Here is a 106410-nt window from a genome sequence, read left to right as displayed (position 1 = left end):
TTCAGATATAGATAATGTAACAAACATGCGTCGTCTATTAGGATACATATTTAGAATATACCCAAAGTGGTGTAGGGTATTATATAGTCGGCCCAGTCCGACTTTACTACTTTCCTTACTGGTTATAAAATATTTTTATTTTTTTCATGAACAGAAATATAATGTCAAGAAAAAATTAAAGTGTAGATTTTTAAGAATACTTTTTTCCAAGGACAGCTTAACGAATGGGGCGTGAAAAAATCATCGAGATCCCAAACGTTCTCGATCAGAATAAAATTATGTGTCAATAAAATATATCTTTGAAATTTTGTACCCACATTGCTTTAACTCCTGGTATATTTATTATTGGTTTTTAGCCACCATTAACACAGAATACCAGATTATAGGTACTTTAGTGAGGACATACAGCCAAAAACCTAGGGTATATGTCCTCACTAAAGTATCTATAATCTGGTATTCTGTGTTAATGGTGGGTAAAAACTTGTTCCAAGTAAATGTTTTATTGTTGCATTTTCCCGCCAACGCCACTGTAATATTCAGAATTATTGGAAGGTGAAAACCATTTGCACCGATAATATTCTATATGTTTACATATAAATGTTCCACTCCATTTTCAATTCTTTGGCATTTCGGCTTTATGGTTTATAAAAAAAACTCCTTCCCACAAAATGTTCAAATGGGTTCATATTTTTACAGTTTGCCCGCACAAAGGCTCCATTGAGAGTATAAGCTCATTATGATAATGACATAGATCCCAGTAGATGACATAAATCCCAGTGGCCGAAATTTTCGTACACTCCATTATAATGTACTCATTTAAAATCGGTTGGGGCCTTCTATTGGGATCTATGTCATTCTTATTAGTATCCTAGTAATATGCTTTTACTTTCAATGGAACCTTTGTTCGGGGCAGTGTAAAAACATGCACCTATTTCAACATTTTGTGGGAAGGAGTTTTTTATAAACCATGACTCAGGAATGCCAAAGAATTGAAAATGGGGTGGAAAATGTATACACGTATTCTCGTTTTTCTCCTTAGTCAGTAATTTTTGATGATTAGTTCTTACTTACGCTCTCACACTCTTACTCTCGATTTACACTGCCATAAATATGATAAGCCAATTAGTAGTACAATAGGCGTATACTTCATTAACGTTCGAATTATATCAATTATACTCACCGTGGTCTAGAATGTAAAATTTCGTTATTTATTTGTTTTTTTATCATTTGCTCAACCGAACATAAGAGAAAACAAACAATAGAATAATTTTAATTAGTTTTAAGTGAATTAATATACAGTTGAATAATTTTGTTTTATTATAATTAGAATTAGTTGTGCGTTCAACAGCAAAAAAGGAAAAATAATCTAAATTAAATTCAATTTATTTGTCCTCTTCTCTACTTAGGCTGCAATCGAACCTATTATGGTGATACTGGACAAACCTATTCATTGGAATTGCATCGTCCCAAACAGGATCGTTTGCCGTACATTTGTCAATTGACATTTACAGCAGCTGGAGGACAGCATGGTGATGTTGTACAGGTAACTATTGAATGGAAAATAAATGTTTGTATAAAAGCATAGAGATGTTTGTGTAAAAAAAAAAATTAATTGATTTTGTTTAACTGCTGGCTATTTTAATTTATGTTTTTTTATTGAAATAGGTTTTATACAAAATAATCACAGAGAAGAAATGAAAATTTCAAAAAATTATCGATCATTAATGCGCAATTTGACATACCGAAATATTGATTTGATAAAATCAATTTAAATTGAAACAAATCGTAATTAAGTTAATTTTAAAATGAGTTCATAATCCACAAAATATCGAAAGTCGGAAAGTGCCGATATATGAGAGATACACTTACGAATACTAATTACCCCCTTGAAACTTAAAAACATCTAAAATTTCTGTCAAAAATGTGACTAAATGCCTAAAATTGGTAGGTAACTTATATAAAGCGCGGTAATTAATCTGCCATACCAAAAAATTTTGGTTACTTTTGTAGACTTTATATTGTCGCATATTATTATTCTGAAGAGTTACAAATGAGGCCACAAACATAATTTATTCCCCATACTATGAGGGTGGAGGGTATAAATGAAATCAAATTATTATACCTTCTATCACAAGGTGAAGTGTATATTAAATTTGTCAATCAGGTCACCCGAGACCCCTGATATATATATATATATATATATATATTAGATTGGGGAAAAATTAAACAATTATTTTTTCGGCAGGTGGCTGTATTGATAGATCTCTTGTAAAGTATCAATCAAACAATTTCAGATTTATGGAAGGGTGACATTTCGCAGTAAAACACTTTTTGTGAGTTAGAAATTCGGCAAATTTTACAGTTCTTCTTTGACAAAGGCGACAATGTAAGCCAAGTGGTTAAAATTGTGAATCCAATACTGTAACAGTCAATTATGTGCAATTTTGGTTTCGTAGATTCCGATCAGGAATTTTATGTTAAAGAAACACCTCGCACAGGTAGGCTGGTCGTAGAAAATTTCGATAAAATCGGAGAAATGATTGATGTTGACCGGTATGTTAGCCATCGTAACATCGCCCAGGAGCTAAAAATCGACCATAAAACTGTTTTACCATTCACAATTGAAATGGCCAGAATTGACCAAAAGGAGAGGTGTCGTGTTCCACCCGAACAACGCTAGGCCAGTGACTCGCCAGAAACTTCGGGTTGCCAATTTTTAATGCATCTGCCATATAGTCCGGACTTGGCACCAAGCGATTGCCATCTTTTTCTTCCATTGCAACATTTCTTTAATGATAAAAATTGGTATCTAGGGAGGATTGTGAAAATCGATTACTAGAGTTATTTGCAAATAGAGAGCGAGACTTCTATGAGAGAAGCATTATGAAGTTACTCTTAAAATGGCAACAAATCATACAACAAAATGGTGCATATTTGGCCCAAATCGGACATTCGAAGTATGTTAAATAAAGTTCTATAGCTCAATAATGGATTTCTTTTTCACCAACCTAATATATTCTCCATCAGAATAAAATTCTTTGTCGATTCATCCATTTCCATCATTGTACACATCAGTTTGTTGAAATCAAGATAGAGCTCGCAATATTTGGCGATAGAGCTTTGAAATATTGTGCGACATTGATAACAAAATTATTCCTAGGATATATGGGGATATATTATATCCCTATTTTATTATTTTATATTTATATTTACATATAAAATACACAAATTCATTTAATTATGTATCGAAGCTATTTAAGGGAACCCCACCCATTCTCGATTTTAATTTTTCAGGATTTTCAATGTACTGGTAAATCAATACCAATGCTTGTTAAGGTTTGTAACTTTGCACATATATATTTGAAGATTTAAAAGAGAAGAAAAATAATTTACAAAAAAATTTTGTTATTGTTTTGTTGTTGTTTTTTGTAATTAAAGAAAAGTCCTTATTTTTGATGGCGGGCATGATAACTCCTCACTGGAACATCGGAATCCGAAAATTCCAACGGTGTTAGAAAGAGTACATGTCTGGCTCTGTATCAAATTTCAGGATTATTGTATTCGCTCTAAAATTAACAAAATGGTGGACCTTTGAAAAAATATTTTTGGAAAATTGCCGATTTTTTACCAAAAACCTAGTTAAAAAATAAGGAAGATCTTCACCGATTGGCTTTATCCTAGTTCATACAAGAGCTATACACTCCCAGAGAAACGTGTAAAAATTTGAAGTCGATTGGATTATTATTTTTTGAGTTATCGTGCCCGCCATTCGCAAAAAAATGTTTAGAGAAAAACGCGTTTAAAGTTTGAGAAGCCCTTCAGCCGTCACTTGATGCTGACACAATAAATCGGCTATATCTTCAAGAGTTCTTGAGATTTTCACTTGAAATTTTGTAGAGACATTCTTTAATCAGTGTAGATTCCAATTATATCAACAAAAATTTTGACCCCGAGAATGGGGGGGGTCTCCTTAATTTATGACTCAATTCTATACACTATGTTAAATTTCGTTTCGATCGATGATATCTTCAAATAAATGACCTGCAACAAATATCATCCAATCCTGTCATCGGTATGCGATCTCTACTTAGGTCACAAAAATACATAGACTGACGAGTCTCGGTACGATTTTCTCTAATCAGATTTTTGGTTCGCATGGTATGTCAAACCTTCCTACCAAAAATTATGCATAACGGCAAGTTTAATACTGCTCCATGTTTTGACATAGCCCTATATACAGATTCTGATCCATTTTATACCCTCCACCATAAGGTGGAGTGTAATAAAATGTTGCCGTAGTTACCAACCGGTATGGCTGTAATCTGTTATAAGGGGTTCTTAAAGGCTCACATACTAATATATATAAAATTCTATGTCGATTATTCGTCTGTCTATCCTTCTTTTGAAATCACATAGAGATTCAGATAGAGCTCTGAAATTTAGCACAGACATTGGTAGTACACTTAGGATAATTGCGGTGTGATATATCGGTCCACGTTTTGGTGTAGCCCCCAATATTCAGCATATTGGGGATTTTGGACACGTTTTCCAAAGAATTGGCTGTTAATTGACATTTTGTGTTCCCATGTTTCCTATATAACTGTGTACCCCCAGTATTTGGAATTTTGGGGATTTTGGACAGATTTTCCAAACGAATTGACTGTAATTTTATATTTTTGGTTCTCACATTCCAGTACTAAAAATTGTTAATATTAGCCCACGTTGAAGAGTAGACCCCACAATTTTTGACACGTTTTTCAATCAAATTGGCTGTAATTAATATTGATCCATGTCGGTATTTTGAGAATTTTCGACAGGTTTTTAAACCGAGTTTTATGTTCAAAGCCCCCATTAATTTAGATCTTTTGATTGTCATCCTCATGGTGGAGGGTATAAAAAGTTCGGCCGGGCCGAACTTATCATCATTATTACTTGTAGGTATTTTGAAGGTTTTTGTAGCATTTTCCGTTTGTAGTGGCTATATTTGGGGAATTCAAGGATATTGAAGGTTAAAATGTGTTTTGTTTCACAAAAAATTCTCGCTCGATTTTCACGATAATAAAGTTTAGACTGAATTTTCTCATTGATGTGCCTTAAATTTAGCCTATCGGTTTCCTGGGAACTTATTTACAGAAATTATTCAATATTCTTCAATATTTTAAAATAACCCCCATACAAATGTCTGTTTTTGTAGAATATTACCTAGCTTGCGCCTTCGTGCTGATAACAATGTACTTCATTGTGATGTTTCAATTTTTGAAACTGTCATTTTCAAAACAACTCTTTTTATATCAAATACATAATGACATTATGTCGTGCTATGATAACATTTCATGATATTGCACGTCCAATTCCTCCATTCTCTTTCTTTCTCTAATTTTTTGTTTTGAAAAAAAAAAAATCAACAACAACAAAATTAAAAGACGTCATTAATTTTTATCAGCTCTGTGGTTAAGACGGTAATTTACTCCGACACTTTTATCCACTTGAACTCATGAGCTCTATTATGTCGCTGACGAGAGGGAGGTAACATCCCGGTTTTCGGAAAGTCTGTTGCACACATACCCTCCCACAATAACATCTTCCATAGACTTCAGTCATCGTCTATATAAGAATGGATAGCAAATTACGTTAAAACAACGATACACAACAAGGGCAACAAAGGCAATTGTATGCTACGAAAAAGAGAAAGAAAATCCCCCTCAACTTGTGGATCCTTATTACAGGAACATTAACTGTTTCTGTGAAAGACGTTTTTCTTACTCTTCTACTTCCTTGTTCTGTCTTTAACTGTTAAAAAAGGTGCAAACAACACATTTCAAAAGTCCATACATATTTCATAAGACAAATACCACACCGCCCCTAATAGAGACAATAGCATTGAAAATTGTTATCGATTTACAATCAGCAAAATTTTGTCTAGAACCGTTTTGTCCGAAAATCTCCAAATTTTAGAATTTATTTTTCCCATTTCTGAGAAATGTCACGGATATCTAACTATACCATTTCAGTTCAAAAATCATCGTAGAAACCCTTTATCCGCGCTTATACGTTTTTATTCGAAAAGTGCTGGAACAAGTCTAAAAATCACTGCAAATGATAAACTAAGTCAATATTAGGTATTCTAGAACGTTTAGAAAATTAAAATAAATCAATACCACCTAGCCGAAAAGCTCCAAAATATAGAAATTCGTTTTAGACTTCAAAAAATGTAAGGATATCTACCAACATTACTTTTGTCATAAAATCTGCAAAAATCCGCTTTGAATTACTTATCTGTTTTTATCCGAAAAATATTGAAGTGATAGAAGTGATAGTTCGAAATAAGTTCCTAAGGATAATTAAAGTTAAAATAATGAATTTTGGTGTAGAAAATCTCCTAACATCTGCATAGAACGCCTTTATCCGCGCTTATCCGTTTCTATGCGTATATTCTCCAAGTGGTGAAATAGGTCAAAAATCGCTGGAAGTGATAAACTAAGTCATGATTAGCTATTCTAAGCCGAAACCCATTTATCCACGCTTATCCCCACACTTATCCGAATGTGTCCAAATTTTTATACCCTACACAACTATGTTATCAGGGTATTATAGCTTTGTGCAGCCCCAAACCCAAAGACCCACCATTACGTATACCGATCGTCATATCTCGACTAGCTGAGTCGATCTAGACATGTGTGTCCGTCCGTCTGTCCATTATAATTTGTAAACACGATACACAGTTATGGACCAATCTTCACGAAATTTTGCATGTAGGATGGGTTCTGGCCAATGAAGACCCCTATTGTTTTTGGGAAAGATCGGCTAATATTTAGGGGATGAAATGGACCAAATACTAATTTTTTTCGGTTTTTTTGGTCGCTCCAGAGGCCGCAATAATGGCCCGAACATCGTGAAATTTTCCATGGAGAAGGGGATCAGGCCAAAGAATAAGCATGCCTGTTTTGAAAAAGATCGGTCAATATTTAGCGGTACAAAAGGACCCTGACTTTTGTGTGAAAAACTACAAAATTTGTATTCTATAGCGTATATATTTACCCCTGAAGGGCATAGACTTGAGAAGTTTATATTATATCCAAGAGGAGTAGTTGACCTTTAAATTAATACCAATTATATTGTTGTATGTGCTCGGATGTGGGAGTTACACCTAAATATTTACAGGTTTCTCTGTATTCGTATATTATTTAGTAACCCATTATCACTCTAGAGAGCGGAACTATAGCGCTGATCGCTTTGAAATCTTCCATGAGGTTCCAGTTATGGTCAACGCCTATAATTTTCGGAGATGATCAGATAATCATTTTGGAATGAAGTGGACCGAAAACTTAATTTTTGTGTTATTTTCCAGTCGATCTATGGACCACAAATTAAAACCGAACATCACAACTCAACCCACGGTGAAGGGAATCTGGACAATAGCTGTACTGAATACTCGTAATATTCGGAAAATATGACAGTGTGAGGAAGAGGTGCTATTTACCTCTAATCGGGCAAGAGGGTGCAAATATCACCAAATATTGTCCAGGCTCGGAATATACATCCGCAGAAAATTAGAGTTCCTTCGTAGTTGTGTAGGGTATCGTATGGTCGGCCCCGTCCGACTATACTGCTCCGCTCACTGGTTTAAATTCATTTTGGACTTAAAAAAAATTATTCAAAAATGTCATTATTTCTGTCATAAAGTCCGTTTATCCAATTTCCGTTAGTTTGTATTACCTATTATTTGATCATTTAGACAGTCTGTGCAAATTTTATAACCAAATTGCTCATAATTAAGTATTTTGAATTCTCATTAAATAACAAACCTCCCTAGCAAAAATTACCTATATCGGTTCACTTTTGAGAACAGTCCCCATATACCAGTTCACCCCTTTATCCGGTATATTGGGTATTTTTGGGCAAGTTTTTCAATAAATTGAATTCTCTTTACCAAAAATTATCGATATCGATTAACTTCTGAGGATTGCCCCCGTTATTCGAATTGGCTTTAATTTGGTTCTCATTGGGTGTAAAATCATCCTAACAAAAATCCCGAACCATTGCAGGTATTTCAAATGTCCACCTCATGCTGAAGTTTATAAAGAGTTGTAAAGGTACACCCATTATTCGGTATTTTATGAACATTTTTAACCGAAGTTGTTCTAATTTGATATTTTGAAATCTCTTTGGGCTGTAACTTTTTCTTTGCCAAAATTAGAAATATCGTCGAATTTGGATAAAGCACCACCTCCATTGGTATTTGAATAGTCGTAGGCTAAAAGGGTGTATATTTTATCTGTACGAAGTGACTGTAATTAGAACGTGTGGGGTCCCTTAAATAGAATATTTCAGTTATATATGTCGGTTATTTTAAGGATAAAAGCCATGTATGGGAACCTTTTTAGTATTGGTCGGTATTTACACGTCTCGAAGGACTTATCCGCATATTAGGGTTTCTTCTTCTAAGATGAAAAAACTACACCATGTTAGTATAGGTTCATGTTTTGGTATAGTTCAGCCGTTTAAATGTCCCATACTTTTACGATATTTTGAAAATCTCATCAGCCGTTTCTGTTCCTAATTTCAGATTCCCAGGGGGAAAATATCTTCTGACAACATAGTTTCACATTTCCATCCCTACATAAATATTGAGATCCATTTTAAATATTTTTTTTTAAGTTCCTGACACAACATTGCAAGTCTTTTAATATACATGTAAATACTATAAAGATTCTTGTTGCATTTTCAATTGAAGTGTTTTTCGGGTACTCTCGGGTTCTCAGAAAATAATAAAAACCAGTAAGGAAAGTAGTAAAGTCGGACTGGGCCGACCCCTTCACCACTTTGAGTATATTGTACATATGTTTTGACATGAAATTGAACAAACTTAAATATGCGATCTTTATCTATTAGTAAACCGACTAACACAACATTATTCAGTAAATAGATTTAAAGCAAACTTTACACACGTTATTTGGATGCTTCACTGTTTCAAATCAGGCACCCATTGATTATTTGGTGTACAATCAACATGAATAGGTCGAAATTATATATGGAAGCTATACTATATCTAAATCTGAACCGTTTTCAAGGAAACTTGCTAGATATTAATTTTTTATAATTTCAGTACGTATTGTCAATCGGCCTATGTATGGGCCTTTAATGCACCATTTACTTAAAATCGGACGAAACTATATATGGGAGCTATATCTATATCTGAACCGATTTTCTCGAAACTTGGCACACGCCATTCTAGACTCAATTCAGTACACTGTGCAAAATTTCGTGCAAATCGAAGGATATATAGGGCTTTGGTGCACCATTTACCTTAAATCGGACAAAACTATATATGGGAGCTATATCTAAATCTGAACCAATTTTCTCGAAACTTGGCACATATCGTTCTAGTCTTAATTATGTACGCTGTGCCAAATTTCGTGCAAATCTATTATGTCTTTGTGCATATGTTATATGCATAGAATCACTTTCTGAGTCGATTTATGCATGTCCGGCTGTCCGTCCGTCCGTCTGTCCATGTATTTTTGTTAACAGGTCGCATTTATGATCCGATTTGGATGAAATTTGGCACAGGTCACTTAATTGGCCCAAGGACGAACCCTATTGAAATTGGAGAAAACCACGTTTAGGTATAGCCCCCATATAAGGGTACACCCAAATTTTCGGTATTTTGAGGTTCTTGAGCGCGTTTTTTAATTGAATTCGCTGAAATTTGGTACTTTCAGTTCTTATTGGGTAGCAAATCTCCCTACCAAAAATTATAAATAAAGGTCAATTTTTTCGGATAGTATATAAAGAAGCTATATGTAAATCTGAACCAATTTCAAGAAAACTTGACACACTAAAGGTTATAGTAACTTCAGTAGATTGTACAAAATTGTGTGCCGATCGATCAATCTTTGGGTATTCAGTGCACAATTTAAATTAAATCGGTAGAAAATATATACTGAAGCTATATCTATATCTGAACCGATTTTTCCGAAACTTAGTACACATCATTCTGGACCTAATTCAGTACCATATGCCAAATTCCGTGCAAATCGAAAGATATATTGGGACTTTTGAGCCCCATTTACCTTAGATCGGGCAAAAATATATATGGGAGGTATACATAAATCTGACCCGATCTTCTCGAAACTTGGCACACGTCATTCTAGACTCAATTTAGTACACTATGGAAAATTTCGTGCAAATCTAAAGAAATATAGGGACTTTGGTGCACCATTTACATAAAATCGGACAAAACTATATGTGGGAGCTATATCTAAATTTGAACCGTTTTTCACGGAACTTAGCACACATCATTCTGGACCTAATTCAGTACTCTATGTCAAATTTCATTCAAATCAGAAGATGTATAGGGACTTTATAGCACCATCGGACGAAACTATATATGGGAGCTATATCTATATCTGAACCGATTTTCTCGAAACTTGACACACGCCATTCTAGACTCCATTCAGTACACTGTGCAAAATTTCGTGCAAATCGACAGATACATAAGGACTTCGGTGGACCATTCACATAAAATCGGACAAAACTATATATGGGAGCTATATCTAAATCTGAATCGATTTTCACGAAACTTAGCACACATCATTCTGAACCTAATGTAGTACTCTATGTCAAATTTCAATTAAATCAGAAGATGTATAGGGACTTTGGAGCACCATTTACTTTAAATCGGACGAAACTATATATGGGAGCTATATCTATATCTGAACCGATTTTCTCGAAACTTGGCACACGCCATTCTAGACTCAATTCAGTACACTGTGCAAAATTTCGTGCAAATCGAAGGATAAATAGGGCTTTGGTGCACCATTTACCTTAAATCGGACAAAACTATATATGGGAGCTATATCTAAATCTGAACCAATTTTCTCGAAACTTGGCACATATCGTTCTAGACTTAATTCTGTACGCTGCGCCAAATTTCGTGCAAATCTATTATGTCTTTGTGCATATGTTTGTAACAGGCAAAAATAATCGAGATAGACCCATGGTTCCTTTTGAGAATATGCATACAATCACTTTCTGAGTCGATTTATGCATGTCCGGCTGTCCGTCCGTCCGTCTGTCCATGTATTTTTGTTAACAGGTCGCATTTATGATCCGATTTGGATGAAATTTGGCACAGGTCACTTAATTGGCCCAAGGACGAACCCTATTGAAATTGGAGAAAATCGGTCCACGTTTAGGTATAGCCCCCATATAAGGGTACACCCAAATTTTCGGTATTTTGAGGTTCTTGAGCGCGTTTTTTAATTGAATTCGCTGAAATTTGGTACTTTCAGTTCTTATTGGGTAGCAAATCTCCCTACCAAAAATTATAAATAAAGGTCAATTTTTTCGGATAGCCCCCATATAAGATTACCCCCAATTTTCGGTATTTTGGGGGTTTTGATCGCATTTTTCGACCGAATTCGCTGAAATTTGGTATTTTGTGTTCTTATTGGGTAGTAAATCTCCCTACCAAACATTATAAATAAAGGTCCATTTTTTCGGAAAGCCCCCATATAAGTGTACCCCCAATTTTCGGTATTTTCGGGTTCTTGGACTCGTTTTATAACTGAATTCTTTGAAATGTTGTACATTGGGTTCTTATATAGGTCTACCAAACATTATAAATAAAGTTTTTCTGGTACATATAACGGTACCCCACTAAAAATTATTGGTATTTTGGGGGTTCTGAGTTTTTCTTGACTGTAATTTAGTACGTCCTTATTAGGTAGTACATCTCTTCACTATAAATTATAAATATTGGTCAATTTTTTCTGTAGCCCCCAGGTTTTGAGGTTCTTGAACCAAATTCTTTTTTCTGGTACAGGGTATTATGTCTTTGTGCATATGTTTGTAAGAGGCAAAAGGAAACGAGACAGACACATGGTTCCGTTTGAGAATATGCATAGAATCACTTTTTGAGTCGATTTAAGCACGAAATTTGGCACAGCGTAACAAATTAGGTCTTGAATGATGTGTGTTAAGTTTCCTGAATCCTGAAGATCTGACCAAATGAACAATTTAGTATCGGTTGCAGAATGACCTGTTTATGGTTCCAATTTCATTTTACTGGTCCTTTAAAAATGCGACGTCTGTTAGGATTCATCTGTTGAATATACTCAAAGTGGTGAAGGGTATCATATGGTCGGCCCCGTCCGACTTTACTACTTTCCTCACTGGTCTATAGCATTTACAACCTTTTACTAAAAGCATTTACACCCTTTACTTTAATGACATAGTTCTCATATAAAAGTTTCTTCCAATTTAATTTAATTTGAAGGCACTTGTTTGTTTGATTATAAATACACCCATCATTATTATGCCAAAAATATATGTCTAGTTACCCTCGTAACTACTCACATATAAGCTAACAACAATGTAATAACTAACAATATCCTTATATAAACTAATCCCATAATAACTGACTGTCAGTTACTTTTTGGTCTAAACCCAACTGATCAGGAAAAAAAGAATACAATTCGGAAACTAAGCACCATTTCACTGTAACAAACAATTTGAAATTGCCTTGGAAATGCAAAGCCCAAATGTTCACAGCAAACGAAGGCAAAATCAAAAAAATCAAAACAATTCCAAAAAACTCTTTATGTTTCTGAAAATCGTGTGGGAGATGAGAATGACATAAAGCTATTTGTGTAACAGGAAACGTGTGGACAGGATATCCGCTGGACAACAATGGAGTTGGTTTTTGCAGTTTGTATCCCTACCTCTTTATTTGTTGATGGCACATTGACTATTTCGGGTATGGTTAGGTGTGTGCGTGTGTGAGCTGTTTTTCGTCATTGTGTTTCCTCGTCAGCATTTTTTATTTGAAACGCTGGTCCACTGAAAATCTCTGTCGATTTGTGCACTGCTATCTTTATGTTTTGTTTTTTTAGAAACCATTTCCCCCACATCTAAATTGCCCCTAAGCAGTTCCCAATAGAATGTCGGGGGTAGAACAAAAACACAAAAAACAACTGAAAATAATATTTAGTTTTTCATTGATGATTTTTCGTTTAATTTTTGTGTTATCTATTGCCAGCATACCAGTTTTCACATTTTTTTTCTATTTTCATTTTTGCTTTTCCTATTAAACTTATATCCCTATATAAATATGTGTGTGTGATTTGTTTGTGTGCCTTTTCAGGTTACTTTGGATAGCTTTACAATTGGACGCTTCACTTCATATACCCAGGATGGCTGTCCGGATGGCTATATGCAAATCGCTGAATCAGCCCGCACACCCATTGGTGGCATGTGGTGTGGCACCTCATGGGGACCAGTTCTGTTCTATAGTGAATCTCGTTCGTTGATTTTTACAATCAAACTAAATAAGTGAGTATTTAACATTATTATTTTTTGTGCTTGTTTCTTTTGTTATTGACATTCTCTCGATTAACAAAAACTATTTCTGAGAGTTTAAAAAAAATTTTTCATTTGTTCAAAGTTATTTTAGATTTTGTACTAGGAAGCCCAGCAAACATTTTTCGCTGTTATTAAGCCCTTATTATTTCAAATACAAAATAGGTTATTGTAAACCATAGGTTCATATTGAACTATGGGACCCAGCCAAAGCACTGATTAAATATTTTGTGCCAATAGATTTTTTTTTATTTTCTGAGAACCCGCCGAAATAATTACAGACACTTCAATTGAAAATGCAACAAAAACATTCAAAGTACTTCAATTTAGGATGAGTCCTTTATATCGAAACACTGACAATTTTCTGTCAGGATGTCTGCCAGGAACATTTTGTTTACAACTTAAAAATATACCTAAAATAGATTTCAATATTTATATGGAGGTGTAAATATTAAGCTATGTGGTCAGGATGAGTGTTTTCCCCCAAAGAAACCAAAATTCCGAACAGAGTGGAGAGGGCTTTAACATTGTTGTAGTTGTAAGAACGGCCCATTTAAACGGCGGCTATGTCAATACATGAACCTATACCAAATTTCTGGCATGTTGCCTTTTTTCTCTAAGAACAAGAAACCCTGCATAACGAATGAGACAATCGAGACTCGTAAATGCAGACCAACACTAAAAAAGTTCCGCCTACATGACTAGTATCCTCTCAAATGTAAAACAAAATACTGATAATGGGGTTCCAACCTAATATTGATCAACACATGAACCTATGTCAACACATGAACCTATACCAAATTCCTGGCAAGTTGTCTTTTTTCTCTAAGAACAAGAAACCCTGCTTAACGAATGAGACCATCGAGACTCGTAAATGCAGACCAACAATAAAAAAGTTCCGCCTACATGACTAGTATCCTCTAAAATGTAAAACAAAATACTGATAATGGGGTTCCAACCTAATATTGATCATTTTCCAGGCTTCAAAAACCCTTTATACTAAATTACAACCACATAGGCGGGAGAAAAATTCTAAAATACTGAAAATTGGTCGGTATGAACCTGAGAAACTTAGAGCAAATCTGAAAAATGTGCCCAAGCTCCGCAAATACAGAATATTGGGCCAATATTGAAAATTTTTGGTATAACGATTTTCTGTTCGATAAAAGGTCAGACTTATTATGCACGTTTTGTTCCTAATAGACATATTTTGGGTCCTACTTAAAATCGGACGAAACCATATGGGGGCTATATCTAAATCTGGACGGATTCCAACAAAACTTGACACACGTTTGGCTAAACTATCTTAAGTACGTTGTGCAAAATTTTGTGTAAATCTGAACCGATTTTCACGAAACTTCACACACATCATTCTAGATTTAATTCAGTACGCTATGCCAAATTTTGTACAAATCGAAAGAAATGTAGGGACTTTGGTACACGATTAACATTTAATCGGGCGAAAATATATATATGAGAGCTATATCTAAATCTGAACCAATTTTCAAGAAATTTTACACACATCATTCTAGACCTCATTTAGTACGTTATGCCAAATTTCGTGTAAATCGAACGAATTTTAGGGACGTTGGTGAACCATTTACATAAAATCGGGCGATACTATATATGGGAGGTATATCTATATTTGAACCGATTTTTACGAAACTTAGCACACATCATTCCAGACTAAATTTAGTACGCTATGCCAAATTTCGTGTAAATCGAAAGATATGTAAGGACACATGCACAAAGACATAATACCCTGTACCACAGTGTGGTGAAGGGTATAAAAACCAGTGAGCAGAGCTACACAACTACCACCGAAGTATTACTTTGTGTAGATCTATATTCCGAGTCTGCGCCATATTTGGCAATATTTGCATTCTCTCAATCGAATAGAGATCAAGAGCTCCTCTTTCTTACCCTGGCGTATTATCCAAATTATTTTTTTCCAGTATAAACATTTAAGCCATACAATTTAAATTTAGTTTTGGTACAGTTGACCCTACCATTTTCAAAACAGTCATTCTAAATAGCTGGCCAGATCCCTTATCCGTTTAAAACACAAAGCTAAAATACCCTGACAACATAGTTGTGTGAGGTATAATTACAGCTAGTCTGGACGAACCACCTGACCAAAGTCCCAAAAAATACCGATTTATTGTAATATGGGGGCTACCTAAAAAAGTGGTTCAATTTTGATCATTTTTAGTACAAAGATTTTCTACCCAGAAAAAACCAAAAATACCAAATTGCATTTGTCTAAAAGTTCCAAAATACCAAATATTGGGGACTTCCCTAAAACATTATGGAGATTTTGTATTTAACGAGAATCCTGAAAATTATATAAGAACGGATCTCTTGACAAACGTGCCCAAAAGATTTCAAATATCGAATAAAGAGAAGTTCTGCTCCATGAGAACCACTTGAAAAAGTAGAAAATGTTAATATGTTTTTGTAGGGAGATTTTCTAGCCAGCACTAACCCTAAAACACTGCAACTGAAGAGTTTGAAAAACAATACCACAAAACCATTACCATTAAAAGTGGACTGATATATCCCATTTTCAATATCAAACATCCTAAAAGTAATATCAGCCCATGTTTAAAATTGTAAAAGTCTATCATCAACATTGCGTTCTCTATCGTGCTGTACTCATCTCGGTAACACCCCACCATTGCATAAAGGTCTATTCCGTGGAAAGAAGGCAACTTCGTCATGAAAAATCTGTACAGAATTCATTTGCATGTGGCTGTGAAAATGATCAGATTTCGATATAGCTTCCATATATAAATGCATCCGATTTGAAGTATAATGGCCTATCAACACGAACTTTTTATCAGGAAACTGAATTTTTAAACTTTAATGACGGGTAGTTGTATTCGAATTCAGTTATATGAGTTGTTAAATTTGGAAGTGGTATAAGTATATATATAAGTTATAATAGGTTCATTAAATCACTTGGTGGCCTTACCCAAATTGGAATAGCATATCGTATAGTCGGTCCCGTTTGGCGTATGTGCTTTCCATGCTCCTACTACTATAACCTGCCAACTTCAACTTTCCCAAAAGCGTACAATACCTACAAATATTGAAGTGCAGAGAATAAATACACACTCCAACACCCACACATCCCAATGGCAAATATTGTTTTCGTTTTTTGTGTTTTTGTTCTTTTTTTTTGTGTTCTCCTTTTTGTTTTCCACAACTGAACTTTTAATGAAAAAACATTTTTTTGTAATATTGTCTCATAACTTTTCCGTTTTTTTTTTCGAACAATTTTCAGATTAGCACGTGATCAAAGTGGTTATAATTTCGACTTTCGTATACGTTACAAAATGCTATCCCGTGACAGTTCCGTTACACGTTATGGTGGAATAAAAGTTGAAGGTATGTGCCAAGAACAAATTATTGTATTGTATGTATATAGCTAGCTAGTCAACTGAATATTGAAACTGTTGTGTTTGAGATTTGGCAACAGGAACAACTGCACGTACAATAGTGGAAGTTAATGGAATTAAGTCTAAAGTGAACTGAAAAAAAAAATAATTTAAGAGATTTGGAGTGGTTTTCTACAGTTATAAGGACTTCTATAGATGGCATTAATATATACCGAATGGGGCAACGATATAAAAGTGGATATGATATAGCAATGTTTTGAAAAAAATCGGCTCATCATAATGAACTCGCTTGAAAATATGTCAAAATCTACAAATACTTCACAAGTAAAGAGTTTACCCAAATCAAGAATGTACACTCTACAATAATTATTTTGACGTCTGTAGGTGGGACGATGTGTTTACCACTTTGAACCTAGGACAGGTTCAAAGGGGACCAGGGTCTTCAGAAGATTTTTTTCGTTATGGGGTTTTTAAGAGGGAGAGGGAGAGAGAAAACACACTTTAAATAAAGTATCAACTAAAAGTTAGGGTTGTTCATTGCATGTGGGTCTGTGGGTCAGACTAATCACGGTGATTAATCTGACTCCAAGGAACGTTGACGACAGCAAGGCACAGTGTGCCCGTCTTGAAGCCAAGGGCTAGTTTTCTAACACCACCTTACTCGTACGACGATGACTAACATCTGTCTGTTTCTGCCAAGGACTAGGTATGTAACCCCACTTGACTCAACAATCATCTACAGACGACTGCCCCGATCATCATTTCATTTCAAAATAGCCATTTATTTAGAAAATAATTTCATCGTACAATATACTTAATGGATACTATGGATTACAATGAAGGAGACTACGAGCTATTTCATATCTAGCGCCACATTTGGAATACTAGGCGAATCATTAAATTAGCTTGTACTTATATAGAAGTTAAAAAATAGGCCAAACTTAAATTGACTTAACACTACCTTAAATCTAAACTTACAATTAAATTATATACAATTTCTAGTATATTGAGCTGTGCTATATACAGGTTCAATATCGGCGCAGACGCTCATCTTTATTGTAAAGAATTCATCCGTCTGTAGAATGGGAGGTGTTATCTTCTAAGCATGAAGTGAAGTTCCTCGTTACACTCCATGTATCGCTCCATTAATCTATTTTCCACAAGCGTACTCCTTTCCAGGAAGTTGAGAGCATATTTCACGTCCTCACGCAGACATCGATTCGGTTGAAGACGATTGCATTATAGATGTTCCTATTGGCCGGACGTCTATAAATTCCATTGTTATCCAGTGTTGGTCTAATTCCTATGCATGATCCCAATATATTATTTCTCTCCAACATTCTAATCCGTTCCATTCGGGCTGACGATATGTCTGCCGATGCAGCAAAGGAGTAGGTGAGGATGGGACGAATCACTTGTTTGTATATTAGCATCATTACCTCCGAAGAAAGTCCTCTTCGCATTCGCAAGAGTCTCTGATAGGCAAAGATCATCTTTTTGGCCTCTGAAAACACATAATTCATATGGCGACAGAAGTCGAATCTTTCGTGCAGGATGATTCCAAGGTATTTCATCCTAGCTGACAGTCCAATAAATTCCTTTCCAACCTTTATAATTGGAATGTACTTTCGGATGCTCTTCACAGTGGACATGGGTTTGCCCTTGATAACCACAGTTACACACTTTCCAACATTGAGTTTAAGTCCCCATTTGTTGAAGTAGTTGTGAAGTGTTTCCATGTACACATTCAATCTTCTTTCCACAGTGCTTCCAAAAAGGCCTCGTAGAGCAAATAATACATCATTAGCGTACGTTAATAGCAGTCCTCTTTCAGGCCGCTCCGGTATGTCGGAAACGAACAGGTTGTATAGATCCGGTCCCAGTAGTGATCCCTGTGGCACCCCTGCGTTGATCGTTCGCTGTCCAGACATCTTATCTTCTACTCGATCCTTGAGAAAACTTGCCACCATGCGACAAGTTTGTGGATCGTGTCCGAATGATTGCACCTTATAAAGAATGCCGTTCTGCCATACTGTATCAAAAGTTTTGGCAAAGTCCAGAACAATAGCAATGGTTCCTTGCTTCAGTTTGAAGCCTTCGTTCACTTATTTAGAGAATGCTACAAGTGCGTGGGTTGTCGAATGTTTTGCTCGAAATCCAAACTGGCAATCTCTAAGGATTTTTCCTTTCCACAGCAACACTGTTGATGCGTCGCAGAATAAAATGCTCCAGTAATTTTCCAAAGGGCGATAGTTGGGAAATTGGTCTGTAGTTTCCGCGCTGACGCATCTGTACCAGGCATTGGGATTAGTTAGTGCCTCCTCTCATGCTATTAGTAAATAGCCAATGTTGAGGCAGTGGTTAAAAAGTACCGTCAGGAAAATTATTATGGCTTCTCCTGCTTTCTTCACGGCAATGCCTGGAACTTTGTCAATGCCATACGACTTCTTCAGAGTACGGTGTGCTATTACAGACCCGACTATATCTGGGTCTATCAGGCATTTGTCCTGCGATCTAGGTCCATCGTTGTATTTACATCCGCATTGAAGTCACTGCAGAAATTAACGAGTTTCGCAGCGTTGTGTAAATCTTCCAATGCAGTGCTACCAACACTGCGGAAAGATTTATCCACTGCAACATCGGATTGGTGGATACCTTCCATATGATCGGCTAAGATCTCGGCCTTCAAGGAGTTGTCTGTATAGAATGCCTTCGATGGGCTGCCTAAAATAAAGTCCAACAGCTATTTTTACCTTCCCATTCGAATGATTGCACTTTATAAAGAATGCCATTCTGCCATACTGTATCAAAAGTTTTGGCAAAGTCCAGAACAATAGCAATGGTTCCTTCCATCAGTTTGAAGCCTTCGGTCACTTATTTAGAGAATGCCAAAAGTGCGTGGGTTGTCAAATGTTTTGTTCGAGATCCAAACTGGCAATCTCTAAGGATTTTCCTTTCCACAACAACACGGTTGATGCGTCGCAGAATAAAATGCTCCAGTAATTTTCCAAAGGGAGATAGTAGGGAAATTAGTCTGTAGCTTCCGCGCAGATGCATCTGTACCAGGCTTTGGGATTAGTACGGCAAGTGCCTCCTCTCATGCTATTGGTAAATAGCCAATGTTGAGACAGTGATTAAAAAGTACCATCAGGAAAATTATTATGGCTTCTCCTGCTTTCTTCACGGCAATGTCTGGAACAGACCCGACTATGTCTGGGTCTATCAGGCCTTTGTTTCCCGATCTAGGTTCATCGTTGTATTTGTATCCGCCTTGAAGTCACTGCAGAAATTAACGAGTTATGCATCGTTGTGTAAATCTTCCACTGCAGTGCTGACAACACTGCGGAAAGATTTATCCACTGCAACATCGGATGGGTGGATACCATCCATATGACGGGTAAGATCTCGGCCTTCAAGGAGTTGTCTGTATAGAATGCCTTCGATGGGCTACCTAAAATAAAGTCCAACAGCTATTTTTACCTTCCCATAAGTCTTAGAGTTGTCTTTGATGATTTCCAGATCGCCAGTAAAACGACTTTTCTCATGAATATTAATAACTTGTCTTATTATCACACTGAGATTCCTCATGGTGATGGACGGTGGAAGCTTGAGTGAAACATGCCGGGTATAATCGGAGCTTTATGAGGGGTTATGTCAAAACAAGAACCTGTACCAAACATATTCTCCAAAGATGTTTCTCGCCCTACAAGATGTTTTTCACTCTTCAAAAAACGGAATGACAAAATAACAGACACTTCGTTAGGAAAATGAGGATAGAACCCAATATTAATAAATAAATATGACGGAACTTATATTTCTTTACTAGACCCGTTTCCAAAAGGAATGACTAAATTTATATTATACACTCCACTTCATAATCAAGGGTATACAAAGAGGACTTTTTGTATATAAAATACCGGTCATGGATTCTAATAAGTTCACATGGAATATTTTACTACTATATCACACTCACACACAGATATATATTGTATTGTATTATATATTTTGACTCCCGTTTCGTTTATTTGTCCCTTAGACCTTCAACAATGGCACAATCGCAGCAGTTTCCTACACCAACAAAACAGTGTCGAGGACTTTACAAATTCAAGTGGCGCCCGCTCGGATCGTTATGGTCAGGATTTCAGTTTGTTCAGCGCTTATGCAAATAATAAAACATTTATGGATTCGCTGAATAATCAAATGGCGAGAGACGAACAGAATTATACCGAACCCAAATATTATTTAGGTAAGCCAAATAAACAGTGTTGAATGGAAGGGTATAAAGAGAGTGAGAGAGAGAGAGGGAGGCAATGTCAAAAGCATTCAACGGTATATGAGTGCTGAACGAAAAAAATAAAAATAAAATTCGAAACACACAAAATGTGAAATTTATTCATGCAAAACCAAACGAATATTAATATTTACCCAACAATTGCTTGTTGCTGTTGTTTTTATTTTATTTGCTTTCATATTCATGCTTGCACTTGAAGGTGATTTAATACCCGGCACTTATTGTTCCCGTATCTTCAGCGATTGCGATAAAAAGGCCTGCCGTCTACAATCGCCCAACTATCCGGGAATATATCCACGAAATTTAACGTGTTATTTTGCTGTTAGACAGGTAAGGGCTGGTTGATGTTTACTATGTTTTTCAAAAAAAAGTGTAGAAAATATGATTCCGTGTTATGGATGCAATTTTTACTCCCGAACTTTAATGAGACTTCTAAGTACGGGTAACGAGTAAGACGAATTGTTGGCCTGTTCTCGTACTACAATTTTAACTATTTTTTCGATATCACAAGGGAAAATTTGTTATCATAGTAAAACCAGTAAGTAAAGTAGTATAGTCGAAATGGGCCGACTCTATGATACCCTTCACCACTTTGGGTATATTCTACATATGTATCCTAACAGACAACGCCTTTTTTGGGAGGAACATTGACATAATATTGAACGAATCTATATAATACGTAATGCCATTCTGCAACCTAAGCTAAATTTTGTAAATTTAAAATTTAATCTCAATCAGACACCCATTGAATATTTGCTATGGTATATGTAAATCTGAACAGATTTCAAGGAATATTGCCAGCGATTAATTTATATTAACATCAGTAAGTTTTGTCAATCGGCCTAGCTATGGACTGAAAATATATATAGGAGATATATGTATATATATATATGAGATATATGCAATTTACATTAAATCTTACGAGAATATATATGGGAGCTGTATCTAAATCTAAACCAATTTCAACGAAATTTAACACACATCATTATAGAATTAAAGGTATATAGGAACTTTGGTGCTACATTTACATTAAATCGGACTAAAATATATATGGGAGCTATATCTGAACCGATTTCCACGAAACTTAACCCACATCATTATAGATACCAAATCGAAAGGTATTTAGGGACTTTGGTGCTCCATTTTCATTAAATAGGACAAAAATATATATAGGAGCTGTATCTAAATCTGGAGCGATTTCCACGAAACTTAACACACAATATTATAGACTCAATTTAGTACGCTATGCTAATTTTCGTTCAAATCGAAAGATATATAGGGATTATGTTGAACCATTTGCATTAAGGGGTCCCCCCCCCCCATTCTCGGGGTCAAAAATTTGTTTGATTTAATTCGAATCTACACTAATTCAAGAGTGTCCCTACAAAATTTCATGTGAAAATCTAAAGATAGAGCCGATTTATTGTGTCAGCATCAAATGACGTGTAAAGGGCTTCTCAAACTTTAAACGCGTTTTTCTCTTTTGCGAATGGCGGGCACGATAACTCAAAGACTAATAACCCAATCGATTCCAAATTGTTACACGTTTCTCTGTGAATGTATATCTATCGTATGGACTAGGATAATGGTAATCGGTGAAGATCTTCCTTATTTTTATACCCTTCACCACACTGTGGTACAGGGTATTATGTCTTTGTGGATATGTTTGTAACAGGCAAAAATAATCGAGATAGACCCATGGTTCCTTTTGATAATATGCATAGAATCACTTTCTGAGTCGATTTATGCATGTCCGTCTGTCCGTCCGTCCATGTATTTTTGTTAACAAAGTACAAGTCGCATTTATGATCCGATTTGTATGAAATTTGGCACAGGTCACTTAATTGGCCCAAGGACGAAACCTATTGAAATTGGAGAAAATCGGTCCACGTTTAGGCATAGCTACCATATAAGGGTACCCAAAATTTTTCGGTATTTTGAGGTTCTTGAGCGCGTTTTTTAACTGAATTCGCTGAAATTTGGTACTTTGAGTTCTTATTGGGTAGCAAATCTCTCTACCAAAAATTATAAATAAAGGTCAATTTTTTCGGATAGCCCCCATATAAGGGTACCCCCAAATTTTCGGTATTTTGAGGTTCTTGAGCGCGTTTTTTAACTGAATTCGCTGAAATTTGGTACTTTCAGTTCTTATTGGGTAGCAAATCTCCCTACCAAAAATTATAAATAAAGGTCCATTTTTTCGGATAGCCCCCATATATGATTACCCCCAATTTTCGGTATTTTGGGGGTTTTGATAGCATTTTTCGACCGAATTTGCTGAAATTTGGTACTTTGTGTTCTCATTGGGTAGCAAATCTCCCTACCAAAAATTAAAAAAAAATGTCCATTTTTTCGGATAGCCCCCATATAAGGGTACCCCCAATTTTCGGTATTTTCGGGTTCTTGGGCTTGTTTTATAACTGAATTCTCTGAAATTTTGTACATTGGGTTCTTATTGGGTACCAAATTACTCCACTAAAAATTATAAATATAGGTCTAGTTTTTCTGGTAGTCCCCATATAACGGTACCCCAAATTTTTGGAATTTTGGGGGTTCTGATCGTATTTTTCAACTAAATTGACTGTAATTTAGTACGTCGAGTTCTTATTAGGTAGCACATCTCTACACTATAAATATTGGTCAATTTTTTCTGGTAGCCCCCAGGTTTTGAGGTTCTTGAACCAATTTTTTTTTTTCTGGCACAGGATATTATGTTTTTGTGCATATGTTTGTAACAGGCAGAAGAAAACGAGACTGACACATACGACTTCTGTTAGGATTCATTTGTTGAATATACTCAAAGTGGTGAAGGGTATCATATAGTCGGCCCCGTCCGACTTTACTACTTTCCTTACTGGTTTAACTTGGTTTTTGGTCAAAAATCTGCGATTTTCGAAAAATATTTTTTCAATAATCCTAGTTCATACGAGAGCCAGACATGTACTCTTTCTAACACCATTTCGGATTCCAATATTCCAGTGAGGAGTTATCATACCCGCCATCAAAAATAAGGACTTCTCTTTAATTAAAAAAAACAACAACAAAACAATTACAAACATTTTTTGTAAATTATTTTTCTTCTTATTTAAATCTTCAAATATATATGTGCAAAGTTACAAACCTTAACATGCATTGGTATTGATTTACCAGCCCATTGAAAATCTTGAAAAAATAAAATCGTGAATGGGGGGGTGTTCCCTTAAATCGGACGAAAATATCTATGGGAGCTATATCTAAACCTGAACCCATTTTCAATAGGGTTCACCTTGTGCCAAATATTCGGATCATAAATGCGACATGTACTTTGTTTACAATTTCACATCAACAGACGATCAGTGATTCTGCATATTCTCAAATCTCGATTCCTTTTACCTGTTACAAACGTATGCATAAAGACGTAATAGGAAAAAAATCCCTCTTATCGGACAATATAATTGCCCCAAAATAAGGAAGCCGATATATTTCAGCTATTTTGACTCATATTGCGACATATAAACCCCAACAACTTCCTACAACAAATTGTCCCCGCAAAGAGACAAAATTACCTAAGCGTTCCACCATCACAAACAAACTATCTGAGTAAATAATTTACAATAGTACACCACCACACTTGAAACCATATTATTTAAATGAATTTATTTTGTAAATGAAAAATGAAGAAGGAAAGAAAAAACACAAAATGCCTACCCTGAGCTTAACTCAACACCACATCTCCAAAGGCAATCCTCTTAACGAACTTAAGTATCGTTTGTTGAGATTTAAAAGGGGGGCTTCTTTTCAATGAATGCCATTATCCCACAAGGAAGAAAACAAAAAATAAGGGCTAAAAAGGAATGTAAACGAAAAAAAAAACAAATATAAATACAAAAACAATGCCTGGGAGTTGGTTAAGAATAGTTTACATAGGTCATAGCAAAGTGCAAATCTCCGTGGTAAGGAAGATTAAAGGGCTGGGTCGATGTGTTTGTGTGCGTAATGTTTATGTACACGAAAAAAACCACAGGAGTATGTTAAATACCATCCGAAAAAGTTGTCCATGCCAGGCCCCACACTCCAGTCAGCCAACACCAAACAAACATTCCCACCCACCTGCCAATGAACAATGCCCCGGTAACAAGAGATGATGCCTGGCTGTAGGAATTATGTAACCTGGCCTACTAGGATCCAGGAAACGCAAACAAGGAAACATTTTAAACTGTAAACCACAAATGGCAAAATATTTGCAAAACTATGCCTGGCTATACAGAAGGCCAACATTTACCAGCTTGCTACACGAGCGGATATCTTGCCATCGTTCCACATACGACTACAATAGCAGCAACACTAGCCACAGTTGCTACTGCCGTCGCTGATGGGAATGAACTCAACCTCCGTGCACCTGGGACACACATTTTATAGAGGCTCTATTTAATGTTACGCTAAGCATTTTGAATTGAATCTCTTGAAAATAAATAAACGACAGCAACAACAACAAAAGAACCGGAAATTAGCTGTAGTTTGTCATAACCTAACAAACAAGCAACTGTCCAATAAATATAAATAATCTATGTAGATATATAGTAAGGAAATTGCAAAACGGAACTTTCCAAATACATACACACAATCGCATATATTTACAAAAGCTCAGATCAGGGACTTAGAACTATACTGCATCGATGATGAGGTATAGCTAATGAAAAATCGTATGGGTCCTCGATGTACAAATTTTAGGTATCAATATACCAAATTACAGGAAATATCGAATATACCTCCAAAATTACGCATTATATCGGGACTACACCGAAACTTATATCCTATGGCAGGCATTCTATTATGTTTTTGTGCATATGTTTGTAACAGGCAAAAGGAATCGAGATAGACCCATGGTTCCTTTTGAGAATATGCATAGAATCACTTTCTAAGTCGATTTACGCATGTCCGTCTGTCCATGTTAAATTGTAAACAATGCACAGGCCGCATTTGTTATTCGAATTGGATGAAATTTGGCACAGCTCATTCATTTGGCCTAAGGACGAACCCTATTGAAATTGGGAAAAATCGGTTCAGATTTAGATATAGCTCCCATATATATTTTCGTCCGATTTAATGAAAATGGTGCACCAAAGTCCCTAAATAGCTCCCGATTTGCACGAAATTTGGAATAGCGTACTGAATTTAGTCCAGACTGATGTGTGCCAAGTTTCCCATATATAGATTCGTCCGATTTAAAGTAAAAGGTGCGCCAAAGTCCCTATATATGTTTCGATTTGCACGAAATTTGGCATAACGCATTGAATTGAGCTTAGAGTGATGTCTGCCAAGTTTCTAGAAAATCGGTTCAGATTTAAATATAGCTCCCATATATAGATTCGTACGATTTAAAGTAAATGGTGCACCAAAGTCCCTATATATCCTTTGATTTGCACGAAATTTGGCATAGCATACTGAATTTATTCCAGACTGATGTGTGCAAAGTTTCGCGAAAATCGGACCAGATTTAGATATAGCTCCCATATATAGTTTCGTCCGATTTCATGTAAATGATGCACCAAAGTCCCTATATATGTTTCGATTTGCACGAAATTTGGCATAACGCATTGAATTGAGCGTAGAGTGATGTCTGCCAAGTTTCTAGAAAATCGGTTCAGATTTAAATATAGCTCCCATATATAGATTCGTCCGATTTAAAGTAAATGGTGCACCAAAGTCCCTATATATCCTTTGATTTGCACGAAATTTGGCATAGCATACTGAATTTATTCCAGACTGATGTGTGCCAAGTTTAGAGAAAATCGGTTGAGATTTAGATATAGCTCTATTATATTATAGATTGATTTAAAGGAATTGACGCACCAAGGATCCAATATATGGCTGATAGGATCAACACGTACTGAAATTAGTATTATCTAACCTGTGACAAGTTTTGTTGAAATCGGTTCATATTACGATATAACTTCCATATATATTTTCGCTTTCCTTACTGGTTTTTGATAGGTATTCTTGAAAACTAATAACTAGTTAATATACCAAATTACAGTCAATCGATTGTAATTTGGTTTCGATTAAGAAACGTGCTCAAAACTCCCTAAAATACCGACATTTAGGAGGTATCGAAAAAATTGGTTTAACAACTTACCTTGAAAGATGTCGAACTCCACTACCATTCATTTGAAGCCAGCATATGTGTAGCCCGATAATACAAATTTAATGTATGGAGGTTCCCTCAATCACCATTAGCCAGCTAGATAGTCTAGCAGCCATTTTACTGGCTTATTAAATTGATTTTCCTTTCTCAAATATTTCCCCGTTAACTCAAATCGTTTGGGTTTTACTTTCAAAGGGCAGTCAGTGTATGTGTGTGTGCGACCGACAACAAACTGAAATTTGTCCTGAGTACTTAATTTTGGAATATTTGTTTCATTCAATTTGCTGAGTTTTAACAATAAAGGAAAACGAAGAACAAAACATAATAGAACAATTTTGCCATAAACTTTGCAGTTAATATTTACCTTCAAAAGAAGCAGCTGGAGAGTAAAGAAAATTTGAAGAAGATGGACTGTTTTGTTGAAGTTGTAAAAAAAAATAAAACAAATCATAACAAAATTGAAGATAATGTTTAAGAAACCCCAAAGTAAAGTTGTAAAAGAAAAACGGAAAACAACAACTAACAAAACATTCTTAAATATTTTCTTTAATGAAGTTATTTTTTGTTTTGTTTTTGTAGATATGAATAAAAAAAATACCAGGACTAGGGGAATGTCCTTTGTACTTGTCTTTTTGTAGTAGTGGTGGTGAGTTGGGTCAAGCAATGAATATAAAAGCCACCTGATATGGCAAAAGTAATACCAAAAGGGACATTTTTTTAGCCGCAAACAAGCACCTTCTTGAACAACTTTGCCAAAGAGGAAGATGAATAAGTTCTCCTTAAGCGTATTTGGTGACCACATAAAACTCCTATTGTTTTAAAACATTTCTGTTTTCTCGTTTGTATTGTCAACAGTTCCAGCTGTATGCAATGCTGATGGTTTAGTCATTACAGGATTTTAAGGACAAAAAGAAAATAAAGTTAACCTGTGTCGGAAAAAATGAATAAATGGAATTAAGGGAGATTAATTTACCTTTCGTAATGCTGTACAAATTAATTGTTTGCGATAAAGGGTTTTCAGGATGGGGGTGGGTTGGAAGAGTGTTGTTCCTTGAGAATACATAGAGTATGCACTGTAAATTGAAGAAATTTATAAAACATGTATACCAGAGATACTTTTGGTATTTTAGTGGAAATCGAACTAAAAACCAGTAAGGAATGTGGTAAAGTCGGACGGGGCCGACCCTTCACCACTTTGGGTATATACGGACTCCTCACGGACTTCACCACTTTGGGTATATACTTTGGGTAACATACGTTGCATTTTTGAAGGATTAGTAAAATGAAATTGGTCCCATAAACATATATTTCTACAACCTATACTAAGTTTTTCATTTGGTCAGATATAGAGTTGCTTCTTACAATGGGACAAAATTATGTAAATCAATTTAAAGCATATATCGACCGGACACTCGTTGATTATTTGGACACATATCTGATAAACATGAGGAGTTTGGTGCGCCATTTACTTAAAATCGGACGAAAACATTTATCGAAATCTAAACCGATTGCATCGAAACTTGTCGCATATATCGAAATCTAAACCGATTGCTTCGAAACTTGTCGCAGAATATCGGCAACATTTTGAGTGCATCATTTACTTAAAATCGGAAGAAAATCTGTATGGTAGCTCTATCAAAATTTGAACCGATTTCAATTAAACTTACCACATGCTAGGTTATATAAATTATAAAACTTTGGGTCTTTGGTACACCTTTTACTTAAAATCAGACGAAACTATATATGGGCTCTATATCTAAATTATATATATATATATATATATCTAAATCTGAACCGATTTCAACAAAACTTTCTACACGTTATCTCATAATAACTTCAAAAAGTTTTGCAAATCGGACCCACTTGCCGAGTCCGGGGCAGCATTTATATCTAACTTCTAGATTATACTAAGTTCAGCACGAAAGACATATGTGGACTTTGGTGCACCATTTACATTAAATCGGACTAAAATGTATATGGGAGGTATATCTAAATTTGGACAGGATTTCGGGAAACTTAACACACCTCATTCTAGACCCAATTCGTTATGCTGTGTGATATTTGGTGCAAATCGAAAGATATATAGGGACTTTGGTACACCATTTACGTTAAATCGGACGAAATATATATGGGAGCTATATTTAAATCTGAACTGATTTTCACGAAATTTAACATATATCATTTTAGACCTAATACATTACGCTATGCCAAATTTCGTACAAATCGGTAGATATATAGGGACTTTAGTACACCATTTACATTAAATCGGACGAAAATATAAATGGGAGCTATATCGAAATCTGACACGATTTTTACGAAACTTAACACACATCATTCTAGACTTTATTCTGTACGCTATGCCAAATTTCGTGCAAATCGGAAGATATATAGGGATTTCGGTACACCATTTACGTTAAATTGGACGAAATATATATGGGAGCTATATCTAAATCTGGACCGATTTCCAGGAAACTTAACACACATCATTCTAGACTTTATTCTGTACTCTATCCAAATTTCGTGCAAATCGGAAGGTATATAGGGACTTTGGTACACCATTTACCTTAAATCGGACGAAAATATATATAGAAGATATATCTAAATCTGACTCTTTTTTCACGAAACTTAACACACATCATTCTAGACCTAATTCAGTATGCTATGCCAAATTTCGTACAAATCGGAAGATATATAGGCACTTTAGTACACAATTTACATTAAATCGGACGAAAATATATATGGGAGCTATATCTAAATCTGGACCGATTTCCAGGAAACTTAACACACATCATTCTATACCTAATTCCGTACTCTATGCCAAATTTCGTGCAAATCGGAAGGTATATAGGGACTTTGGTACACCATTTACCTTAAATCGGACGAAAATATATATGGGAGCTATATCTAAATCTTTACCGATTTCCAATAAACTAAACACACATCATTCTAGACCTAATTCAGTTCGCTATGCTAAATTTCGTGCAAATGGAAAGATATATAGGGACTTTGGTACACCATTTACCTTAAATCGGACGAAAATATATATAGGAGCTATATCTAAATCTGAACCGATTTTTTCCCAATTTCATTAGGATTCGTCCAAATAAGTGACCTATGCCAATTTTCATGCAATTCGGATCATAAATGCGATCTGTACTTTGTTTACAATTTAACATCGACAGGCAGACGGACGGATGGACGGACATGCATAAATCGACTCAGAAAGTGATTCCATGCATATTCTCAAAAGGAACCATGTTTCTATCTCGTTTCCTTTTGCCTGTTACAAACATATGTACAAAGATGATGTGTGGTAAGTTTCGTGAATATCGGTTCAGATTTAGATATAGCTCACATATATATTTTCGTCCGATTTTAGGTCAGTGGAGCACCAAAGCCCTTATATATACTTCGATTTACACGAATTTGGGCATAGCGTTCTGAATTGAATCTAGAATGATGTGCGCTATGTTTCGTGAAAATCGGTTCAGATTTAGATGTAGCTACTACATGTATATATTTTCGTCCGATTTTAGGTCAATGGAGCACAAAAGGCCTTTATATATACTTCGATTTACACGAATTTAGGCATACCGTCCTGTATTAAGTCTAGAATGATGTGTGCTAAGTTTCGTGAGAATCGGTTCAGATTTAGATATAGCTTCCATATACATTCTATTCCGGTTTAATGTAAAATCGGTAAATTGTGCACTAAAGACCCAAAGTTTGACCGATTGGCACACAATTTTGTACAATGTACTGAAGTTACTATAGCATAAGATGTGTCAAAATATGTTGGAATCGGTTCAGATTTAGATATATCTCCCATATATAGTTTTTTGTCAATTGCTAACTTCAAACGGTCCACTTGTTGAGAGTAGAGATCAGAATTTATTTAGAATTTAAATAATCCCCTCCAGTCCCGCCAAATGCATAGCAAAATCTTCCTGGCCGTTACTCCTGGTTTGGCCACCGTTTGATGTGCTTCACCGCTCATTGACTACGATCGTTTTCACACATGGTTATCGTATGTGATCCATTTCTCATCTTCAGTCACCATCCGTTAAAGAAATGGGTCTATGGAAAAACGATCCATCCAAGTTTTTGTCTGTCAATTGGTGTGGCACCCAAACATCGAGCTTCTTTTTGAATCCAGCTTTGTGTAAATGGTATAAAACAGTTTTAAGGTCGATTTTTAGCTTCTGGGCGATGTTAAGACTGCTAATATGCCGATCAAAAATAAGGATTTCTGTCGAAAAAAATAATGGATTTCTTTTTCCCCAGCATTATTTCTGGCCCAATGTGATTATCACATGGACAGCTTCATTAGTCGACTTTGATTCCCTTCCCTTATGGCTTCCTAACTTTATTTCCTTGCATTTTTTTTGTTAACTACACAAACAACAAAATCCAACAAATTGGCAAAATAGACGAACTACTACGAATTACAGGAAAATGAAAGGAAGGCGAACAACTGTCACAGCATTGTTATTGCGAAACTTCAGCTAATTTAAACTTTGATTTGTGTCCCATTACCGATGATGAAAAAAACAAAAAATGAGATGGAAGGAAAACAGAACGCACAGATATTGACAAAAGTAACAAACGAAAGAGAACAACATCAACAACAATGACACAATAATAATACGACGACGAACATAAGATGATAAAGAAGAAAAAAAACAGTCACACAAACACAACCTTATTGAACAATGAAACAATCGCATGGGTCGCGTATTGGAAACGGAACTACAGCACATCCAGAGCAATAGTAATGAAGCAGAAACAAGGAACTCCAACAAATGTTGTAATCCAAACGAACGAAATAGGAGACATATCTGACGGCGACATTGTTGTTTTTCAGTTTTAGTCTTGGTTTCACATAATTTTTAACGAAGAGATGATTTGTGTTGTGCGACTAAATTGCAAGTTGTAAGGAAGCAAACAAAGTCGGAAAGGCTGCCATTAGTATCTAAAAATTAAATATAGAGACAAACTATTTATTTGACTCACTGTACAAAATATGTCTTTCGTGATACATCTTTTTAACAAATATAATGTAGAGAGTGTTGGGGGGAGGATAGTAATATTAAATTTGTCATTCCATTTGCCAGACCTCGAAATATTCACCGGAAACCACATAAGGTATATATATCTAGTTCAAGGAGCTAATCGATATTTCTTTTTAAAAAGGAACTTGTTCCATATAGTTCCGACTCATAGCTCCTATCGTTCCTTTACTAGAATAGTTCGAACCAGTTCGTTCTGGAACTACCAAACTGTAGCTATATATATTCTTGATCAAAATAAAATTCTATGTCGATGTATGGCTGCTCGTCTGTCTATTAAAATCAATATAAGATGTACTCCCAGATTTTCGGTATTTTGGGGATTTTTGGCACGTTTTTCAACCGAGTTGGCTTACACATCCTTGTACCAAAAATTATAAATAGGGATCCACTTTTTAGGATAAATCCCATATAACAGTATCTCAAAGAGTTCGGTTTTTTGTGAGTATGTGCACATTTTACCACCGAATTGACAATAATTTGGTATTTTAGGTTATCATTAACCGAACAACAATTATCAATATTGGTCCACTTTTTTCAATAGCCCCATATAACGGTACCTCAAAAATTACGTTATTTTATTGAGTATGGACACGTTCTTTCCCCGAATAAGCTGTAATTTGGCATTTTATGTTACCATTGGGTAACACAGCTTTCTACTAAAAGTTATCAATAGGGGTCAACTCCTCCCAAATTTCCATATTTTGGCGAATATGGACATGTTTGTTTCAACCGATTTGGCTGCAATTTGGTACTTTAGATTATCATTGGGGAACACATCCTTCTACCAAAACGTATCACTTTATAGGAAGGTACCTCCAAAAATTCGATATTTTGAGGAGAATGGAATGTTTTTCTACCGAATTGGCTGTAATTTGGTATTTTGAGTTATCATTGGGTAACACTTTTTCACACCAAAAATTATAAATACTGATACACTTTTTAGGACAAGTTTCGCATTTATCATCCGATTTTAATGACATTTGGCACAGCTCATATATTTGACGCAAGGAAATTGGGAAAAATCGGTTCAGATTTAGATATAGCTCCCATATATATTTTTGGCCGATTAAATGTAAATGATGCATCAAAGTCCCTATATATCTTTCTATTTGCACGAAATTTCGCATAGGGTACTGAATTAGGCCTAGAATGACGTACGTGACGTTTTTACGTTTTGTGGAATTTGGCGAAAATTTAGAAATTGCTCCCATATAGTACGTGGTAGCCATTGTTTTTAGATTGCCAAATTCTTATTTTGTACACGATTAAATTGAAATTTTACACCCGGTATCGACAAATGTCCGGTAATTGGAGGCTTTAGCCGCATTTTCCCACCGTTGAAACTGCAATTTGATATAAGTTTCCTGATGGCTGACAAACTTATATAAAGAAATATAACGATATAGGTAAATGTTTTGACATTACAGGGTTGCCCATATTCGACGGACCCATGTTTTTTTTAAGAAATCAAAGAAAAAAATAAAAATTTGGCGGTTGGCAATGTTAATCATTTAATTTGTTCCAAGTAGATTTGTTTACATCAATTTTTGAATATGATATCTCTCAAATGGCCGCCACTGGCGTTGATGACGTATTGTGCCCTTTTTGCTGCATTTTCCATCGTTTTTGCCAACATTTCGGCCGGAATAGCAGCTATTTCTTCGCGAATGTTGTCCTCGAGCTCTTCTACGGTCCTTGGCTTGTTAACGCAAACCTTTGACTTCAAAGATTGCCAAATTCTTATTTTTTATACGAATTAATTGAAATTTTACACTTAACATGCTACATGTGTTGTCTTGCCATTATCAATTTGAAAATAATATTATTCTAACAATTTAAGAGATATTTCAGAAAATATTTGAAATTCCATTAATAGTGATTTTAAAACAAGTGAAAAAGCGATAATTTCGGCCGTGCCGAACTTTGGATACCCTCCAACATATATATACTGACAGGTACTTAAAATAAAAATATAGGGAACATACCTAAAAGTGTACCTATACCGACATTTCTACAAACCGATTATGGTTCTAAATATTGGTCCTAGACTCCATATTTCTTTGGACAATTTGCACATACATTTCTACTACTTATAAGATATTTGATATTGAAAATGTGCTCCTTAATTAATAATCCCCTAATATTCGTAATCCCCTAATATTCGGTATTTGGCTGTAATTTTATATTCGCCCCCATGTTTGATGCTATGGGGGATTTGGACACATTTTTAAATAAAATCGACTGTAATTTGGCATTTGGTAGGATGAATCGCACTTAAATTATCTATGTTGGTCCACTCTTAGATGTAGCTCCCATATAACGGTACTCAAAATATTCGGTATTTTGGAGAGTTTGTTCTAGTGTTTCAACTAAAGCGGCTGTAATGTTTTTATTTGGATGACCAAAACCTCTTAACGCAAAACCAGTGAGCGGCTTTCAATTGTGGCCGATAGATCGACTCGCAAAAACACAAAAAATTAAGTCTTGGGCAATATTTTCACTGTATTGACCATCAACTTCATCTCAGTATTATTATTTGATCATCACCGAAAATTATAGGCGTTGTCCTTGACCATAACTGAAACCTCATGGAACATTTCAAAGCGATCAGCGCTATAATCCGCCCTCTAATGTGGTAATGGGTTACAAAATAATATATGAATGCGTAAACACCTGAAAATATTTAAATTTAACTCCCACATCCGAGTACATAGGACAATATAATTGGTATCAATTTAAAGGTCAACCACTCCTCTCACATATGCTATCAACTTCTAGGGTCTTTGTTCTTCAGGGGTAAATATATACGCTATAGAATACAAATTTTGTCATTTTTCACACAAAAGTCATGGTCCATTTGACCCGCTAAATATTGACCGATCTTTACCATGCTTATTTTTTCCCCTTCTCCATGCAAAAATTCGAGATGTTTGGGCCATAATTGCGGCCTCTGGAGCTACCAGAAAAACCGACAAAAATAAAGTTTTTGGTCCATTTCATCCCTTAAATATTAACCGATCTTTCCCAAAAACAATAGGGGTCTTCATTGGCCAATTTCGTGAAGATTGGTTTATAACTGTGTCCTGTATCGTGTTTACAAATTATAATGGACAGACGGACGGACGGACACACATGTCTAGATCGACTCAGCTAGTCGAGATATGACGATCGGTATACTTAAAGGTGGGTCTAGGACCAATATTTCGCGGCGTTACAAACTTTCTCATGTGGTATCAAATCTTCCTTATATATTTTTGCATTCCCATTGTAGTTGCTATAATATACCATAACGGGATATTGAAGGGTAACACACATTTTTGAGGCCCAAGCTCCTACGTACAGGTCCCACTCCCGGAAATGGAGTGGGACCTGTATGTGAAGACTTTTACCCAATTTTCTCATAGAGTTGGCCTAACGTATTAAAAGGGTGTCATACATATTTCCCGTTTAATTTTCGGAATGTTGAAGTTCTTACCCCCATTTTTCCAACCTGAATGTCGTACTACCTAATAGTGTTGTAACATTGTACCCATATAAATGTCCCGACAGACTTAAGGAATATTCATAAGAGCAGGTATGAAAAGTTCGATCTTAACAACATTTTTACATTTTATTAGATCTCCTATTTTAATTTATCGGTATTTGATTTGTATTGAGGTATTTGTAATTTTATAGTCACGGGAATATCATCGTACATATATAAGTTTTCTCTGTGATACACATTATTGGTATCGGATATATGAGTTTATAAGATCTAAGATACTAACCAACGATTAGGCAAATAACGACCATATAATGGTGCCACCTAATTTCCCCTGGCATAGTAACATTTTAGTTACTTTAATAAATACAATGTCCCTATGGAAACATTATTATTATTTTAACAAAATAATCTAGGGCATGGATCTTAGAATCAGAACTCTATTTCGGATGTCTTCTGATTTTCATCCTTGCATTTGTCCCAAATGTACGGGCATTTTATGGAAAACATGTACATTCAATGATACTTCTCAATTATTTTTTGGAGTAGTAAAGTCGGACGGCGTCTGTACTTCTAGAAAACCCAACTACGTTATTCTATGCTCAATTTTGTACGTTGTGCAAAATTTGATGTCAATTTAACAAATATGAGGAGTTTGGTGCACAATTTACTTATATATGGATGATATATCCAAATATGAACCGATTTCAACGAAATTTGTCACAGGTTAGGTTATACTAATTTCAGTACGTTTTGTTCCAATCAGCCATATATTGGTTCCTTGGTGCGTCAATTACTTAAAATCAATATATAATATAATGAAGCTATATCTAAATCTCAACCGATTTTCACTATACTTGGCACACATTATTCTGGATTAAATTCAAAACGCTATCCAACATAAGAACTTGGTATATTATTTAGATTAAATCGGACGAAAATATATATATCTAGATCTGAATCGATTTTCACGAAACTCAGCAGACATCATTCCAGCATCAATTCAGAACGCTATGCCAAATTTTGTGCAAATCAAAGGATACATGTAGTGCACCATTTACATTAAATCGGACGAAACTGTATATGGGAGCTATATCTAAGTCTTGGCCGATTTTCACGAAACTTGACACACATCATTCTGGATTAAATTCAAAACGCTATGCAACATAAGAACTTGGTACATTATTTAGATTAAATCGGACGAAAATATATATATCTAGATCTAAATCGATTTTCACGAAACTCAGCACACATCATTCCAGCAGTACGTTATGCCAAATTTCGTGCAAATCGAAAGATATATGGGACTTTGGTGCACCATTTACATGAAATCGGACGAAACTATATATAGATATACTAAATCTGGACCAATTTTCACGAAACTTGGCAGACATCTCATTAGGCTCAATTCAGTGCGTTATGTCAAATTTCGTGCAAATCGAAAGATGTATAGTTATTTTGGTGCACCATTTACATGAAATCGGGCGAAACTATATATGGGAGCTATATCTAAATCTGGACCGATTTTCACGAAATTTGGCAGACATGACTCTATGCCCAATTCAGTACGTTGTACCAAATTTCGTGCAAATCGAATGATTTTCAGGGACTTTGGTACACCATTTACATTAAATCGGACGAAAATATATATGGGAGCTATATCTAAATCTGAACCGATTTTTCCCAATTTCAATAGGGTTCGTCCTTGGGCCAAACAAATGAGCTGTGCCAAATTTCATCCAAATCGGATCATAAATGCGACCTGCACTTTGCTCACAAAAATACATGGACAGACAGATAGACGGACGGACATCCTTAAATCGTCTTAAAATGTGATTCTATGCATATTCTCAAAAGGAACCATGGGTCTATCTCGTTTCCTTTTGCCTGTTACAAACATATGCACAAAGACATAATACCCTGTACCACAGTGTGGTGAAGGGTATAAAAATCAATACAATGTCAATCCAATTGAAAAAAAAAATATTTTCAAAATTTTCAATAATTGACATTTGCATCACTTCCTCTATATATTTTTGTCCAATTTAATGTAAATAGTGAACCAAAGTTCCTATATATATTTCGATATGAACGAAATTTGCCACATCGTATTGACTTAAGTCTGGAATGATGTGTGTTAAGTTTAGTAAAAATGGGTTCAGATTTAGACATAGCTACAATATATTATATATTTTCGTCCGATTTAAGGTAAATGGTGCGCCAAATATCTTTCGATTTACACCAAATTTGGCATAGCGCACTAAATTAAGTCTCGAATGATGTGTGTTATGATTCGTAAAAATTGGTTCAAATTTAGATATAGCTCCCATGTATATTTTTGTCCGATTTAATAGAAATGGTGCTCCAAAGTCCTTATATATTTTAGTTCAATTGTATGTCAATGTTCTATCGAAAAGCCGACGTCTGTTAGGTCACTATGTAGAATATACCCAAAGTGGTGAAGTCGGCCCAGTCCGACTTTACTACTTTCCTTACTTGTTTTTAATTAATTTTCGTTTCGTAAAACTAATTAGAAAATTGCAAAACATCCCCCAGTTTTTAATTAAACAAATAAAACGGATGCGGAAATACGATGGCAAATGTTAAAAGAAGAAGCAAACACAAATACTATTCAGCGTTGCAATGTAAACATCAAATAAAATGCAATATGAAAATGCAAAACTAATTTCAAAACAAACTGAATATAACAAGAATCAAACCGGATTGAAAAAAAATGGAAACTGCCCTTCGGTTATAAATAATTTTTGCAAAATTCAAATGAAACTGATGCTAAAGCCTTATACAATTGTGCAACACAACATGATCGGATAGGATAACAAAAGATTTAACAATGAAACAAAAGGGATTTAGACTGACTACTTTGCAAATAACCAACTACAATTGTTTTCTAAATAATCCTTATTATACCCTACACAACTATGTTGTCAGGGTATTATAGCTTTGTGCAGCCCCAAAAGTTTGTAACGCCGCGAAATATTGGTCCTAGACCCACCTTTAAGTATACCGATCGTCATATCTCGACTAGCTGAGTCGATCTAGACATGTGTGTCCGTCCGTCTGTCCATTATAATTTGTAAACACGATACAGGCCACAGTTATGGACCAATCTTTACGAAATTTTGCATGTAGGATGGGTTCTGGCCAATGAAGACCCCTATTGTTTTTGGGAAAGCTCGGTTAATATTTAGGGAATGAAATGGACCAAATACTAAATTTTTGTCGGTTTCTCTGGTCGCTCCACAGGCCGCAATAATGGCCCGAACATCGTGAAATTTTGCATGGAGAAGGGGGTCGGGCCAAAGAATAAGCATGCCGGTTTTGATAAAGATCGTTCAATATTTAGCGGGTCAAATGGACCCTGACTTTTGTGTGAAAAATGACAAAATTTGTATTCTATAGCGTATATATTTACCCCTGAAGGACATAGACCCGAAAAGTTTATATTATATCCAAGAGGAGTGGATGACCTTTAAATTAAGACCAATTATATTGTTGCATGTGCTCTGATGTGGGAGTTACACCTAAATATTTACAGGTATCTCCGTATTTGTATGTTATTTAGTAACCCATTATCACTCTAGAGAGCCGAACATAGCGCTGATCGCTTTGAAATGTTTCATGAGGTTCCAGTTATGGTCAAGGACAACGCCTATAATTTTCGGTGATGATCAGATAATAATTTTGGAATGAAATGGACCGAAAAATTAATTTTTTGTGTTATTTTCGAGTCGATCTACAACAACACAACCCACGGTGAAGGGAATCTGGACAATAACTGTACTGAATACTCGTAATATTCGGAAAATATGTCAGTGTGAGGAAGAGGTGCTGTTTACCTCTAATCGGGCAAGATTGTGCAAATATCACGAAATATTGCCCAGGGTCGGAATACACATCCGTAGAAAATTTGAGTTCAGTGGTAGTTGTGTAGGGTATTGTATGGTCGGCCCCGTCCGACTATACTGCTCCGCTCACTGTTTTTTTTAATAAAATAATAAACATAAAATTGCTTCTTTACTTAAAGAAAAAATCAAGTTGAAAACTTGTTATTGATACTTATTTACTAATTTCATTACTCCCTTTGTCTTTCAATTTAATTTAATATTCTTATCGTTTGTTTGTTTGTTTGTTTGTGTATCTCCATTTTGCATAGCATGATGTACCACATGGCAAACATGCATTAATTTTGGTTAAACAACCAAAAGGAAATCTGGTTTGGATCTCAACACTGGATACCAGCAGTACAACCAAAATCTCAGCCAGCACAAATGAAAAGGATAAGAAATTTGAGCCCAAACTTAAGACATGGTCGGATTGTGATAAAATACAGGTAATTAAATATTTATACACCCATACGATTGTATACCTCTCGTATAATTGTGATATATAATAATTGTTCAGAATATCATTAAGATAACATGTTCCCATAGGACTATGAAATAAGTATTAATTTAATAGTAAAAACACAATACATAGTTTTTTCTATTGATCGGCATAACAGTTACTGGTCGTTAATATGTATCAAGTTATATATAACTAATATTGACATTACGGAAAAACCCCATACTACACCAATCAAAACCAGTAAGGAAAGTAGTAAAGTCGGACGGGGCCGACTATATGAATCCTAACAGACGTCCCATTAACATAAAATTAAACATGTCATTCTGCAACCTATACTAAATTTTGGTCAGATATAGAGTTGCTTCTTACAATGGGACAAAATTATGTAAATAAATTTAAACAAATTATCGAAATCTAAACCGATTTCATCGGTTAAGTTACACTTACTTCAGTATGTTTTTTGCATTCGGCCACATTTTGAGTTCTTCATTAACTTATAAATCCAAATTTCGTCCAAATCGATGTATATATAGGGACTTTGGTGCACCATGTACATAAAATCGGACGAAAATATATATGGGAGCTATATCTAAATCTGAACCGATTTTCACGAAACTTAGCACACATCATTCAAGACTCAATTCAGTACGCTATGGCAAATTTCGTGCACATCGAAGGATATATAGGGACTTTGGTGCACTATTTCCCTAAAATCGGAGGAAATTATATATGGGATCTATATCTAAATCTGAACCGATTTTCACGAAACTTAGCACACATCACTCAAGACTCAATTCAGTACGCTATGGCAAATTTCGTGCACATCGAAGGATATATAGGGATTTTGGTGCACTATTTCCCTAAAATCGGATGAAATTATATATGCGAGCTATATCTAAATCTGAAAAGATTTTCACGAAACTTAATACACATCTTTCTAGTCTTAATTCAGAATGTTATGCCAAATTTCGTGCAAATCGAAGGATATATAGAGACATTGGTGCAGCATATACATAAAATCCGACGAAAATATATATGGGAGCTATATCTAAATTTGAACCGATTTTTCCCAATTTCAATAGGGTTCGTCCTTGGGCCAAATAAGTGAAATGTGCCAAATTTCATCCAAATCGGGTCACAAATGCGACCTGTACATTGTTAACAAAAATGGAATTTATATTATGGACCTACATGCAAATCAGATCAAATCTGATATAAACGGCCCAATATTTTTGGTATTCGGTATATTAAAGCTATAGTTTTGTATTTTGGGTTCTCACTAGGTATAAATAGGTCCTACTAATTTTATTCATATTTCTAGGGTACCGCCTACTATTCGTTATTATGTGGAGTTTGGGCAGGTTTTCCAAACAAATTGACTCTAATCTCGATACCAACAAATTTTAACATCGGCCCTGGTTTTCGTATAGCTCCTATATAACGGTATCGACAAATGTCCTGTAATTAGAGGCTTTAGCCGCATTTTCCCACCTATGAGGCTGTAATTTGTTTTAGGTGAATGTTTTGACATTACTCGGTAATCCGGTCTATGGAAATATTGTAATGACTTTCTTAATTCGCCGCAAAAAATTGTATTGACCTTGGAATAGTCCAAAAAAATCTCAGACTTCGACACGTCTATAAAGTGTTTGCGGATTTCAACTAGGTTAAATAGGCCTCTAATATATAGACTTCCTTAACTTGAGTCCTAATTACTGGCCTTCATGTGGCGCCCAACGTGAGATTTTACTCGGTAATCCGGTCAAAGGAAATAGTGTTATGATTTTGTGACGTCTCTTCTTTCAAATCATGAAACAAAAAAAAAGAATTAATATCGGCTTACGTTTTTGTATAGCTCCTATATAACGGTACCGACAAAAGATAGGGTTAGAAACAACAAAATGGCGCCCAACTTTCATACATCTCTCCTTACTCTATTTCCTAATTCGCCACAAAAAATTGTGTGGGCCTTGGAATAGTCCAAAAAATTCTCAGACTTCAACACGTCTATAAAGTGTTTGGGGATTTCAACTTGGTTACATAGAAGCCCTAATTACCGGAAAAAGTTGTATTGGCCTTGCAGTAGTCCCAAAAAAAAATCTCGGAGTTCGAACACGTGTATCAAGTGTATGTGGATTTCCACACGGTTACATAGTCGCCTGGCCTCTGGTATATAGACTTCCTTAAATTAAGCCCTAATTACTGATTTATTATTTTAATAAAAAGTCGGAACCCTTATAGGGGGGTATTTGTCAAACCATGGGTATTCACAGCAACATTTATAGAGAACAAGAACCCGAAATGTCAAGGGCCATAGAACACGCAAGCCTATATTGACAATTTGATTTCAACTTTGATTTCATCCTCCAAAAACCTGAAATGCCAAACCTCTTGGTTTGAGAAATACGGTTAAAACGCTAAAAGTAACCATAAATGGGGTGGCACCTTTACATTAGGTCTATATCAAAATATCGACCTACAATTTACTGTAAATATATATCTCCCTTCTCTTTTAAATACGTTTCAACCTCCATTGTCTACAATTTAATTTCTACTTATATTCAGTTGAAATTATTTTCTACTTATATAAAATTGCTTGGGTTTACAATGGATTAACACATTTCCATATCCCTCAATACTTAAGTAGTAATTTCTTTACTCTTCAAATATTTCCGCACATCTGCGTGCTACAGCTAGATGTGTAATTAAACTCGATTACGATTTCAACTGTAACATTGTAGATATTGAAATTGCAAACCACAATTATCGACAAGCTATTCAAGAGTTTCCATTACTACTTCAATTTTGGTTACCCAATGTGCAGAGGATAATAACCAGTTCTCCTATTGCTAATATGCCTGTCATTACACCTCAACAAATACTAATTGCTATCAATTATTCAAACAGGTGGTAATATTACATATTTAACACAAATGTGTGTGTGTATTTGTTAGGCAATGTTATTTCCTGGCTAGCAGAACTTCAACAGGTCTGGAATATATGATATTCTATATTTAACAGGAATTTCCCAAATATGTATCCAATTAATAGAAAACCTCTTAAATCTGTTCTGCCTCTTCTGCACCCTGCCAAACTCTGGAGTCGCACCCAAGTACGCAAGTATGTATTTATGAATGCCAGTCACTGCTACTGCTAGCATGTCATTGTGCTACCTACACACAGCCTAGCCGTAAATCTTCTTTATACAACATTTGAATCTTAACCACTTCTGTTGGCTTCAAATTGTTGGCACTAACCCCATCTCCTTTTGTTAACGCCACATAATTTTAATTAACCACTTGTTTATCGTTGGTCTGCTGAGTTTTTGGTCTTTCATATCAGGGCAGTTAGTTATTCTTTTGAATGTGAACAACATGGCCAACACTTCCTCCTTTCATCATTTCTTTTTACCCACCAACCAAGTTGGCCATCCATTGGCTGTTGACCTAGACAATTGCACTGGGCATAACTACTAAGTGGTGCCCGCATCAAAAGCATCTGAATTATATATGAGGCGAGTGAAAAGCAAATACCAACAATGAAGAATATCTTTAAACATTTCCAGATTTATTTATTTGCATATTACGGTAGGCTTTAGCAAATAAGGAAATTCATTTGTGTGTATAGTGCAATTATTGTTTGTTTGTTTCCGTTTATAAAACTATAAATATATAATGGAGAATGTAATTATCGAGACTGGTAATATCGTGACTATACATTGGCAAGACTCAGAAGATTAGAAAAGCTAACATACGAATAGGGTTTGAATAAAAATATATAGTTAAGAATATCTATTAATATTACATGAATATATATATATATATATATATATTTCACGCTTCATATAGACCTTGAAATATAAAGTTAGTTTAACCAGTAAGAAAAGTAGTAAAATCGGACGGGGCCGATGATATGATATGATGGGTATATTCTACATATGTATACTAACCTGAAATTGAACGAACTTAAATGTGATCTTTATCTATAACTGAACGGACGAACACCAATACATACACATGCCTTTCTGCAACCCATGCTAAATTCTATTTCATTCAGGCAGAAAATCGGTTCAGATTTAGATATAGCTCCCATATATATTTTCGTCCGATTTAAGGTAAATGGTGTACCAAAGCCCCCTAATATCTTTCGGTTTGCACGAAAATTCATACAGCGTAATGAATTGGGTCTAAAATGATGTGTGTTAAGTTTCCTGAATCGGTTCAGATTTAGATATAACTTCTATGTCTGACCAAATAAAAAATTTTGTGTCGGTTCCAGAATGACATGTTTATGGATCCAATTTATTTTACTAGACCTTTAAAAAGGCGACGTCTGTTAGGATTCATCTGTTGAATATAGCCAAAGTGGTGAAGGGTATCACATAGTCGGCCCCGCCCGGCTTTACTACTTTCCTTACTAGTTTTAGGTATGGAGACATCCTTCCCTAGGTCCATGTTTCGATATATCCATCCCGATTTAAGTATTTATACCCTACATAGTTATGCTGTTAGGGTGTTATGGCTTTGTGTGGCCTTTGTGTGTGGTTGTAACGCCGCCACCTTTAAGTATACCGATCGTCATATCTCGACTAGCTTAGACGATCTACACATATGTGCCCGTCCGTATATCCATTATGTTTTGTAAACAGGATACAAGCCACAGTTATGAACCAATCTTCACTAAATTATGCATGTAGGTTCGGTTCAGATCAAAAAGACCCCATAAATATTTATGGGGATGAACTGGACCAAAAACTTTATTTTTGTTTGTTTTTTCTGACCGCTCTAGAGGCCACAATTATGACCAAAACATTGCGAAATTTACCATGGAGAAAGGCATTTGACCAGTGAACAATCTTTTCATAATAAGCGGTCAATATTTAGCAGGTCAAATAGATCCGGAAGAACATCGATCGGAGAAGTAGACATTATATCCAGGAGGAGTGATTAGCCTTTAAATTCGTACCAATTATATGACTGTAAATACTTGGATAGGGGAGTTATAGGTAAATATTTTAGGTGGTCTAAGTATTCTAATGTTGTTTAGCATTATTATTACAATAATAGTTGGCGGAAATGTCGCGCTGATCGTTTTGAAATTTTACACGAAGTTCAAATTGTGGTCAAGGAACGACATCTATAATTTTCGGCGATGATCAAATGCTATTTAGGGGATTGAATCGTTCAAAAAATTCATTTTGTTTTTCTAGTCGCTCTAGAGGCCACAATTACAAATCGAGTATCCAAATGTCTAATACAAAGAAGGGGATCTGGCCAATTAATTTGAATGGCTGTTTTGCTCAGACGCAGACATTTGTGTGATAAATAAAAAAAAAATAATTTCACTCCGAAAAGTATATTAGGGTAACATTGAGAAGTTGCTGACGTCCAATAATAGGTTAACAAGTTGCAAATGTGACAAAATATTGTCCAGGCTCCGAATATAAATCCGCAGAAAGTTAAAGTTCAGTGGTAGTTGTGTGGGGTATCATATAGCCGACCGACGTCCGTCTATACTGGACTTTATTTATTTTTCGCCTTTTAAATTGGACGTAATTGGCGCAGAGAGTTTTCTATGTGTAGAAAACAGCTACCGTCCAGTGTTGTGGTTGGCAGACCGATTTTGATATAATAAATTAAGCTATATTCGGATTGTAGCCACCCGTAATAATCTACATAGCCATGTAATCTATAATAAATTCTTTATAAATTATATGACTTGTTAAGCAATATGTCAATATTAATTAAAATATAACTTGATACAACGGCAGGTAGATCAAATGTTTAAAATAAATTCTAGAACAAAACCTTACACAATTCATTCATTTTAACATTTCATAACAAATCAGTAACACAAGAAAAAAAACAGCAAATGATTTTCAATTAAAATTGTAATTTCTATGCATATTAATTTCACACGCACTACAATATATTATTGAGATAAATATCTTTTCACAGAACACACATACCACGCCTTTCATCCGTAGGTGTCATCGATATTCGAGCGCGAGTGTGTGTGTGTCACCTCTCTATATATCTCCTTCACACTATCTCTGTGTTTATGCATATGTATGTAACTGTATTATTGAACAAAATGCTTATTTGTATTGTGTGTTTCTGATATCCTTTAGGAAATATCATCGAATTACAAAGGAAATTCTACGGTAATTATTAAATGATAATAATAATAATAATAAAAAAATTCTCCATTGATTAATTGTCCACATTCGTGTACAACGACAATCACAACAACTACAACAATAAAACACACACATAAGCACATAAATCTTCTTAATTAGATTTTGGTTATATTAGAAGAGAGCACTTCACATAGATGTCATATTTTTGTCTCTTTCACATTAACAAAAAAAGAAAAAAAACGACAACTTAAAAAAATAATAATTAAATGTTTTTATTGTTTGAATATATACATATGTATGTGTGTGTGTTAATCATCGTTTATACAATTTTGGTGGGATGTCATTGAATGAAAGAGAGAGAAAACAAAATTGATTTTTATTAATAAAAAATATAAACCATATGCATGAAAATGTGTTCTAAGGGTACCCATGCTTCACGTCCATACACCAGCACGGGTAATCCACTTAGACCATTTTACCATCTGTTGGCCAACACTATTCTTCTCCGGACTTAAAAACTGATGTCATTAGTTTTAGTTTTTGGCGGTACTGAGATAGATGAAATCTCTTACTATCTCAAAGCTGTAGTTTTCAAGTTCCACAGTAGGTCCGAGTCTATGTCCGAGCTTTGTCTTCTTGACATTTACTGCCAGTCTCACTTTGGCAGACTCCTTCTCAATTTGTTCAAAGGTGGCTGTTACCGCTCGTAATGTTCGACTCATTATGACGATGTGCCATTTCTTTTCACATTTGCCTCTCGTATGAGCTTTTCCAGCAGAATGTTAAAAAGGTCACACGAGAGGCTGCCACCTTGCCAGAACCCTCGTTCGGTATTGAAGGGCTCTGAGGGGTCCTTTCCAACTGTAACCCCTGACATTAGAGATTTAGCAAGTATGGGTATATCGAATGGAGGGGCGGGGTGGGAATTCAGTAGGGCGCTTGAAGACGATCGGACCTTTAGTTGTTTAAGTAGTTTTGCTCGTGAAGTATTTAGGAGAAGGACAGTACTTAGCGGAGGTGGTCCTCGTGCATAGCCCCCTTGCAGTTGGGTTTGGTCGGTTGCACCGGGTGGTGGTGGGTTGGTGCGCCGGTTGGCGTTGGTGCGGTTTGGTGCGGTTGTTGGTGGAGAGCTGTGGCTGCTGTGCTCTGCAGTCGCGCGTCATCGTGGGAGGTTCGCGGTGTTTCTACTTCGCGGAAGTCACTTCTGCGGTTGTGGATGTCGTGTAGGCGTGAGGGCAGTTTCGTTCATTGTTTGTCTTGTGATGTCCGTTACCGCGGTCCTTGGGCCCTTTGTGCAGTCCGTGAGGACAGCATGTTAATTGTTTGTGTTGTGTGCATTAGTTCATCGTCGCCACTGCTTGTGGCAAGGTCTTCCTTGTCACTTGCGGTTATTTACTGCCGTTGTTATTTTGTTTTGGGATACCAGCCCGGACTTGTGTCGAACTGGGAGAGGCTTCGGTCTCGAGCCTGAGCGGAGGTTTTCCGTACCGCGGGTGTCAGGTGCCCCTGGATCTGTCGATCCAGCCTGACAGTTGGTGTGGCCCCCTGGGGAGCTTCGCGGGGGTTGTGGTTTCGCCCCTCACCAAGGGGGAGAGTATGCCTTCTGCATGCTCTCCGATTGGTACAGCACTTTGGTGCTGGTGCGCTGGTGGACGCATATCCGCCTGTGGCTCAGCCACTGCGAGGTAGGCCTATGGGCAGGTACTCGCATAAAACACTTTCAGATACTGTAACCGCTACCCTTAAGTTAAAATTATCCTGCATAACGTATTGGTGAATCTGACCTCTGGTTTTGAACAGTTCGGCTGGTAACCCATCAGCACCTGCTACTTTATTATTCTTCAGCCGATTAATAACTTTTTCGATCTCATGTCGGCTAGGTGTATCTTTTTCACCAGAAGCTCTTCAAAATGCTTCTTGCAGATCATCAACACGCTTTCTATATATGTCACCAGGTTTCCTTCTTCATCTCGATAGGATAATGTGTCTACACAAAAGCCCTCGGTTTGGTGGTAAAATTTCCGGACTCCATTCTGAATCCTGTGCATGTCGTTCACGTTTTCCTTCTTCATTCTCCTTGTTTAAATACGTTTCTCTTCTCTCCTTTTCTCCCGATAATTCTTTCTCACACAGGGTTGCCCTTTACGCTGCGTTTTTACCTCAATAGCGTTACGATCAGGATCGTACCATGGGTTTCTTGATGGTGATCTTTGGTGCCCACATGTTGCTTTTGCTGCAGGTTGTAGAATCCATTGTGCTTCTATATTATCGGTATCGGTGCATTCGACTAGCAAGTAGACATGCTGGCGGAGTATGCTTCTGCTACCAGGTCTGCTTGCAGCATTTCGAACGTCTAAAATACTGGATGAGTGCCGTCCATCTATCAAAGCATGATTAATTTAATTCCTCATTATTTGATCCAGAGAAAGCCAGGTGGCCTTATGTATATCGAGATGCTTGAATCTGGTGATGATAACTACCATGTTTTTTGCTGCAGCAAATTTTCCGAGGTCCAAAAATATTTTCTCTTCCGATTATCGCATTAAAATCTCCTAGCAACATTTTAATGTCATGACCAGGGCAGCAAGATCCTAATCATGTCTTTCGACGGAGCATGGGCGCAAATACGACTGATGTAGAAGAATTTCGTTTGTATGCTGATTATAGCAATTCACTCATCTACTGGAGTAAATCTAAAGACGATTCACTCCTATTAACCATAAATCCGCAGCCAAATGAATGTCTCGTTTCATTACAGCTCTAATATAGGGCGTAATCATCTGCTTTATTTACTCTTTTCCCTTTCCTTCATATTTCCTGTAAGGCAACAATATCGGCTTTGTACTTCTTGAGCACATCCGCCAAAGCGAAAACTGCCCCTCGTGGTGCTTAATAGGTTTGCGTATTAACCACCACCACCAAACCCACTTAATGCTGACGACCCGCTTTATTGGTTTTCTTTTTCGTTGCCTTTTCACAGTGGGTGGGAAAATTCTGTCTTTGCAGATTTCCGCACAACTCCTTGCTTAATCCGATTTAACATAATCGCTTAAGGTATTGTGGGAAATGATTTTTCATATTTTTGCTCTTCCTCAACCTCATCCTACGCTAAGCCTTATTATCATGATTTATGGCAAAGTTGAAAAGGATTTTACATCACAATAAACTTTACATAAGTACGCCGTTTAAAGTAACAATTCTGTGCAAAAAATAAAATCGAACAAAGTAAACACCGATCCAGAATTTGGTGTATACCTTAACAAGTATGAAAAGGAGCTGTACCGATTTACCACTTTCAATAGGTTCGTTTGCCCAATTTGCGACTTCCCCAAAACATCACTATATTACTCGATTAGTTCTAGTTTTAGTTTCGTTAATCATCGTTATGTTCCAGTGATTTGTATTCTGTAGATTGTCTTAGATTACGCGGCTGCCATCTAGCGTTGTCTAGAAGCAACTTCTCCTGGAATTGTGCATAGGTTGGCGTCCTTGCTTATTTAGTGTTGCCATTTTTCTGTGGGTGGCGTTATCTTCCTATCATTCCTATTTAGTGTTATCCTCATATGTTGATGTCGAGGTTTACCATTGAAATTTCAGGGGATTTTGAAATAACCGATTTAATACTTTCAAACATTTCGTTGCCAAAAGTTTCATCTCACTCGAATAATAAATGCGATATGTATCTACTGTTACTTCTCTTGAGAGCATAGAGATTCCACAAACCATACATATATTCCTCGTATCGTCCTCTCATTAGTTTCGTTAATCATTGCATATTAGTGGACTAGCTTGTCTTAGGTCATTGGGCTGCCATCTATCGTTGCCTAGAAATAACTTCTCATTGAATTGTGCGCAGTGGTTGATGTCCTGCCTTATTTCGTGTTGCCATATTTACAAATTCCTGGCATTCGTAGTCTTCCCCAGAGTCTCTCAAAATTTCAAAATCAAAATACTTAAAATGATACTCCATATTCTGTCCAAACACAACAATGTCCTCATTATAAAAATTCAATTAGGAGCCAAAACACTTTTTCATCAGTTACAAACATTTTGGGCACAAAAAAAATGCTGGAATAGCTATCCAGCAGCCGACAATTCGTTATCTGGATTATTTTCTATTTGTGAGCATTTTTTTCAACCATTTGCCGTTTATCCTTATACTTCTTCTTTTTTTTGAGCCATTAGCCAAAGCGTAATATAATAACATCCGAAAATCCTGCAACCATTAGTTGTACCAACAAGGACATAAAAAAAGGATATTGTTTCCCCACCCTGCTGTATAAATCGAAAATACGCATTATTGTGGAATTGGTGAAAACACAGTCGGAATTGCTTCTTTAGTACAGGAAAAAGATACACTTAAATGTAACCGCCTTCACATCGAAACAGATTGAAAGTGCAACACAATAATAGTCGCACACAATCCGAACAACAAGACCATCAACTAAATACGATGGCTTGTAGAATCCTTCTTTGCTATTGCCATTATTTGTTGTGTGATAATACATCACTCGCCCAGACGCCGGCATTACCGCTTAACGCACAACCCACCAATCACAAACCGGAGAAAGATACTCTGTTTTCAAAGGGATTTTGTCGGAACAACTCAGACACATTCATTTGCCGCACATTTATCCGATTGCCATAAGACGATGTTTGATGTTTTTAAATATTCGCACTTGACCGTAAAACGTTGATGTATTCAAAATGAGGCTAAGGAACAGTGAACTGAAGGCGAAGAAAAATTTAAAATAGTCTTACATAATCGATCAATTCGTAATTTTCGACAAGAAGGCATGTCACTTAAAAATTTTCAAAATTTATCCAAAACTTAGATCCATTAATAATCCAAATTTCAGGCGGTATATAACAGTATTCGCCCAAATGGAGTTAGAAAATTCCTTTTGGGGATGAAACCCCTTGGCGCGAATGCTAAGAACCAAAACGTCTAAAATTTTAAAATTACATATGGCTAGGATGGAGATCGTTGACAGTTGTGGTTTTTATAATTCGTATTATAAGTTTATGAGCACTTCTAAATTTAGCACCTTCAACATTGGTGTAATGGCCATTATTTGTGTATGCGTATATGTTTGGAAATTGAAACTAAAAATATACGGAAAAAATTGCCTACACCACACTGTGTGTACACATGTATGTGTTCGGGACAGCCGTCCTGTTCTTTGTCGACATCATACCAACACATCCTATTAATGATAATCTACAAACAGCAATCCTGTGTAGGACAACCCTATTACATTACGCCCATGTTAATGCGTTCCTATTGCCATACACACCGTTTGGCAATATTCTTTTTAGGGACATTTTAAGACGTCCTGTGATGGCGGCACGTGTGAATAATCACTCTTGTTAGGTGTTTTGTATAGTCAGCAATACGAATAGCCAGCCAGTCAGGCAGACAGTCAAACAACTATGCCATTCATCACTTATCGAACATCCTTTGGTGTGAATTGAGCAAAATGCTACATTGCTGTGATGATGGTAGTGGTGGTGGTGGTCACTTACATATACCTATGATTCTCGATGCAAGAGTTCTTGCTTTCATTCGAAACCCAAACATTTGTCAGTGAAAGATTACAGCAATGCATTTCCGATGCGAAACTTTGGGCAAATGGATTTTATGTCGGTGATTGCGGTGAGAAGTGTAAATGGATCCGACAACACCATCACAATGAATCGTGGTGGTGAGAAAATGATTTAATAGTTTCATTATATCAGTTTGCATTCCCATGGGATAGTAGGTGTAAAATAAAAAAAAATATATTCAATATTCAGATATACGAATTATGGAAAAAATAGAGCAATAATTTATTTAATACTAATAAAGAAATTGGAACATAGGTTTATATAACAACCTATGGTCTCTATATAGACCAATTGGTCTATATAAATACCTATGGTCTCTACATAGATCAATTGGTCTATATAAAGGCATATGGTTTCAATATAGACCCATTGGTCTACATAAACCATATATACCAATTGTCGGCTTCTGGAATAGCTACAGCATTTTTTTGTGCTCAAAATGTTTGTAAATGGTGAAAAAGTGTTTTGGTTCCTAATAATTTTTATAATGAGGGCATTGTTGTGTTTGGACAGAATATGGAGTATCATTTTAAGTATGTTGATGCTACTGGAAACAATTTCCTACCGATGATGGCTTTATTTTGAAATTTTGAGAGACTCTGGGGAAGACCACGACTGCCAGGAATTTGTAAATATGGCAACACGAAATAAGACAGGACATCAAGCACTGCACACAATTCAAGGAGAAGTTATTTCTAGGCATCGATAGATGGCAGACCCATAACCTAAAACAAACTAGTGCATTATAACAATGGTTAACGATACGAGGAATATGTCTATGGTTTGTGGAATCTCTATGCTCTCAAGAGAAGTAACAGTAGATAACAAATACATATCGCATTTATTATTCGATGAAATTTTTGGCAACGGAATTTTTGAAAGTGGTAAATTGGTTAATTCAAAGTCCCCTGGAATTTAAATGGTAAACCTCGACATCAACATATGAGGATAACAATAAATTGAAATGATAGGAATATAACGCCACCCACAGAAAAATTGCAACACTAAATAAGCAAGGACCCCACCAATGCACAAAATTCCAGCAGAAGTGCTTCCAGACAACGCTAGATGGCAGCCGCGTAAACTAAGACAATCTATAAAAGACAAATCACTGGAACAAAACAATGATTAACGAAACTAAAATTATAACTAAACGAGTAATATTTTTAATGCTTTGAGGAAGTCCAAAGCATACTATATAACATTAATTATAGACCAATAAGACAATTTGTCTATATAAAGATCTCTGGTCTATATATATCTCTGGTCTGGTATCTATATAGGACAATTTGTCTATATAAAGACCTATAGTATCCATATAGACCAATTCCGCTATATAAAGACCACTTGGTCCATATAGATCTCTGGTCTGGTATCTATATAAAACAATTTGTCTATATAAAGACCTATAGTATCCATATAGACCAATTCGGCTATATAAAGACCTATGGTCCTTATATATAGACCAATTGGTCTATATATAGACCTCTGGCCTATATAAATGCCTGTGGTCTATGTAAAAGGTATTTATATAGACCAATAGGTCTATGTAGATACCATAGGTCATGGTATAGACCAACAAACATAGGTCTATATAACCTATTGGTCTATATTATTCCATATAGAGACCTATGTCCCCTAAATAGACAAATTGCTATGTAAAGTCCCATGAACTCTATAAAGACCTCTATACAACCCAATTGGTATTTAGATCAGACCTGTGCTCTCTATACAAGAGCAATATGCCTAAATGAAGACCAAAAGTTTTTATTTCTTAAAAATGCAAATCAATCTTATATACTTTAATCTTTCCCTCAGTTCGCCATATTTTTATTTGCCCACTTTGTGATGAGTTCTCTTTTCTATGTTTGGTAAGAACAGCTGACATTGTGACATTAATCATTTGTTGAGCAGGATTAAGGATGGCTTCCATACCACAAACTGATTAATTTATAGCTTAGGAAAGACCACGAACACACACAGAGGCACAAGCAACGAAGGGTATTCGAATAAAAAACCAGTAAGGAAAGTAGTAAAGTCGGACGGGACCGACTATATGATACCCTTCACCACTATGGGTATATTAAACAGGACTATTAACATGAAATTGGATGAAATAAAATATGTGATATTTATCTAAATGTGAATCTACCTAGATCTATCCATTAACATGTCATTCGTATGTTACAATGGGACAAAAGTATGTAAATCGACTTCAAACAAATATAAATAGGTCATCCGTTGGGGAATGTCTGTACTTCTATAAAACGCAACTACGTAATTCTAGGCTCAATTTTGTACGTTGTGCAGAATTTGATGTCAATCTGACTAACATGAGGAGTTTGATGCCCAATTTACTTGAAATCGGGCGAAAATATATATGGAAGTTCTATCCAAATATTAAGCGATTTCACACAAACTTGTCACAGGTTAGGTTATACTAATTTCAGAACGTTTTGTTCCTATCACCCTATTGGTTCCTTGTCGCGTCAATTACTTAAAATCAATCTATAATAAAAGGGAGCTATATCTAAATCATTATCGTTATGCCAAATTTCGTGCAAATCGAAGGATATATGGGGACTTTGGTGCACCCTTTACATGAAATCGGACGAAACTATACATGGGAGCTATATCTAAATCTTGACCGATTTTCTCGAAGCTTGGCAGACATCATTCTAGGCTCAATTCAGTACTTTATGTCAAATTTTGTGCAAATCGAAAGATATATAGGGACTTTGGGGCACCATTTACATGAAATCGGACGAAACTATATATGGGAGCTATATCTAAATCTGGACCGATTTTCTTGAAACATGGCAGACATCATTCTAGGCTCAATTCAGTACGTTATGCCAAATTTCGTGCAAATCGAATGATATATAGGGACTTTGGGGCACCATTTACGTGAAATCGGACGAAACTATATATGGGAGCTATATCTAAATCTGGACCGATTTTCACGAAACTTGGCAGATATCATTCTAGGCTCAATTCAGTACGTTATACCTAATTTAGTGCAAATCGAAGGATATATAGAGACTTTGGTGCACCATTTACATGAAATCGGACGAAACTATATATGGGAGCTATATCTAAATCTGGACCGATTTTCTCGAAACTTGGCAGACATCATTCTAGGCTCAATTCAGTACGTTATACCTAATTTAGTGCAAATCGAAGGATATATAGAGACTTTGGTGCACCATTTACATGAAATCGGACGAAACTATATATGGGAGCTATATCTAAATCTGGACCGATTTTCTCGAAACTTGGCAGACATCATTCTAGGCTCAATTCAGTACGTTATACCTAATTTAGTGCAAATCGAATGATATATAGAGACTTTGGTGCACCATTTACATGTAAAATCGGACGAAACTATATATGGGAGCTATATCTACATCTGGACCGATTTTCATGAAACTTGGCAGACATCATTCTAGGCCCAATTCAGTACGTTATGCCAAATTTCGTGCAAATCGAAAGATATATAGGGACTCTGGGGCACCATTTACATGAAATCGGACGAAACTATATATGGGAGCTATATCTAAATCTGGACCGATTTTCTTGAAACATGGCAGACATCATTCTAGGATCAATTCAGTACGTTATGCCAAATTTCGTGCCAATCGAATGATATATAGGGACTTTGGGGCACCATTTACATGAAATCGGACGAAACTATATATGGGAGCTATATCTAAATCTGGACCGATTTTCTCGAAACTTGGCAGACATCATTCTAGGCTCAAATTAAGTACGTTATACCTAATTTAGTGCAAATCGAAGGATATATAGAGACTTTGGTGCACCATTTACATGAAATCGGACGAAACTATATATGGGAGCTATATCTAAATCTGGACCGATTTTCATGAAAATTGGCAGACATCATTCTAGACCTAAATGATTAGGCTGTACCAAATTTCGTGCAAATCGAAAGATATATAGGGACCGTTTACATTAAATCGGTTAAATATATATATGGGAGCTATATCTAAATCTGAACCGATTTTTTCCAATTTCAATAGGGTTCGTCCTTGGGCCGAATAAGTGACTTGTGCCAAATTTCATCCAAATCGGATCATAAATGCGACCTGTACTTTGTTTACAATTTAACATCTACAGACGGACGGACGGACGGACGGACATGCATAAATCGACTCAGAAAGTGATTCTATGCATATTCTCAAAAGGAACCATGGGTCTATCTCGATTCCTATTTCCTGTTACAAACATATGCACAAAGACATAAGACCCTGTACCACAGAGTGGTGAAGGGTATAAAAAGGGAGCTATATCTAAATCATTATCGTTATGCCAAATTTCGTGCAAATCGAAGGATATATGGGGACTTTGGGGCACCATTTACATGAAATCGGACGAAACTATATATGGGAGCTATATCTAAATCTGGACCGATTTTCTTGAAACATGGCAGACATCATTCTAAGCTCAATTCAGTACGTTATGCCAAATTTCGTGCAAATCGAATGATATATAGGGACTTTGGGGCACCATTTACATGAAATCGGACGAAACTATATATGGGAGCTATATCAAAATCTGGACCGATTTTCTCGAAACTTGGCAGATATCATTCTAGGCTCAATTCAGTACGTTATACCTAATTTAGTGCAAATCGAAGGATATATAGAGACTTTGGTGCACCATTTACATGAAATCGGACGAAACTATATATGGGAGCTATATCTACATCTGGACCGATTTTCATGAAACTTGGCAGACATCATTCTAGGCCCAATTCAGTACGTTATGCCAAATTTCGTGCAAATCGAAAGATATATAGGGACTCTGGGGCACCATTTACATGAAATCGGACGAAACTACATATGGGAGCTATATCTAAATCTGGACCGATTTTCTTGAAACATGGCAGACATCATTCTAGGATCAATTCAGTACGTTATGCCAAATTTCGTGCCAATCGAATGATATATAGGGACTTTGGGGCACCATTTACATGAAATCGGACGAAACTATATATGGGAGCTATATCTAAATCTGGACCGATTTTCTCGAAACTTGGCAGACATCATTCTAGGATCAATTCAGTACGTTATGCCAAATTTCGTGCCAATCGAATGATATATAGGGACTTTGGGGCACCATTTACATGAAATCGGACGAAACTATATATGGGAGCTATATCTAAATCTGGACCGATTTTCTCGAAACTTGGCAGACATCATTCTAGGCTCAAATTAAGTACGTTATACCTAATTTAGTGCAAATCAAAGGATATATAGAGACTTTGGTGCACCATTTACATGAAATCGGACGAAACTATATATGGGAGCTATATCTAAATATGGACCGATTTTCATGAAAATTGGCAGACATCATTCTAGACCTAAATGATTAGGCTGTACCAAATTTCGTGCAAATCGAAAGATATATAGGGACCGTTTACATTAAATCGGTTAAATATATATATGGGAGCTATATCTAAATCTGAACCGATTTTTTCCAATTTCAATAGGGTTCGTCCTTGGGCCGAATAAGTGACTTGTGCCAAATTTCATCCAAATCGGATCATAAATGCGACCTGTACTTTGTTTACAATTTAACATCTACAGACGGACGGACGGACAGACGGACGGACATGCATAAATCGACTCAGAAAGTGATTCTATGCATATTCTCAAAAGGAACCATGGGTCTATCTCGATTCCTTTTTCCTGTTACAAACATATGCACAAAGACATAATACCCTGTACCACAGAGTGGTGAAGGGTATAAATATGCCTCCGTTTGGAAATGAAAGTGGTCGAATGTATGTATTCAAAGAAGTGCTGTATAGAAAATTTTTAGGAATATATAAAACACAAGAAGCCACATTATGTGTATATAATATTGTAATTTATTTTACTATGAAAAATATTCAAATAAAAACTTTGCATTTTAAAATATTCCCTCATGAGATTATAACTGGAGCACTTCAGATGATATGTGTATATTTGTTTGTGTGTGCGTGTGTGTGTGTGTCATGTGCATTTCAACTAGGATACTTAGTCAAATAAAGAAATGACTGTAATTTATTACACAAATCCCCTCAAAAGACATAATGTACAAATTAATTGTATGCTATTAAAATAATGTATATCGTTTTATTCGTCTATCCCATCAGCCATCCATCTAAGCATGTATGTATGGCAAATACACACATAGTGACTGATATGCTTCCATTCAATGTCATTGTCCATGGCCATAGCAGCAAATTCCCTCTTGTGTCAAAATACCAGCTCAAAATTCCCATGGAAACTGAAAATAATCAATTCTTTTACATACAAAATGTTTGTCAAATCCCAAAGAGTTTTGGGATATGACTGATCAATTTAAAGACGGATGGCTAGATTAAATATGGCAAACATACAAACTAAAGAGAGTTACTGTTCAGATTGTTCGATAATTTAGAATTGTGGTAGTGATATGGCCTGTTCCCGTACTGCAAGAATCTACTACTTTCTACTACGATAACAAATTTTCCTTTATGCTATTAAAGAAAATAGTAAAATCTAGTAGATTCTTGCAGTGCGGCAATAGACCAATATTTTATTAATGTTTGAATGTGAAGTTGGTATGAAAAATATTGGGAAATTACTACTGTATAATTGGGATTTTTGGCGACGTTTTGAGACGTAAAAATAATTATTTTAAATTAAGTCAAGTCAATGTTTATACCATCCACACGAGTTGAGCGTTAAAATACATAAAATCGTCATGGGTATTTAGATGAGGGATACATTTTTGTGAATTAAAAATAACTGTAAAGGTGGTTTTTATGCTGGAAAGTATTACTTATTTGGAATTTTTTTTTTAATTTTTTATACCCTTCACCACTCTGTGGTACAGGGTATTATGTCTTTGTGCATATGTTTGTAACAGGCAAAAGGAAACGAGATAAGCACATGGTTCCTTTTGAGAATATGCATAGAATCACTTTCTGAGTCGATTTATGCATGTCCGTCCGTCCGTCTGTCTGTCGATGTTAAATTGTAAACAAAGTACATGTCGCATTTATAATCCAAATTGGATGAAATTTGGCATAGGTCACATATTCGGCCTAAGGACGAACCCTATTGAAATTGGGAAAAATCGGTTCAGATTTAGATATAGCTCCCACATATATTTTCGACCGATTTAATGTAAACGGACCCTATATATCTTTCGATTTGCACGAAATTTGGTACAGCGTAATGAATTAGGTCTGGAATGATGTGGGCAAAGTTTCGTGAAAATCGGTTCAGATTTGGATATAGCTCCCATATATATTTTCGTCCGATTTAAGGTAAATGGTGTACCAAAATCTCTATATATACTTCGATTTGCACGAAATTTGGCATAGCGTAATGAATTAGGTCTAGCATGATGTGCGTTAAGTTTCGTGAAAATCGGTTCAGATTTGGATATAGCTCCCATATATTTTTTCGTCCGATTTAAGGTAAATGGTGTACCAAAGTCCCTATATATCTTTCGATTTGCACGAAATTTGGCACAGCGTAATGAATTAGGTCTAGCATGATGTGTGTTAAGTTTCGTGAAAATCGTCCGATTTAAGGTAAATGGTGCATCAAAGTCCTTTTATATGCTTTGATTTGCACAAAATTTGGCTTAGCGTTCTAAATTGAGTATAGAATGATGAGTGGTGAGTTTCTGGAAAATCGGCTTAGATTTCGACATCAAATTTGGCATAGCATACTGAATTAAGTCTAGAGAGATGTGTGTTAATTTTCGTGAAAATAGATGATATTTTTAACAACGCGGCGTACCGAGCGTGTATAAATTTAGCTATAAATCGTTTTCCATAAATTTTCCCCATGTTACGCAGGCGGCTCTAATCTGCTCGAATGAAATTAAAGTTAGGATAGGTCGGAGAAAGAGGGAACATAGACATGCAATTGTTAGGATACATATGTACAATATACCCAAAGTGGTGAAGGGTATCATATAGTCGGCCCAGTCCAACTTTACTACTTTCCTTACTGTTTTTTTTTTCTAAAATAAATATTGGTTTAATACCATTTGTACTAAATGTAGACTTTTCGTATTCAATTAAACTTAGTTGTTTAATCTTCTTAAGAATGTTCTCCAATTTCGTGCACTATTGCTAAGAACTTACGAAACCTCCTTTTGTATCCCAAAGCATCATTCCTTCAGCAATATCTGATAATTTAAAGAAACTATATATGGACTATTTTTCATGCACTTTCAAAAATCCACAGTCTCATACACCTCCCACATACCGATATTCATGGTATTAGCACCTAACGCTTCACTCACAACTAATTTTACTAAATTCAACACCATTTAGAATTTTTCGTACACTTAGGGTACAACTTGTTAAAACCACCACATTTTCTTGTCTTGCACACTATTAGCGATGCCTATTCTATACGTCCATCATATACTATTTGTACTAAATTAAGTACCAATTAGCATTTTGTGTACACTAAGTGATCAACTCTTTTTCTCAACCTTATAAATATCCTAGATCCATCTCCTCGCCAACTAATAAACGTACTAATTTTAGTACCCGTTACAAAATTTCGAAAAGTTATTGAATTCCCACTTACAATCCTAAACCATATAATAAAATTCCCACACAAATTTGAAAGATTACAGCTTTAATCGTTAATTCAATATAATGTGTATTAGAAGTACCGTTTGAGGCTAAATTTAGTACTTTTCAACAAATTGAACATTTTCATATACATTTACAGGCTATGAAAACTTTTAAAGAGATTTAAAAAAAATCTTTGCAGAAAATTGTAAATTTTGAATAAATCCAGGCGGCATCTCGCCCCATTTTAGACATTTTTAAAGCGATGTGATTATAAGTCAATAATTTCATTTTCAGAGAATAAAAAAGTGTAATCGTGGTTAAGTTCGGCCGGGCCGAACATTTTAAATAAAAACGATGTTAAGCTCCAACCGGCTGAACTTTGTATACCCTCCACCATGAGGATGATAATCAAAATATCTAAAATTAATGCGTGCTCCTTCTCCGTTAATCGACATAGAACTTTATTTATAATTTGCAGGGTGTCCGGTGAAAATTTCGAGATGTCAGAATTTTTGTTTGCAAAATAATGCTAAAACTCTCAAAATACCACAAATTGGACAGGACCTTTATTTGAGGACTATAATGAAGTTATGTCAAAAATGGACCAAAATCGAAAAATGTTGGCAAACATATATTTTAAATTAACTTTTATATGGGGAATATGTCAAAACATAGAAAATTTTCCGCATAAATATTTCCTACCCTACGTGAACCCAGAGAATGTGTCTAAAATCTTCAAAATAAATATGATAAAATAATAGCAAAACATCACCTATATTAACAATTTTCTGAATAAATGTCATTATCCAAAACCCCTCAAAAACTTAACTTTTAGTGGAGAAATTTGGAACACCACTAGATTTGCAAATTATAGTCAATTCGATGGAAAAACGTGCCCGATGCCGCTCTCTAGGGCTTACCCCGAAGCACATCGATTTTTGGTTAGGATTTTTATACCCTTCACCACACAGTGGTACAGGGTATTATGTCTTTGTGCATATGTTTGTAACATGCAAAAGGAAACGAGATAGACACATGGTTCCTCTTGAGAATATGCATAGAATCACTTTCTGAGTCGATTTACGCATGTCCGTCTGCCCGTCCATGTATTTTTGTGAACAAAGTATAGGTCGCATTTATGATCCGCTTTGGAGGAAATTTGGCATAGGTCACTTATTTGACCCAAGGTCGAATCCTATTGGGTAAAACCGGTTCAGATTTAGATATATCTTCCATATATATTTTCGTCCGATTTAATGTAAATGGTACACCAAAGTCCCTATATATCTTCCAATTTGCACGCACTTTGGCACAGCGTAATGCATTAGGTATAGAATGATGTGTATTAAGTTTCCTGAAAATCGGTTCAGATTTAGATATAGCTCCCATATATATTTTCATCCGATTTAATGTAAATGGTGTACCAAAGTCCCTATATATCTCTCGACTTGCACGAAATTTGGCATAACGTACTGAATTAGGCCTAGAATGATGTCTGCCAAGTTTCGAGAAAATCGGTGCTGATTTAGATATAGCTCCCATATATAGTTTCGCCCGATTTAAGGTAAATGGTGCACTACGACACATCTGTCGTTTTGCACGAAATTTGGTATAGCGTACTGAATAAAGACAAGAATGATGTCTGCCAAGTTTCGAGAAAATCGGTCCAGATTTAGATATAGCTCCCCTATATAGATTCGTCCGATTTAAGTTAAATGGTGCACTAAAGACCCTATATATCTGTCGATTTGTACGAAATTTGGTATAGCGTACTGAATTATGCCTAGAATGATGTCTGTCAAGTTTCGAGAAAATCGGTCTAGATTTAGATATAGCTTCCATATATAGTTTCGCCCGATTTAAGGTAAATGGTGCACTAAAGACCCTATATATCTGTCGATTTGCACGAAATTTGGCACAGCGAACTGAATTAGGCCTATAATGATGTGTGCTAAGTTACGTGAAAATCTGTTCAGATTTAGATATAGCTCCCATATATATCTTCGTCCGATTTAATGTAAATGGTCTATATATCTGTCGTTTTGCGCGAAATTTGGTATAGCGTACTGAATAAAGACAAGAATGATGTCTGCCAAGTTTCGAGAAAATCGGTCCAGATTTAGATATAGCTCCCCTATATAGATTCGTCCGATTTAAGTTAAATGGTGCACTAAAGACCCTATATATCTGTCGATTTGCACGAAATTTGGTATAGCGTACTGAATTATGCCTAGAATGATATCTGTCAAGTTTCGAGAAAATCGGTCTAGATTTAGATATAGCTCCCATATATAGTTTCGTCCGATTTAAGGTAAATGGTGCACTAAAGACCCTATATATCTGTCGATTTGCTCGAAATTTGGCATAGCGTACTGACTAAAGTCTAGAGTTATGTCTGCCAAGTTTGGAGAAAATCGGTCCAGATTTAGATATAGATCCCATATATAGTTTCGTCCGATTTCATGTGAATAGTGCACCAAAGTCAATATATATCTTTCGATTTGCACGAAATTTGGCATAACGTACTGAATTGAGCCTAGAGTTATGTCTGTCATCTTTCGTGAAAATCGGTCCAGATTTAGATATAGCTCCCATATATATTTTCGTCCGATTTAATGTTAATAGTCTAATTTTATGTTAATAGTCTGTTCAATATACCCATAGTGGTGAAGGGTATCATATAGTCGGCCCCGTCCGACTTTACTGCTTTGCTTACTGGTTTTATATAGTAACCACATAGAAAATTGTCAACCCATATAAATGTTTAGAGGATAGACCCCTTCAAAAGATTACCGCCCAATTTAAGGTAGTTTGAAGGTTATTTCCATTCGGTGTGGCTTCAAACTGTAATACTCCTTAATTATTCGGTATTTTGGGAATTCATGGCACATTTTTTTAACAAAATAGCCTTTAATGTAATATTTTGATTTCTCTTTGTTGTGTCAACAATTATTAATATCCGCAAAAATGTCATTACATTACAAAATATAAAAAAAAATTCAAAGTTTAATTTTGACCTTGATATTTTCTGCAACTTCTGAGCCTAATTTGATAGCTTTCGATTCAGCCTATTATTTTATCTGTAGAAGAAAAAAAATATAAAGAAAAAGTCACAGACTTTTGGCAGGGAAGAACAATTATAAACCACTGTGCAAGCCCTGTTTTATTTAATTATTAATTTCTGGGTTTACTAAAATTCATACAAATTTAATATGTGAAGCACTATTTGTATTGCTAACCAGAGACTTTTCTATTCAAGTCCACTTGAAAAGGTATATCGAAACATACAAACCATTTTCAATTATTGCAAATTTATATAAAATAAGAATTTTTCTACTGAAGGTCTATTAAAATGGTATTCCATTTATTGAATGGTTCTATATGAAAATATTATTTGTATTATTTATTATTTTTTTTAATAACTCTTAAATTTTTTATTTCAAGTCTTCCTTTTTTGTTTTTTTTTTCTACCACTTTTTTCTTCACCAAAAAGTGATAATATGAAAAACAATTCATTTTGTAGAAAAATGAAAATACCATATAATTTTCTAGCATTAGTATTCAAATCTACAGTGAAATGAAAAAAAAATTATAATCCTAGAATTGCATTTGCAAAAACGTTTGTGGATGTATCAAGAACCCTAGTAAACCACCGTAATAACGTTAAATAATTGTCGCATTTTTTTGCTGTCAACACACACAACTTCACCCCCGCCATTTTCTTGCTACCTCTATCTCTCTCTCTCCCCCTTTCTGTGCCAAGTTATTTATATCTATTACTCCATTTATGTTCTTTAACAATTCCTGCAAGAGCATCATGTCACCTGGACACGTATTCACTTTGCATACGTAGTATGTGTGTGTGTGTGAGTATGTGGCCCTTTTCTCACCCAACACCCTTTACTGGTCCATTTCTATTTTCTCAAGCAACACATAATTAAATGTGTCACCTTTCTGTAGGAATTTATGGTTGATATTGTTTCTGGTTTTTTATCTTTTTTTTATATTCTGTTCTGTTCTTTTTTTGCACCCCTTCTGGTCCTGCTGCCCCGAGTTGTGTCGTTTTTCGGGGGAGTGACATGAAAACACTCTGAACAGAAATGACACACAGCAAACACTTCATGTTGCTGCTACTGCTGATGATAATGTTGTTTATGTGTGTGTATGTATTTTAATGATTTCAGGACTACGTGACCATATATGATGGCTATACTACGCGTGATCCAATTATGCTGAAATTCTGCGGTGGCGGCCAAGCTGTGCCAGCTGCTGTCTCCAGTGGTCCGGAGTTATTAGTGGAGTTCACCACTTCACCCTATGGCACATTTACTGGAAGTTCATCACAAGTCTTGCCACTTTATGGCTTTCAATTGGAGGTATGTTGACAGCAAAGGGGCAGACGTGACATGAGTTGTATGTGTGTTCTGTGTGTGTTTTTATATGTATGTGTTGAATATTTCCACAGGTTGAAGTTATTTTTGTCGATGTACAATCACCCACCTATTCGAAAAACAAAAAACCCTGTGAATTCTGGATAAGAGGTGCAGGACGCGGCATCTTGGAAAATCCCAAACACTCGCTGGCGCCCAACACAACCTGCCTCTATCATCTGCAAGGTGTTGGCATATTTAAAACATTCGATCATTTGAGCCTTTCAAGGCGTACAAATGCCCAAGGGGCCCATGCCCCACCCTCACGTTTCAAGGTGTGGATATCAATGTTGAAATTTAATTTGGATCCGGAATTCGGACAAATTGATGAAACCTCCGTTGGGGCAATTGGAGTTTTACAAACCCAGGAAGATTGTAGTGGGATGTTGCGTATCTGGGATGGATCGATGAGAGAACCACCAGTGTGTAAAGATCTGAATTGGTAAGTTTTGGGGGAGGGGAGGGCAGCTATGTAATCAAATACTTCTTGATATAATTTTCGAAATTTCTAGTATTACGGAAACAAATCTGGTCCATCCCTCACTGCAACAGTACTCACACAATACCACCAATGTTATAGCCCGTTATTGTCGTGGCACTGTACCGCGAACCTGTGATCGTGCAAATATCAATGAAACCTATGCCCGACCCTGTACCGTATCGGAGAGTTATGTTTCCAGTGGCGATTCAATAACACTGGAATTGAAAAATACCGAATCGACAGTTTTAAGGTAAGGTTTGCGAGATAAAATTAAAACTGCCCGAACTTTCAATACCCTCAAAGATGAGGTGCACATACAAAATATCTAAAATCGATAGGGTCCAATATTTAGGCGTACATCAAAACATGGACCTTATTGTATAAATGAGATTAAAAAATAAGTAGAAACTTTGTATGAGGGCTGTAAAAAATATGAAATATGAAATATCATATTGAAAAATGAAATGAGACAGTTATGAAACAAACCCCAAAAATGTTCCACATGTTATGGGCGAAGTCCACACCAATATTTATATAACCTCTATATAACGGGTATTTTTTCTTTTTTTATAGGGGTTTTATACAAAAAATTATCAATATCGGCTAGTGTTTTTATATAGCCGTCTTATAAAGGAACCAGAATTTGATATTTTGAGGATTTCGGTATGTTCAAGCTACAGGCAAATTTTTCCAACCAGAGTATCTGTAATTAGTATTTAGGGTTTCTCCTGGCAGCAATTTACCATGACATAGACCCTACATTAAAGTCCCGATCGATTTTAGGTATTTTCAATGGCCATCTAATGGTGGAGGGTATAAAAAGTTAGGTCCGTTACGTCGTTTTTAGCTGTTTGGCATTGACCTGCTATATGTTGGTTATGGGTCCAATATTTTTGGTCGCTCTAAAAACCACAATTATGACCCGAAAATTAGATCCGGAATAAGCATAGGGTTCTTCTAACATAACTTATCAATGTCGGTTGATGTTTTCGTATAGGATTTCTGTATGTTCCATGTCCCAGCAAAGGTTCAACTTGGGTCCCGTGTTTCTGGACCCGCTTTTGGTCTGTTTTATTTTGGTAAGGGGTCCAGTGTTTCTGGACTAAGATCTGCAATAAGCATTGTGGTTTCAGGATGATCAGTCAAAATATAGTGGGTCAAAGAGATTTAGACTTAAATATAAAAGAAATATCAAAATCACCGGGCCCGCCCGGCTTTTAATATACCAAACTTATTTACAAGTTTCCCGTAAATTATTTTTCTCTTTCACTTTCAGGCCATTGGAATTTAAATTAAAATACGAATTCATAGATCTCCATCAAGATGGCCTGCCCATGGGTGGTGGTGAACTCGATTGTAATCGTAAATTTGTCAGTAGCCTAATGGACCGTAAAGATCCGGCCATTTTTCGCAGTGTACGAAATATATTCTTGTTTGGACGTGGCGGCACACGCAACCTCAAGTGCATATACAAATTTGAAGGGATGCGTGGCGAGAGGGTTCGCATTAAATTACGCAAAGTGACCACAATGAATCGTCAGTGTATGTCACGTGTGGATGAGGACATAAATAGGTCATTCTGTTACGGTGATACCAGTGTTAAAGTAGAGGTAAGTGTTGGCAGGCACGGAGACAGACTTATGTGGATGAATGAATGGGTGGTGGATCGATGTATCCATGCATGAATTGTTATGCAAAATAGCCGCAACCGTGGGACGGCATAAATGCTTTTGTTATTCAATAACAAAATTGATTGATAGATGGCCACGTGAAGCCATATCCACCACCACATTACACACCTCAGCCATGTGATTATTGCCCATGTAATGGATGTTGTTCTTTTTTTGCACCTCCCCTCACTTCCTACTTTCGAATCTCTTTTGTTACAGATATTCGAAAGGCCATATCATGACACCATTTTACTGCCTCGCGGTTGCCTTTGCAACTCATCAAACTCTTCACATTTACCGGTGGAATATACATCGACCAGTCGTGATGTGGAAGTCCATTTCACAGCCTACAACATGTCCACACTCGATGATCCGGATGCTTTAAATTTCGAGGGTATGTTTGAATTTGTAAAAGGGCCAACGAATTGCAAGGATGGTCGCCGCAAATTCGGTCCCAGTGGGACAATCGATATGACATTCGGTGATGTGAGTATAAAAGAAACGTGTGTTTAACAATCTGTTAAAGTTTTCGTAGTGGCCCAAAATGGTCTCAATCATCTTTATTTCCATTACCCACAAAATCTGTGTATTGACATTTAATGACATTAATTTATTGTTTCTTTTTTTTACCCGGTCTTTATGTACTTCACAGATGGAGTGTCGCACTCGACCATGGCTTATTGAACCATCGAATGGTAATAAATTTCTTTATGTTCGATTAAAGGCGATATTCTTGCGAAAATATAATCCGAAGAAAGCATCGAATACAAGTCTGTCGGTCACAAGTTCATATCGATGTGAGACAAATTCAAGGGTTGTCCTGACGACATCAGAAGGTATGTATGTGTGTGTGTGTGTTATGTTTGATTAATGTAAATGATAAACCAACTATAGTCGAATTCGGATAAGCGAACACCGGTTTATCGAACAAATCGGTTAATTCCGTTATTCCGTTTTCTCCTGAAAGACCTGACTTAGGTATTTTGATTGTCCACCTCATTGTGAAGAGTATAAAAAATTCGATGTATGTAATCATAGTGGAGTAGGTTAATACCATATTTTTAACCCCGTCTGATATTTATATCCTACACAACTATGTTGTCGGGGTATTATAGCTTTGTGCAGCCCCAAACATATATAACACCGCGAAATATTGGTCCTAGACCCACCTTTAAGTATACTGATCGTCATATATCGACTAGCTGAGTCGATCTAGACATGTGTGTCCGTCCGTCCGTCTGTCCATTATAATTTGTAAGCACGATACAGGCCACAGTTATGGACCAATCTTCACGAAATTTTGCATGTAGGATGGGTTCTAGCCAATGAAGACCCCTATTGTTTTTGATTAGGGGATGAAATGGACCAAATACAAAATTTTTGTCGGCTTTTCTGGTCGCTGCAGAGGCCGCAGTTATGGTCCGAACATCGTGAAATTTTAGATGGATAAGCATGCCTGTTTTGATAAAGACTTTTGTGTGAAAAATTACACAATTTGTATTCTGGGGCGTATATACTAGCTCCTGAAGGACATATACTCGAGATGTTGATAGTATGTCCAAGATGAGTTGTTGACCTTCAAATTGATACCAATTATATGGCTGTATGTACTCCGATGCGGGAGTTATACGTAATTAAGTAAAGGTGACTATGTGCATATTATTACTATTACTCCATTAGAGGACGGAAATGTCGCGCTGATCGCTTTGAAATTGTACATGAAGTTCCAATTATGGTCAAGGACGACGCCTATAGTTTTCGGTGAAGTTGAGATTTCATTCAGGGGGTGCAATGAACCGAGACAATTATTTTATACAGAACATCATATATTTTACAAGGTGAAGGGGATGTGACCAAATACTTAGACCGACTGTTTAGATGATGATCGGTCAATTTTCCGAGGGTCAAATCAACCTAAACCTTAAGTGGCCATTTTTTATTGTATGGCGTAAAAATTCACTTCAAGAAAAAACATTTTGGAAAATATGCAAGACTTAGAAATAGGAGTTGTTGATCTATAATCGGTAAAAAGGGTGCGAATATCACGAAATATTGCCCAGGCTCAGAATATAGAACCGCCGAAAGTGTGCTTTTCGTGGTAGTTGTGTAGGGTATCATATGGTCGGCCCCGTCCGACTATACTGCTCCGCTCACTGGTTGTGATCTGTAATGTACCTTCCATTCCCATACATTGTTCCCATATGTATTTGTAAATTCGCTTTACATTGAAAGTCCCTGTGCATATCGCACACCTCTATTGGACAACATAACTTCCAATCATAATTTACTTGTCTTTATCAAATCATCTATAACCCATTTAGCATTTATCCTCTTACAATGCCGTAAATGTGCACTGCAAAATACGTTTATGCTAACAAGAGAAAAGAAATCAAAGCATTTCAATGAAGAGCTCATCAACAATTTACCAGACTTTAAACCACAGCAATAATTTCATTAATATCATTTCCTTTGTATTGCTTTTTTGAATTTGTTTCAGGTTTGTCAATTACCGCCTGCCCCCTATCGCCCAACTCCAAAGCCTATGAGTTTGTGGAAATATTCAGTGCCGGCTGGAATGAACGTCCCAATTTTGCCATAGCAAATCGTTCGAAAGCCATCAGTGTAGAGTTCCTAAGACCAGAGAATGGTGATTTTTCATTTAATTGGATGGAATTGATACCAGGACCAACGTTAAGTATTGCAGGTAAGTGTGTAGTGTAGTGGCCTTTGCAAATACAAAAAATCTTAATGCCTTGTTTTTCCTGTTGTTGTTATTTTCTTCCTTTTGGTCCGGAGCAGAAGAATGCCAATACAAATGCAGTGAACTGAATGCCTGTGTCAATGCCAGTGTTTGGTGTGATGGCATCCAGCATTGTCCCTCAGGTGATGATGAAACATTCCTACAATGTTCGGCCATTATGAAGCTACCCACAGAAATATTGGCAACATTGTGTCTGATTATTGTGCTCTTCTGTTGTGCATTTGCAGCATTTGCCTACAAGTAAGTGACTAAAACTCTTCAAAGGAGTTGTAATTATATTCATACATACATACATGTATTCTGGTCTAGAAACATATGCATCTACATGAAAATGAATTGCTATTGATGTTCAATTATCCAAAAAAAAAAATGTATAAAAAGTTCTAATAGTCCATTCGACAATATGATAGGGTACAGTACATTGGTAGTATAACGGTATATGGATGAAAAATCGAAATCTGACTAATTATTATACAGAAAGGAAAGAAACAAAGTAGGAAGGGTCGACTATATGATACCCCCATCGGCTATATATTTCGAATTCAGTTGAAAAAATCAAGAAATTTTACATTCATCATTCTAGATCTAATTAATTACGCTATGCCAAATACGGTGCAAATCGAATGATATATAGGGACTTTGGTCAACCATTTACATTAAATCGTGCGAAACTATATATGGGAGCTATATCTAAATCTTAACCGATTTTAACGAAATTTAACACACATCGCTCTAGTCTTAATCCAGTACGCTACGCCAAATTTCGTGCAAATCGAAAGATATAGAGGGTCTTTCTTGCACCATTTACCTTAAATCGGACGAAAATATATATGGGAGCTATATCTAAATCTGAATCGATTTTTACGAAATTTAACACACATCATTCTAGATTTCGTGTAAATCGAATTATTTTTAGGGACTTTGGTGCACCATTTACATAAAATCGAGCTAAACTATATAAGGGAGCTATATCTAAATCTGAACCGATTTTCGCGAAATTAGCACACATCATTCTAGACTTAATTTAGTACGCTATGCCAATTTTCGTGTAAATCGAATTACATTAAATAGAACGAAAATATATATGGGAGCCGATTTTTCCCAATTTCAATAGGGTTCGTCTTTGGGCCGAATAAGTGACCTATGCCAAATTTCTTTGTTTTCAATTTAACATTGACAGACAGACGGAAGGACGGGCAAGCATAAATCGACTCAGAACGTGATTCTATGCATATTCTCAAAAGGAACCATGGGTCTATCTCGATTCCTTTGCTGTTACAAACATATGCACAAAGACATAATACCCTGTACCACAGTGTGGTGAAGGGTATAAAAATGCAATCCTTGATCATGGACTCTAAAAATATATTTAAAAAAATCTACGCCTTGGTAATGGGTTCTAAAAATTTATTCTTAAAAAATCCATGCCTTCGTAATGGACCCTAAAAATATGAGAAAAAGTTGATTCTTAAGATACCAAATAGTGGGACTAGTGTTTTATGAGGATATACCAAAACGGGGATCAGTATTGATTATGGTGGGTAGTGATATTGGCAGCCAATAGAAATACAAAATAAGTCAATTCGGCCAAAGTACCGAATAATGGTGGGCACCGTTATGTTGGGGGGGGGCTACCCTTAAGAGTTTATCGATATTGATCATTTTCGATCATTTGATACCCAATGAGAGTAGTCCGAAAAAAATTTTCGGCCCAGCCGTATTCTGTAGATAAAAGAATATGCTATATTTGTATACAATATTATTTCTAATCTAATGACCTTCTATTGCCTTCTTCCAATTGCAGAAAAATCAAAAGAAAATTTCGTGGATCATCGGTATTGCAGACCCGACTCAAATCGCTCAGTTCCATGGATACTGCCGTCTTGGATGAAAAGGAAGTGATTTGCTGACAAAGCGACAATTCTGTGCGATATGTGGAAATAGATCGGGTCACTACAGTCTGACCGCATTCTAGGACCACGTTTTTAACAAACAAATATCGCACAGAATTGTGTTACTATTTACAGTAGACTGTTGAAAAAAAGAAACGGAATCAAGCTAAATCAACCAACTATGACTATATACTTATATATATACAACAAGAACAACACAAACAAAACATTAATACTAAATTGTAAAACTATTAATGAAACAAACACAACAACAACAATAACAATAATATTAATTATTATTATAACATATTAAGTTAATGTGTGACAGAACCCAACTCTAACTTCGGATCATGTACTCAATTCGAACACTTGTTTTTAAGGCAAATTTTTATCATCTATATAAATATTTTTTTTAAGTTATCAAAAAAAAAATACCAATTGAAACAAAGAACAAACAAACATTTAAAGAATTCAAACCAACCACAACAACTAAAAATTTAGACTTTATAAGCCATATATAAGCCAATTGATGGAAAGTAAATTACACTTTGTTACAACTCACACATATTTTCTACGTAAAAAAAACAAGAACAAATTTCATACATATTAATTTTTGTGAATAGTTAAGAACCACAACAACAACAAAAATATACTCCTTCTAAAGGTTTTTAATTAGTATAACAAGACAAGAACAACAACAATAAGAGAAAAAAAAACTAAAACAGAAAAAAACCCCATAATTTAATGAAAAATCTAAACTAAAAAGGAAAGCCAATTACATGCAAAAATAGATTTGCCTCTGAAAAAAGATAAAAACACAACAACAAGAAAAGTATAATGGACTGATGTATTTAATAAAGGTATGTACGAAATTGCAAAATCAATTTTTAACCTATCGAGAATAAAATGCAGGAAATCATCTGACGAAATATATTCATACACAGACTGTATGACCCCTACAATACATCAAACATGTATTAACTATGTTTAAGATATTGAAGGACAATGTGAAGATTTCGGCGAGAGTTTCAATCAAGGGCAAAGTAATGATTCATGTTAAATCAGACCACTGATATTTATATCAGACAACTGATATTTATTTAAACATTTACATTATTAAACCAGTGAGCGGAGCAGTATATTCGGACAGGGCCGACCATACGATACCCTACACAACTATCACGGAACTCTAACTTTCTGCGGATGTGTATTCCGAGCTTGGGCAATATTTCGTGACATTTGCTCACTCTAGCCCGATTAGAGGTCAACAGCACCTCTTCCTTACACTGACATATTTTCCGAATATCACTCATATTCAGTACAGCGCTTCTAGTTAATTGTCCAGATTCCCTTCACCGTTGGCTGTGTTATGATTTTTGGCTTATTATTAGCATCGGCTCGAAAAAACACAAAAAAAAATTAAGTATTCGGCCCACTTCATTCCATAAGTATAATCTGGCCATCACCAAAAGTTATATGCGTTGTCCTTGATCATAACTAGAACCTCATGGAAAATTTCAAAGCGATCAGTGCTATATTTCCGCCCTCTAATGTGGTAATGGGTTACTAAATAATATCTGTAAATATTTACTTGTAAGTCCCACATCCGAGTACGTACGACAATATAATTGGTATCAATTTAAAGGTCAACCACTCCTCTTGGATATAGTATCAACTTCTCGGGTCTATATCCTTCAGGGTAAATATATACGCCATAGAATATAACTTTTGTCATTTTTCACACAAAAGTCAGGATCCATTTGACCCGCTAAATATTGACCGATCTTTATCAAAACAGGCATGATTATTCTTTGGTCCGATGTTCGGAAGATTGGTCCATAACTGTGGCCTGTATCGTGTTTACAAATTATAATAGACATACGGACGGACGAACGGACACACATGTCTAGATCGACTCAGCTAGTCGAGATATGACGATCGGTACACTTGAGGTGAGTCTAGGACCAATATTTCGCGGCGTTACAAACTTTTGGGGCTGCACAAAGCTATAATACCCTGACAACATAGTTGTGTAGGGTATAAATGTTGCTTCTATAGGAGAACGAAAATCACTGCTCACAAGTTTTTTTCTTAAAATACGGTAATAAATACAGGGCTTCACGGCAGATGAACCATTATAGTGCACAATCGTTTTTAATTTTTTTTTTTTTGGAAGTCTTCAGCAAAACATATTGTTGTAAAAAGGAACTAGTTCCTTACTATAGTACCCACGTTTTGGTGTATCTCCCATATACGGTACCTGCCCAATATTGGCTATAATTTAGTGATTTTGGACACATTTTTTCGACCGAATTGGCTGTAATTTTAGTTCTCATTGCATAGTGCATCTCCGTACTAAACATTATTAATATCCATTATTAATCCGTACTAAACATTCAGGGTAGCCCCCACAATATTTGGGGATTTGGGGCACGTTTTTCAACCGAATTGGCTGTAATCCAGTATTCTGTGTTCTCATTATTGGTCTGTTCCAGTACTTTTTTTATAGTAAAGCTAGTAAAAGGGAAACATTTAAAATCGCTCTCAAAAAAAAAATCGCTTGCCAAAATTAGATGGCAATACTTCAAAATCAACATAACAGCCAATCAGAAGTAGACATTCCTGTTTACCATTTTTACTCGGCCAAATTTCTCGAGTAAAAAGTTTACAAAGAGAACGCCATTTTGTATTGTGCTCTCTTAAATTTGATTCAAAGTTTTACCCGTTTTGTGGGTTGAGGAACGGTTTTCGAGTAAAAAGTTGCAAAACTTGTAAAATTAGTAGATTCTTTTGGGTTCTGGAACGGAACTTATATAGTTTATTTCCGTATCAAAATTATTTCACTAGGAGCCTCCATTCATCTTATATATATTGAATGTCATTGTGGAGGGTATAAAACGTTCGGCCGGGCGGAACTTAACATCGTTTTAACTTGTTTTCATTTACATAGTTCCATAATGATTTCGATGGATGAAGAAATCAAACTAATTGAGCAAAAATTAAAAAAAAAATGTATTTTAGTTCATTTCTATTTAGCAGAATATTCAGAAGCTGCAGAAATAAACTGCAGGACGATAAGCACAAACTATTTTTTTTATTATTTTTTCTACATTATTTTCAAAAATGCCAATAATGCCAATGAACTAGTTTGTTCTGGAACTATCCAACTCAAATTGTGCGGAATCCAATGAGAGCAAACCTTTCTACAGCGTCAGATGTTCATGGCTTTATCTCACAGTTGACCATATTCTTACATTATCAGTACGCGTTCGGCGTTAATATTATGTGGCACATTCGATATCTGTACCCATTTTAACCGAACTTAAATTTATTCTTTCATTCTGAATACAAATTGATATTGATTTGAACTGTTCTAAGCAAAATAAAATTATCTGTCGCTTTAACCATTCTGTCTGTTGAAAGTTCCAATAGTTCCTTTATCGGAACAGTTCCAATGAACTCTTCTATATGATGGTCTACAGTCGGTATACTGTAGACCATCACTACGATATCATTTCCTTTACAACTCCTCAAAATATTCACCGGAGACCCCATTGAGTATACATATTTTTGGATAAGAATAAAATTATTTGTCGATTTAGCCATTCTGTCTATTGAAATCAACATAGAGCTCAAAATATTTAAGATAAAGCATTCAAATTTTATACATACACTGATTGGGATCTATCAGTGCACGGTAAAAAAAGGCCCCAAAATATTCGGTATTTTGAGATTTAGGACACTTTTTTTTAACTGATTGGCTTAAACTTACATTGGGGTATCATAGGGTAGCAAATTGTCCTATAAAAAATGTTCAATAAAGGTCCACTTTTTGGGAAATTTGCTACGTCTTTTTCGGCCATATTGGCTGTAAATTAGTAATTTATGGATTCCCGTTCGCACAAAAAAAAATTAAAGGAACAAGATCAGAAAAAGGAACAAAAGAACCGGACCTAGTTCCTTTATTGGAATAGTTCCAATGTTTGAGCACGTTTTCCCATCAAATTGGCTATAAATTAGTATTTTCAATTCTCATTGGGTAGTTAAACTCCCTACCAAAAATTTTAATTTTGGACTTAATAAGGGCCAATATAGTAATACCCCCATTGGCTATACTTTGATATTTTATGTTAGTGGGTATCACAACTTAGTACCAAAAATTGACCATGACATATAAAAGGCCGTATAAATGTTCCGATCGATTTAATGTACTTTAAACGTGCAAAGTTTTGCAACATATTTACTTGTTCCATATACATACATAGTGGCATTTCTACCTCTTAGTACTATTTTTTCCTGTAAGATAAGTGAAGCTATTTGAATTCAATTAAAGACTGGGGAAAAGTACTTGGAATATTGAATTATCCTGAAAAGCGTTTTTTACCGATACAAGACATTTTTTCATATACTAAAAAAGTCTTCGAACAGGCTATGCAGTTCGAAGACTTACTTCGACAATTAAATTGCGCCAAAGATAATCTTTTAATACTGATTTCAAATTAGTAGGAATTCGACTTTGCAAATTCGTACACTCATAAAGTCTAGGTATATAAAAATATATCTTGTAAATTATATATTTTTAATTAAAAAAATTAAACTACTTAATTGTATATTTACTACTAGTCTTAGTTAATTGTTTATTTATTTTGTTTTAATCATTTATTTGATAGATGATCCTCTTTTCCCTAGCATTTATTATGCGACGCACAACATTTTGAAAAAATCCTAGTTATAAGAATAAAAAAAACAAACAACATTTTTCGTAGAAATAATGCTACAAAATAATAAAATGAACGACTTGTGGAGTGAAACAAGTCTATTGTGCTAAATCTATAAATAATTTAAACATAAAACGTAGTATTAACAATTTTAATTAGAAACAATTGAATTATGTATTTTAGAACAAATATATATACATATGTATAAACTCTTCCTATTTTGTTTAAGGCTTAAGCCGTTACTATTTTATTTTAAATTTTTTTCAATATTAAGTTCAAAATTTTTAAATTTAAAAATTTTAATTTTTTTAAATGAAATTTGAAAATTTGCTTGAAATTGTAGAATTTTTAAAATCTGTCCTTCCTCCTTGCTTGATTTTTAATACCAATATTAAGGAAAGAAACAATAACAATCATTCTTCCTATACGTAAACTGTTGTTGTTGTCAGATATTCTTTCTACCTGGGCACTGGCTGGCGAGCTAATGTCATGTACACACAAATACATTGTACTAGAATCTGCAACAACAACTCGGTGTCTGTTGTGTTTCATTTGTTTATTCTTGGTTATTCGTTTACTTAGCGACGTGTGCTAAGCCGTCGGTATATCAACTATACCTAATAATTCTCATTCACATTATTTTATCCGAAACTTATAATGTTCAGTAGAGTGCTGTGGAAATTACTCTGGCTTCTCTTCAGTTGTCGAATAAATCTTTCGCCTTTTACTAAAGATTTCCGTGGAGAGGAGCACTCTAATGAGTCTAAAATAATTTTTTCGCCGGCCTTCCAATTAAATTTGGAGGGCCCCATTAATGGAATAAATAGACAAAATTTGAGAAAGTATTAAGAATACTTTTCTATATCTTTTGCCTTAAGGTGGTTGGAGGGGGGGTGTATATTAAATTTGTCATTCCGTTTACGACACCTCGAAACATTTACCAAAGACCGCACAAAATTGTTGAAAAGTATCACAGACAGGATCATTTTTGAGAAAAAAAAGATATCGAACGATTTTACTACATATTTACATGCAATCTGTTGAAATTATATATGGACTTTACATACATATTTCAATTTAAACCCACTAAGTTAACGAAATCCGGCGCAATGTAAACGTAACTATTAAAGGCAGTTTCGAAAATTATTTCAATAAAACTAATTGAAAAACGCTCCACATAAATATCTTCGTGTGCAAGTATTTTAAAACAAAGTGGCAAAAGTTATGAAAACGTGGCACAAAATTTCAAAAAGTGGCACATTTAGTATCGAAATAAAAAAGTGGCGATGCCGAAAATCAAGTGAAAAAGCGTTAAATACGGCCGTGACGAACTTTGGATATCCTCCACCATAGATATACTGACAGGTACTTGAAATGAAAATATAGGGAAAATACCAAAGTTCGAAAATGGGGAATATCGGTCCACTCCTTCTGATACCTCCCACACAGGGGCTAGGCCTCATTGCGGGTTATAGTTTATTATCGAACTTTACGTTCTAGTTTTTTATCTCGCTATCCTTCGCAGGTAAAATGATTACAACAGGGTCTTAGAACCAAACTCAAAACGCGGAACAAATCAAATAACTATTTTAATATAAACAAGTGAAAAAGCGGTAAGTTCGGCCGGGCCGAACTTTGGATACCCTCCACCATAGATATATTGACAGGTACTAGAAATGAAAATATAGGGAACATACCAAAAAGTAGACCTATACCGACCTTTCTTAAAACGGATTATGTAAACTATAATACAAATTTTACAAAATTTTAAAGGATAATTATACCCTTAGCCTTATGGCTAATGAGAGTGTATACACTTTAACACGGTGAAAATGTGCCTCATCGAAATATTGGTTCCAGACCCCATGTTTCTTTGGACCAAATCCGTTTCAGAAAATTTAGATTTCATCCGAACTTGAAAAATGCGCTCAAGAACCCCCAAATACCGAAAATTGGGGGTACCCTTATATGGGGGCTAGCCGAAAAAATTGACCTATATTCATAATTTTTTGTGGAGAGATTTGGAACCCATTAAGAACCCAATGCACCAAATTTCAGCGTATTTGGTTGAAAAACGCGCTCAAGAACCCCAAAATACCGAAAATTGGGGGGGTACCCTTATATGGGTGATATCCGAAAAAATTCACCTATATTTATAATTTTTGTGGAGAGATTTGGTACCTATTAAGAACTCGAAATACTAAATTACAGCCAATTCGGTGGAAAAATACGATCAAAACCCCCAAAATACTGAAAATTAGGAGGTACCGTTATATGGGGGCTACCAGAAAAAGTGGCCCTATATTTATAATTTTTTGTTGGGACATTAAGTACCCAATATACCAAATTTCGGCGAATTCGGTTGAAAAGCGCGCTGAAGAACCCCAAAATATCGAAAATTGGGCCGTACCCTTATATGGGGGCTAAACGTGCCCATATAGCCCATCTTCGAGCTTGGGCTGACTGCAGACAAAATACTCTATGCAAAATTTTGGTGATGTATCTCAATTCCTTCAGAAAATTGCGTGATAACAACAGAGGGACGAACATGACTAGATCGTCTTAGGAATTTACTTTGAATAAGAATATTTATACTTTATAGGGTCGGAAATTAATATTTCGATGAGTTAAAAACGGAAAAACAAAATTAATATACCCTCTATACTATAGTGGAGTGCATGATGCAATAATAAGGTGATGTATCAAAACAAAAACCTTTGTTTTTGTCTCGATTATCTGTCAAATTTTCCATATAATATTTCACATGGTTGGCAACACTGCACATCGACTTCAAGTAGAAATTACGAACTTTGACAGTTAATCAAGACATCAGCTGAGCTAAATGGACTACCTATTCATTGTGCCATGAGTGGAGGGTATAAAATGGTACTTTAGTGGCACAACGGTCAGCTGTTCTTGATCAGAATAAAATTCTATGCCGATTTACTCATGTCCTTCTGTTGAAATCACGCAGTTACAAAAATGTTTTTCCAAGCTAAGAATACCTGTTTGATTTGTATCTGTATCGTTACACGTTCAAAAATTATGAATGATAGCGAAAAACATTTCCCTTTAACGTTGTCATGAAAACATTCTTTGATACTTGGATAATCGAGGCTATCAATATGCATTTAAATTATTTTTGTATCCTTTTGCATTCAAAAATTATTATTAATCTAAATTGTAGATGATACATGGCAAGCCTGGTAAACAATTTTCGTCAACGCCATATATTAATTGGGTAGATCCATGATGCAATAATAAGGTAATGTATCAAAACAAAAACCTTTGTTTTTGTCTCGATTATCTGTCAAATTTGTCCATATAATATTTCACATGGTTGGCAACATTGCACATCGAATGCAAGTAGAAATTACACACATTGACAGTTAATCAAGACATCAGCTGCGCTAAATGGACTACCTATTAATTGCGCCATGGTAGAGATGCGATTGTCCGTTCAAAAGATATTCGATGTATCAAGTTTGAATCATGTCCATCAATAGATGGCGCTGACGACGTGGGTCATAAAATATGTATACCTCATTTAATGTATATACCCGAGATCACATCGGACACTCAACTCTCTTCGTGACAAATATATAAGTTTTTTATAAATTTTGATAGGAGGAAAATTCTATGAAATACCTGCAAAAAATATGTTTCCCCAAAAAGGCCCATTAACTACCTTAAAGATGATGACAAAAAATATAACTTAACGTGGATTATATTTTGTACAATATAAACAGCTGTTTTATATATAATTTCTTTCCGTATTCAACGTTCAAACACTAAAACGTAAACTCATCGTAATGGGACAGATTATCAAATTTCATTTGGATTTAATTATTTTAAAACTTATTATATTTGTATTAAACCAAAAAAAAAAACCTTCAAATACAATTTTATTTTTATTTTCAACATTATTAATATAAAATCGATTATATTCGTAATATATAGAAAACACTTTTTTGTTGCAAACAAAAAAAAAATGGAACAAAATTAGAATAATTTTTTTAAATTACAAGGAAAACATTATCAATGCATTTGTTAAATTTTAAGTAATTAGAAATAAATTTAATATGTTATTATTTTTAAATATTAAATAAATACACAAAAAATATACGTTTTACCAAAAAAGCCCACCCTGTATTCAGTTTTTAATAAAACAAAATGTGTTTTTGAAGAAATTTAAAAAATTAAAAAATAAAAAAAACAAAATACTACAAAAATGTTAGTGAAACAGAAATCATTAAAACACTGCCCTCATAAACAACTATCAATGATATCATTTAAAAAATAATATCAAAAACATTGTTTTATTTTAAATTTTTTTATTTTAAAAAAATATAAAATTATTATTAGTAAATTTTTATGCTTTTTCGGTTTCAAAATGAACCATTTTAGTTAAACATTTTATATACATAAAATAATTAAAAAATAAATAATATTTAACATAAATATGTATATTATCTCTATTTCCAAATCAAATACACTGACAATAAGAAAACAGAGAACTACAAATATTTTTTGTTATCATTTTAGCAAAACAAATGAAGAAGAAAAAAACTATGAAAACAAATAAAAAAACCTAACTAAAGCAAAATTTATTTTTGAATTGCAAAAATTTAACTGAAAAAATGAATGAATGTATTTTATGTATTCGAATTAAACTATAAACGCTCAATATAAGCAATAATTTAATTCTTTAAAAATACTATATACACAAATACTTACATATATGTATATTAAGTAATAATTTAAATAAAGTAAAAAAAAAAACAATTATAAAAATTATATATAACACTATGTAAGCTTAATTTCTAAGCCATTTCTAAATATTTTAAGAATTCGTCTTTAATTCGAGAAAATCAAATGTTCATATTTTCATTTCAAATATACTTTGAATAAAAAATCAAATTATTTGTATTTCAATTCGATTTTTTTAGATTACAATGTATTTCAAATGATATGTTTAAAAATTACAATGAAATATTTTGAATTACACAAGGAATTCTCGAATTACAATTGATATATATATATATATATATATATATGAATATAAAAATTGAATACCGAAACGTTTAAAATTAAAATTGAAATTAAAAAAAAAATAAATAATAATAATACGGGCCACATTTCCGTAAAGCCTTCACTCTCAAGTAGAGTGTAGAATTAAAATTTTTTGTTAATGTTTTTAAAACATTGTAACCTTCCAGTGAATATAAAAGTTCACAGCATGTTTTTAACAGATATTTGAAATTGTAATAGTTTTGGTACAAATTGCGGGGCTTTATGTGAGTCTATATTTTTTGTATAACTCCATAAAACGGTATAAATCGGCCTTAGATATAATTTCTGGAAATGTTAACGTCACAAGTGCTTACATTTTTGTGGTAACATTTCAAATATGTTTTTAATGAGATATTTTGTTTTGCTGCAAGGATTCTCAAAAATGAGAATTAACACATTTCTTACATAGTGGTAGGTATATATTTTTTTACAAATTACTAATTTAAAATCCGGTTACACTTTATTTTAAAAAAAAATCATACCATTTAAAATAAGAAACTCATCAATTGAAAATTTACAAATTTAATTAATCGATTGGAAAATCAAATGAATTTAAATTTCTAGGAAATCAAAAAAATAATAATTGTTCGTTTAGAAAACATCAAAATATGATATTAATTCATTTCAGCAAATTTCAACTCGAAAATCAAAACAAACAAAATCATTGCAAAAAAAAAAAAACAAACACTAGAAACCTTAAAGAAAAATACGTACGTTAACATTTAGCGTCGTTTTTATATTAAAAAATAAATAAACAAAAAACTAAATAGAAACTATAAATAAAATATGAAAAAAAAAAAAATAAAATAAAATAAACATTAAAATAACAACAAATAAATTAAACCCTTTTTAAACTGTAAACCAAAAAAAAAAAATGTGTATTACATTACATTTGCAAATTGTCTTACAATTATAAAAATCCTCATATGGAAAGAAAAGGAAAACTCAAAATGTGTTAAAACCTTAACAAAACGAATTCCAATAAAACTAACTACAACAAATAATATTTATGAAATTAAAAAAAAAAAACAGATACAAAACCAAGAGAAAATAAATAATGACTAATAACAAAAAAATTGTGTTGCAAATCATATCATTAAATTGAATAAAACATTAATAAAAAAAATAGAAAACATTAAAAAAAAAATAAGATTTGTTTCTCTTTTTAATTTGTATGGAAATAGGTGGGGAATTGTGAATCTTCAGAGGGTGCTGGTATTGTAACACCACCAGTGTCAACAGCTGGTTCATGTGGTAATGAATCAATACTTTCCAAGGGCAAGAAACAATCGGCAGATGCCTGGAAATATGGAGAGATTTGTGGAATTAAAAAACATACTAATAAATAAATATATACTGAATGTAAATATACTGGTCGTCTCTATAACGACAAATTAAAGTCTTTACAAATAATCATTATTTCAATACAAATCAAATTTATTAATGAAATTCTGATGGAAAATACTTACCTCATTACTCTTCTGGGGTTTTATTGCACTTTGTGAATCCTCATTTTTGCGTAACAAGCCCTTACGATGATCTTCCTTGTGAGCTCTTAGTTTTTCTTCATTAACTGTAACATAATTGCATAAATCACAGGCAATTTTCTTATAATTCTCAATATGATTTAAACGCATATGATGTTTGTAAGCATTAGCTTGTATACAGGTGAAGTCACACAATGAACATTTCAATTTAGCCGAGTCTTTATTGTGGCGCATTTGATGCTTGTGCAAGACACTGGGATCTCGTGTGGAAAATTTACAGGATTTACAATGTAAAGGTTTTTCACCGGTATGTTGACGCATGTGAATCTAAAAAAAGACGTTTATATGCAAGCAAATAATTCATTACTATAACACAAACTTACTATTAAGCTTGCCTTTCGTGACATTTTCTTGCCACATACATTACATATGAATGGCTTAATTTTATTGTGAACAGTTTTTATGTGCTTCGACAGCGTTTTTCCATTTACAAATTTCCGGTCACATATTTCACAAGTTTTTTCCGAATAATATTTATTTTGCCTCACTGCTGGTTTAGGCTTTTCTATTGGTGGCGGATTGCTGGAGGTATCTTGTGATTGCTGCAATCGTTTACGCTTCACAGCTTTTAAGGAACGCATAACTCGAGGACGCCATTTCTTGTGAACTCTCATGTGACGCCAAACTAATGCTAGCAAATGAATTCGAAATTCTGTTAATAAGTGCAACTCTTTTAATATCGAAAATTATGCAATTTATTGCGTAAAGTATGTTCTTAATTAAAGTTTTATACAAAATATAATCGAGATTTGCCAAACACGAAAAATGAAGTGTTGTCTTTTGATCAGACCAACAATAAGCCAATTTAACGTTAACTTCTATATAAACATTACAACTCACCAGAAGCATATGATTTAAATTCGCATACAGGGCATTTAAGTAGATCCACATCAATTTTATGAGATTTCCACAAGTGAGCAGTACACCGTCTCCAGTTATTTATTGACAATGAACAAATATAACATTTAAATGTGTTTTTACCCGGTACATGACATTTAATATGATTTTCTCGATTTTCAGCGTTGGCAAATTTGTAAATACAACTATTTCCAGCTGTACATTTAAGATTCATGCATTGTCTCAGAATCAAACGAAAATCTTTAAAAGGTACGGGTTTCATTTCGGGCTTCTCTTGTGTGTCATCATTAAATTCGGGTGTAATTATTAGTGGCATCGTTTCGTTGGTGCTATCGTTCTTCTCGGATTTTGTGGTAGTCAACGTTTTAGTTTCCTTATCTATGGGTACACATTTATGATATTCTATCATGTGTCCCCTTAAATCCTCCTTTAAATCATATTGGCGAAGACATAGCGAACAAACGAATATTATACGTGTAGGTGGCGGTGATTGTAGTTCAAATGCTGTGGTTGCACCTTCTGTAGTAACATTCCTACAATTTTGCTCTAACAAAGATGGTGATTCGGGACAAAATTCGATCAATGAATCTATATCATCTAAATTTTCCGTATTTCCTGCCATGTTCTAAAAGATAAAAAATAAATATTAGAATTTAATTAACATTTAAATCAGTTTACAATGTTCATATTTAACGCCCTAATGCCACGATACGTCTATTTTATATTTCATATGTGTCACCCTGTATTCAACTTTATAGTAATACAAAACACCCTTTGTCGTCCTTGGTCGTCCATTTCATTCATTGACTTATTCCACATATTTTCTTTTCTTCATATATCACACAATTAGTTCCCAATTTCATATCACCAGAGTCTTGTTTGCATTTTCCATAATATCACATAAAAAAGCAGTCCCAATAATTCTAATAGTGCAAAATACCTCAACTTGTTTTTAACAACAACTGAGAGAAGTAAACAATACAGTGTAAACAAACAGCTGGTACTAGAGTTGCCAGATATTTTCTGCTTCCCAATAACAAGTGAAAAAATACCGAGTACTCAGTTATTTACAAAATAATTGTATCTTTTCATTTGGGTTTTAGAAGCGTTTTAAACCAGAATATAAAAAATCTATTGTGGTTAATTCGACCAAATTTTGACAATAAAAATAGACGACATCAAGAAAAAAATTAAACAGTTTATTTGAAAATAGTTGACTACAAGAAAAAATAAAAATATTACCATGGTACACTTATACAAGCTAACTGCAAAACTACAACAATCGTGTTAGTTGTATATGTCGAAAATGTAAACAAAACATACGAAACATCTATTAATTTTATTTTGTCAACTTTTCATATACAAAATGTGTGACTGTGTGTGTAACAGCCTTACTAAAATTCAACTAGCTCGTTCGACGTTTTTCACCACAAAAGTAGAACACATGTATTTATATGAATGTTACCGAAATACGTCGACGTACGAATTTTCAAAGTAGAAAAAAATTCAACTATGACAGAACGTAGTTTTGTGTTTTTTCTTTTGTTGAAAATAGAAACAAAATATAACAAAAATATAATTTTTTTCAAAAAGAATATGAAATATTTGAACACATTTTATAATTTCTTAATTTTATTTCGCGATTTAGTTTAGTTCGGTAAGAGAAATGGATTCGACGTAGTTGGGTAATACGGCCGTACAAAATATTTTGTCATAGTGGGGAAAGTTTTGAAAAATATTTTTGAAAATTGATTTCTTTGACGAGCATTTTACGCCGTACTGAATGTTTGTGTGCTTGAAGTGTGTAAAGTTGTAAAATGTTTGAAAGGTTTGTTTTATCCAACAAACGTGATAAAAAGCATTTACATTTCTTATAAATTTGAATATGTAAAATTTTGATTTTTCTGTAGCTGTCAGTACTTAACGCCGTCATTCATATTTAACAAACTTTGCCTTTTGTCGTTGACCAGCTGTTCGTTTTGCAAACAGCTGTTTAGTTGGTACTCGTCTCGTTTGCTTCATCTCATTTGTTCGCCTCGTTTTCTTTCACATCATTCGTGCCTGGTTGGTCTTGTTTGCTTTCACCTCACTTTACAGGGTTGTACTCTACAAACCGATGAATGTGAGCTACCCTTAACGAAGGAAATACAATCTATTCAATGGCATATCTTTCCGAAAACAGAATCGAATAGAAAAATAAAAAAAATTAAATAATTAAACAATTAGCCAAGAATATAAGATATTCAACTTCGTTAGAAATTTGTGACGTTTTGCAAAATTGTGTTAAACTGATACCGGCGTAACTGAAGAGCAAGATCAAGATTACAGAGTCGGCTTTTGTTGCAAATTTTGCAAATTGCAATCACATACTGCCACTGGTCGCCTTCCTTGGAATTTGCAAGTGAATTGAAACATCCACAAGGAAAAGTATGGTTAAAGGTTGAACAAAATAGCAAGATTGAATCAGATTACGAACGAGACAAAAAGTATATTAAGAAATACAAGAAATGGCAAGCGCCTTGGAGAATTTTGTGAATAGTGTGAGAAGCCTCAGTTCATCGGGTATGAATGTGCAATCCTTCAGGTTGTGTATATTATACGATCATCTAATTATTCAAACTTTCCCATAGGTGCATTCGAAGATCTGGCTACTCATCTTTTAGATTCTACGGAAATTCTATCCAAAAACTGGAATATTCTCGATAATGTCCTGGAGACGTTAGATGTGCAACAACATTCATTGGGCGTACTGTATGTTTTGTTGGCGAAATTCAATAGTTTACAGGTATGCATGAAATATGACAAGACATTTCAATTAGAAACAAGATATACTGTTGTTTTTTTTTTTTAATTTTAGAACTCCAATGCCGATGTAGAAGTCCTATTGAAATCTGTCAAAGATTTCATACAACAATGTAACACCTATCAAGTGCGATTGGCGGCTCATGCATGTGAGTAGAACTGCAAAATACATCTGAATGTTAAGTTGAAGAGTGGGTTTTTGAAAAACATATATATCGTTCATTTGCTGTAAGACTGGCATAAATCAAAAATGGTGATGCAGAATTGTTCGCTATATAATACTTCATGTTGGGTAAAAGTTCATATGAATATCTCATACACTCTCTGATTGGGAATCTGCAGAAGTTCCACTGTTCCACTGTTCCTTGTAAGGTGTGAGTCGATTCAAAACCTAACACGCATTTTCAATTTCGTATACGAAAAACTAGAACAAAGGTCCAAATGCAATTCAAAAAAAAAAAAAAAAAAAAAAACAGCAACAGCAACAGCAACAACAAAATATAAACTACTCCAATAGCTAGAAACTGACAATGTATTAGCTTCACAATAGTTGGAGGGGGTCATAACCCTTGTACTTCAAAAACATTTTTATTTTTATAATTAGATTATTTGATGTTGCTACATTACATGGGGCCAAGGACTACGATTTTGACATAATCATTTTTCTTATATATATGACGGTCTTGCAGCAAATGAGCGTTAGCTACAGGATTATGCTTCAATACATGATGATGCTACCGATTACGAATTGTTTTGTGATTGCGGATACCCTTCGACGGTATTTCTTTTGGCTTAAATGCACTTTACGGGCAAACATTTTTTTAAAATGGGCGGCTCTTCTGATACTGATTACAACAACAATATTTTTCGGTGGGAAATCATTACTACTTGAAATATGGGATTTCAAAAATACTCACATTTGTTATTCAATATCTTTCAAATAGTCCTTTTGATCCTAATTACAACCGTTAGCCATATGCAAATTTTAGAAAACCACAAAAAATGCTGATTTATGAGAATCCAAAGTAAGAACACTTCGTGTTTTTTGCATAGATACAAGCTTCAAAGAAGATGGATGGTCCGACATTCATATGTGTTTATGGTATTACTATGCATCTTTTCCTAAATCGTGAAACTTGTACGAATTACTACGACTATCTATTTTTTTTTTAAATCGAAGTCTTTATTTTAAACGTTCACATTTTTTTTAATAAATATTTTTTAATTTCATTTCGGACATCATTAATATTCTTCATTTTTTTCATTTTTCAGTTTACGAGCTCTGCCATCAGTATACAAATGTAATGGTTGGCCAGCCTCGCTGTATTTTGGGTCTAACTACATTGTCCGCTGCCATTGACAAAATACGCACATCCGAGACTCAACTTACACCTATCCATGCCGACTTGTGTCAACTAAGTCTTAAATCCAAATGTTTTCGTGTAGCTATGAAATATTTAGACGTTGATATAACGACTATATCAACCGGTGCTGAAACAAGGGGACAAAGTCAAACGGTAGTTGTAAAAAACAACTATAAACTCTTATTTTATTTCTATTAAACAATTTTTTGCTTTTAATTTAGGATATGACCAACCATGATGCCAAATATTTTTTACTTTACTATTATTATGGTGGCATGATTTACACTGCTATGAAAAACTACGAAAGAGCATTGTATTTTTTTGAAGTCTGTATAGCAACACCTGCCATGGCTATGTCCTACATTATGTTAGAGGCATATAAAAAATTCATATTGGTTTCCTTGATTTTACATGGAAAGGTAAGAGATTTTTTTAAATTAAATATAATCTCATTTTTTTTTATTTATTTGTATTTTACAAATTACAGATTCAACCCATACCAAAATATGCATCTCAAGTTATTTCACGTTTTATGAAACCAATTGCTCAGGTCTATCATAATTTAGCTGTGGCATATGCCACTACATCTAGTGAAGAAGTTCGAAATTGTATCAGCAAATACAGTGAAACCTTTGTCCGTGATAACAATATGGGTTTGGCAAAACAGGTATAAACTATAAATGGTTTTGGTTATTTTAATTTCGCATTGTAAGGCATGGATCATTTGAATGAAATATTAAGTGATTATTTATACTCTTTCGAATCGAGCTAAATTATCTAGGTTTTGCATTATTGGTTTAATTGATTTTAAATTTCACAGGTTGCCACATCATTGTATAAGAAGAATATCCAGAGACTTACAAAGACATTTTTGACATTATCATTAACTGATGTTGCTAGTCGTGTTCAATTGCCATCAGCCGATGTAGCCGAAAAGTATATCTTCAATATGGTAATAAATATAATTAATACAAAATTTGATTGTATATATATATATGTAATAATAATAAAACATTTTGCTTACTTTTAGATAAAATCTGGTGAAATCTATGCTAAAATTGATCAAAGAGACGGCATGGTTGTCTTTAAAGACGATCCCGAAAAATATAATTCGAATAAAATGTTTCTTAATATTCAAGAAGATATGGAAAATGTAATGTCATTGGTGAAACAAATTAATAAAATGGAAGAGGATATTGTATTGAATCCAATTGTATGTATTTTACATTTATTTGAAATAATGGAATTATTAACAATTTTGGTTCTTTTGTTTTACAGTACATCAAAAAGGCTGTTGGTAATGCCGATGATGATTTGGCGTCTCAAAATGCAAAATCATTTGCAGGGTATGTCTCAATTGATGACTTATCGATTAAATAAAATATGTTTCCTTTTCTTTATTGCAGTGATCCTATTGATTGATGATACTATATAGAGAAATATTTCAAACTATTTGATAGCTTTGATATGTTATCTTGTATCAACCATACAGTGCAGTTCATTTGTCATCTTCAAACCTATGCTCGATGGAGTTTCTTCATTGTTTAAGGCTAAGAAAATTCGAAAATAAATATTTCATTGCTATAGCAAAAAATCAACATTCAGCACCAAAATACTGTGGCAAAATTAATCACAATTTCAACAACAACATTTGCCTATTTAACATTATTATGAATAATTGTTTTTAAAAAAGAAATAATAAAACTTACACACCGAAATACAAATGGTTTGATGCAATTTTTCAAACATTCCTTAGGGATCAAAACAAATAGCATTTATCAATGCTATATATGACATTGAAGTGGCATTTTTGTTTGTATATGTTTTAATTGTATGTATTATATTTATGTTAATCGTTGTATGTTCCATTCACATTCATTGTTTTCTATTTTTACTTTAGGTAAGACGTCATTTTTTTTGACAAATATCTGATAATTGAATTGAATCACTCAACAATGAGTATTGATTTTCATATTGAAATTCCCACGTTGCAAAATAAATTCGTTATCAAAGGAATCCAATTAAAAAATCAGGCCACTTTTTTACAGTCAACAAAAAATACACATTCCATTTATCGAAAATTCATATGGCGGCTAATATAATACGCACAACATGGGGGACCATCATCATACTTACCCAATTTGTGGTCACACCATTTATTATGCACTTTATGAAGATAAGCAATTGTAATCAGTTATTCTATTAACTTTTACAATAAACGCTTATATTTTACCATTATATTATTTATGGCGAGTAACTTGGCCATATGTAGAGCAGCGATCATATGATATTTTGTATTAATAACATTCAACAAATTGTCTTATCGTTATAAGTTTTGGTAGATAGACCCTCTGATATGACGAAAAAATAATTGCACCACCCCCTAAAAAAATGTTTCGATTGATTGAGATAAAACTTCTTTGTCTGTGTTTCAGGTGTTGTCGGCGAAGAAATTGACCTTGTTATTTATTTTTTTTTAACTTATCTCTGAATAGCTGTGGCTTGCGCGAACTATTTGAACATGTTATAGAATTTTGACCTGAATTTTCGATGACTTTTTATACAAGCAAAGCTTCTGCTAAACGGATCATATGTAAACAGTATAGGAATCCACCGGAAATGTGGTGTTTAAACAGCCCTAAAAATATGACTCAATAAAAAAAATCCACCGAATCCTTTCAGACCCAGAGACATTAAAAATTTGTCTAATGTATTTGTAGAAAACCCGAACCGGATAACAAACCAATACTAAAAAATTAAAAATTTTCAGATCTCACAATAGATTTAGCTGGGACTGAAAGTGTTATGGTGGAAGGTATATTAAGTTTACATTCCCTTAATCATTGAAATTAATCTTAGCCAACACCGTTGTGGAATTGTAAAAGACAATATAAACCTTATTATATTTACCTACCAATTATAACGTTTTACGACAATATACCGATTTGCGTCATCAAAACTGGTTATTTTATCAAAAGTAATGTTTTTATATCGTTTATTAAAAAAAATATTAACCTAATTAATTTGATACGTAAATGGGGTTCCAATTGATTTGACTTCTACCAATAAATTAGAAGCAATTTTGAGTTACAATAATCACGTGCAGAAAATCACGCGGTTCTTATATACAGTGGGTCAAGAATGAGTTTACACGTGGATAATTATTAAACATTTTCAAAAATGTAAAAGCTCCTATGCTATGATTTAATTCAGCTGATATATTACAACCGCCAGTTGGGGAAAAGTGTGAACGAATTGTCGGAAATGTTTTCAGTTACACAAAAGTCAATTTACAATCTATTAAATCGGGCAGAAAATGAGGAAAGATTGGTGTTAATTTAAATTATTTCATATTTTGATAACCAAGCTTATATAGCCGCATACGTTACAAAAACCACTAAACTACACCAGCACTTTTATTAAATCTTCAAAATAGAATAACAAAATTTGAACAATTTATATCGTATAATAACAAAATTTATAACACTTATACCACTCTGAAAACCATAAATTTCAAATAAAAAGGATAATTAATAAAAGTATATAATAAAATGATAATTAATAAAAATATATAAAAAATGGATACAAAAATATCATGATCACATCATTAATAAAATTTCTTCAAGGACGCTTGCAAAAGAGCTCGAAGAAGAGTGTGATGATAAAGTTTATCTCGAAACAATTCGAAATACTACAATAAAAAATATTTGGTACCAAATATCGATTAAACAGCACATATTTTGTTATACTATAAACGTACAATTTACATATTTTTTTTTAATTTTTATGTTTTAAAACTCGGATTGCTCTTTTTTGCATTTTATCACTTTACTTATATATAAAATTATAAAAAAAACTTTAATAAAGAAACATTTATGTTTATTACTAACAAAATTAAAAAAAAATAGTTATTAATTCAATGTGTAAAACTAAAACTGTATGTGTACTTTTTACGGTGAAGTCTTCTACCTATTGAGAATCCTAAATGCCAAATTTCTGGAAATAAAAATTCTTTTAAAATATAAAACAAAATATATGGTACCTTCCTATCCAAAACACGTGCCTATCCCCAGATGTAGGAACTGAACGAATGTGCACATTAATAGGTTCGTTCGTTTACTTTCCCAGTAACATTTACTCAGTAAGAATTTGCAGAGAGTAAATAGAGAATATTGCAGAAAGTAAACCAAGATCTATTAATAAGTTCACTGGCGAAAGTCAGACGTTTTTACTCAAGTCTAATGTCAAAAATTTGACGTTTGTTTGCATTTTCATAATGGAAGTCAAATCACAATAATGGATTTTGACAGCAAACTTAAGAGACAGCTGATATCCAGCTGGTCTCCCTGGACGACCCTATTTATAGTATAGTGAAGTAAATGAACAATGTCCAGTAAAAAGATTGTATCGACACAGCTGATTGATTAAAACAACAAAGAATTTGGCTCAAAAAACCGAATTTTTATTAGAAAAATTGATAACAAGTGGAAAAGTGATATTGTTTATCAATACTTGAGCATTCTTCATCCATTTTAATGTTTAATGATACCATATTAAAATTAAATTCACAAAACAATATCTTTGATTTAGAAGAATTGTTTTATTTGTTCTCAAAACATAAAAAACAGCTGATGGTACAAGAAAATTCTTACTGAGTAAATTTTCCTTGTAAGAACAACATTTTGTAATAATTTGTACAAATTATTGAGTAAACGAACGAACCTAATATCATATTGGGACTTGAAAAAGCTCGGTGTCATTTGGTTGTCGTGCGAGCTCATTATTCCAAAAGCCAGTATGTTGTAAGGCAATATGGTTCCATTAATTTTATAGACGAAGATTTAAGTGCTTGGTAAAAAACAACATAACTTAAAACTTTGTTGAAAATGGGGCAGCAAATCCTGCAGCCTGAAAGTGTATCAAAAATTGTCGAAATATAGCTTTGCATGGAAATAATATTAAAATTAATAGTATCTTCATTCCAAAATACTGTACTGCAAAAATCTACTATATTTTTACTATATTCTTCGATATCATAAAAGAAAATTCGTTATCGTAGAAGTAGTAAATTTTTGCACTACGGGAACAGACCATATTTGGATATTTGGAATATGAAAGCCCCTGGAAACTATTATTTATTTCATTGCACATTCCACCACCAAACATTACAATTAATAAAATGAGACCAACGCTGGGAGGGGTGTTACCTCTCTATTTCTACTTTTTTCTGCTAACATTAAAATATTGTAATAAAATATTTTGCAGTAGCTAAATTGACTTTTATCTTAAATCGAGAACAAACATTTAGTTGTTGTAGTTGTATGCACATGCATATGTATGTATGAATACAGGTTGTTTTTTTTTTTTGTAATTTGCTGTAAAACCAGAACAATCTGAAAATATAAATAAAATGTAAATGCCATTGGCTTTTATTTGTGCTTTTTGCATTTTCTGCCGGCTGAGTATCCATGATGGTTGAGTGAAACGATCGACAGAACTCAGCAACGTTTCACTGCATCAATTTAAATTACTATCTGGTTTATTTATATTTTTTAAATTAATATTTCGATATGCATGCATGTGTGTGTGTATGTGTGAGAATACATATCAAATAATTTAGTTCTGAAAACAGTAAAGTGTTTTATTTTTATATACATAACTACAGATATAAAAGTTCTATATTTAGCATCATTAAATGGAATGGAATGAAGTTTTTATACGCTACATCATCTGTACGTAGGAAAAATAAATTCCAATTATAGTTTAACATAAAAAAGGAGTTGGATTGGATTATGGAACAAATGTTCCGTCATAAGCCAGCTAAGTAAGTAAGAAACTGTATTAAATTTATCACACAATTATGATAAAAACGAATAAATATCAGAAATAATATAATTAGTGTTATTTCGAGCTTCTACATTTCAATACATGCATTTTTTAAATGGCTGGTTAACACTACAAAATGCTTAGAATTATAAAATAAAATGGATTTATAATTAAATTTGTTTTGTCAAGAACTTAGTTTGACTCACCGAGATGTGATAATTTGGCATGTTTACTGATTCGTACACACATACCTACATTATTTTTAATTATTCTCTTAGAAGGCCCTACGCTACCGCTAACCTTGTGTTCCATTAGATTCCCACTAAAATTTCAAAACAAATAAATAGATGTATGTGGCATTTGTGTATGTGCGTTCACAAATCTGTTGTGTGATAATGAGTCCGCTTATTTAATTAAACCTTGCCCTCTATAGTGACGATTCACCCTATCCCAAACAAAAAGACAAACAAACCCAGCAGATGGTTAAATTTAAAATTGTTATTTTTAAAACAAAACAAAAGAGTTTTTTTCAAGTTTTTTTAATGACAATAATTAATAATAAAAAAATACATTATATACACACATACATACAGATAGAATTAAATATTTGTTTTGAGAAAAATCTAGAATTAAGGCAACATTTCTAGCACAATGTAATAAAAATGATAATAATTACAAAAAAATAATATTACATTTTATACACACACATACATGCAGATATAATTAAAGATTAGTTTTGAGAAAAATCTGGAATTAAGTCCCATTTGTAGCAAAAAATTTTTTGAGAAAAATCTGGAATTAAGACAAAATTTGTAAAAACAAAATAATTGTATTTGTGTGAAGCAACAACACAAAAACAAGGAGAGTGAGAATTTTATCAATTAACATTTTTTTATATTTATTTATCTTAGATAAAACGGTTTATTTGCTTTGCTACATAACTTTATGTTAATATTTTTTATCTAAAACAAATTTTTCTAGAGCGTAGATATGGAGGTGCAAATTATTAATACAATTATATGGGGTTAATTAAAAAAATTCCATTGAGAGAATTAATTGTTGTTGCTATCTAGGGGATTCTGTCAGCGATTTTAGTTCGTAAGCAGTTATTTGCAGTTATTAACGTAGTGCATACCTGGTGAATAGTTTAACATTTTAAAATTCCTCTAATAAATGACTTATAAAGATGTGATAAAAATAAAATACACGACTATTGTGACATTTCCCAACACATTAGTATCTGTAATTATTACTCCCTTTTTGGGTTCTTATAAAGTATCAAATCTTCCTAGCAAAAACTATCAATATCGGTCTTCGTTTTGGTATAGCTCCCATTTAAAGTTAATACTCAATGTCCCTAGTTTTCCCAACCCGAATGTCTGTAATTTGGATTATTATTTTTTGCAGAACATGTTACCCAATAAAACTCCTCTAAAATATAAACAATTAATGACATAAATGAACTTGTGGTACTAATTACTTATTTAGCTGGCTTGTGACAGAATGTTTGTTCCATAGGCCAAGCTTAAAAATGATTTCCAGGCGCGTTGGTCTTTTGCGCAGCTCATCCAATTTGAAAGACCATATTTCGAGATGTTGTTTTCCACTTGATTTTTCCATTGGATTCGTGGCCTGCCCCTTGTGCGTGAACCATCCGCTGGATCGCTTTTATATGCCTTTCGAGCTGGGACATCCACATTCATTCTCACAACATGGTCTAGCCAATGTTGCAGCTCGATATGTTCGACTATGTCGATGTCCGAAAATATATGGTACAGCTCATGGTTCATTCGACTACGATATTCACCGTCGACGCAGATCGGCCCATGGAACTTCCGGAGAGTTTTTCTCTCAAACACTCGAATAGCTGACTCATCTGCTTGCGCAAGTATCCATGCTTCAGATCCATACAACAGTATGGGTAGTATCAGCGTCTTGTAGAGAGCGGAAGGTGGCCTTGTTCTTGAATTGCTTACTCAGACCACAATAGTAGCTTCTGTTGATCAACACTATTCTCCTCCGGATTTCAAAGCTAATGTTAAGCCGAATAGTGCCGTAATTATTTTTTTCGAATTGTGGGACGAAACTTTCATCGTCTCTAGATTGAAGGCCGCTGAATTCAAAAATTTGATTTGTATCCTTTTTTCTTATCAGGATAATCGACAGGATCAATTTTTGGGCTGGGGCCATATGTTCACACTAGGTTTTTTAGATGATTTATTGATCTATTATGAGTATGACCATATGGTCACGCTAGCTCAGCTCGGGTTAATAGTTACGTTTATTGCGGTACTGAGCAATATAAAATCGTTCTCTTCCTCGAAACTGTAGTTTTCAAGTTAAACAGTTGGTCCGAGTCTACTGGACGTCTTGCGCTTTGCCAGACCCACTTTGACAGACTCCTTCTCTATTTGTTCAAAGGTGGCCGTTACCGCTCGCAATGTTCGACCCATTATGTCGATGTCGTCGGCGAGTAACATATGTTGTTTGGTGTACAAAGTGTCATTTCTGTTCGCATTTGCATCTCGTATGAATCCTCTTTCGGTATTAAAGGACTCTGAGTGGTTCCTTCCGACTTTAACTGCTGACATTGTACCAGTTAAAGTTATCCTGCATAGCCGTATTAATTTTGCACGAATGCCCAAAACAGCTATGGCTTTAAACACCTCTGAGCAGATTAATGTGTCAATGTATTTTTAGTGGTCTTTTTTCCAGGATTTGACGCAGCGTGAATGTCTGGTCTATGGTGGATTTGCCAGGTCTGAAGCTGTATTGGTATGGTCCAATAATGTTGACCCATTGACCTTGGCTTCAGTCGTTCACACAGCACGCTGGATAGCACTTTATATGCGATGGGAAGGAGACTAATTCCTCTTTAGACAGCCCTATCTTCGAGCGATTAATTGCTATTCTGACGTAATCATGGCTAGAAGGTATACAATTCTTTCAAATCCTCAAAACGCTGTCACCGGGTTTCCTTCTTCATTGAGCTTGTAGTGTCGATTCAATATTGTTCTAAAAAATATTGAATCGTTTTATTTCAATTATAATTCCATTTGTATAATCACGAATATTCCCCCATTAATATTCAATAATAAAATGAATTGAAATAATGAATTTATTTTAATATAAAATAATTCAGTCTTTTTTATTTAAAAGTTTCATTAATTATAAAAAAACGATGTACATAATTAATTATAACAAAATTAACAACAATAATGCGTATAAATATATTTTGTCAATGAGCTAAATGATCTATGACACCATTCCAAGTTTATTGGCATTTAATTTCTATTTTATTTTTGTTATTTTCTGCGTTGAGAAAATGCTGGTGTCTATTATACTATTAACTAAAAATAGAATTTGCATATTTTTTTACATTTAACATTTTTCTGTTTTGTTTTTTTGTTTGTTTTCTTTTTGTGTTCCATTTTGAATTTGAAGCAGTGTCTTTTATTTTTTGAGCAGACATTGGAACCACTTCTCTTAGTATATTAGACTAATGAAGAATATAGATGACGAAATATTAAACAAATTGCATGGACTGGTGAATTAAACCGGACATTTTAAAAAGTATACGAATACCATATTTGGGGAAATTTACAAAAATTGTTTCTTAATATTTTTAAGGGAGAAACACATACGAGGATTCAGGCCTGACCTGTTAAGCTAGCTTTGTATGAAATGTCAATTTATAAAGGAATATCAGAGTCAAAGTTGACTTTGGACGCCGTTCTCTTTTATTCTTTTATAATAAAAGAAGCCAACTTAACATGACAATCCTGAAGTCCTCTTATGTGTTTCTTCCTTTATACGATTATGTAGTCTTTCGCAAGAACCAATTATATATAGATTTTTTTTAATTAGAAATTTGAACATTAGAAAATAAGTGAACTGAATTTCAACCCAGTATTTAGTGAGAATATTCTGTCGTCTTTATCTTCATTTGCCTATTGGTAGCTTAACACAAATTCATACTACTAAGTTCTAAATAGCGATTTTTTAATATTTACAAAATTTTGCATATTTGTTGTTCTGTAGATTTAGTTTTACTCATCCACAAGTGACTATTTATATTTAACATAGTTTTCAGCGATTTTTTATATACATTAAAACACCTCCATATCACATACATATTACATTGCTACACACAATGATGTTGCAGCTGGCGACTTGTGGGTATGTCAGATAAATGCTCATAATATTGGACCACAAATTCACCTTGCCAGTTATTTGATGAACATAAATCCGCCTGCGAAAATCCAAAACAACTATGATCAGATTTAATTATTCCCATGGTGGTGGCATTATTAGGTGCTGCATTTCGCATTTGGTATACCGCATAGGCCAGATAACAGGGTTCCAGTGTAATAATAATTCTTAAAGCTATAAATAATAATTTTATTTTTGATGTCTTTCCATTCGTATTTAGATTGATCTCTTTTCGAAGAGGAAGTTACATAAAACTAAACTAGGTCCCTGTAATTTGATCTCGTTAGAAATACAATTTACAAAATTTCCCAAACTTAATTCTAAATAAATACAATGTTATTTTATATACATACATTATGTTTTTTTTGTTTTAAATAAAACTGCTTAAATTAACCTGTTTTCGACTTTCTGGTTATCGGTGCCGTAACCAATGAACTGGATTTGGCCATGGTCTTGATGCCCTGTGATATTTTCGATGTCGATGCTGATGAAGACAACTGGGCCACCGGCAAATTGTCATAGATGGTCACATAGATTTTATGGCTGACATAGATCACAATAAATCCCAGTATTACCACCAAAAGTGATATAAAGGTATAGGCCAATATGGTGGGGATGTAAACCAAAAACATTTTGATTTGGCGATTTGTTATTTTCCTTGTAAATCCCGGAAAGTTTCCAAAATGTCTCTTGATTTTCGTTTTTATAATTTTTGACTTGTTGTCAAATTGTGTATTCTATATTATTTTTTTTTAATTTTATTCACTTTGAACAAATGTTGAAATACGTTTCTGTTTGTTTTTTTCTTGCTTTGTCGTTTAGCCCCGATTAATCTCAATTTAAGAATGACGTTCGGAATCGTTGTTGTTTCCGTTTGTTTTTTGTTCACTATCGACGACCAGCAGTCACAGCAAAGTTTGAGATACAACTGAAATTAAAAGTGAAACACCGGTGCTGTTTGTTGTTTTGGCTATTTGGCTGACGACGTTCGTCGTTTATCTATCTCGTCTGAAATGAGTTCCGTTCCGTCCATGTTCTCTCTCTTATTTGGTTGCTTCTGCTGTTATCAGTGGCGTCTAGGTTAGGGCCAAAGAAAAATGTTCGTTAATTAAAATACATTTTTTAAATATACAAAAAAGTGCACGTCGTGAAAGAGGCGAGACAGATTGAATATACATACGAAGTATGTTAAAAATGTATGCCGAAATTTGTTATTTTATTACAAAATGTTTAAATTTTCAAGAAGTTTTATTTTGATACTTATAACGACTATCGTTTATAGTAAACAATTTTACCGGTCCCTTGGTCGTCTTTATTTTATATTTTGGAAAAATGTAAAGTTTCTGGATAGCCCCCATATAATGGTGCCACCCTCCATTATTCGATGTTTGGGTAGGTGGTTTATACACGTTGTTCAACCGAATCTAATTTTATTTTTTAGCCTCTTATCGGTTTAACTTTTGGAAAATTAAATAATAACATCGGTTTAACTTTTGGTAAAATAACGAACAATTTTCGTTATTTTTAAGATTTTAGCAGTTTTTACCCACCGAGGAGGTTGTAATTTGGGAAATAGAAATTTCAGATTTAAAACATAAAAATATACAATTGTCAAATAACTCTTTTCAGTTTTCATATTTTGTATGGCCGCCCTTGGCATCTACCACATATTACAGACATTTTTTATCGAGTTGAACAACTTTTGCATGTACCTAGTCTATGGAAAGAGGTAACACTGACCTTCACCCCGAAAGCCGAGTCATACGCTACCAAAGGATTATAGACCGATTAGCCTCTCTTCCTTTCTACCAAAGACTTTAGAAAGCTTACTAGACTCTGAAATTAGAAACACTATTGACCCAAATAAAATTAGGAACTCCCAGCATGCCTACATCAAAGGCAAGTCAGTGGCTAAAGCCTTGCATGAGGTGGTTGGACGCATCGATAAGAATATGGAGTCCTACGACTACACTTTGGCTGCGTTTCTCGACATTGAAGGAGCCTTCAACAATGTGAAGCTAAATGCTATCCATTCTGCTCTAGTAAGCTCAGGCATCCTCACTCCGAACGGACAGGATTGATAGAATGCTCTAAAGCTGAATTATCAACTCGTCATTGAGAGAGAGAGTTCCGTGAGGAAATCTGTCAACAGAGGCACATCAGAAGGAGGTGTATTATCTTCTTTTCTGGTGATAAATGAGATATCGATGAAATTCGACCATCTTAAAATGGTGATGTAGTGTTACTAGTCGTTGGGAAGTTTCTTCCGACTATTTCAGATATTATGGAGGGCGCCCTTTCAACTCTGTCCAACGGAGCACACGCCAATGGTCTTGGCGTAAACTCCACTATGACAGAATCGGTGCTCTTCACTAGGAAACGTAAGATTCCAAATTTCCAATTGCCATCTTTGAGTCGAGTGACCTTATCTCTTTCTGCAGAAGCAAAATACCTTGGTACAATCCACAACTTAACGTGGAATAGGAATGTTGAGTAACGCTCTAAGAAAGGACTAATAACACTCTATTCCTGGAAAGAAGAATAGGTAAGAAATGGGGACTAAGACCAGAGATCATACAATGACTGTATGTGACGGTCGTACCTCCCATTCTTACATATGGATTTTATGTGTGGTGGCAGGGGGTCAACAAAAAGATACTGCTGACTAAATTCAGCTTCGATCCTGACTACCGGAGTGCTAAGAAGCATAACACAAGCAGCCTTTAATGCAATCTTGACGGGTCAATGATAGAGGAAGGCACTGTTGCAGAAAGTTGTAGAAATCTACAACTCATATAAACTTAACGAGCAGAAATCCTTCCAATCACGAAAGCGGTCGAGATAGTCAAAAAACCTTACTACCGATAGTACGGGACCGGTGACTATATGTCGATAGTCAAGCGACCTCAAGGCTTTAAAGACCTGCACTATAAACTCAAAATCAGTTCGTGATTCCAAGGCTGTTCTATATGATATATGACGGATAGTTAATTTATGTTGGGTTCCAGAACATAGCAACATAGAAGGGAAGGAGATTGCCGACGAGCGCTCGAGGGGTTCATAGTCGTCCAAACTTCTGATTGAGAGATCTGTGCAACTGCCCATTTGCTATTTCTTTGGCAAAAGCCGCTACGGCGAGGTAGTCGGCAACAGATGGTCAAGAGAACCTGGGTGTAGAATCTCGAAAGTTATCTGGCATGAATTCTTTCCCCGAAGAACTACTTCGCTGTTGTCCCATAATAAATGAGAGAGATTAAAATCATTGTGGGGATCATAACATGTCACTGCAGGATAAGATCCCTATCTTCAAAATGGGATGCCAACAGAGAAGATTACTGTCGTCTATGTGATAACGAAGAGGAGCTAGCAACAATTGAACATATCCTCTGTAGATACCCATTGCTGTTTTGGATTTATAAAGACTCTTCCCCTTACAATTAGATTTATAAAGACCAATAGATTTGCCAATTGTTCTATATAGATGCCGAGACCTTTATGAAGACCAATTGGTATGTATACATATCGATTAGAAGTGTATAGATATCACAGTTCTGCTGAGAGATCATAGGTCTGTATAAAGACCAATTAGTCTGTTTATCTATATAGGGTTTCATCGCAAAATATAACATCGTTAGTTGTGTGTGAAATGTTCATATTGGTGAATGAAAACCTCTGCAGTAGTAAGCATTTTCTGCGTGCTGCTCTTCATTAGTATTTGTTTTTTAAAGTAGTCTGCGAATTCTTTCATGACAAACTTTAACACCATACTCTTCTTCGAGCTCCCTCGCAAGCGCCCTTGTGGAAATATGAGGAAATTTTTGCATAATAAAAAATTTTTGCATAATTTTGGGCTTCGGACCAACTCATCCATTTAACTTTAATCATTCCCTGTTTTCATCTCGATTTAAGAGATTGTAAATCTTAAGATATTGTAAATCTTTCATGTAACTCAAAACTTTCATGTAACTCAAAACTATTCGATAAACTGAATTACATCATAGGATAACCTTTTCCCTGGCATTTTGTTTTAATATTTTATTTCAAGGTATGTTGCGCACGCTTACAAATTTTATCATCCCAATATAAAGCAAAAAGAGTAGTACACAGAAAACAACAAATTATTTAAAATAAAATATACGTAAAATTAACAATTCTTCTTGTTCAGCAATACTTGATTGTTTATTTACATTTTTTCTCGAGTGTAACAATTCTGAACTACAAAGTATTCCCATTTGTATAGGAATTGTTTGGTTGGTCGGTTGGATGCATTCGTGTTATCTCTTGTCGTTTTTTTATCTCCAGAGGTGAATGAGATTTTGTTTCGTGTGCAGCTGTGTGTGTATGAGAATACATTTTTTGAAATATTATTGTTGTTGTTGGTTTTAATATTTCCATTATGTCGTTGTTTTTATAATTTACGATTTTTGAATGAATACTCGAGCATAAAAAAATACTTGCACTCAAAAGGCTTGACACCTAAAACACTTGTACTCATCTAAGTGGCTTACGTTTGTCTGTGGCTTGTTGAAGTTCTCTGGAATGAACGAATGTACTACATGTATGTATATATGTACGTAAATCTGTTACACACGGATACATTTTTGTATACGTACATATATAGATTTGTATGTAAATGCATGAAGAATTATGTTTATCTGCTTTTGTTGCAATCTTCCGAATGATTATCACAAGCACTGTTAGACAAGTAAAAAAATGACAGTTGGTGTAGTCGACCTATGATTTGCGGAGTTCTACGGAATTGGCCCATTTTTCCGGTAAGCCCCATGTAATTGTTACCACCATTATTCGGTTTTTAGCCGACTTGCCTCCAATTTGATTCTTCAGTTTCTCATGGGGTATAAAAAGTTCGGCCCGGTCGAACTTAACGAAGTTATTACTTGTTTTTTTTTTGATGCCCTCGTTTGGTTGAGTGTACAAAAAAATCATTAAAAGACATTTCATTGTTGTAATTTTTTTCTATAAAATATTTCGCATCCAAAACACCATTTCATTTACTTTTGTATTTAAAATGTATACGATACAAATGGGTTAATTTGACTGCAATCCGTAACGTTGGTCGTTATCAGACGTCGCATGACAATTTTATACCCTTCACCACACTGTGGTACAGGGTATTATGCCTTTCTGCATTTGCAGGCAAAAGGAAATGAGATAGACACATGGTTCCTTTTGAGAATATGCATAGAATAACTTTTTAAGTCGATATATGCATGCCCGTTCGTCCGTCCGTCTGTTTGTCCATGTTAAATTGTAAACAAAGTACAGCGTATAGGGCAACCCTGCGGACAGTAGCAAAAGAAGAACAAGAAAAACATGAGCGTGAGCAACTCAAGATGTACAGGAGTCTGAATCAAGTCCCAAAATTTTACCAACGAGTAAAAAACCAAACCAAAGGCTTTGGTACAGGCACATCCTCCTGTATAGATGAAGAAGGAAACCTGGTGACAGATACAGACAGCGTGTTGAGGATCTGGAAGGAGCATTATGAAATGCTTCTGGTATCAAATAGTGGCGGTGAAGAAAATACCCCAGAACCAACAAGAGATGATTGTATAGAGTGTATACCAACTGGCCAAGATGAAGTCAGAATAGCAATCAATCGGCTGAAGAATAATAAAGCAGCAGGTGCCGATGGGTTACAAGCCGAACTATTCAAGACTGGTGGTCAGATGATGGTTAGGAGCATGCACCAGCTGATTAGTACGAATTGGCTAGAGGAATGCATGTCCAATGATTGGAACCTCAGCATCCAGTGTCCCGTGCACAAAAAATGAGACAATACGATATGTGCCAACTATAGAGGAATAAGTCTCCTTCCCATCGCAAATAAAGTGCTATCCAGTGTGCTGTGTGAACGATTGAAGTCAATAGTCAATGACATTATTAGACCATACCAATACGGTTTCAGACCTGGCAAATCCACCATTGACCAGATTTTCACTCTGCGCCAAATCCTGGAAAAGACCCACGAAAAACATATCGACGCACACCACCTATTCGTCGACTATAAAGCCGCATTCGACAGCTCTTTTTCATTTAGAGGTGTTTTAAGCCATGTCAACGTTCGGCATTCCTGCAAAATACGGCTATGCAGGATAACTTTATGTGGCACAAAGTCAGCAGGTAATGTCGGAAAGGACCTATCGGAGCCCTTCAATACGGAACGAGGATTCAGACAAGGTGACGGAACTACAGCTTCGAGGTAGTTAAATATGCTCTTGAGGTGTTTTAAAGAAAAATTCTCCGAAAGATCTACGGGCCGATCTGCATCGATGGTGAATATCAGCGTCGAAGGAACCACGAGCTCTACACTTTATACGCGGACATTGACATAGTCAGTTGTGTTGAGCAGCAGCGACTACGGTGGCTTTGCTATGTTGTGCGAATGAATGAGAATGCCCCAACACAAAAGGCATATAAGCGAGCGTACTGATGATTCCCCTAGAAGGGGAATTAGATGGAAAGACCAAGTATAAAACAACAGCTTTTTATACCCTTCACCACACTGTGGTGCAGGGTATTATGTCTTTGTGCATATGTTTGTAACAGGTAAAAGGAAATGAGATAGACACATGGTTCCTTTTGAGAATATGCATAGAATCACTTTCTAAGTCCGTCTGTCTGTCCATGTTAAATTGTAAACAAAGTACAGGTCGCATTTATGATCCGAATTGGATGAAATTTGGCATAGGTCACTTATTCGGCCCAAGGACGAACCCTATTGAAATTGGGAAAAATCGGTTCAGATTTAGATATAGCTCCCATATATATATTTAACCGATTTAATGTAAACGGCCCCTAAATATCTTTCGATTTGCACGAAATTTGGTACAGCCTAATCATTTAGGTCTAGAATGATGTCTGCCAAGTTTAGTGAAAATCTGTCCAGATTTAGATATAGCTCCCATATATAGTTTCGTCCGATTTCATGTAAATGGTGCCCCAAAGTCCCTATATATCTTTTGATTTGCACGAAATTTGGTATAACGTACTGAATTAAGCCTAGAGTGATGTCTGCCAAGTTACGGGAAAAATCGGTCCAAATTTAGATATAGCTCCCATATATAGTTTCTTCCGATTACATGTAAATGGTGCCCCAAAGTCCCTATATATCTTTCGATTTGCACGAAATTTGGCATAACGTACTGAATTGAGCCTAGAATGATGTCTACTAAGTTTCGTGAAAATCGGTCCAGATTTAGATATAGCTCCCATATATAGTTTCGTCCGATTTCAGGTAAATGGTGCACGAAAGTCGCTATATATCTTTCGATTTGCACGAAATTTGGCATAACGTACTGAATTAAGCCTAGAGTGATGTCTGCCAAGTTTCGAGAAAATCGGTCCAGATTTTGATATAGATCCCATATATAGTTTCGTCCGATTTCATGTAAATGGTGCACCAATGTCGCTATATATCTTCGATTTGCACGAAATTTGGCATAACGTACTGAATTGAGGCTAGAGTGATGATGTCTGCCTTGTTTCGTGAAAATCGGTCCAGATTTAGATATAGATCCCTTTTATTATAGATTGATTTTAAGTAATTGACGTACTAAGGAACCAATATGAAAAAAACCTTCTGAAATTAGTATAACCTAACCTGTGACAAGTTTGTTTGAAATCGCTTAATATTTGGATAGAGCTTCCATATATATTTTCGCCCGATTTCAAGTAAATTGGGCATCAAACTCCTCATGTTAGTCAGATTGACATCAAATTTTGAACAACGTATTGAGCATAGAATTACGTAGTTGCGTTTTCTAGAAGTACCGACATAGCCCAACGGATGACCTCTTTATACTTGTTTGAAGTCGATTGACATACTTTATGGATAGATCTAGGTAGATTCACAGTTAGGTAAATATCACATATTTTTTTTTCATCCAATTTTATGTTAATAGTCCTGTTTAATATACCCATAGTGGTGAAGGGTATCATATAGTCGGCCCCGCCCGACTTTACTACTTTCCTTACTGGTTTAAGCTCGGCTTATATATATATGTTCAGAATGACATATTTCTGGGTTCATTTAATTTGGTATATATATATATATATATATATTTATATTACATATTTTATTTAGTCCGATTGTATGTTCTATCGACAAGATATTGTACGTATTTACAGAAAGTGGTGAAGGGTATTATATAGTCGACCCAGTCCGACTTTCCTTACTGGTTTTCCACTATTTTAATTAAATTTATATTTTAGATTGGTTTAGGTATAGATACATAATCGTGAATAAGTGTTAGAACGCATATGTTTGTTGGTATATAGATGTCTGACCTTAATTCATATTATTCGGAGGAGGTGA

The 106410-nt window shown here is 34.7% G+C and overlaps 3 protein-coding genes and 1 non-coding gene across 4 annotated transcripts; 3 read left to right on the top strand and 1 right to left on the bottom strand.

Moving 5' to 3' along the window:
- Positions 1 to 1406: 1406 nt before the first annotated feature.
- Positions 1407 to 71815, top strand: LOC133322923 (uncharacterized; the record flags this gene model as incomplete). Its single annotated transcript, XM_061531875.1, has 15 exons — positions 1407 to 1543; positions 13148 to 13335; positions 16649 to 16752; positions 20800 to 21009; positions 21254 to 21384; positions 39906 to 40082; positions 64623 to 64814; positions 64904 to 65310; positions 65381 to 65599; positions 66626 to 66959; positions 67239 to 67505; positions 67672 to 67855; positions 69517 to 69723; positions 69819 to 70020; positions 71585 to 71815. Coding segments are annotated over 15 exons (3065 nt in total), but the record flags the coding sequence as incomplete, so codon positions are not given.
- A 5256-nt stretch (positions 71816 to 77071) lies between these two features.
- LOC133322924 (U5 spliceosomal RNA) lies at positions 77072 to 77195 on the top strand. Its single transcript, XR_009754063.1, has one exon. It is a non-coding gene; the product is annotated as a U5 spliceosomal RNA (small nuclear RNA).
- A 5433-nt stretch (positions 77196 to 82628) lies between these two features.
- LOC133322922 (transcriptional repressor CTCF) lies at positions 82629 to 84555 on the bottom strand. Its single transcript, XM_061531874.1, has 5 exons — positions 84547 to 84555; positions 83851 to 84493; positions 83334 to 83641; positions 82933 to 83277; positions 82629 to 82763 (listed from the first exon to the last, which is right to left on the bottom strand). Exons 1-5 carry the CDS (start codon positions 84553 to 84555, stop codon positions 82629 to 82631), a joined length of 1440 nt encoding a protein of 479 aa, XP_061387858.1.
- Positions 84556 to 86375: 1820 nt separating this feature from the next.
- LOC133322921 (COP9 signalosome complex subunit 3) lies at positions 86376 to 89549 on the top strand. The gene is made up of 10 exons (XM_061531872.1): positions 86376 to 86408; positions 86453 to 86653; positions 86726 to 86819; positions 87943 to 88187; positions 88256 to 88453; positions 88522 to 88701; positions 88855 to 88986; positions 89065 to 89247; positions 89313 to 89380; positions 89441 to 89549. Exons 1-10 carry the CDS (start codon positions 86376 to 86378, stop codon positions 89454 to 89456), a joined length of 1350 nt encoding a protein of 449 aa, XP_061387856.1. The 3' UTR covers positions 89457 to 89549.
- The last annotated feature ends 16861 nt before the right edge of the window (positions 89550 to 106410 follow it).

The sequence above is a fragment of the Musca vetustissima genome, unplaced genomic scaffold (genome assembly GCF_032173495.1).
Source record: "Musca vetustissima isolate MV318-11 ecotype Yass unplaced genomic scaffold, APGP_CSIRO_Mvet_v1 utg31550, whole genome shotgun sequence".
Classification (NCBI taxonomy): Eukaryota; Metazoa; Arthropoda; class Insecta; order Diptera; family Muscidae; genus Musca; species Musca vetustissima.
The sequence above is the reverse complement of the archived record's forward strand: the minus strand, read 5'-3'. Positions and strand labels throughout refer to the sequence as shown.

Bases quoted from the DNA above. Each gene is read 5' to 3' on its own strand.
- LOC133322922 (XM_061531874.1), bottom strand. The intron at 83,642-83,850 runs GTGAGTTGTAAT...TTCATTTGCTAG, and splicing joins ATTTAAATCATATGCTTCTG to CATTAGTTTGGCGTCACATG. The intron at 82,764-82,932 runs GTAAGTATTTTC...CCATATTTCCAG, and splicing joins AACCCCAGAAGAGTAATGAG to GCATCTGCCGATTGTTTCTT.
- LOC133322921 (XM_061531872.1), top strand. From the start codon at position 86,376: ATGGCAAGCGCCTTGGAGAATTTTGTGAATAGT. The intron at 88,454-88,521 runs GTAAGAGATTTT...TACAAATTACAG, and splicing joins CCTTGATTTTACATGGAAAG to ATTCAACCCATACCAAAATA. The intron at 88,987-89,064 runs GTAATAAATATA...GCTTACTTTTAG, and splicing joins AAAAGTATATCTTCAATATG to ATAAAATCTGGTGAAATCTA.